At 46.4% G+C, this 121,896-nt stretch overlaps 2 protein-coding genes across 3 annotated transcripts; one reads left to right on the top strand and one right to left on the bottom strand.

Moving 5' to 3' along the window:
• Positions 1-2,047: 2,047 nt before the first annotated feature.
• Positions 2,048-69,538, top strand: LOC137545103 (cell surface glycoprotein CD200 receptor 1-A-like). The gene is made up of 6 exons (XM_068266213.1): positions 2,048-2,201; positions 30,433-30,735; positions 41,799-42,071; positions 51,223-51,316; positions 54,921-54,978; positions 69,296-69,538. The coding sequence occupies exons 1-6, from the start codon at positions 2,129-2,131 to the stop codon at positions 69,428-69,430; spliced, it is 936 nt and encodes a 311-aa protein (XP_068122314.1). The 5' UTR covers positions 2,048-2,128; the 3' UTR covers positions 69,431-69,538.
• An 11,882-nt stretch (positions 69,539-81,420) lies between these two features.
• On the bottom strand, positions 81,421-111,757 carry ASB11 (ankyrin repeat and SOCS box containing 11). 2 transcript variants are annotated; one of them, XM_068270793.1, is made up of 7 exons: positions 111,560-111,757; positions 104,912-104,991; positions 97,095-97,202; positions 94,773-94,923; positions 90,820-90,954; positions 85,131-85,322; positions 81,421-84,053 (listed from the first exon to the last, which is right to left on the bottom strand). In XM_068270793.1, the coding sequence occupies exons 1-7, from the start codon at positions 111,735-111,737 to the stop codon at positions 83,929-83,931; spliced, it is 969 nt and encodes a 322-aa protein (XP_068126894.1). In that variant the 5' UTR covers positions 111,738-111,757; the 3' UTR covers positions 81,421-83,928. The 2 variants fall into 2 exon arrangements, with proteins under 2 accessions (XP_068126894.1, XP_068126896.1); XM_068270795.1 differs by lacking the exon at positions 111,560-111,757 and adding an exon at positions 108,238-108,587.
• Between the last annotated feature and the right edge of the window lie 10,139 nt (positions 111,758-121,896).

Below are 121,896 nucleotides of genomic sequence, written 5' to 3'. Positions count from 1 at the left end.
GCTGATGCGAGGGGACAATGGCAGGGAATCGTGCGGGAGATAAGCGGCGCCGGCGGGCACGAGCGGGGAATCGAATGCGGCGAGCGGGAAAGCTGCGGGCACACGGAAGAGGCGATCCGGCGGCTAATCGAGCCGGATCGCTACAATGTCCCTCTGTGTAGATGGGGCTTAAGGGTTAGAAAAAGTAGGTGGAGCCAACACCAGCCAAATACATACCCGGGCAACGCCGGGCAATCAGCTAGTAGTAATTATATAATAGAGTAAGTGCCTCAACCTTCAAACAACAAGAAGAAGAAGTAGCGCCCTGCCCCCAGGGCTGGTCCAAGCAAGAAGAAGGGGCTGGTCCAAGCAAGAAGTAGTGTCATATTAAACCAAGGGCAAAGAGGGATAATTTGCATATTCAGTAGCAGTGCATTGTGGGTAACCACAAATGTTCACTTATAGCTGAATTATTGCAGATTTGCTTCTGTTTTAAGAAGGAAAATTACACCAAGCTTTGCTTTTTTTAGTAGGAGGGTTTTTGGTCTCTTTTATCATCCTATACATTCTTAGTAGTTTGGGTCACCCTGAGCTGCTTGGTTACTCTGTTGTACTGGTCCAAGCCCTATCTCATACAGCCGTATCAATCCTTGCCATGTACTGATGAGGACCAAAAGTCTGAAACAGGGTGTCTACATGTGGGTTTGATATGACTGTGTAAAATTTAAAGCTATATGCTTGCTATACACCAGTGGCTCTGGATGCTTGCTTGGCTTACTAAGCAATGTACTGATGAGAACCAAAAGTCTGAAACAGGCTGTCACATGTGGGTTTGATATGACTGTATAAAACTTAAAGCTATAGGCTTGCTTGACTTATCAAGGGTGAAAAGGAATTATTTGCATATTTAGTAGCAGTGCATTGTGGGTAACCACAAATGTTCACTTATAGCTGAATTATTGCACATTTCCTTCTGTTTTAGGAAGGCAAATTACATCAAGCTTTGCTTTTTTTAGTAGGAGGTCTTTTTGGTCCCTTTTATCCCCCTATACATTCCGAGTGGTTTGGGTCACCCTGAGCTGCTTGGTTACTCTGTTGTACTGGTCCAAGCCCTATCTTATACAGCTGTATCAATCCCTGCCATGTACTGATGAGGACCAAAAGTCTGAAACAGGCTGTCTACATGTGGGTTTGATATGACTGTGTAAAACTTAAAGCTATATGCTTGCTATACACCAGCGGCTCTGTATGCTTGCTTGGCTTACCAAGGGGGAAAAGGGGTAATTTGCATATTTAGTAGCAGTGCATTGTGGGTAACCACAAATGTTCACTTAAAGCTGAATTATTGCAGATTTCCTTCTGTTTTAAAAAGGCAAATTGCACCAATACAGTGTGCGGCATTGCAGGAAGTGACGACAGTGGAACGCACGATGGAACACGGAAGAGGTGAGTCATCCCCGCCCGCTGCCTCTTACTAATAGTGGCGGCTGCTACTGTGCTTAAGCAGGAGGGAGTGCACATGGGGGACCCAGGTGAGGGGGGGGGAGTGCACATGGGGGACCCAGGTGAGGGGGGGGGTTCCTGCTGAGCTTAGGCTGGAGGTAGAGCACACATGGGGGACCCAGTTGAGGGGGGGTCCAACCCCCCTCCCTGCCTCTGTGCCCAATACCCCCTTCCTGCCCTCTACCCTCTTATGCGGCGTATGGTACGCCGCGGGTCGGCTAGTATATGTTATTTACACTGCACATGTGGTATACAAAAAATAAATAAATAAAAAGTAAGACTGACTGCTAAGAGTAAATACTAATATAGCTGTATAATTAGATAATGATACATTCCTGGGTTGCATTATTACTCAAGTGAAGAATTCTCACCCCGCAGCTACACGTCACAGAGCTGTAAATATAGTCTATTCCCCGACTAGTTTCCTTTGTGTCACTCAAAGCAAAAAACACAGGAAATCACCCGAGAGGTGGAAAGGCCTAAAATAAGATGCTGAGTTGCCTCAGAAGTGTTATCTCTGTGGAACAGAGCTCAGACCGGCTGGTCCTGATGACGAGAGTGCAGGGAATATTCACAATGTCCAGCGCCGGGTCGGAGAAGATCGCTGTGAAGAATCATCTGCGCAAAAACTGAACAAAAAATCAATATGAAATCATTGCCAAAATTGCCTTCTCATCTCCTGCTGGTGCTGTTTCTGGGCTTACAGAGGGCTACAGCAGGTAAGTTCCTTTCACTTTCTGTCCTGAAGATGCTAAACCATCAGCTACATTGCAAAAATAACGGAGCCTCCAAAACTATACTTGTTTCTTCAATAGAAAAGTGTTTTTTTTAACTTGTTTCTACTTTTTTATGCAGTACAGGTAGTCCCCGACTTGCGAATGCCTGACTTACAAACGACCCGCCGATACGAACGGCATGGGTTCTGTGTTTCCTTGGGAACAAGTCAAAAAAAAATTTCAAATTGGACTTTTTGAGAAAATCGATTTAAAAAAAACTCAAAGAAAAAATGGCTTTTAAAGTTGTATAAGCAGGTACAGAAGGCAGAGGTGACACAGAGGGGGACACTGGAGGCACAGGGGGACACAGAGGAGGTACAGAGGGCAGAGGTGGCACATTGTTCTGACTTAAGAACAGGTTAAGGTTAAGAACGAACCTACAGTCCCTATCTCGTTCGTTAACTGGGGACTACCTGTACAGTTTAATACTTTTTTTTTTTTTTATATTGTTGTTATTTCTGAATTTGAAATTTCATTTTTTTTTTTTGTACATTGTCTTTATTGTTCTTTTTTTTTTTATTATTCAAAAATATTTGTATTGATGTAGTCAAGAGCATAACAATCAGTTATTTCAGATATACAGTAGAAATAGGATTACCAACATCATAATTTTGTTAATAAAACAGTCATGTTATGTGTCCAGTTTGTAGCGACATAGATCTGTCAGATTGTGTTGTCCTTCCAGGTACAGCACGATGGTGTAGTGGTTGGTTAGCGCTTTCACCTTGTAAAGCTCAGCAGCTGTGCTGACAATCAAATTATCTGTCATCTGGGTAATTAACCAGTAGCTAGAGGCTTTGGTTGGCCGAATTAAATTCTTCCCCTGGGTCAATGGGTTTTTTACTCCTCCCTATAAAATAAATTGCTCATGGTTCCAGTTAACCTTGGACAAAGTAAACTTTTTTTTTTTTCACTGAAAATGGCTGTCCCAGTTCTCCTTAAACTGGCTGATAATATTCAATTAATTTCAAAGGCAATACAATCATCATTTCTACTGTATCAGCAGGAAGTAAAATGGCAGAGCTGTGGTTTTGTGTCGAATCAAGAAGCATATGCAGTATACATATACAGTATATATGTATACACATTTAATGTGGTTACTTTGATCAGAAGATGTCAGCACTAGTCATGTAACAATTTTTGGGCACTCCAGTAACTATTTATAGGTAACTTTTAATACTTACATTTTTTTTTATACAGAAGGGAGAGGTGGTAGCGCTCCCCAAGACAGGCTGCATCTGAATGACTAGCACCATAGGTGTGCAGAGGCTAATTATAGGCAGGGTACACAACTTGCATTCAAAACAGATGCACGAAAACTAACATAATGAAGGATGTTAGCTTTAAAAAACAGTTTGCATTCAGAGTGTTCCATGCTAGACTCTTCCACCGCGATGAGGTCATCCTTCATGGAAGGGACCCTAACCTCTTATTACCAGGAGTGCTGACAATGCTTCCCTGTTGTCTAAAAAATGTGTAAAGCATTTTATGGCCAGCTACCCCCAGGTTCACACTACCTTTCCATGAGGAAAGACCTCATCACGGTAAAGGAGTCTAGTATGGAACATTCTGCATGTAGATCATTTTTGGAAGCTAACATCCTCCATTTTGTTAACTTTGGTGCATGTTTTGAATTCAAGTTGTGTATCTTGCCTATAATTAGGCTTTGCATATCTATGCTGCTTGTCATTCAGTTCAGCCTGTCTTGGGAAGCGCTGCCACCTCACCCTGCTGTACAAAAAATTGTAAGTTTACTTCATAGCTAGCTGCACCCATCTGCTATTTCAAGTTTGCATTCTGTTTTTAATCTGCGTTTAGGAATCTAGTGCATAGTTTAGCATCTGTGTTGAATACAAGGTGTGTATTTGCCTCTAGGGGGCTCTGCACACCTTTGTTGGTAGTCATTTCAGATGTGGCCTGGTGCAGGAGTGCTGCCAATTCATCCCTATTGTCTAAAAAACTTAGACTTTAATACCAGCAGCACTCTCTGTGGCAATTTTTTTGCAGTGAGGGCCTACTTTACTCTACATTCTTTATTGTAAAAAAAAGGTTGAGCTTACTGGGCCCACTGATAAATATCCTTGTTTCTCTCAGCAGTGCATTCCGCCCCTTGGCAAGTCGTTTAATGTAGCATAGTCAGATCCATGGGCTATGTTAGGTGGAGAGTCTCGAGCAAGCCAGCAATTGTCCAAGGCCCCAGAGACTGTAGAGGCCCCCAAATCTTCCATCTTAAAGGGTGTCACTATTGAGGGGCAGCTCAAACACGGTGTCACTACTGTCAGAGGGCTGGCAGCAAGGGGATAATGCAGAATGCACAGCAGGGTGTCATATCTCACCTCTCTAGCTATCGGTCTCCTCCTTGCTTCTTCGCGGTGTCCTACCATCTCCATGACCCACCAGCATGTTGTGTTAGTGTTCAAGCTTTTGGGATGCCAATGGGTAGAAACAGGAGGCTGTAAAGCACTGAGGAAGGAAGAAGGGAGCGTAGGGCAGGACAGGTGGGATTTGATGTTCTAGCGCATTGCTGGGGAGGGCAAAGGTTACCCTAATGCCACCATATGGAGGACAATGACCACCTAACACAGTTATGTGGGTGGAGAGAACAGCAACATAACACCACTATACAGGAACCGCATGCTCATTTTTTGCCCAAGGCCTCATTTCCTCTAAAACCGGCCCAGGAGATACAGGATTCTACTGGGGGTGAAATCACTGTGTGCCAGTGCCGGATTCACCAGAAGGCACTGTAGGCACATGCCTACAGGCGCCTGATGATGGAAAGGCGGCTCACTCCCCTCCCTGAGCGTCTCTCTCCCTCCTTTCTTATGCAGAGTCCCAAGCAGAGCATCAATGAGAGGTTACTCACCCAGCTCTTGGCATTCCAGTGATGAGATTTCCCTTCAGTCAGGGGCACCTCTAGCTACCTAATACTGAGGTACCTCTGGCTTCCTAATACTTAGAGGCATTTCAAGCTACTTAAAGCGGATCCGAGAGGAAAAACTAACTATAACAAGTAACTTATCTATGTATCTTATCTAAAGTTTAGATAGTTTACACAGCAAATCTAGCTGCAAACAGCTTCAATAGAATATGATTATTTCTTCCTGTGATACGACAGTGGCCATGTTGTTTGTAAGCATTACACAGAGGCCGGCTTATCTGTATCTTGAGCAAAAAAACCTAATCCCCTCTCCTCCTCCCCTCTGCCTCTGAAATCTCTGGCTAGTAATACCTCCCCCTCCTCCTGCCCAAACTGAGCTCCCATGAGCCCTTGCTACTGTCTGGAAGTGCCTTGGCTCTCTGAAAACCTGTGGGTGTGGCTTGTTTAGTTTATAGGGAATTAAAGTATTAAAACAAAAAAGTATTTGGCTTGAGAAATGCCCTATAAACAATAGGAAAGGAACACAATTACGCAATGAGTAAAAGTTTATCTCGGATCCACTTTAACATTGAGGGTACCTCTGGCTGCCTAATGCTTAGAGGCATCCGTAGCTACTTATGATGGACAAGGGAAGTAAGGGAGAGGTGACAGCTGGGTCAGCCAGCACACTTGCGGTGTGGTTGGGCGGGTGTCTGTAGGGTCATGGAGGGTGAAGTCTGGGGTGCCAGGACATCTGTGCCTATAGACTCCTGGGAGGTAAATCCAGGCCTGCTGTGTGCTGTTTACCCCTACGCAAGATTACCAGCATCACTCTGTGATTCCTCCGAGACCAATTACGCCTGTTACCTGCGCTGACCACAAAATCTGAGGCTATTGTCACTTTTAAATAAGGTCAGTTGCCTACGCTAATGAAAACCTCAGTTTCCTACTGCAGTGCACAACACATATAGCTTACACAGACCTAAGACCCAAGACTGGAAATGCTAAACTTCTTTCATTTTCTTTTTAAAATTACGACTAGAAATGCACCTAAAGCACAACTAAATTCATCAGTAAGGCCGTTCTCCCATTCAGGGCTGGATTTAGCATAAGGCACTGTAGGCACGAGCCTACAGGCGCCTGATGATGGAAAGGCGGCTTATTCACCTTCCCCAGTGCCTCCTTCCCTATGCAGAGTCCCGAGCAGAGCGTAAATGAGAGTTTACTCCACCTACTCTCAACATTCCACTAACGAGATCTCCCTTCAGTCGGGGCACCTCTAGCTACTTAATACTGAGGGTACCTTTGGCAACCTAATCCTAAGAAACACCTGTAGCTCAGGCATGGGCTTCCGAATTCCGCGGAAGCTAAAATTCCGAAATTCCGCCGGAATTGGGGTTTCCGCATGGTTCCGCGGAATTCGGAAATTGCAATCCGGAATTCGGAATTCCGGCAAAATCGGAATCGGAATGAATTGACCAATCAGGAGATGCGGAATGAGTTGACCAATCATAATCAGCGGAAAGTTACCGCGCTAAAATAACGGTTTCAACATTTTTTTTATCCCAATTTACAAAATACAAATCAACTTTATTAACAGTAGACTGTTATCAACAGTATTGATGATCATCTTAAATTTCAGATACAAAAACGATATTTCAAATGAGCGATTGAGTAATTCCTCCTAAATTTACGGAAATCCGTTTAAAAATACGGAAAGTGCACGTAGCGGAATACCGCGGAATTCCGCGGAATGTAGCGGAATTCCACCGGAATGTAGAGGAAGCGGAATTTTGTTATGGTGGTATGCGGAATTACCGCGGAATCGGAAATTGGCTCTTCCGACCATGCCTGCTGTAGCTACCTAAACCGGGCAGGAGAAGTAAGGGAGAAGTGACAGCTGGGACAGCCAGCACACTTGTGGTGTAGTTTGGTGGGGGTTTGTAGGTTCATGGAGGGCGAAGTCTAGGGTGCCAGGACATCTATGCTAGTGTTGGGCGAACACCTAGATGTTCGGGTTCGCGAACGTTCGCCGAACATCGCCGCGATGTTCGGGTGTTCGCGCCGAACTCCGAACATAATGGAAGTCAATGGGGACCCGAACTTTCGTGCTTTGTAAAGCTTCCTTACATGCTACATACCCCAAATTAGCAGGGTATGTGCACCTTGGGAGTGGGTACAAGGGGAAAAAAATATTTGAAAAAGAGCTTATAGTTTTTGAGAAAATTGATTGTAAAGTTTCAAAGGAAAAACTGTCTTTTAAATGTGGAGAATGTCATGTTTCTTTGCACAGGTAACATGCTTTTTGTCGCCATGCAGTCATAAGTGTAATACAGAGAAGAGGTTCCAGGAAAAGGGACCGGTAACGCTAACCCAGCACCAGCAGCAGCACACGTGATGGAACAGGAGGAGGCGCAGGAGGAGAAGGCCACGCTTTGAGACACAACAACCCAGGCCTTGCATGAGGACAAGAAGCGTGCGGATAGCATGCTTTGTACCGCCATGCAGTCATAAATGTAATAAAGATAAGAGGTTCCATAAACAGGGACCACGCGGCAACGCTAACCCAGCAGCAGCAGACGTGATGGAACAGGAGGAGGCGCAGGAGGAGAAGGCCACGCTTTGTGAGACACAACAACCCAGGCCTTGCATGAGGACAAGAAGCGTGCGGATAGTATGCTTTGTACCGCCATGCATGCAGTCATAAATATAATAAAGATAAGAGGTTCAATAAACAGGGACCGGGCGGCAACGCTAACCCAGCAGCAGCAGACGTGATGGAACAGGAGGAGGCGCAGGAGGAGAAGGCCACGCTTTGTGAGACAAAACAACCCAGGCCTTGCATGAGGACAAGAAGCGTGCGGATAGCATGCTTTTTACCGCCATGCAGTCATAAATGTAATAAAGATGAGAGGTTCCATAAACAGGGACCGGCAACGCTAACCCAGCAGCAGCAGCACACGTGATGGAACAGGAGGAGGCGCAGGAGGAGAAGGCCACGCTTTGTGAGACACAACAACCCAGGCCTTGCATGAGGACAAGAAGCGTGCGGATAGCATGCTTTTTACCGCCATGCATGCAGTCATAAATGTAATAAAGATAAGAGGTTCAATAAACAGGGACCGGGCGGCAACCGCTAACCCAGCAGCAGCAGCACACGTGATGGAACAGGAGCAGGCGCAGGAGGAGAAGAAGGCCATGCTTTTTGAGACACAACAACCCAGGCCTTGCATGAGGACAAAAAGCGTGCGGATATAGCAGCAATGCTTTTTGCCACCATGCAGTCATAAATGTAATACAGATGAGAGGTTCAATAAACAGGGACCGGAAACGCTAAACCATCCCAGATGTTCATTGGTCATGTTACTTGGTTGGGGTCCTGGAGTGTTGCGTAGTCGTTTCCAATCCAGGATTGATTCATTTTAATTTAAGTCAGACGGTCTGCATTTTCTGTGGAGAGGCGGATACGCCGATCTGTGACGATGCCTCCGGCAGCACTGAAACAGCGTTCCGACATAACGCTGGCTGCCGGGCAAGCCAGCACCTCTATTGCGTACATTGCCAGTTCGTGCCAGGTGTCTAGCTTCATGCCCGGTTTCAGGTCCAGCGGTGCCTGCCAGCCACAAATCCGTCTGTTCCTTTATTCCCCTCCAAATTTCCTCCCCTGTGTGCTGCTTATCCCCAAGGCAGATCAGCTTCAGCAACGCTTGCTGACGCATGCCAACAGCTGTGCTGCACTGCTTCCACGATCCTACTGCTGCTGGTGCTGGGTTAGCGTTTCCGGGTGAGGTACAGCTTTGAGATGCATTGGAGGAGAAGGAGTCAGAGAGGTAGGTGCTGCTATTGTTATCCAGTGGGAGGGACGGCGGTGCAGCTGTTTGCGGCGTGGGCAACACCCGCGCCGTAGCAGGTGAGGAATCGCTGCAAGGCTCCACAAGGTTCACCCAGTGCGCGGTAAGGGAGATGTATCGACCCTGGCCGAACGCACTCGTCCAGGTGTCAGTGGTGAGGTGAACCTTGCAGGCAACGGCATTCTTCAAGCTTCGGGTTATTTAGCTGACCACGTGCTCATGCAACTCAGGCACTGCAGAGCGCGCAAAGTGGTAGCGGCTGGGAACCACATAACGTGGGATGGCCACTGACATCATGCCCTTGAAGCTGTTTGTCTCCACCACTCGATATGGCAGCATTTCGCAGGACAGAAGCTTGGCTATGCTGGCTGCCTGTTACTGCCACGGCCCGGGGGTCATTTGCTGGCAATTTCCTCTTGCGCTCAAACATCTCCGAGACAGACAACTCAACCGTAGGGCTGCACACCGAAGGGCTGTTGGTTGTTGTGTTTGATGAACACTGGGAGACCTCAAGAGCACTAGTCCGGAAAGTGACAGTGTCAGCGTCGTCTGATGTTTGTGAATGTTGTGAACCACGCAATGGCTGGGCTACTGCTGCTGCTGAGGCGGGTCTGGTGGTGAGTCTGGTGAACCCAAGGGAGGCAGTGTTGTTGGTGGTACCCTGTCCTGCCGCGTTTGCCCACAGAGTGGGATGTTTGGATAGCATGTGGTGGCTCATGCTGGTGGTGGAGAGGTTGTTAATACTTTTCCCCCTGCTCAGGCGGGTCTTGCACACCTTGCAAATCGCCATGGTAACATCCTCAGTGCAGTCTTCAAAGAAAGCCCAGACTTTGGAGCACCTGCCTTGCTGGCGATTTCTGTTTGCGCCTCTTTTGCCTCTCACTTGAACTTCCACGCTTGCGGTGCCTGAAATTGCGCGCCGCCTACCTTGTGGCACAAGGCGAACTCGTGCAGCAGTGGGTTCCTTAACAGACTCATCTGTGCTGCTGCTACGACGGTGATGTTCTCGTTCACAAACAAAATCTGGGTCTATGTCCACATTGTCCATACCCTCCTCTTCCATCTCCTCAAACTCGTCATATGTCATTGTGGGGGGCCGCCGCCGTGGAGTAGAGCTCCCCAGAACAACCTCTGCGCCGCTCACTCCAACGTCGTCTGGTTATCTGGCAGTTGTGTGCGTGGTGTCGCTGCCGGTTGTGTCAGCTTTGTGCCCACTGGCTCCTTGTAACTGGCTGAGGACTCGGACCTCGTGCGTGATGTGCTGGTGCTGCTTAACCCACTGCTGGACGCTTGAGAGGTCATCCAAGTAATTATCTGGTCCTGTTCTTTTGGATCTGTGAGGGTGGTTGTCCTGGACAACATGGGCGGTATTGAGTGGGTTTTCTTGGGTGCTCCCCTGTGGCCTGTACGTGAACCGTCAGGGGAAACACCTCTTCCCTTGCCCCTCCCTCTTTCACCGGATTTCTCCCTCATTTCACTTATCCTTAAAGTACACGCTGACTGGCAGCAGTACAGTGGCAGTACAGAAATGCTATACAGTGGTGGGTAAGCGGTGTACCACTATTGCCAGCAGCGACACAGAGCACAATGCTATACAGTGGCGGGTGAGCGGTGTACTACTGTTCCCAGCAGACACAGAGTGGCAGTAAACACAATGCTATATAGTGTGGCTGAGCCGTGTACACAGAGTGGCATTAAACACAATGCTATATAGTCTGCTATATAGTCACCCCGAACGGGGTGATGTTCTGCAGAACCCGAACAGTGGCAAACACTGTTCGCCCAACACTACTGGGAACGCAGATTTTAGTACCTAAACACACGATACAACATGTTTTCCGGGGTCGGACTCTGAGGCACATACAGATGGTCCCGATCATCATCCTCATTATACAACTCTTCTCCTGAGTCTGACCCACCCACCACCTCTGCCACCCCAACATCCCCAGACACAGACCCCTCATCGTCCTCAACATTAACTTGGGATGCTGGCCTGAGCCAGACCTCCTCCTCCACATCAGGCCCCATCATCTCCTCAATGGCAGCCCTCATTAATCGCTCTGGCGACGGACCGATGGACACAACGTTCTCCTCCGGGGAGGGCTGCTGCTGACCACTGGCTGCTGGGGTGGATGTTATAGCTTGCGTGGGGCGTTGGCTGTTGCTGTTGTTGGGAGTGCTGCTCACAGCGGAGGTCTCTGGGGAAATCATGTTGAGCTCATATAGTGGTTGACGGTGAGTGGAGTATTACTGATCCCAGCAATATACACACTGACTGGCAGAGTACGCAATGCTATATAGTGTGGCTGAGCGGTGTACACAGGGTGGCAGTAAACACAATGCTATATAGTCTGGCTGAGCGAGCGGTGTACTACTGTTCCCAGCAGAATCAGAGTGGCAGTAAACACAATGCTATATAGTGTGGCTGAGCCGTGTACACAGAGTGTCAGTAAACAATGCTATATATAGCGTGGCTGAGCGAGGTACACAGTGGCAGTACACACAATGCTATATAGTCTGGCTGAGCGGTGTACACAGAGTGGAAGTACACACAATGCTATATAGTCTGGCTGAGCGGTGTACACAGAGTGGAAGTACACACAATGCTATATAGTCTGGCTGAGCGGTGTACACAGAGTGGAAGTACACACAATGCTATATAGTCTGGCTGAGCCGTGTACACAGAGTGTCAGTAAACAATGCTATATAGTCTGGCTGAGCCGTGTACACAGAGTGTCAGTAAACAATGCTATATAGTCTGGCTGAGCCGTGTACACAGAGTGTCAGTAAACAATGCTATATAGTCTGGCTGAGCCGTGTACACAGAGTGTCAGTAAACAATGCTATATAGTCTGGCTGAGCCGTGTACACAGAGTGTCAGTAAACAATGCTATATAGTCTGGCTGAGCCGTGTACACAGAGTGTCAGTAAACAATGCTATATAGTCTGGCTGAGCCGTGTACACAGAGTGTCAGTAAACAATGGTATATAGTCTAGCTGAGCGGTGTACACAGAGTGTCAGTAAACAATGCTATATAGTCTGGCTGAGCCGTGTACACAGAGTGTCAGTAAACAATGCTATATAGTCTGGCTGAGCCGTGTACACAGAGTGTCAGTAAACAATGGTATATAGTCTAGCTGAGCGGTGTACACAGAGTGTCAGTAAACAATGCTATATAGTCTGGCTGAGCCGTGTACACAGAGTGTCAGTAAACAATGATATATAGTCTGGCTGAGCGGTATACACAGAGTGTCAGTAAACACAATGCTATATATAGCGTGGCTGAGCGAGGTGCACAGTGGCAGTACACACAATGCTATATAGTTAGGCTGAGCCGTGTACACAGAGTGTCAGAAAACACAATGCTATATATAGCGTGGCTGAGCGAGGTACACAGTGGCAGTAAACAATGCTATATATAGTCTGGCTGAGCGAGCGGTGTACTACTGTTCCCAGCAGCGACACACAATGACTGGGGGGGACCCTGGCTAGCGTGGCTGGAGCGCGAACTACCCTGCCTGCCTACCCAAAGCTAAACCCACAGACAAATGGCGGAGATATGACGTGGTTCGGGTATTTATTTACCCGAGCCACGTGACCGTTCGGCCAATCAGAGCGCGTTCGGGTCCAAACCACGTGACCCGTTCGGCCAATCACAGCGCTAGCCGAACGTTCGGGGAACGTTCGGCCATGCGCTCTTAGTTCGGCCATGTGGCCGAACGGTTTGGCCGAGCACCGTCAGGTGTTCGGCCGAACTCGAACATCACCCGAACAGGGTGATGTTCTGCAGAACCCGAACAGTGGCGAACACTGTTCGCCCAACACTAATCTATGCCTATAGGCTCCTGTGATGTAAATCCAGCCCTGCTCCTATTCATGTATGAGCACGGCAGGACAGTGCAGACACCTGCACAGCAGCATGTAGCGCTTGTGCACGGCTTTTTACTCCATGCACAAGCAGCTCCATGCTACTGTGCAGGTACGGGCCATCTTCTGCCTGCACAGTGCGGACGTGCTATACACGGATGGGAGCACGGCCATGCAAGCCTATTTAAAGAGAGTCTGAAGCGAGAATAGATCTCGCTTCAGACCTCATATATAGCAGGGGCACGTGTGCCCCTGCTAAAACGCCGCTATCCCGCGGCTTAACGGGAGTCCCTATCCCCCCAAATCCCCTCCGTAATGCGGGGGAGCGCTTCCGCATTGGGGCAGGGCTAACCGCCGCAGCCCTGCCCCATGCGCGTCTGTCAGACGCGTATCTCCGCCTCTCCCCTGCCCCTCTCAGTCTTCCTTCACTGAGAGGGGCGGGGGAGAGGCGGCGATGCGCGTCTGATAGACGCGCTGGGAGGCAGGGCTGCAGCCGTTAGCCCTTGCCTCCAGGAAGAAGAAAACGCCGACCAAGTCTGCGACCAAGGTTTGCGGGGGGTGGGTTGGGGGTGAAGGGACCCCCGTTAAGCCGCGGGATAGCGGCGTTTTAGCAGGGGCACACGTGCCCCTGCTATATATGAGAGCTGAAGCGAGATTTAGTCTCGCTTCAGTGTCTCTTTAACAAGCCCTTGTCAAATACGTTCAGAGGGTCTCAACGCTGGAACAGTGAGCTCGAGGTGGATACCCTTTACTGAGGTATATTTTAATCCATATTTCCCTTCAGATACACTTTGAAGTGGACCTGAACTCTTGCACAGGACAGAAGGAAAACATCAAAAAATGCACCCTGTATGTATTTAGAGAGTTTAGCCTGTCTAATTCCCCCCTCATCTGTGACTAATCACAAGTTGTAATTAAATCTCTCTCCTCTGGGTCACCTGACTGCCACGGCAGATAAGGCAGATAAGCCCATTTGAAAGCACAGGTTGTTAACAATATGTCTGCTTTCATGAAAGCGGGAAGCAGAAACATTGGCGATATATTGCAGGATTTGTATCAGCTGTAACAAAGAAATGTTTTCCTGTAAAGGTTATTATGCTGTTGTGTATCTTATAGAGCAGAGAGGAAGTTCTGAGTTTAGGAAGTTCCGCTTTAAAACAAATCTGATGTGCAAACAAACTGAGGGAATAAACAATTGTATCTATAGTCCTAACTAAGCCTAAATTGGAATTTTCTGTACTCCCGCAGTCTTATTTTGATGGAAAAGGTGCCCATCTAATAAAATAAATACATTTCTTCTCAAGACACTGTATTTTACCTGATGAAGCTGGCTTGGAACCACAAAACGCGTTGTTTTAGTGTTTCATTCATTTGCCTAATATTAGTGGTGTACTCACTCGGTAAAGTTTTTTTTTTTTAATTTATATCCCCTAAACTGTAAAGGAAGGGGGGGGGGGAGGTTCTTTCATCCCATGTATACTTTTCATTGGTTGAGGGGCAATTAGAGTTCCCTGGAATTTGTAACAGAAATTTCTAAGAGAGTGACCCATCCATTTGTTGAAGATATAAAGACCTGAGTAAAGATAGGCTTTTTCCTCACCTGCTCGGAATTGGGAGGGGGAGTGATCAGAGCAGAGAGCACCGTACAAGGAAAAAGCATAGAGACAATGGGAGCCCTGATGGTGCAGTAACAATAAGCGATATCAGGCGTTTTATGCCCCGTTTACAGTTAATCAGTTGGTACGTGTTTTTTTCCTTCTCCATAGCAGTGCATTGTGAAAAAGATTTCAGTTAAACGCTTTAAAGAGACTCTAAAGCGAGTTAAAATCCATGTTTTTAACTTTATTTATGTTAAGCACAATAGCTAGTGCTAAAACGCTGCATCCCTGCGGCAAAATTAGGGGTTTATACCCACCAAATCATAGGGCAAAAATCCACGACTTTCTTGGTCGTGTATTTTTCTGCCCAGGGAGGCAGAGCTTTGAGCTTTAGCTCTGCCTCCATGCGCGTCAATCTGCCGTGGATCTCCGCCTCTCCCCGCCCCTCTCAGTGAAGGAAGATTGAGAGGGGCGGGGAGATACATGGATCTGCGGGGTATGATGCGACAAGAGGCAGAGCTACTGCCCTAAGCTCTGCCTCAATCAGGAAGCGCTCCTCGCATTTAGTACAGGGGATTTGGTGGGTATAAACCCCTCATTTTGCCGCGGGGATGCAGCGTTTTAGCACTAGCTATAGTGCTTAACATAAATAAAAGTTAAAAACATGGATTTGACTCGCTTTAGTCTCTCTTTAAGTGTAAACTGTGCCATAGTAAAACATGGGCATCACTTTGAAAATCAGTCATCCTTTCAGTTATAACTGAGAGCAACTGATTAAGTGTAAACAGGGTCTAAAAGCCATGGAATAATCACAAGGGAGGGTTGCAGCCGGGCAGGTGGAGTTGCACCAGCCCAACTACACTCGCGTAACCCGACGACCTCGACACGGTCACGCTCTTAGAGAAGAATACAACTGGGAGTATCCCAATTTGGCCGAAACACTAGAGGCCAAACAGAGCACCCCTGCTGGCGGAGGGTGGGTATCACAAAGGGGAAGAGAGATGCTCATGGTAGGATAAAACTGTGTTAAAAAAAAAGATAAAAGGAAAAAAATGAGGTGGGTTACCTCAATGATGACAGCTCGTGTAAGAACAACACATTTTATTATGCACTAGCAACGCGTTTTGTGGGTCTATGCCCACTTCCTCAGGCCAGATAAAAGTGCCAGACAGAGGTGTCTTTCTCCTGGCTCAATTACTTTTCTGGCACTTTTATTTGGCCTGAGGAAGTGGGTATACCCCCACAAAATGTGTTGCCAGTACATAACAAAATATGTTGATCTTACACGTCATTGAGTTAAGCCACCTCCTTTTTCCTTTTATCTGTTTTTTACATAGTTTGGTTTTATTCTAACCTGGTAGCCACACCTACCTCCCTACACAGCAGCAGTAACTATGCAAACAACTGTGTGTGCGAGCCTAGTTACTGTATCTGTGTATGTAGATCTGTGCAGCACTGGGGAACTCAGAAATGAAATATAAACTATCATTACCCTGTAACAATCCTAAAGGCATATTAACTTAAAGAACATTTAAAGAAACAAATATTAAAGTGCTGGAAAACCCAGAAATATTAAAGGGACTCCGAGCACCTCTCATGGGCATTCCTTTCAGACTCCAACCAGTACTGCAAAGTACTTAAAGATGCATACCTTTCTGTAGATTGTGCTCTCCTCTTTCATTTGATGCCTGAATTGCCGTTCTACACCAAATAGTTTTAGTTCAATTTCAATTTAAAAATCGCGGCTGCCATCTTGGCTATGTTATAACTTCCGGGTCACCCCTGTCTTCTCTGTTAGAGAAGTGCATCACAGAATGAAGCAGGAAGAGGAAGTGACACGCATGGCCATTGCAAGAGGCTCCTCCAGAGGGGTCATAGCACGACTTTGTTGGAAGTCGTCTGTCTTAAAGGCATGCCCATGAGAGGTGCTTGGAGTCCCTTTAACCAACATTACCCTGTAACAAGGCTTATCCCATATAATCCTATGATAAAATGCAGGGAGCCAGTGGCTGTCCGTGGGAGCGCTCGGTGTGCTGAGGATGCGGAGGAGGTGGGGAAGGCGTCCCAATCCCAGCAGGCCGGTGGCTGTCCTTCTAGCACCAGTTATGCTAAGGGTCCTTTTACACTTAAAGAGATCTTGTACTTAAAAAAAGCCCTCTGGGGATACTTACCTTGGGAGGGGGAAGCCTCAGTAGAGGGGCGCCTCTGGCCATTTTGTCACTCCAGGCGAGGAAACCTGTGGCACCCCCCCCCCCCCCCCTGTCCTCCCCATGAAAATATTCGCAATGCGGCAGCTTTTCACCATAAAATAATCATATTACAGTAGTGGTTCAGTGCAATACTACTAGCCGCCAATCTACCACCACTATACCACTGTGTCCAATTGTAAAAATGTACTGCTTGATTGTACTTTTGGTACATTTTTGCCATGGATTGATGATTGATCGATGTGGTGGTTGATAATCGCCATATTCGATCATTTTGAAAGAATCTGTCTGTAAAAATGAATGCATGTATTGACAGCTATAGGCTAGGGTTACTAATAACAAGATTGGGTGATTCAATTGTAAGGGTAAGATTGGGGGGGGGGGGGTAAAGTAGAGAGTAACAAGGAACATTTATAATTACTTTTCTCCTGTTGGACTCAGTGCTGACTCATTTAGTAGGCAGTAGCAGTGTTAGGGAGTCTTGCCCAAGGTCTCCTACTGAAAAGGTGCTGGCTTACTGAGTAGAATGAAGCAGAGATTTGAACCCAGGTTGCCTGTGCCAGAGGCAGAGCCCTTAACAATTACACCTTCCAGAGAGAGGAGGAAAAGACAGGGAGCACTAGGGGAAGGGGGGAAACAAAGGTGAATGAGGGAGAGAGGAGGAGTGGAGAGAGACTGAGAATAGCCTGAGATGGAGCAGAGATCTTATCTGTATTGCAGCCACATAACACAGAAGCGGCTTGCCTGGAATGTGACTCCTGTCCTGCCAGTCTCTCACACAAGTCAGAAAGCAGCCCTCCTGGAGTCTAGGGACAGTCTAAATCTTTTCAACCTGTGTATTACCTTATCTAGCTGACCACATGCAGTCTTTACAATGGTGAAAGAGCAGACAGAGTTTTTTTCTAAGGACACTGTAGGAGGCAAGCCTCTCTTCTGCATCAGGCTGTGTACATTTACCAGCTTGCTATCAAATTGTACATTTATTTCCCTCAACCAGCCTAGTGCTTCACATTGCCTTATACATTGTACCAGCAGCCTGGGGGAAAATCCCCCTACTTCCTCCTGGCTAGTCCGTTCTGGAATGCACACAAAGACACCATCCTCCTCTTCTTTTCAAGTCATAAGGAGGGGTGGGCAGGACAGGAGTCACACAGACACACTCTAGATCCCAAGATAACACTAACATTAGGGAATGCATACAAAGTGTTGTAGACAAAAGGTTTGTAGATTCCTTATTTGAGGCTGAGCAGTAGAGGCTTTCATTAGAACTTTTTATCTTCGTTCCCTAACTTTTCAGTCTCTAAGGACAGGAAAAATAAACTTTTTTTTCCCTCAAAGCGCCCTGCCATAAATCTGGCGCTCTAGGCAATTAGCTTATCAGCTGGTCTCTAGAGGCGTCTCTGCCTCAGGGTTCCAATGAGGCTTCCCACTGCCCCATAGCTTCAGGGAATCCAGCGCTGGCTCCCACAAAACCTCCCCCGACAAGCTTGACAAGTGCTGATTTATTTACCTCTCCAGGAATCAGCGCAGGCACTCTACCGGCTCTTCGTTCACGTAAGGCGCAAATAGCCAAACCCGATCTTATCCGCTCTGCTGCGCAGGCGCAAAGGACCCGCGCCTGTGCAGTAGAGTGATCCAAGTAGTGGCTGGATGGTGTACTGGTTAAGGGCTCTGCCTCTGACACAGGAGACCTGGGTTCGAATCTCGGCTCTGCCAGTAATTCAGTAAGGAGTTCTTTGGGCAAGACTCCCTAACACTGCTACTGCCTACTGAGTGCGCTCTAGTGGCTGCCTTGCAAGCGCTTTGAGTCCGACAGGAGAAAAGCGCTATACAAAAAAAAAAGGTAAGGTATAATCAGGTTCAGCAATTTCTGCCTTAACCCAAACGGATGCGCAGGATTGCGGTAGTTAAATATTTACTTCGCCGCGGTTCGGGGGCTGCAGCGCTGGGCTGCCAGAGGACGGGGGAAGCCTTGTTAGGATCCAGAGGCTTCCCCCTCCCAAGGTAACTATCCCCCAGCGTTTTTTTTATTACAGATTCTCCTTAATGCGTTTTGAAGTGACACTGAAGCGGAATAAAAAACTTTACGTTATAATAATAAGTGTAGTACAGATAATGAATAGAACATTAGTAGAAAAGAAAATAGTCTCATGTTTTTATTTTCAGGTATATAGCTTTTTTTTTATAGCATTGCATTATTTTATCATATTTGCAATTTACAACCACACTGTATTTTAAACTATAAAACAGAGCAGAACAGAGCAAAAACAGAGCAAAATGGGCCTTTCAACTTCCTTGCAGTAAAAATCTTATCTGAAACTGTCTGTCTCTGTTTCTTTGAAGTATAAGTGCTTCAGAAAACAGCAACCCAAGTTGGGTCGGAGAGCTCAGAGAAGCTGTTTTGCATAGATAACAACTGACGTTTCCTAACTCTTCCTGTACTGGAAACGATATGAGGCTCATATCTGTGCTACTAATGTTCTATTTCTTAGCTGTACTACACATACAATGCATTATTCATAAGTTTATTTTCACTTTAGATTCCCTTTAATACATTGCTATGCACTGCATTGCATTTTAATGCATTCTTTTTCTCCATACCAGTGCATTGTGAAAAAGCTTCAGTTTTTCAGCGGCCATAGGGAAACATGGACACTGGGCTGCACATCATTTGTTCTTTCAGTTACAACTGACAGCAACTGATATAGTGCAAAAGGAACCTAACAGGCCTCAGGTTTGGTTCTTTAACATTACTAACTTAAAGAGGAACTCCAGTGAAAATAATGTAGTAAAAAAAAATGCTTCATTTTTTACCATAATTATGTATAAATGATTTAGTCAGTGTTTGCTCTTTGTAAAATCTTTCCTCTCCTCGATTTACATTCTGACATTTATTACATGCTGACATTTTTACTGTGGGCAGGTTATGTAGCTGCTCCTAGCTGTTTTGGCTGTCAGGGCTGGAGCCCACAGGAGCGCTTTTGGCAGCGTTTTGGCAGCACTGCGATACGCTAGCAGTTTGCCAAAACGCTGGGCTAATGTTAATGGATGGGGCAACTTCCACAGGAGCGTTTGCGTTTCTCAGAAACGCAAACGCAGGACGTGCAGCATTTTGGGAGCGTTAGCGCTTCAATGTAAAGTATTGAAACGCTAGCGGAAACGCTCAGCAAAACCTAAACTGAGTGGTTTTGCTAGCGTTTTGCGGTTCAGCACACTGTAACAAAATGAAAAATAATTCACAGGACCAATCAGGATAAAAACGCAAAACGAAAAACGCTACGCACCCGCTGGGCAAAAAAATACAATGTTGCAAAACACGACCAAAAACGCGCATGAATCCGCTTGCAAACCGCTCAGACAAAACGCTAGCGGTTGCGTTTTGCGTTTGCGGATTTCAGTGGGTTCCAGGCCTCAGAGACAGCTGTAAACAGCTAATTCCTGTCTGTGAACATTGTTACATTGTGGCAGTTTGCCCAGAGTACCGCGGTACCAGAGCCTCTTGTGGGAGGGGTTTCAGCACAAAATCAGTCATACAGCACCCCCTGATGGTCTGTTTGTGAAAATCATTATATTTCTCATGTAAAAGGGGGTATCAGCTACTGATTGGGATAAAGTTCAATTCTAGGTTGGAGTTTCTCTTTAAAGGTGCCCATTAACAGTTCAATTTTTTTCACCAAATACGATCTTTCGCTGTGATTTGAATGAACAAAACTAATCTGAAGGTAATTATCGATTGTTCACATTTACTGAACCATTCTTTCTTCAAATGCAAACATAAAATCCAAGTTTCAGGTAGATTTTATCCTATTAAACAATCGACCAAAGAATCATTTCTTATCGATTGCCTTCATAAATGGCAAATTTTCTATACAATTTAATCATTCAAATCGCATCAAAAAATTGCATTTGGAGAAAAAATTGTACCATTAATGTTCACCTTTACACTGATACTGTTTGACTTTAATATTAGTGTAACATAATGATGTTTCCATAGGATTGTTCAGGGAAATGGTTAGCTTACCTCATCTGATGAGCTAACATTATGTTATGACTATTCACCCAAGCAGTGGGCCGACCTGACGCTTGTGATATGATGTGGTGCAGCCTGTGTGTGGGGAGCTCTGGGGGAGGGAGTTGTATCAAGATGAATACAGACATAAAAGGGATGCAACGTAATATTTTCACTTTTGTTTTATCTTTTTTTAAGCTTTGTTGCACTTGAATAAAAAGTTGCGTGCAGCTAAAACAAAAGTAACCACAGTAAAAAATAATAACACCAAAAATAAACTGAGCAGTAATGACTATACCCAGCATAAGCAAGCTCCTTTTTCCAAGTCTCTTAAAGTAAACCTGAGGTGAGAGTTATATGGAGGCTGCCATATTTATTTTGTTTTAACCATTTTAGCCTTTTGGATGTGACTGTCACATCCAAAAAGCTGCTGGTGCGCGCTCCCGTACCGCTCCCTATTAGCCCAGAGATTAATGAATGGGAACATAGTTCCCATTCATTGATCTAAGTCCCCGGTAGAAAGACCGACAGCTTTTTATGAGAAGCAGAGGTTAGGGATGAACAACGGATTAATTCTGAATAGGTTTTATTCGGAATTCATCCAGGTAATTAGCACACCTGTGCAGGGGGGCGAAGGAGGGTTAAACTTACCCAGGAGACTTCTGCTTTAATTCATCCCATGGCACATCCCACGCTGCGTTCCAATTCACGGTCACGTGATTACCGCACTTCCTCCTTTCGGGTTGAAGGAGGAAGTGTGGTAGTCACGTGACCGTGAATTGGAACGCAACATGGGATGTATTAAAGCAGAAGGCTCCTGGGTAAGTTTAACCCTCCCACAGCCCCCAAACCCTCCCCCTTCCCCCTGCTCAGGTGTGCTAATTACCTCGATGAATTCTGAATAAAACCTATACGGAATTCATCTGTTGCTCATTACTAGACGCGATCTTTCTGAACAACAACAACAACAAAAATCCCGTCCTCCTTAAGGTGGCCACACACCATACAATTTTTGAAATATCTGTTAAATTCAAGAATAGCAATCAATTTTTCTGACTGATTGTAACAATTCAAAAATCTGACCAATGTTCCACACACCTGTGTTAAATTTTTCCCCAATTATGAATAAAATAATTGAAAGCTCAGAAAAAAATTGATTGGAATTGTACATCAAGTAATTGACAATCCATTACACACCATACGATTCTTGATAAAGTTGGTCTGAAATTTCCAAGTTAACATGGCCAATGTCCAAAAATAAAAATAAAAAAACAGGAAATCCAATCGGAATTATCGATGGAAAACAAAGAAAACCTCTCGATTTTTTTGGACAACCGATCGTAAATTTCAAAAACAAAAATTTGTTTCCTAAGGGTCTGAACTTTTGTAATATGCATGTCAAAAGGGTATATTACTAATATTTTTTAAATTATAAGCTTATAAATTGTGATGGACGCAAAAATGAAAAATGCACCTTTATTTCCAAATAAAATATTGGCACCATACATTGTGATGGGGACATAATTTAAATGGTGTAATAACAGGGACAAATGGGCAAATAAAATACATAGGTTTTAATTATGGTAAGGTGGATTATTTTATAGCTATAATGGCCGAAACATGAGAAATAATGATTTTTTCCCATTTTTTTCTTAATATTCCTGCTAAAATGCATTTAGAAAAAAAAATAATTCTTAGCAAAATGTACCACCCAAAGAAAGCCTAATTGGTGGCGGGAAAAATAAGATATAGATCAATTCATTGTGATCATTAGTGATAAAGTTATTGGCGAATGAATGGGAGGGTAAAATTGCTTGGATGCATAAGGTGAAAAACGACTGAAGGCTGAAGAGGTTAAGCCAGGCATTGGCAAACTTGCAGCTGTTGAGGAACTACAAGTCTCACAATGCATGGCAGGAGTCTGACAGTCCCCGTCATGACTCATAAAGGCAAATGCATTGTGGGATTTGTAGTTCTTTAACAGCTGGAGGGCCAAGTTTGCCCATTCCTGGGTTAAGCAATACCAGTTGCCTGGCTGTCCTGCTGATCCTCTGCCTCTAATATTTCTAGCCATAGACCCTGAACAAGCATGCAGCAGATCAGGTGTTTCTGACATTAATGTCAGATCTGACAAGATTAGCTACATGTGTGTTTCTAGTGTGATTCAGACACTACTGCATTCAAATAGGTCAGCAAGGCAGCCAAGGAACTGGTATTGTTTAAAATCAAGTCAAGTTTGCTAAATCAGTCCTAGAGCGCTTTCCAACCTTAGCAAATCAACGTCAGTGTTAGAAAAGAAGCTATGCATGGTGAGAGTGATGTGGAGGCTGCCAAATATGGCAGCCTCCGCATCACTCTCACCTCGTGTTCACTTTAACGCATCCTGTCAGTGGTTGCAGATGTCAGTAGTTAGAATACAGTTTGACCTCAATACAAAAAACATGATCGTTCCTCAAAGAGAGAACTGAATTTTTCTCAGGTGGCTGCAATAGAATACATTTTTTTCTGTCTGATGCACCAAATCATCTTTCAAAATAGCCTCCTTCTCCAGTTAAAGCGGAATATAACCCTGCATTTCAACTTTGGTCTAAAACATTATTTACAGCATATTATATGCAAAAAGCATTTTTTTTTACTAGACCAGCATTGGAAGGGTTAAACACAGAGGTTTTAAGTTCAGTGCAGAAGTTCAGATAGTTACATTCTATTTAGTTAGATGTAACTATTGATAAACTTTACACACTCTTTGGCTGTCCTCCAACTCCTTCTCAGTGAGAGAGATGAGTCACAATAAACACTAAGGCCCCGTTCACACTGCACGCGTTTCCAGCCGCGTTTTGGAAACGCGTGCAGGTGGCCGACACGCACGACATCAGACATTGCATAGAGTGCAATGTCTGATGTTCACACTGCATGCGTTCCGGACCTGTGCGGTCCGGGAACGCATGCTGCATGCATTTTTTGTAAAAACGCATGGCTGTCCCATTCACTTTTCAGTGATGGGATCAGCCACGCAACGCACACAAACGCGGATGGCGTGCGTTCGTACGCGTTGCGGTCCGCATGCGTTCCGCACGCATGGCCATCCGCGTTTGTGATGTGATTTGTGTAAACAAAAAGTATCTAACTCAAGTTCGGATGCGTCTGCAAAAATCTCCAGGGACTTTAAAGCCCTGTGTAACCCTTCCAATGCTGGTCTAGTAAAAAAAAAAAATGCTGGTTGCATATAATATATACTGTAAATAATGTTTTAGAGCAAAGTTGAAATGCAGGGTTATATTCCGCTTTAAAGTGGTAAGAATCTCAAATTTCATCTTTGTAAAAAAATTAAAATAAATAAAAAAGATATAAATGGTTCCAAGTTCTTAGAAGGGTTAAAAGTTCAAGCTTCTTTATGACTCAGGAGCAGACTGATGATTGCTGTTGCAGATTATCAGGCTGTGTTCCGCTGATTTGCTCAGAGCTGGTTTAAGCCCCACGGAGGGTCCAGGACAAAGAAAACCTGGGGGCACCTGCCCCATCCACCAAAGTCAGCCCCTGGGTCCCTCAATCTGGCCTGCCGCAAGTCCACCCCAACTGAGAGAGAGCCGTTAGTGTCAGTGGCGTAACTAAGGAGCTTGGGGGCCCAGTGCGAGTTTTACCTTGTTCCCCAAGCACAGTATTGATATAGCGCTCCAAAATCTACCATGGACAGTTTCCGTGACAGAGAGGTATATCCACTGGTTAGCATTGCAGTGCTGCGTAGGGGATGAAGAGGCCACACATATCTGCACTACAGCCCCTACAATCCCTTGTATCGCCTACTGCTCCTACCAGGTGACCACTCCTAGTCAATAAGTGGTTAATTGGTATGAGCTTTAGGTGATGCAAGAGATTGTGGGGGCTGTAGTGTGGATGCATGTTGACACATGGCCTCTGCATCCTCTACACAGTGCTGCAGTGCTGTGCAGCCAGCCACACAGGGACCTTCAGTATAGTTAACCAGGTATAAGTGTCCCCAGTATAGGTAACCAGGTATAGGTGCCCCCAGTACAAGTAGCCAGGTATAGATGCCATAGATGCCCCCCGAATAAGTAGACAAGTATTGGGGCAACCAGTATAAGTAGACAAGTATAGGTGCCCCAAGTATAGGAAGCCAGATATAGGTGCTCCCAGTATAGGTATTCAGATATAGGTGTCCACAATATAGGAAGCCAGGTATACACTCACCTAAAGGATTATTGGGAACACCTGTTCAATTTCTGATTAATGCAGTTATCTAATCAATCACATGGCAGTTGCTTCAATGCATTTAGGGGTGTGGTCCTGGTCAAGACAATCTCCTGAACTCTAAACTGAATGTCAGAATAGGAAGGAAAGGTGATTTAAGCAATTTTGAGCGTGGCATGGTTGCTGGTGCCAGACGGGGCGGGTCTGAGTATTTCACAATCTGCTCAGTTACTGGGATTTTCATGCACAACCATTTCTAGGGTTTACAAAGAATGGCGTGAAAAGTGAAAAACATCCAGTATGCGGTAGTCCTGTGGGCAAAAATGCCTTGTTGATGCTAGAGGTCAGAGGAGAATGGGCCGACTGATTCAAGCTGATAGAAGAGCAACGTTGGCTGAAATAAACACTCATTACAACCGAGGTATGCAGCAAAGCATTTGTGAAGCCACAACACACGCACAACCTTGAGGCGGATGGGCTACAACAGCAAAAGACCCCACCGGGTACCACTCATCTCCACTACAAATAGGAAAAAGAGGCTACAATTTGCACGAGCTCACCAAAATTGGACAGTTGAAGACTGGAAAAATGTTGCCTGGTCTGATAAGTCTCGATAGAGTCAGAATTTGTCGTAAACAGAATGAGAACATGGATCCATCATGCCTTGTTACCACTGTGCAGGCTGGTGGTGGTGTAATGGTGTGAGGGATGTTTCCTTGGCACACTTTAGGTCCCTTAGTGCCAGTTGGGCATCGTTTAAATGCCACAGGCTACCTGAGCATTGTTTCTGACCATGTCCATCCCTTCATGACCACCATGTACCCATCCTCTGATGGCTACTTCCAGCAGGATAATGCACCATGTCACAAAGCTCGAATCATTTCAAATTGGTTTCTTGAACATGACAATGAGTTCACTGTAGTAAAATGGCCCCACAGTCACCAGATCTCAACCCAATAGAGCATCTTTGTGATGTGATGGAACGGGAGCTTCGTGCCCTGGAATTGCATCCCACAAATCTCCATCAACTGCAAGATGCTATCCTATCAATATGGGCCAACATTTCTAAAGAATGCTTTCAGCATCTTGTTGAATCAATGCGATGTAGCATTAAGGCAGTTCTGAAGGCGAAAGAGGGTCAAACACCGTATTAGTATGGTGTTCCTAATAATCCTTTAGGTGAGTGTATAGGTGCCACCAGTATAGGAAGCTAAGTATAGTTTCCCCCAGTACCCTCAATATAGGTAGCAGGTGTAGGTGCCCCCAGTATAGGTAGCAGGTATAGGTGCACCCAGCATACTTAGCAGGTATAGGTACCCCCAGTATAGGTAGCAGGTGTAGGTACCCCCAGTATAGGTAGCAGGTATAGGTACCCCCAGTATAGGTAGCAGGTGTAGGTACTCCCAGTATAGGTAACAGGTATAGGTGCCCCCAGTATAGTTCACAGGTATAGGTACCCCCAGTATAGGCAGTAGGTATAGGTGCCCCCAGTATAGGTAGCAGGTATAGGTACCCCCAGTATAGGTAGCAAGTATAGGTGCGCCCAGTATAGGTAGCAGGTATAGGTACCCCCAGTATAGGTAGCAGGTGTTGGTACCCCCAGTATAGGTAGCAGGTATAGGTACCACCAGTATAGGTAGCAGGTATAGGTGCCCCCAGTATAGGTCACAGGTATAGGTACCCCAAGTATAGGCAGCAGGTATAAGTGCCCCAGGTATAGGTAGCAGGTAAAGGTACCCCCAGTATAGGTAGCCAGGCATAGGTGCCCCCAGTATAGGTAGCCAGGCATAGGTGCCCCCAGTATAGATAGCTAGGCATAGGTGCCCCCAGTATAGGTCACAGGTATAGGTACCCCTAGTATAGGTAGCAGGTGTAGGTGCCACCAGTATAGGTAGCAGGTATAGGTACCCCCAGTATAGGTAGCCGGTATAGGTGCCCCCAGTATAGGTAGCAGGTATAGGTACCCCCAGTATAGGTAGCCAGGTATAGGTGCCACTGCTGGTGGGGGAGCCAACATCATTACTCCCTACCACTTCATGGGCTCCCCTCCTGTCCCCCCCGCAGAGCTGGTGCAGTGGTGCGATTTGTAATTAACTCACCTGCTGGCTCGCTCCATGGGATGCGTCCCCTCCTGCAGCAGGCTCATGTTCATAATATTCAAAATCTGTTGGATATCATACCCAATGGGAGTGGTAACATTGGCCATTCAAGATTGGATGTGTGTATTTAAATAGCTCAAATGTTATTTTGAAACATGCAGGGGCCTACAGGAAAATACATTCTCATGTATACTCACTATTTGTGAACTGATGGATTTAAGACCCAAAAAACAAAATGACTAAGAAACCCCCCACCCTCACATAGAGAGAGGAAAAAATATGTTGGTTAAAAAACATTGAGTAAGGCAATGAAAGCTCTGGCGGGGGTTGGGGAATCCCACCAAGTCATGAAACCACATGTGAGGGTGTTTATCAGATAGCATATACAGGAAGCTCTCTGGTCGGCAAGCAAACACATAGAAAACAACAATAACCATTAACCATTGCATGAGAAGAGGTGTTTATTCTAACCAACCAACAAATCTGCTTCAATAATAAAAAAAGTCAGATTTCTGGATAAATGCACAGTAGATACGTGGGTGGGGGGAGTGGGAGGGTGGCAGTTATTGAGATAACACAGCGATGTATGAGCTGTAACCTAAAGCAATCCCCTCGATATGACATTTTAAAAATTAGGACTAGTAATAGAGGACTGGACACAAAATAATTTTTTTAGGGATATGGCAGCTTCCTCATAGGTCCAATGAGTTAATTCAGACCCAAGTAGATATACAAAGTGTAAAAAAAAATACAGGCAGTCTCCTACTTACAAACAGGTTACTTCCCAGGAGTTTTTTTTGTAAGTTGAATTTGCTTGTAAGTTGAGTCCTGTGTTAAACCTGGTGAAAAGTGGATCATTTATTTACTTTCGGACAACTCTGGATTTGGACATGTAGTATAAACTATGTTTTTCGGGTTGTGTTCGATGTGTTTTTATTTTGTTTTATACTACAGCAAAACCTTGGATTGAGAGTAACTGACCAGGCTTGTTTTCCCTGATCTGTGCAGCGTGGGCTCTCCAGCCCCCAGCACAGATCACCTTGCAGCCAGGGCGACCAGACTTCCCCCCTTTTTTCCCCACTAGGGGGATGTCTTGCTGGGGGGGTCTGATCGCCGCCGGCTGTCTGCGTGTAGCAGGGGGGGCTCCTCAAAGCCTTCCTCCGCAGCGATTTTCCGCCTCCCTCTCTTTCCCTCCCATCCCTCCTTCCCATGGGCGGCAGCCTATCAGATGCCGGCGATCCCCGGCCAATCAGAGGCCGGGGATCGCCGATCTCCTTCACGGCGCTGCTGTGACAGCAGTGCCGTGCGATGTAAACACCGGGGATTTCTTCCCCGCGTGTTTACATTTAGCCTGCGAGCCATGATCGGAGGCTCGCAGGCTGTTCACGGAGACACCCTCTGTGAACTGACATGGAATGTTTCCATGGAAACACCACTTCGACCTGCCGACGCCTATCGGCGTTAGGCGGTTGTTAAGTGGTTAAGCGTTTACAAGACAACCAAAAACAATTATGGAATTTTGACTTGATAAGCAAGAAATGTTGAGTTGCAAGCACAGAATCTTTACACGTCTCACGCAGTGGTGTAACTACAACTCATGCCCCCTCCCCCCAGCAAAACTTTAATGCCCCCCCCCCCAATGTTCACACCCCTTCCCTTGCCTCCCCTTGCTGCCTGTCCCGGCCTGGGGGCCCATCTAACAAGGGTCATAAAACAAGTGTGGCCATCATGATCTTCACAGCCATAATAAGTGTGGCCACACAACACCCTGATCTGGAGTATAAGAGAAGGTTAGTAGTTGGGGGCCCCCAAAGCTCTGAGACTCCCTGCGATCACAGGGGCTGCACCACTCTAGTTACACCCCTAGTGTAACGTCATCGCACCGGAGCCAATGGTAATTGTCCCTTTGACGCTGTAGGATTGTACTTAATTTGAGTGTGGGGACTGTACAATATAACATTTCCACAAAATCTTCAAAAAAAAAGCGCAAAAACGTATCTATTAGGGTCCTAGAGGTTGGCGTTTCCCCAAATCCTCCTGTTTAGCCAAAAGGTCTTTTCCCTCATTCATCACAAAAACAGGCTACTTGTCCAGGGTGGACTCAATATTATGCAGGAAAACAGAGGTGCCAAAAGGATAAAAGGAAGCTAAATGAGCTTAAAAAAACAAATTCTTGGTAAATAGAGGAGGTAGTGGTGGACTTACCTCCTCCAAGTAGACACATAACGACTGTAGTAAAGACAGTCAATATATTTTATTTATGAACTCCACATATGCAACGCGTTTCGCAGGTTTGATCCAGCTTCATCAGGCAATAACAACGGACAATAGCATATGTGGTCAGTAGAAGAGCCAGGCACCTCTGTGCCTTAACACTTGTTTATGACCCTTGTGGGATGGTTCCCGGGGTGTGAGGATCACCAAAAAGAGGCAGATGAAGGGTTGTGAACATTAAGGGGCGCCACAAAAGTTTTGCTGGGGGGGGGGGCATTATACCTTGGTCAGCCTTGTGTTCTCCTAGCTAATCTTCCCCTTGTGGGCTTGTTGTTTTGTTGGTCAATCCCTGGAGCACACTTATTATTTTGCCTTGTAGGTACCTCATGTGTGCCTTGCATTTGTATGATTTTGTACATTGTATGCTGGCAAATTTGTATTATTTTATTTTTCTGTTCAATAAAAATCTTTGTTGACAAAAAAGTAGGCAATAGCAACTGTCATTTGGTAAGTTCCTTGTTAAAGTAAACCTGTAAGGAATAAAGTGCCCCCATGGGGTACTTATCTCGGGAAGGGGAAGCCTCTGATTCCTAATGAGGCTTCCCCCTTCCTCTTCAGCCTTGGGGATCCAGTGCTGGTAGGCAATAGATCCTTCTCCATTCAGATATGAACAGAGAGGGATTTATCTATCATAATGGTCATCCTGGCCATACATCGGCTCATGTAGGCAGCACGGTGGCGTAGTGGTTAGCTCTCTCGCCTTGCAGCGCTGGGTCCCTGGTTCGAATCCCAGCCAGGGCACTATCTGCAAAGAGTTTGTATGCTCTCTCCGTGTCTGTGTGGGTTTCCTCCGGGCACTCCGGTTTCCTCCTACATTCCAAAAACATACAGATAAGTTAATTGGCTCCCACTAAAAAATTGGCCCTAGACTACAGTACTTACACTACATAATATAGACATATGACAATGGTAGGGATTAGATTGTGAGCTCCTTTGAGGGACAGTTAGTGACAAGATATATATATATATATGCACTGTACAGCGCTGCGTAATATGTCGGCGCTATATAAATACTAAATAATAATAATGTATGGCCACCTCAATGTGTAGAGTTTTTTTGACTCCATTTCCCCATTAAGGGTGAGAATGCTGATATTTCCTCTAGGATGAGGTTGTGCCCTGAGCAACCATTGGTAGCAGTACTTGGAGAGACCTTTATGGAGGTGAATGTAACTGAAAAACTTCTGTTTCCTTTTCAGGAAATGTCACTACAATTCATTCAGGGAACAACGCTTCTCTCATCTGTGAGCATGACCGAGGGAATCATTTTCTCATGTCCACATGGAAGATCAGTCTTCCCAATCGCCCGATGTGTTACGTGACATTTGCAGTTGACAACCAGACATTCAACAACTGCAGCGACCGGATTCACCATGACGTTGGATCTAAACAGATTAACCTCACCATTGTGAACGTCACCATCTCTGACGAAGGACATTATTCTTGTGAGGCCCTGAATGAGACAGGACATTCGACTTATAATTTTACACTAGAAGTATTAGGTAAGAGCTTATTTCTATTTTTAAATTAAAGAACCTCTTCACACATAAAATTATATTTTAGACTTTGAAGGATTATAATTGGTTCTTCTCTGCCTCCCTCCGGCCTCTTCCTGTTCCTCATCCTCCTCCTTCTTCCTGCTCCTTCTGCTCTCTCCTCCTTTTATCTTCCTTCCTCTTGCTCCTTTTTTCTACTCCTCCTTTTTCTATGTTAACATTTCAATGTGAAAAGTATCTTCTACAGCTCCAAATACTGCTTTAAAATATTGGTCACATAACCAGAACAAGTTAGTGGGGCCTGCTTTCAGGCCCGGTGGGCGTGGTCAGGTTGCTGTCTTCACTGTATGTTCCCCACTGTTCAGACTAAAATTGGGAAGGCAAAGTCTAAATCTGTCTGGGAAGATTGCAGCCTATAGTTAGAGATGTATCGAACGGTTCGCCGGCGAACGGTTCCCGGCGAACATTGGGGGTTACGGAAGTTCGATTCGCCCCATAATGCACTATGAGGGTCAACTTTGACCCTCTGCATCACAGTCAGCAGGCACATTGTAGCCATTCAGGCTACAGTAAGCCCTGGAGCCCCACCCCCCCTTATATAAGGCAGGGTCCAGCGGCCATTACACTCACTCGTGTGCCTGCTAGTGAGAGGAAAGGGACAGCTGCTGCAGACTTTTTGTTCTAGGGACAGATTAGTTAGGTTCTTGGCTGCTTACTTTGCTCCTGGCTGATTGTTATTGCTTTTATAGCACCCTAGCTCTTGTCAGAGCTCATCCTGTACTTTTTTTTTACTGTGTGTCAAACTGACACTTTTGTTGCATGCACAGCCTTGCTAATTGATAGTGTGTGTGTGCCACTGCCAGCAGCCCAGCACATTCAGTGACTGACTACCTGTGTGTGTGACAGGGAGCTGCACATTGTACTACCCAGTACTGCATATACCCAGTACCTGTTGTGTTTACTTAACCCACCTCATCACTGCATATACCTAGCTTTGTGTTGAGTGAACCCAGCTCACTGCATCCTACTACTACCTGTTGTGTTTACTTAACCCACCTCATAACTGCACATAACTACCTGTAGTGTTGAGTGAACCCAGCTCACTGCATATACCTACTACCTGTTGTGTTTACTTAACCCACCTCATCACTGCACATAACTACCTGCAGTGTTGAGTGAACCCAGCTCACTGCATATACCTACTACCTGTTGTGTTGAGTGAACCCAGCTCACTGCATATACCTACTACCTGTTGTGTTTACTTAACCCACCTCATCACTGCACATAACTACCTGTTGTGTTGAGTGAACCCAGCTCACTGCATCCTACTACTACCTTTTTGTGTTTACTTAACCCACCTCATCACTGCATATACCTAGCTTTGTGTTGAGTGAACCCAGCTCACTGCATCCTACTACTACCTGTTGTGTTTACTTAACCCACCTCATCACTGCACATAACTACCTGTAGTGTTGAGTGAACCCAGCTCACTGCATATACCTACTACCTGTTGTGTTGAGTGAACCCAGCTCACTGCATATACCTACTACCTGTTGTGTTTACTTAACCCACCTCATCCCTGCACATAACTACCTGTTGTGTTGAGTGAACCCAGCTCACTGCATCCTACTACTACCTTTTGTGTTTACTTAACCCACCTCATCACTGCACATAACTACCTGTAGTGTTGAGTGAACCCAGGTCACTGCATATACCTACTACATGTTGTGTTGAGTGAACCCAGCTCACTGCATATACCTACTACCTGTTGTGTTGAGTGAACCCAGCTCATCACTGCACATAACTACCTGTAGTGTTGAGTGAACCCAGCTCACTGCATATACCTACTACCTGTTGTGTTGAGTGAACCCACCTCATCACTGCACATAACTACCTGTTGTGTTGAGAGAACCCAGCTCACTGCATCCTACTACTACCTGTTGTGTTTACTTAACCCACCTCATCACTGCACATAACTACCTGTAGTGTTGGGTGAACCCAGCTCACTGCATATACCTACTACCTGTTGTGTTGAGTGAACCCAGCTCATCACTGCACATAACTACCTGTAGTGTTGAGTGAACCCAGCTCACTGCATATACCTACTACCTGTTGTGTTTACTTAACCCACCTCATCACTGCACATAACTACCTGTTGTGTTGAGTGAACCCAGCTCACTGCATCCTACTACTACCTGTTGTGTTTACTTAACCCACCTCATCACTGCACATAACTACCTGTTGTGTTGAGTGAACCCAGCTCACTGCATATACCTACTACCTGTTGTGTTTACTTAACCCACCTCATCACTGCATATACCTAGCTTTGTGTTGAGTGAACCCAGCTCACTGCATCCTACTACTACCTGTTGTGTTTACTTAACCCACCTCATCACTGCACATAACTACCTGTAGTGTTGAGTGAACCCAGCTCACTGCATATACCTACTACCTGTTGTGTTGAGTGAACCCAGCTCATCACTGCACATAACTACCTGTAGTGTTGAGTGAACCCAGCTCACTGCATATACCTACTACCTGTTGTGTTTACTTAACCCACCTCATCACTGCACATAACTACCTGTTGTGTTGAGTGAACCCAGCTCACTGCATCCTACTACTACCTGTTGTGTTTACTTAACCCACCTCATCACTGCACATAACTACCTGTTGTGTTGAGTGAACCCAGCTCACTGCATATACCTACTACCTGTTGTGTTTACTTAACCCACCTCATCACTGCATATACCTAGCTTTGTGTTGAGTGAACCCAGCTCACTGCATCCTACTACTACCTGTTGTGTTTACTTAACCCACCTCATCACTGCACATAACTACCTGTAGTGTTGAGTGAACCCAGCTCACTGCATATACCTACTCCCTGTTGTGTTGAGTGAACCCAGCTCACTGCATATACCTACTACCTGTTGTGTTGAGTGAACCCAGCTCATCACTGCACATAACTACCTGTAGTGTTGAGTGAACCCAGCTCACTGCATATACCTACTACCTGTTGTGTTGAGTGAACCCAGCTCACTGCATCCTACTACTACCTTTTTGTGTTTACTTAACCCACCTCATCACTGCACATAACTACCTGTAGTGTTGAGTGAACCCAGCTCACTGCATATACCTACTACCTGTTGTGTTGAGTGAACCCAGCTCATCACTGCACATAACTACCTGTAGTGTTGAGTGAACCCAGCTCACTGCATATACCTACTACCTGTTGTGTTGAGTGAACCCACCTCATCACTGCACATAACTACCTGTAGTGTTGAGTGAACCCAGCTCACTGCATATACCTACTACCTGTTGTGTTGAGTGAACCCAGCTCACTGCATATACCTACTACCTGTTGTGTTGAGTGAACCCAGCTCATCACTGCACATAACTACCTGTAGTGTTGAGTGAACCCAGCTCACTGCATATACCTACTACCTGTTGTGTTGAGTGAACCCAGCTCACTGCATATACCTACTACCTGTTGTGTTGAGTGAACCCAGCTCATCACTGCACATAACTACCTGTAGTGTTGAGTGAACCCAGCTCACTGCATATACCTACTACCTGTTGTGTTGAGTGAACCCAGCTCATCACTGCACATAACTACCTGTAGTGTTGAGTGAACCCAGCTCACTGCATATACCTACTACCTGTTGTGTTGAGTGAACCCAGCTCACTGCATCCTACTACTACCTGTTGTGTTTACTTAACCCACCTCATCACTGCACATAACTACCTGTTGTGTTGAGTGAACCCAGCTCACTGCATATACCTACTACCTGTTGTGTTTACTTAACCCACCTCATCACTGCACATAACTACCTGTTGTGTTGAGTGAACCCTGCTCACTGCATCCTACTACTACCTTTTGTGTTTACTTAACCCACCTCATCACTGCACATAACTACCTGTAGTGTTGAGTGAACCCAGCTCACTGCATATACCTAGCATCCCCCCGAGATGGACAGAATGGACAAACCAGGTAGAGGAAGAGGTAGAGGCAGACCCAGAGGAAGGCCACCAGGCACCGGCAGGTCTGTGCGAGGTGGTGTTGCTGTGATTTCGTGCGGACCTGGCCCAAAATACAGTGCTCAGAAGAAGGCACGTGCCATCACTTTCCAAAATCGTGAGGAGGTGTCTGAGGAAAGTGCAGCTGGCCAGGAGGATTATGATGACGATTATACGGATACCACATATGTTCCCGGTAGAGGAGATGACCAGGGGGACAGTTCAGAGGAGGAGTCAGAGAGGACTAGGAGGAGACGACTCCATGATAGAAGCAGAGGGAGCTCGTCTTCAGAAACAGCTGGGGGCAGTGTCCAGGGCCATGTATCACCAGCTATGGCCAGACAGCCAACATGCCCTTCAACGTCAGCTGCTGATGACACTGTAGCGCCATCAGCCCAGGGGGGCTCAGCGGTTTGGAAATTTTTTTAACGCGTGTGTCTCAGATCGGAGCAAAGCCATCTGTTGTCTCTGCCAGCAAAAATTGAGCCGTGGAAAGGCCAACTCTCACGTAGGGACAAGTTCCTTACGAAGGCACCTGGAGAGAAGGCACAAACAGCTATGGCAAGAATACCTGAGGAAAACCAGCACCCCTCAAAAGACAAGCCGCGGAGAACAACCGCGGCAGCCGTCACAGGGGGCTTCTGCTGCTCCACGTTCCCATGGTATTGTTCGTGGCTGGGGGGAGGAAGAATGGATACACTTTTAAACCATTTAAAAATACAACCATCTAAACTTTCAAACTATTTAAAAATACAACCATCTAAACTTTCAAACTATTTAAAAATACAACCATCTATCATTTTCAAAAAATTAAAAAAAAGGGAAAAAAAAACTTGCCCTCCGTAAAACATTCTTGGCAAATGCTTTCGACTTGGTTTGTCTTCCGCTGGCTCAAGGGTCCATCTGACCACAGATGCCTGGTCTGCAAAGCACGGTCAGGGCAGCTACAGCATGGGTCTCAGCTGGCTCCCTCTTCGGGCCGGAATCCAACCTTCATTCCCCGCGGTGACAATGGCAGACTTGCCCTCCATAACGGATTCCCATTAAAGGATTTAAAGTTGATTCATTACAATTAGGGCCGCAAAAGGTCCTCCTGAGTCCTGTATTGTTATTTTTGGTCACTACCTCGGGGCCGGCGTGCATGCCTGCCTGCCTCCCTCCTTGCCTGGATGTGTGGTGGTAGGCGTTGATCAGGCTCCAACTCCGGAACGCAATGCAAGAGGGAGCTCGTCCTCAGAAACAGCTGGGGGCAGTGTCCGGCGCCATGTATCGCCCGCTATGGCCAGACAGCCAACATGCCCTTCAACATCAGCTGCTGATGCCACCGTAGCGCCATCAGCCCAGGGGGGCTCAGCGGTTTGGAAATTTTTTAACGTGCGTGTCTCAGATCGGAGCAAAGCAAATCGGAGCAAAGTTGTCTCTGCCAGCAAAAATTGAGCTGTGGAAAGGCCAACTGTCACAGAGGGACAAGTGCTTTACGAAGGCACCTGGAGAGAAGGCACAAACAGCTATGGCAAGAACACCTGAGGAAAACCAGCACTCCTCAAAAGACAAGCCGCGGAGAACAACCGCGGCAGCCGTCACAGGGGGCTTCTGCTGCTCCAAGTTCCCATGGTATTGTTCGTGGCTGGGGGGAGGAAGAATGGATACACTTTTAAACCATTTAAAAATACAACCATCTAAACTTTCAAACAATTTAAAAATACAACTATCTAAACTTTCAAACAATTTAAAAATACAACCATCTAAACTTTCAAACAATTTAAAAATACAACCATCTATCATTTTAAAAAAATTTAAAAAAGGGCAAAAAATACTTGCCCTCCGTAAAACATTCTTGGCAAATGCTTTCGACTTGGTTTGCCTTCCGCTGGCTTATGGGTCCATCTGACCACAGATGCCTGGTCTGCAAAGCACGGTCAGGGCAGCTACAGCATGGGTCTCAGCAGGCTCCCACTTCGGGCCGGAATCCAACCTTCATTCCCCGCGGTGACAATGGCAGACTTGCCCTCCATAACGGATTCCCGTTAAAGGATTTAAAGTTGATTCATTTCAAATACACAGCAGGGCCTCGAAAGTCCGCCTCCTGTATTGTTATTTTTGGTCACTACCTCGGGGCGGGTGTGCATGCCTGCCTGCTGCCCTCCTTGGATGTGCAGTGGTAGCCGTTTCTCAGGCTCCACACCGGATTCCATCCCTCATTCCACGGCCATTACCCGGGGTCACAAATGGCAGACTTGCCCGCCTCCATATGATTCTCGTGAAAGGAATGTGGCGTCATCTTTGCCCGCCATAACTGGTTCTCGTTAAAGGATTTAAAGTACATTCATTTCAAATACACAGCAGGGAATCGAAAGTCCTCCTCCTGTATTGTTATTTTTGGTCACTACCTCGGGGCGGGCGGGCGTGCATGCCTGCCCGCTGCCCTCCTTGGATGTGTAGTGGTAGCCGTTGCTCATGCTCCACACCGGATTCAAACCCCTCATTCCCTGGCCATTACCCGGGGTCACAAACAATGGCAGACTTGCCCGCCTCCACAGGATTCTCATTGTAGCGGTACTGAACAAGTACACAGCAAGTAGAAAATGTAATTTAAAAACAAAACGTAAGCTTTTTAACAATGCCATGGAAAGTTGAGAAGGAAGTCACACATTACCTGACATCACTGAGTGAGGAAGAGCAATCTCGACATGTTGCGCAGTAGTCCAGCATGGCCGTCACTACACAAACAGCTGTTTGCGGTGCGTTACACAGTGAGTTTGGTGTGTCAGTGTGAAGCAGTACTCTAGTTACACTCCCTGATTGATGTATACACATGCAAGATGTTTTAAAGCACGTTAGGCCTGCAATTTAGCATTCAATGTGATTTCTGCCCTTAAAACGCTGCTTTGCGTCACATCCAGATTTTTCCCCGGGACTTTTGGCATGTATCCCACTCCGCCATGCCCCCCTCCAGGTGTTAGACCCCTTGAAACATCTTTTCCTTCACTTTTGTGGCCAGCATAATTTTTTCTATTTTTTAAAGTTCGCCTCCCCATTGAAGTCTATTGCAGTTCGCGAACTTTTCCGCGAACTGAACCTTCCGCGGAAGTTCGCGAACCCGGTTCGTGAACCGAAAATCAGAGGTTCGCGACATCTCTACCTATAGTGCCGAAAGTGTGCTGTGCATGAAATGGTTGGTGACTGGCTTTTGACCCAGTTACTTTGCAAGTGGTTTATTTGATATTAAGTAGTCAATGAGTTTATAGACCGATACAAACAAGCTCTGTGCAGATCTCAGACTTTGTACACAAACTGAATTATCATAAGTCAAGTTGGTCATTTTGGGGCCATCACAGCCAAGAATCTAGTGTGTGTACACTTGGCTCATAATGTTGTTTAGTGATTTGTTCTGCTGGATTACTAAACAACGAACCATGAATGAGTTCATTGTGATCGCAATTACCACTTGTGCGCTGATCCATCATTGGTTTGCCCCTCTTTATAAAAGAGTACAGGCTGCTCAGGTAAAGCCTGTAGGTCACTCTACAATGTCCCCTAATGAACAATTAGTGATTGTTAATGGCAACGTTGATTGAGCATGCATTCAGGGCTCTATACAAACTTGGAAGCAGTACCTCTATGCTGACTTTCAGATCAGGTGATCAATTTAGGTCACAGTGTTTTAATTATACTTCACTAGAGGATTCTAGAGACCCAACAGTGATGTGTCTGTAAGGATCTATTGTAGGGTGGTTGCAACCAGGGGTGTAACTATAGAGGAGCTGCCCCTGCGATTGCAGGAGGGCCCAGAGCTGTGGGCCCCAACTAGAAACCTTCATTTCCTCTGATACAGGGGACTTTACTTCAGATCAGGTGTTTTTGTGGCTGCACGTTATGGGTGTGAAGATATCATGATGGCCGCAACTATTTTATAGCCCTTGTGAGATGGGCCCAAAGGCTGTAAAGGGTGTAAAGGAGTTGGGAAAAGTTGAGGGGGGGGGGGGGGAATAGTAGTTACACCAATGGTTACAACTAAAAATGATTTAGAGGTCCCCTTTGCCCAGCTGCTAATTTGAGGGTAGACAATATTTGGGCAATTTGTCCTTTTACAAGATCTCTAACGTGGCGTGAGTGGTGTGGGCCTTCAGAAGATGGCAAAGACTCTTGTTCTGTTATACTGCAGACATTCCAAGGCTTACTGGCCAATGAGGGGGCTAATCAAAGGCTTTGATCATTTTGCACGTCTAAACCTTTATAAAACTGGCTTCAATGTCCTCATTATGGCTCTTTCAAATTGCAGCAGTCCCTATAATGGCAACACATAGCTAATGGCTCCCTGGATCTCTCTAGCAATGTAAATTAATAGTGTTATATATGCATAGTGTTATATATAATCAGCAACAGGTATAAACTCCAGAGAGTGATTAGCGCTATGGAAAAGATCAGTGGAGTATTCCTGTCACCTGTCGATCTCCTCCATACGTCGAGAATGAAGACAAGGGCCACTCAAATATTGTGTGACCCCTCCCACCCGTGCAATCACTTCTTTGAGCTCCTCCCATTGGGCCACAATTACAGGTCCATCCCCTCTAGAACCCTCAGATGCAGGAGCACTTTCTTCCCTCAGGATGTCCTCCTGCTGAACTCCTGCCAGGTCCGCCCTCCACCTCCATGGCAAACATATCATTGAGACAACAAAAATATCCCCTGCGCTTGTTCCGGTCGTCCAAGAACCACATGGGCACAGCACACTTTTTGCTCAGACTCTGAACAATCCTGAAGTGTATCATTGTCTGCCAATTTATATTCCTCTCACGCTGTGATTGTTAGGCAATAGTAAGCAGTATAGTAATAAGCAGTAGTACATATAGTCAATTATTGCTCTGTTTTCTTGTTTGCCAATGTTTGTCTTTTCTGTTGCCAATGTCGTGTACTGCAAAGAATTATGGGTACTACAACCACTTTACTCAGTGAAATAAAGCCGGATTCTGATTCTATTTAATTTTGATACATTTTTTAAACCAGTCTGTGCTACTTAACACAAGAAAGTGCCCTCAATATTCATAGAGTCCTCACTTAATGATAGTATAATGCTGAGGTTTAAAGCTAAGGATCTGTCGTCATCTTCTAGGTGGTAGTGTGTGTGTGATGTGTTTGTGGGGGTGGGGGGAGACCATTAAATTAGCAACCTGGGAAGAAATTTCCTGAAAGAGGTGAGGTAGGTTATATCATTCCAGCTAGTAACTGGTTCCTCCCATGGTAGCAGGAATTTCTGAGATGAAACACAAGAGTTACATGAGCTGGCAACATCATTGTGGTCAAGAGGATCCAGTAGGCAGTATTCTGAGAGTGCAGTGTCATGGGAACCCCAAATTGGGGACCTCCACAGGTGAGTATGTACAGAGTTTTGGGGTGTGGGAGATACATTTTGTAAGTTAGGTGCGAAATCAGGAGGGTTACGTTTAGAGTGTAGCAGAGACTACGCATTAGCACTAATCAATACTTACCTGGGGCTTCCTGAAGCCCCATAAGCACAAATGAGTCCCTTGCTGTCCTCCCGCGGTCTGCTGTTCAGCCCTGGTAACTGGCTCAGTCAGGTCCAGTCTGGGTCTTCTGCGCATGCGCGGACCTCCTCTGCATGAGTAGTAGACCCGGACTGACGCGACAGAGCCAGGACCGTGGGATGACGGCAAGGGACTCGCTCGTGCTTATGGGGTTGGAGGATGCCCCGGGTAAGTATCTATTAGTTCTATTACTTAGTCTCTGGTTTACTTTAAGACAAGACAAAGAACATTTTCTCCTGGTAGACTCAAAGCCCAAGAGCTGCAGCCACTGGGGAGTGCTGTAGGTACAAGCAGTGTTAGAGAGTCTTGCCCAAGGTCTGCACACTGAATAGCTTAACCATTTAAGCCTTCTGGACGTAGAGAAGGCCATGTGCGCTCCTGCGGCCGATCGTGCGCTTGCACGCGCTCCCCGGCCCGCGGTTCGTTAGCCGAGGGATCAATGAATCAGGCCATGGTGCCCGATCAGTGATCCCTTTCCCCTGCAGAAAAAGCGACGGCTTGTCTCGGAAGCCTAGCTTTTTCTGCCTTTTACGTCCCCCTACATCCTTCTAAGCGTACATGTTACGCTTAGAGTGACGTAATTGTAAACAAACTCATGGCCATCTTGTGGCCAAATAGTAAAACTACAACTACATGTAAACAAAAATACAAAAAAAACACATATTTACATAAAAAAATTACAATTTACATCCCAGACTCCCAAAAATACCCATATAAAATGTTTATTAAAAAAAAACAAAAAAACATTACAATAATGATAAAAAAAACGTAAATATTTACCTAAGGGTCTAAATGTTTTAAATATGCATGTAAAGATGAAATATTTCTATTTTTTTTTATTATAAGCGTGTAAATCATGATGGATGCAAAACGGAAAAAATGCACTTTTATTTCCAAATAAAATATTGTCGCCATACATTGTGATAGGGACATAATTTAAACGATGTAATACCCGGGACTATTAGGCAAATACAATACGTGGGTTTTAATTATGGAGGCATGTATTATTTTAAAACTATAATGGCCGAAAACTGAGAAATAATGAACTGTTTCCGTTTTTTTTCTTATTCTTCCTGTTAAAATGCATTTACAGTAAAGTAGCTCTTAGCAAAATGTACCCCCCAAAGAAAGCCTAATTGGTGGCGGAAAAAAACAAGATATAGATAATTTCATTGTGATAAGTAGTGATAAAGTTATAGGCTAATGAATGGGAGGTGAACATTGCTCGGATGCATAAAGTGAAAACGACTGAAGGCTGAAGTGGTTAAGAGCCGAGATTCGAACCCTGGTCTCCTGTGTCGGAGATAAAGCCCTTAACCAGTACACTATCCAGCCAAGCCTTAAGAGAAATCCTTCAATACGTTATTCATTGTAACATGGTCCTCTCAGTGAAGATTGGCGTTTCTTTGACTGCTATAGATGGATATGGTGTTTGTTTTCCTGGACATTTGTTTGAAAATATTATTTGTTTAAAAAATAGTTTTCATTATGAGACTGCTTTATTTTCAGTAAAACCCTTTGTGCTGGTAAAGCCCCATGGATGGAGGTCAGCTGAGTGCCGAGCTATTGGAGGGAACCCTGTAGCTGTGATAGAATGGAACTCAACATCGTCCCATCAGAAAAATACCACTAATTATATAGAGAGTAACAGAACTACGACAGCAATTAGCATCTTCACCGCCAAGCAGGACAATGAGACTCAAGCAACATGTATTGTGAGTCACCCAATGTTTTCCAATCCAGTAATACGACATGTCACTATTCCTGCCACAGTTATAGCAGGTAAGGAGATGTATAATGTGTGTATTTTATTAATTACTTCTGCCCTGTTACACCTGATTTACTACTGCAGTGGCAAAAGTTTCGTTAGGGGGCAGCGGGTGGGAGGTGAGTTTGCCATGGAGGTCAGTGGAGTTTGGACACATGGGGGTTGATTCACTAAGTTAAATAGCACGAGTAACCTCCTGTTACTCGCGCTATTTAATCAGCGCGCCTTAATTGTCATTACTTGTATGCTATGCGTGATAGTGGCTGCATAGCGTGCGTAGTAAGGCTTAGTCAGGGGAGCGGGCACTCAGCACATGCTATGTTGTGGGTAGTGCAGCATAGCAAGCCCTATTAACTTGCGCCCACTTTCTGCAAATAACGAGCGCTCCACTGGTCCCGCCCTGAGCCCCAGCGGGTCCGGTCACTTTAAAGGATGTTATCCCCACACTTTGATTGGCCCAATAGGTTGCCTTTCATATGACCTGCAGCATAGCGTGCGCTGAGTGCCCGCTCCCCTGACTAAGCCTGATTACGCACGCTATGCTGCCACTAGCATGCGTAGGGTGCAAGCAATAACAATTAAGGCGCGCTGAACACATAGCACGAGTAACAGGAGGTTTCTCTTGCTATTTAACTACTTGCTGCATGCCGTGCAGTATATTCACGGCCCTGCAAAATTGACAGGATACACCAGGGCCGTGAATACAAATCTGCAGCGGCATGCAGCCGCCGTTCACTCCCGTTCGCCCGCGCGCACCGCAGGTCCCATTCATAAATCGAAGTCCCCGATTCAATGAATACCGGCGTCTACGAGACGCCGGCATTCATTGTATCTTCATGTTGTTTCACTGCTACGCATTACTTCCGATTCAGGTGCTTACGTACGGGAATCGGAAATAATGACTGAGGACATCTTGTGGCCAAATAGTATATTGCACCAAATTTCATTTTTGCTTAATAAAAATCCCTACACTGACTGTTAAAATTAACTATTTCCCTTCCACACCCTCCCATAGTACCCAAACTTTTTTTTTATTTATAAAGGGGGGAAAAATTTACATAAAAAAAAATATATAAGTAGTTACCTTAGGGACTGAACTTTTAAAAAATGTATGTCAAGGCGGTATATTACTATTAATTTTTAATTTATGGGCTTGTAATTAGTGATGGACGCAAAACTGAAAAAAAATGCACCTTTATTTCCAAATAAAATATTGGCGGCATACATTGTACTAGGGACATTTTTTAAAACGTTGCAATAACCGGGACAAACAGGCAAATAAAATGTGTGGCTTTTATCCACAGTGGAATGTTTTATTTTAACACTATAATGGCCCAAAACTGAAAAATAATGCATTTTTTTCATTTTTTTTCTTATTATTTATGATAAAATAATTATTCGCATACTGTAACTCCCCAAAAAAAGCCTAATTGGTGGCGAGAAAAACAAGATATAGATCATTGGTTAGTAGTGATTAAGTTATAGGTGAAAGAAAGGGAGGAGCGCTGACAGGTGAAAATTGCTCTGGTCCATAAGGGGAAAAAACCCTCAGTTGTCAAGTGGTTAACTTAGTGAATCAACCCCCAGACAGTGAAAGCTGGGGGTAAAAGGAGACAGTCGGTTCAATGTTCTAGATTTGTTGTATGGGACAGTAAAAAATAAAGGTCCATACAAAGTCGCTGCAAACAAACGTGCAACACCACGCAATCAACATTTCCCCGGCAAAAAGAAACAAGTCACTTGTCATAGTCTTTGGCTAAATTTTCCATGATTGTTGTCCAATACGCCAAAATCTGTAATTTGTTGGATGTTTCAAATGACTTTTGTATAGCATGTGTATAGCTTAAAGGACACCCGAGGCGAAAATAAACGAATGAAATAAACAATTGTATCCGTCTACCGTCTCCTAAAAATGACTTTTTAAGATACTAGCTGATTGCCCAGCGTTGCCCGGGTATGTATTTGGCTGGTGTTGGCTCCACCCACTTTTTCTAACATTAACACACAATTACTCAATGACCAAATTTGTGAGCTTTGCCATCTTCAGCATCAATCATTTGCATTGAAATGAAAAAATCTGCTTGGTTGTGTGTGGCTCCGCCCCCTTTTCCAAATTTGAACCTCAGTCACCCAATGACCAACTGTTCCAGGTTTGAGGCTTGTGCCATTAACAGTGCAAGAATGGTAGCAATTAAATATCCCCCTTGAAAAGCAATAGGTGAAGTTTGATTCACTTTTGTAGGCCCCACCCACTTTTCTGAATATTAATACCAGTCACCCAGTGACCAACTGTGCAAAGTTTAAGAACCCCGCCATTAACAGTGTAAGAATGGCTGCAGTTTACATTTTCCCAGTGAAATTTGTATTTGTCTCCACCCACTAATGACCCGGCATTGCTCGTGTATGTATTTGACTGGCGTTGGCTCCTCCCACTTTTTCTAACCCTAACGCACAAACACTCAGTGACCAAGTTTGTCAGCTTTGGGGTCTTTGGCATCAATAATTTGTATATTCCCATAGAAATTAAACAAATCATATTGGCTGTTTGTGGCTGCGCCCCTCTCTAGCATTTGAACCCCAATCACTCGACCAACTGTAGCAAGTTTGAGGCGTCTGCTTTTATTAGTGTAAAAATGGTAGAAATTTAAATATTCCCCTTGAAAACCAACAGGTGCATTTTGATTGACTAATATAGGCTCCACCCACTTCCCTGAATATTAATCTCAGTCACCCAGTGACCTTCTGGGCAAAGTCTGAGAACTCTGACATTAACAGTGTAAGAAGGACTGCAGTTTCCATTTTCCCAGTGAAATTAGTTTTTGGCTCCGACCACTTTTTGTAACCTGGACACAAAGGCACTACTCCATGACCAAGTTTGTGAGCTTTGGGGTCCTTGGCATCAATAATTTGTATTTTCCCATGAAATGAAACAAATCCGATTGACTGTTGTGGATCTGTCCCCTTTTCTGAATTTGGAGCTTAGTGGCCCAATGACCAACTGTACCAGGTTTGAGGCTTGTGCCATTAACAGTGCAAGAATGGCAGCAATTTGAATATTCCCCTTGAAAATCAACAGGTGAATTTTGATTCGCTTTTTTAGGCTCCACCCACTTTTCTGAATATTAATCCCAGTCACTCAGTAACCAGCTGTGCAAAGTTTGAGAACCCTGCCATTAACAGTGAAAAAGGGCTGCAGTTTACAATTTCCTAGAAAAATCTGTTTTCGGCTCCACCCACTTTTTGTAATCTTGACACACAGTCACTCAATGATCAAGTTTATGAGCTTTTGGGTTCCTGGCATCAAAATTGTACTAATGGAAGCAGTTTATCCAGCAAGGAAATCTGGCCGTTTGTGGCTCTGCCCCCTTACTGAAATTTGAACCCCAGTCACTTAACGACCAACTGTAGCAGGTTTGAGGCCTCGGCAATTAACAGTGTAAAAATGGCAGCAGTTTCAATATTCCCCTTGAAAATCAATAGGTGACTTTTGATTGGCTCTTGTAGGCTCCACCTAATTTTCTGAATATTAATCCCAGTCACCCAGTGACCAACTGTGTCAAGTTTGAGAACCCTACCATTACCAGTGTAAGAATAGCTGCAGTTTATTTCCCATGTAAAAAGTTAGTTGTTTTTGGCTCTGCCCATTATTTCTAACCTTGACATACAGTCACTCGATGACCAAGTTTATGAGCTGTGGGGTCTTTGGCATCAATAAGTTGCATTTTCCCATTGAAATTAAACAAATCTGATTGTCTGTTTTTGGCCCGCTTGCTCCCTTTTCAGAATGTAAACCCCAGTCTCCCAGTGACTGACTGTACCAGATTTGAGGCCTCTGCCATTAAGAGTGTATGAATGGCAGCAGCAGTGTATGAATGACCATTAAGAGTGTATGAATGAAAAACAAAAGGGGAATTTTGATTGGCTGCTGTAGGCTCCACCCACTTTCCTGAATATTAGTCCCAGTCACGCATTGGCCAACTGTGTCAAGTTTGAGAACCCTGCCAATAACAGAATGGCTGAAATCAATCTAACAAATCTGATTTGCTGTTCGTGGCTCCACCCCCTTCAGTGAATTTGGACCCCAGTCACCCAATGACTGACTGTATCAGGTTTGAGGCCTCTGGCATTAACAGTGTAAGAATGGTAGTAATGTAAATATTCCCCTTGAAAATCAATTGGTGAATTTTGATTGGCTGTTGTAGGCTCCACCTACATTTCTGAATATTAATCCCAGTCATCCAGTGGCCAATTGTGTCAACTTTGGGAACCCTGCAATGTAAAAAATTAAGTTGTTGGTGCCGCCCACTTTTTCTAACCTTGACATACAATCACTCAATTATCAAGTTTATCAGCTTTGGGGTCTTTGGTATCAATACTTTGTATATTCCCATTGAAAAATAAACAAATCTGATTGGCTGTTTGTGGCTCCGCCCCCTTTCTGAATTTGAACGCTAGTCATCCAGTGACCAACTGTACCAGATTTGAGGCATCTGCTATTAACAGTATAAGAATGGTAGCAGCTTAAATATTCCCTTTGAAAATCAAAAGGTGAATTTTTATTGGCTGTTGTAGGCTCCACCCACCTTCCAAAATCTTAATCTCATTTACCTAGTGACCAACTGTGCAAAGTTTGAGAACTCTGCCATTAACAGTGTAAGAATGGCTGCAGTTTATATTTTCCCAGTAAAATTTGTTTTGGCTCCCCCCACTTTTTGTAAACTGAACACACAGTCACTCAATGACCAAGTTTGTGAGCTTTCAGGTTCCTGGCATCAAAAATGTGTGAATGGAAGCAGTTTATCCAGCAAGGAAATCTGATTGGCTGTTTGTGGCCCGCCCCTTTAGTGAATTTGGACCCCAGTCACCCAATAACTGACCTTAGCAAGTTTGAAGCCTCTGCCATTAACAGTGTAAGAATAGCAGCAGTTTAAATATTCCCCTAGAAAATCAATAGGTGAATTTTGATTGGCTGTTGTAGGCTCCACCCACTTTCCTGAATCTTAATCTCAGTCACCCAGTGACCAACTGTATCAAGTTTGAGACCCCTGCGATTAACAGTGTAAGAATGGCTGCAGTTTACATTTTACCATTTAAAATGAACTAGCCGACCCGCGGCGTACCATACGCCGCATAAGAGGGTAGAGGGCAGGAAGGGGGTATTGGGCACAGCGGCAGGGAGGGGGGTTGGACCCCCCCCTCAACTGGGTCCCCCATGTGTGCTCTACCTCCAGCCTAAGCTCAGCAGGAACCCCCCCCCCTCACCTGGGTCCCCCATGTGCACTCCCCCTCCTGCTTAAGCACAGTAGCAGCTGCCACTATTAGTAAGAGGCAGCGGGCGGGGATGACTCACCTCTTCCGTGTTCCATCGTGCGTTCCACTGTCGTCACTTCCTGCAATGCCGCACACTGTATTGGTGTAATTTGCCTTTTTAAAACAGAAGGAAATGTGCAATAATTCAGCTATAAGTGAACATTTGTGGTTACCCACAATGCACTGCTACTAAATATGCAAATAATTCCTTTTCACCCTTGATAAGTCAAGCAAGCCTATAGCTTTAAGTTTTACACAGTCATATCAAACCCACATGTGACAGCCTGTTTCAGACTTTTGGTCCTCATCAGTACATTGCTTGGTAAGCCAAGCAAGCATCCAGAGCCACTGGTGTATAGCAAGCATATAGCTTTAAATTTTACACAGTCATATCAAACCCACATGTAGACAGCCTGTTTCAGACTTTTGGTCCTCATCAGTACATGGCAGGGATTGATACGGCTGTATGAGATAGGGCTTGGACCAGTACAACAGAGTAACCAAGCAGCTCAGGGTGACCCAAACTACTAAGAATGTATAGGATGATAAAAGAGACCAAAAAGCCCTCCTACTAAAAAAAGCAAAGCTTGGTGTAATTTTCCTTCTTAAAACAGAAGCAAATCTGCAATAATTCAGCTATAAGTGAACATTTGTGGTTACCTACAATGCACTGCTACTGAATATGCAAATTATCCCTCTTTGCCCTTGGTTTGATATGACACTACTTCTTGCTTGGACCAGCCCCTTCTTCTTGCTTGGACCGGCCCTGGGGGCAGGGCGCTACTTCTTCTTCTTGTTTGAAGGTTGAGACACTTACTCTATTATATAATTACTACTATTCCCCCTCCAGGCCGCCATGGATAGTGGGGGAATGATATAATTCGGTTTCCAGCGATTGCTGGAGGTCGAATTATTGTGTTTTTTAAGCAACTTCGGCTCCGTCTTCTGACGGCGCCGACGTTACTCACTGAGCGCCACTATAGACTGATTCCCATTACAGTCTATGGCGGCACTCACTGCGCCCAAATCTAGCAGTGCTGAAAAGCACTGCTCCACGACCGCTTTGCAGTATTGGTTTTTTGACCCTGCATAGTTTGACATGCGAAAGCAAATGCATATTTGCATGAGCATTGCCTCATGAATAGTCAATTAGGCCAGATTTGCAAAGCCAGTCTTGCTAGGGTTAAGCCTCCTTTCCACAGACTGTTGATAGGCAGTGAAATGCCTCTCAAACTCTCTCAACTGCTCACTGCTGCCTAGTAACTGCTTGTTGCTGCCTGATAACTGCTTGTTGCTGCCTGATAACTTCTTAATTGTGCCTGGTAACTGCTTGCTGAGCACACAGCTCAACAGTCCGTGGAAAGGAGGCATCAAACTTGGTCTTTGAGCACGCATACATTTTCTCATGCAAAGTACTTCTTCTTCTTGCTGGAAGGTTGAGGCCCTTATTCAATTATGAATAGCCAATTAGGCCAGATTTGCAAACCCAGACTTGCTAGGGTTAGGCCTCCTTTCCACGGACTGTTGATAGGCAGTAAAATGCCTCTCAAACTCTCTCAACTGCTCACTGCTGCCTGGTAACTGCTCACTGCTGCCTAGTAACTGCTTGTTGCTGCCTGATAACTGCTTGTTGCTGCCTGATAACTTCTTACCTGTGCCTGGTAACTGCTTGCTGAGCACACAGCTTAACAGTCCGTGGAAAGGAGGCCTCAAACTTGGTCTTTGAGCACGCATACATTTTCTCATGCAAAGTACTTCTTCTTCTTGCTGGACGGTTGAGGCACTTACTGAATTATATATATAGAATGCTGAAATTTGATTGGCTGTTTTATGCTCCGCCCACTTTTCCTGGATTTGTTACCTCGGTCACCAAGTGGCCAACTGTGCCAAGTGTGGGGACTCTGGCTTGATTACTGTGAGAATGGCAGCCTTTTACATTTTTTCCATTGACTTGAATGGGTGGAATCTGATTTGCTGTTTGTAGCTCCGCCCATGTGTGCAGGGGGGACGCGAGACCCCCAGAACATATCATCCCAGGTAGTAAAGGATCTGTGTACCAAGTTTCGTTCAAATTGGTCAAGGAGTTTTCGAGTGATCGCGACGCACGCACGCACGCACTACGCACACACACACACACACACACACACACACACACACACACACACACACGATTTTATATATATATAGATTCCACAGTTTTATTTTATGTTTAAATCTACTTTTTAAGTTTTAACTGTTTTATTGTTTTTGCTCAATGACACATTCATTGAAGTATGCCAGAGCTAAAAATCTATAAACTATTGAACCTTTTTATCTCTTTCCTGCTTTCAGAAGCCATTTTCTGCTAGGAAAGTGTTTTATAGTTGGCATTTCTTATCAGTGAGGGTCACGCTGTAGTCACTTCCTGTCTGAGTCAGGACTGAGTCAGCCACTTACATACCTGATATTTAACTCTTTCAGGCAGAAAAAGAAAAAAAGGAACAGCATAGGTATTTGTGTGCTGGGCACTGTAGATACACGTCTATCTCCTCGTGCGCTTTGAGTCCTATGGGAGAAAAGCGCTTTACAAATGATATTGTATTGTATTGTATTGCATTATCATGTCACATGTCACCTCGTGATGGAAGGTGGACTTGTGATGGGCATTGGGTGCTGCAGTTAATATTGCCAGCGGAAGCTTCAGCAGCCCAAAACCAGAAAAGCTGTAGCTGTGCATAACACAGGATCTGTGATTATGGGCAACAATGGGAATCTGGAAATATGGGGTCCAGTGGGAAAAGACTCTGAAAGCTGGTTTGTTGGGGACAGCAGGATGTGGGGTTATGGGAGAAACTAGCCATGTCAGCCAAAGAATAGCACACTAACCTGGAGTCCAAGGTCCAGGACCATCACGACAATTAAGCAAAAATCCAAAGGGTCCGCACACTCAATGCAAGTTCAACGTGGTTTATTCACAACACACACACGATATGTCCATTCCAATCACCAATGACCGTTTCGGGCCACGGCGGGTCCCCTTTGTTATCATTCTGTTATATACCTAGACAAAGGGGACCCGTCGTGGCCCCGAAACGGTCATTGGTGACTGGAATGGACATATCGTGTGTGTTGTGAATAAACCACGTTGAACTTGCATCGAGTGTGCGGACGGAAATATTAAGGAGTAATTGGATTTGACATTGTAGGTGACAGTGGGATACGGAATTGTGATAGAAATTTAGAAAGAAACACTGACATCTAGAGTTTTGTAGGAAAGCAGAAGCTGAAGTTGTGGGGAGAATGGGACACGACACGACACGTTGATATTAGGGTAGTAGAAGCCGACATTGTGGGCAGAAAGGAGTCAATGGGAGCTAGCATTGTTGGAAACAGTAGACACTGAAGCAGTGGGAGTAATGGGATCAGGAGTTGTGGATGACTATGTGATCTGACATTGTGGGGATCAGTAAGAACTGGAGTTTAGCAGGTTAATAGAAGCTGAGATTTGAGGAAAAGTAAAAGCTGGAATTATAAAAAAAAAATCAATGTGATCTGGAAATGTGTGATTTGGAGTTGATAAGCAGACTGAGGATCCTGACAGATGTGTGTTTGGGGTCATTGAGCTGGAGTTGTGGACAACAGTGGAAGCTTGAGCGGTGGGGAATCTCAATTGCTTGGTTCTTGCATTATATTGCCTTGATAGCTTTTTGACTTTTCTGATAACTTCTTGATTTGTATGTATTTAGTAGTTTTGCTTTAATTCATCCATGGTTAGCTTGTAAGTAATATTTGCACTCCTTTACCTGAGTGTGTTGATTTTGTAAATATGATGTCACATGTGATTCTGATAACAACTCTACCGTTCTGTCTTTTCAGAGGCGAATATTCTTTGGTGGGTGTGCGTACCTGCAGCTATTATCATTGTGGTTGCCCTAGTCACTCTTCTATTCTGGCAAAGAACAAATCTCAGGTATGAACCTTTGACACTAAATTGCAGTGTCTGTGCTTACAGCAAGGTCAACCACAAGGTCTAGGTTGACAGCCTAGGACCCTCAGATGTCTGGGGGGGGGGGGGGGGCAGATCAACACTCCCACAGTCTATCACTATGTTTACTCTCTCTCACTCTCTTCCTATCCTTTGAGCCTGTCGTTACTGTTCTTGGTCAAAATAGTTGGCATAACTTTCCCGTTGTACAAAGCTCTTACTCTCTATAGAACCCTTTTTAGATGTAAAGTGGACCTTACCTCTTGCACAGGACAGAAGAAACATAGAGAAATGCACCCTGTATTTATTTAGAGAGTTTAGCCTGTTTAATTCCCCCTCATCTGTAACTAATCACAACTGTAAATTGATCTATCAGCTGTCAGCTGTCAGCCTTGTCAGAGCACATAATTTGTAAGCACAGGATGTTAACCCTATTTCACCTTCCGTGAAAGCAAGAAGTAGACACTCTGAAGATTTATTGCAGAATTTGTATCAGCTGTAACACAGAAATGTTTTTCTTGAAAGGTCATTATGCTGTTGCTTATATTTTGCAGCAGAGAGGAAGTTCTGAGTTCGGGTCTGCTTTAACATGACATTTTCTATCTGGAATGCGTCTACAGGCTCACCTTACATGATTTCCTAAGAAGAACATACAGTGCTGCGCATAATTGTTCATACCCCTGACACATTTTGACTTAAAGTTACTTTTATTTAATCAGCAAGCACATTTTTGATGGGAAATAACATAGGTTTCTCTCGATATACAATAGACATTATTGTGGGGAAAAATATTTCTCATTTAATAGAAAAGCCTTTATTGGCTATTACAGCAATCAAACTCTTCCTATAATTGCAGACCAGCTTTTTGCATGTCTCCACAGGTATTTTTGCCCATTCATCTTTAGCAAAGAGCCCCAAACCTTTCAGGTTGGAGGGTTTTCTTGCCATCGTCCTGATCTTTAGCTCCCTCCACAGATGCTCAATTGGATTCAAGTCAGGACTCTGGCTGGGCCACTCCAAAATGTTAATGTTGATGTCTGCTAACCATTTCTTCACCACTTTTGCTGTGTGTTTTGGGTCATTGTCATGCTGAAATGTCCACTGGTGCCCAAGACCAAGTTTCTCTGCAGACTGCCTGATGTATTGCCCTTTTTTCATGGTGCAGTTTACTGCGATTAGGTTCCCTGGTCCATGGGCTGATTAAAAATAAAAACAAAGCATTAGGTTCCCACCACCATGTTTGACAGTAGGGTTGGTGTTCTTTGGGTTGAAGGCTTCTCCTTTTATAAGCCAAATGAAGGAAACATCATTGTGACCAAACAATTCAATTTTCATCTGACCATAACACAGAAGACCAGAAGTCTTCTTCTTTGTCCAGATGAGCATTTGCAAAGGCCAAGCAAGCTTTTGTGTGCCTTATCTGGAGAAGTGGCGTCCTCCTTGGTCTGCATCCGTGGAATCCAGCAGTGTGCAGTGTCCGTTGGATTGTCTGCCTTGAAACATTGCCACCAGCAGAGCCCAGATTCACCAGGATGGCCTTGGTGGTGAGCCTTGGATTCTTTTTCACCTATCCTCCTGGCCAGCACAGGTGTCACTTTTGGCTTCCAACTATGTCATCTGAGATTTTCCACAGTGTGGAACATCTTGTATTTTTTAATAATACTTTGCACTGTAGCCACTGGAACTTTTAGAAATGGCCTTGTAGCACTCTCCTGACTTGTGAGCAGCTTCAATGCGCAGCTGCAGGTCCTCACTGAGCTCCTCTGTCTTAGCCATAACTGTCCACAAATCAACTGCAGAGAGCTGCTGCTTTTCACCTGTTGAGTTGATTAAAACAGCTGTTCTTATCAGGGTAATTATGATGCTTTAGAACAGCGTGAACTATTTGGAATATTATATATTACTTTGGATTTTCTCACAGACTTTGAAGGGTATGAATAATTTTGGACTGGACAATCTTTGCTCAAATGTAAATAAAAGCTGAGATTTTTTTTTTCCCCACAATAATGCCTCTCGTACATTGTCTTATTATCTTTTGGGAGACACCTGTCATTTCCTATCAAAAAATCACTTGCTGTCTGAATAAAAGTAACTTTAAGTCAAAATTTGCCAGGAGCATAAATAATAACGGGCAGCACTGTATGTTATATACTTGGTGTGTCTTCTTGACAACAGGACAGGCAAATATTTAACCCTGAGACAGAGCCTGTCCTGATATGCTGGTTATGTGGTTATAGCCCCATAAGCTCAAGTGGTGGTTACAGGTCTTTCCTGCAACCTATTTTCATGACAGGCTCTGTCAATTTCACCTTAAAGAGAATCTGTATTGTTAAAATCGCACAAAAGTAAACATACCAGTGCGTTAGGGGACATCTCCTATTACCCTCTGTCACAATTTCGCCGCTCCTCGCCGCATTAAAAGTGGTTAAAAACAGTTTTAAAAAGTTTGTTTGTAAACAAACAAAATGGCCACCAAAACAGGAAGTAGGTTGATGTACAGTATGTCCACACATAGAAAATACATCCATACACAAGCAGGCTGTATACAGCATTCCTTTTGAATCTCAAGAGATCATTTGTGTGTTTCTTTCCCCCTGCAGCTCTCACCCACTGAAGAGTGACAGGCTGTTTCTTCCTGCAGACAGCTCTGCCCGTGTCTGTAATTCCTAACTATGTGAAAGCCCAGCCAGCTCAGAGGACGATTTATCCAGCTTGTAAAAGATAAGAGAGCAGAGAGAAGCTGCCCTAATCTAAATAACACACAGGCAGTGTGCATAGAGGGAGCCTGGAGGGGGGCTTGCATCACAGAAGCACAACACTAAAGACTTGGCAGCCTTCCAGACACAGGGCGACAAGTCCGACAGGGGAAAGATAAGCTGATTTATTACAGAGATGGTAATAGTAGAAAGTGCTGCAGTAAGCCAGAGCACATTAGAATAGGATTAGGAACTTGTAGGATGGTAGAAAACAGGATGAAATTTTTGTTACAGAGTCTCTTTAATTACACTTTAATTTGTCAATTTACAGTAGTAGAAAAATTGTGAAACGGATGTCTGTACATTTTAAATTCATTTGTAGCAGAACTAGAGTCATAATTTCCACCCTGCATTATTATGCACAATGGTAGCTGCCAGCACTAGCAGAATATGGCAGATCAGGGATCACATTATTTTGGGTGTAAAGCAGGCTGGATAACTATACAGAGAATGCGAAGTTGGGAGAAACATTTTTAAAAATGTATGTTATCCTAAACTGTAGTTTTGCTATCATGTGTGTTGTGGCACCCAGGCTGCAAACTGAATTCCCTCACTTTATTGACCTGAGGAAGCGAGCATGGACCCCAGAAACGCATTGTCTTTTTAAATTGTGCTTGAATAAACCTTACCTGATCTAAAACCTTGTTTTTCTGGGTTGGATCATCTGTAGAGGAAAGATACCTCATGTATTTATTTTTGTCTTTATAACGTACACTCTGCTGAGAGATATTTATTTTTGTGCACCTCTACCCTTCTTCATGTGTGTTTTATCTGAGCTTGAGAAACTATATATTAATAGACAAGAATACTAAAATGTTCTGTTTTCTTTGCAGAAATCTTTTTGAGAATAAAAAAGGAGACAATTCAGCGTTAACAGAAAATCCCACAGTGGTAAGAAATGATAACATTTCCCAGATCCTGTTTTGCTAATTTCCCCCTTTCCAGGGTCTATAGAGCTACAGCCATCGGGGGTCTATAGAGCTACAGTCATCAGGGGTCTATAGAGCTACAGTCATCAGGGGTCTATAGAGCTACAGTCATCAAGTCTATAGAGCTACAGTCATCAGGGGTCTATAGAGCTACAGTCATCAGGGGTCTATAGAGCTACAGTCATCAGGGGTCTATAGAGCTACAGTCATCAGGGGTCTAAAGAGCTACAGTCATCAGGGGTCAATAGAGCTACAGCCATTGGGGGTCTAAAGAGCTACAGTCATCAGGGGTCTAAAGAGCTACAGTCATCAGTGGTCTAGAGAGCTAGTAATCAGGGGTCTATAAAGCTGCAGTCATCGGGAGCCTATAAAGCTACAGTCATCAGGCGTCTATAGAGCTACAGTCATCAGGGGTCTATAGAGCTAGTAATCAGGGGTCTATAAAGCTGCAGTCATCGGGAGCCTATAAAGCTACAGTCATCAGGCGTCTATAAAGCTATAGTCATCAGGTGTCTATAGAGCTAGAGTCTCTGTATAATGTAGAAATTGATGGATCAAGTGACACTTACAAAGCTTTTAGGACAGAGTGGTGTGAGTAGCATTGTGATTGCTAGAGTGAATTCAGTTATTACCTGGAGGATAAGCCTGATATAGGATCCAAACAGAAAAAATCCCCAAATGACACATTTTTGTCATCACTAGTTAAATGTTTATATCAGCAGAAGTACTTACCTCCTATATGGAAGAGACCTTTCATACAGGAGGTTGACCTATACTCTGTCCTATAACAATGGTTTCTTGTGAAACATTTCTGGTCTCCATTTCCATTCTTTCAAACCAGAATAAACTCAAAAAACAAGTCAAAGTATCCATATAATAATATTTTATTTAAAAAAGTACATATTTATGTTCCTTTTTTCTTTTTGTTCAAAGTTTGAGTGAGCATGTTTTGGAGCTGACATTCATATCCCAGGTTGAATCCCACCCAGACAGGACTGGCAAGGCTATGAGGACAGGCAGTACAGAGATGGTGAGGAAGAGTGAGGGTAAGGCAAGCGCAGATAGCTGTAGACAAAGCAGGGGTCAGATGCCAGTGTCGTTCTCAGCCAAGAATAAGGAGCTAGAGACAGTCTGCAGCCAAGCCAAGGGTAGGAGGCTTAAAAGCCATCATTGGTTTGGACAAGAGTTGCCAATGGGGCTGGTAAACCAAGCAAGCGACAAGAAAAAAGGTGAGGTCAAGCAAGCCAACAAGTCTAATCAAGAAACCTATTCAACAACAGAAATACGGGTCACAGAAACAAAGCAGGTCCACAAATGAACATCTAGTCACCTTAAACGCCCCAACAACCAACCACACGTGTGTCCATTGAGGTTTGTGCTTGCAGGATCTCACACACATTGCTCCCTATTAGTGTTGGGCGAACAGTGTTCGCCACTGTTCGGGTTCTGCAGAACATCACCCTGTTCGGGTGATGTTCGAGTTCGGCCGAACACCTGACGGTGCTCGGCCAAACCGTTCGGCCGCATGGCCGAACTAAGAGCGCATGGCCGAACGTTCCCCGAACGTTCGGCTAGCGCTGTGATTGGCCGAACGGGTCACGTGGTTCGGGCCCGAACGCGCTCTGATTGGCCGAACGGTCACGTGGTTCGGGTAAATAAATACCCGAACCACGTCATATCTCCGCCATTTCTCTGTGGGTTTAGCTTTGGGTAGGCAGGCAGGGTAGTTCGCTCTCCAGCCACGCTAGCCAGGGGTCCCCTCAGTCATTGTGTGTCGCTGCTTGGAACAGTAGTACACCGCTCGCTCAGCCACACTATATATAGCATTGTTTACTGCCACTGTGTACCTCGCTCAGCCACGCTATATATAGCATTGTGTTTACTGCCACTCTGTGTACACTGCTCAGCCAGACTATATAGCATTGTGTGTACTGCCACTGTGTACCTCGCTCAGCCACGCTATATATAGCATTGTTTACTGCCACTCTGTGTACACGGCTCAGCCAGACTATATAGCATTGTGTGCACTGCCACTCTGTGTACACCGCTCAGCCAGACTATATAGCATTGTGTGTACTGCCAGTGCCAATCTGTGTACACCACTCAGCCAGACTATATAGCATTGTGTGTACTGCCACTCTGTGTACACCGCTCAGCCAGACTATATAGCATTGTTTACTGCCACTCTGTGTACACGGCTCAGCCACACTATATAGCATTGTGTGTCGCTGCTGGGAACAGTAGTACACCGCTCGCTCAGCCACACTATATAGCATTGTGTGTACTGCCACTGTGTACCTCGCTCAGCCACGCTATATATAGCATTGTTTACTGCCACTCTGTGTACACCGCTCAGCCAGACTATATAGCATTGTGTGTACTGCCAGTGCCACTCTGTGTACACTGCTCAGCCAGACTATATAGCATTGTGTGTACTGCCACTCTGTGTACACGGCTCAGCCAGACTATATAGCATTGTGTGTACTGCCACTCTGTGTACACCGCTCAGCCAGACTATATAGCATTGTTTACTGCCACTCTGTGTACACGTCTCAGCCACACTATATAGCATTGTGTGTCGCTGCTGGGAACAGTAGTACACCGCTCGCACAGCCAGACTATATAGCATTGTGTGTACTGCCACTCTGTGTACACGGCTCAGCCAGACTATATAGCATTGTGTGTACTGCCACTCTGTGTACACCGCTCAGCCAGACTATATAGCATTGTTTACTGCCACTCTGTGTACACGTCTCAGCCACACTATATAGCATTGTGTGTCGCTGCTGGGAACAGTAGTACACCGCTCGCTCAGCCACACTATATAGCATTGTGTGTACTGCCACTGTGTACCTCGCTCAGCCACGCTATATATAGCATTGTTTACTGCCACTCTGTGTACACCGCTCAGCCAGACTATATAGCATTGTGTGTCGCTGCTGGGAACAGTAGTACACCGCTCGCTCAGCCACACTATATAGCATTGTGTGTACTGCCACTGTGTACCTCGCTCAGCCACGCTATATATAGCATTGTTTACTGCCACTCTGTGTACACGGCTCAGCCACACTATATAGCATTGTTTACTGCCACTCTGTGTACACGGCTCAGCCAGACTATATAGCATTGTGTGTACTGCCACTCTGTGTACACCGCTCAGCCAGACTATATAGCATTGTTTACTGCCACTCTGTGTACACGGCTCAGCCAGAGTATATAGCATTGTTTACTGCCACTCTGTGTACACGGCTCAGTCAGACTATATAGCATTGTGTGTACTGCCACTCTGTGTACACCGCTCAGCCAGACTATATAGAATTGAGTGTACTGCCACTCTGTGTACACCGCTCAGCCAGACTATATAGCATTGTTTACTGCCACTCTGTGTACACGGCTCAGCCAGACTATATAGCATTGTGTGTACTGCCACTTTGTGTACACCGCTCAGCCAGACTATATAGAATTGTGTGTACTGCCACTCTGTGTACACCGCTCAGCCAGACTATATAGCATTGTGTTTACTTCCACTCTGTGTCTGCTGGGCCTGGGAACAGTAGCACACAGCTCACCCGCCACTGTATAGCATTGTGCTCTGTGTCGCTGCTGGCAATAGTGGTACACCGCTCACCCACCACTGTATAGCATTTCTGTACTGCCACTGTACTGCTGCCAGTCAGCGTGTACTTTAAGGATAAGTGAAATGAGGAAGTAATCCGGTGAAAGAGGGAGGGGCAAGGGACGAGGTGTTTCCCCTGACGGTTCACGTACAGGCCACAGGGGAGCACCCAAGAAAACCCACTCAATACCGCCCATGTTATCCAGGACAACAACCCTCACAGATCCAAAAGAACAGGACCAGATAATTACTTGGATGACCTCTCAAGCGTCCAGCAGTGGGTTAAGCAGCACCAGCACATCATGTACGAGGTCCGAGTCCTCAGCCAGTTACAAGGAGCCAGTGGGCACAAAGCTGACACAACCGGCAGCGACACCACGCACACAACTGCCAGATAACCAGTCCGATGAATTACCTCAGGACACAATGGGGTATTTGCAGGAGCTATTCCCAGGCCAACAAACTTCCACCTTTGAAAGGTCAATGGAGGAACAGCCAGAAATGTTGTGCCCGGATTCACAACCATTAACTGTGGGAAATGCACCGGGCACTGAAATACAAGGCGAGTCCGAGGACTTTGTAACCCAAATCCCAGAGCAAGTTGGGCAGGAGGGGTTGCAATTGCAGGAAGGTCGGCCGAGAAGCTCTGGAAGACGACGGAGTGAGCTGCGCAGAGGTTGTTCTGGGGAGCTCTACTCCACGGCGGCGGCCCCCCACAATGACATATGACGAGTTTGAGGAGATGGAAGAGGAGGGTATGGACAATGTGGACATAGACCCAGATTTTGTTTGTGAACGAGAACATCGCCGTCGTAGCAGCAGCACAGATGAGTCTGTTGAAGAACCCACTGCTGCACGAGTTCGCCTTGTGCCACAAGGTAGGCGGCGCGCAATTTCAGGCACCACAAGCGTGGAAGTTCAAGTGAGAGGCAAAAGAGGCGCAAACAGAAATCGCCAGCAAGGCAGGTGCTCCAAAGTCTGGGCTTTCTTTGAAGACTGCACTGAGGATGTTACCATGGCGATTTGCAAGGTGTGCAAGACCCACCTGAGCAGGGGGAAAAGTATTAACAACCTCTCCACCACCAGCATGAGCCGCCACATTCTATCAAAAACATCCCACTCTGTGGGCAAACGCGACTGGACAGGGTACCAGCAACACTGCCTCCCTTGGGTTCACCAGACTCACCACCAGACCCGCCTCAGCAGCAGCAGTAGCCCAGCCATTGCGTGGTTCACAACATTCGCAAACATCAGACGACGCTGACACTGTCACTTTCCGGAGTAGTGCTCTTGAGGTCTCCCAGTGTTCATCAAACACAACAACCAACAGCCCTTCAGTGTGCAGCCCTACGGTTCAGTTGTCTGTCTCGGAGATGTTTGAGCGCAAGAGGAAATTGCCAGCAAATGACCCCCGAGCCGTGGAAGTAACAGCCAGCATAGCCAAGCTTCTGGCCTGCGAAATGCTGCCATATCGAGTGGTGGAGACAAACAGCTTCAAGGGCATGATGTCAGTGGCCATCCCACGTTACGTGGTTCCCAGCCGCTACCACTTTGCGCGCTCTGCAGTGCCTGAGTTGCATAAGCACGTGGTCAGCAAAATAACCCGAAGCTTGAAGAATGCCGTTGCCTGCAAGGTTTACCTCACCACTGACACCTGGACGAGTGCGTTCGGCCAGGGTCGATACATCTCCCTTACCGCGCACTGGGTGAACCTTGTGGAGCCTGGCAGCGATTCCTCACCTGCTACGGCGCGGGTGTTGCCCACGCCGCAAACAGCTGCACCGCCGTCCCTCCCACTGGATAACAGCAGCACCTACCTTTCTGACACCTTCTCCTCCAACGCATCTCAAAGCTGTACCTCATCCGGAAACGCTAACCCAGCAACAGCAGCAGTAGGATCGTGGAAGCAGTGCAGCACAGCTGTTGGCATGCGTCAGCAAGCGTTGCTGAAGCTGATCTGCCTTGGGGATAAGCAGCACACAGGGGAGGAAATTTGGAGGGGAATAAAGGAACAGACGGATTTGTGGCTGGCACCGCTGGACCTGAAACCGGGCATGGTTGCGTGTGATAATGGGAGTAATCTCATTCGCGCTTTAAGGTTGGCTAAGCTGACACACATCCCTTGCCTGGCGCACGTGATGAACCTAGTAGTTCAGCGGTTCCTGAGGACGTACCCAGGCGTGCCCGATCTTCTGTTGAAGGTGCGTCGAGTGGCCAAACATTGTAGAAATTCCAGTACTGCTTCGGGGGCACTCGCCAAGATGCAGGAGCGCTTCAATCTCCCCCACCATCGCTTGCTGTGTGATGTCCCTACGCGCTGGAATTCTACGCTGCACATGCTAGCCCGCTTTTGCGAGCAGAAGAGTGCAGTGGTCCAGTACATGACGGCGCAGTACCGAGGCGCATCCGGACAGCTGCCAAGCTTCTGTGGATCCGATTGGGCCAACATGTTGGACCTCTGCCAAGTCCTCCAAAATTTTGAGCAATCCACGTTGCTTGTGAGCAGTGACAACTCTTCAGTCAGCATTACCATACCACTGCTGTGTTTACTGAAGAGGTCAATGTTGAAAATCAAGGAAACAGCTGTCATGATGCAACTGGGGGAATCTGAAGGAGAAAACGATCAGCGTGATGGTACCAACATCAGGCCATCCGCCTCAGGAAACGCTGGCCCCAGCAGCTATGACGAAGAAGAGGAGGAGGAACAGCTGGAGTTGGAGCAGGAATTTCCTGCCACCACTGACGAGGGCCAGAGCGGTGCACGTTGGACTTCCACAATTCAGCGCGAATGGTCAGCAGAAGCAGACCAGGAGGAAGGTGACGACTATGATGCATCACAACAACTATCACAACGCTCACAAGAGGATGATGAGGATTCTGGTAGGACTCTTGCACACATGGCTCAATTCATGCTAGACTGCATTGAACGCGACCCACGCATTGTGCGCATTCTGGACAACACCAATTACTGGGTTTATACCCTTCTGGATCCACGGTACAAACACAATGTTCCAAAACTGCTTGAAGAAAGAGTCAGACAGGTCAAAATGGAAGAATACCAGCAGGCCCTTGTGGAGACTTTAGAGAGGAGATTGACATCCTCCCCCTCCTCTAGCCAGTTGTACGCCGACAGACTGACTTCCGCAAACCCAGGACGACCAGGAGGGCAGCAAACAACGCAAGCCACAGCTAGTGCCCAAAAGGGAATGGTATCGGCAGTGTCCTTGGAGTGGGAAAATTTTCTGACACCCATGCAGCAGCAGCCCACTGAACAGCAAGCGTGCAGATCCACCTCCAACACCGATCGCCTGGAGAAGATGGTCAAGGACTACATGTCAGATGGCGTAGCTGTGTCGAACAATCCATCTGCACCCTTCAACTATTGGGTATCGAAGCTAGACACCTGGCACGAACTGGCAATGTACGCAATAGAGGTGCTGGCTTGCCCGGCAGCCAGCGTTATGTCGGAACGCTGTTTCAGTGCTGCCGGAGGCATCATCACAGATCGGCGTATCCGCCTCTCCACAGAAAATGCAGACCGTCTGACTCAAATTAAAATGAATCAATCCTGGATTGGAAACGACTACGCAACACTCCAGGACCCCAACCAAGTAACATGACCAATGAAAATCTGGGATGGTTTAGCGTTTCCGGTCCCTGTTTATTGAACCTCTCATCTTTATTACATTTATGACTGCATGGCGGCAAAAAGCATTGCTGCTATATCCGCACGCTTTTTGTCCTCATGCAAGGCCTGTGTTGTTGTGTCTAAAAAAGCATGGCCTTCTCCTCCTGCGCCTGCTCCTGTTCCATCACATGTGCTGCTGCTGCTGGGTTAGCGTTGCCGGTCCCTGTTTATGGAACCTCTTATCTTTATTACATTTATGACTGCATGGCGGCAAAAGCATTGCTGCTATATCTGCACGCTTTTTGTCCTCATGCAAGGCCTGGGTTGTTGTGTCTCAAAGCGTGGCCTTCTCCTCCTGCGCCTCCTCCTGTTCCATCACGTCTGCTGCTGCTGGGTTAGCGTTGCCGCCCGGTCCCTGTTTATTGAACCTCTTATCTTTATTACATTTATGACTGCATGGCGGTAAAAAGCATGCTATCCGCACGCTTCTTGTCCTCATGCAAGGCCTGGGTTGTTGTGTCTCACAAAGCGTGGCCTTCTCCTCCTGCGCCTCCTCCTGTTCCATCACGTTTGCTGCTGCTGGGTTAGCGTTGCCGCCCGGTCCCTGTTTATTGAACCTCTTATCTTTATTACATTTATGACTGCATGGCGGTAAAAAGCATGCTATCCGCACGCTTCTTGTCCTCATGCAAGGCCTGGGTTGTTGTGTCTCACAAAGCGTGGCCTTCTCCTCCTGCGCCTCCTCCTCCTGTTCCATCACGTCTGCTGCTGCTGGGTTAGCGTTGCCGCCCGGTCCCTGTTTATGGAACCTCTTATCTTTATTACATTTATGACTGCATGGCGGTAAAAAGCATGCTATCCGCACGCTTCTTGTCCTCATGCAAGGCCTGGGTTGTTGTGTCTCACAAAGTGTGGCCTTCTCCTCCTGCGCCTCCTCCTGTTCCATCCCGTCTGCTGCTGCTGGGTTAGCGTTGCCGCCCGGTCCCTGTTTATTGAACCTCTTATCTTTATTACATTTATGACTGCATGGCGGTAAAAAGCATGCTATCCGCACGCTTCTTGTCCTCATGCAAGGCCTGGGTTGTTGTGTCTCAAAAAGCGTGGCCTTCTCCTCCTGCGCCTCCTCCTGTTCCATCACGTGTGCTGCTGCTGGTGCTGGGTTAGCGTTACCGGTCCCTTTTCCTGGAACCTCTTCTCTGTATTACATTTATGACTGCATGGCGACAAAAAGCATGTTACCTGTGCAAAGAAACATCACATTTTCCACATTTAAAAGACAGTTTTTCCTTTGAAACTTTACAATCAATTTTCTCAAAAACTATAAGCTCTTTTTCAAATATTTTTTCCCCCTTGTACCCACTCCCAAGGTGCACATACCCTGCTAATTTGGGGTATGTAGCATGTAAGGAAGCTTTACAAAGCACAAAAGTTCGGGTCCCCATTGACTTCCATTATGTTCGGAGTTCGGCGCGAACACCCGAACATCGCGGCGATGTTCGGCGAACGTTCGTGAACCCGAACATCTAGGTGTTCGCCCAACACTACTCCCTATGCATCTACACAAGCAGACGGACACTCACAAGTTCTTGTGCACAGAGCACATCATCACCAGAGCTGCTCGCATGCATGATGCCGATGCCTGACGATGTAAGACCAAATATTAATGGTTAGATTAAAAACACGATACACCTTTATGAACTTATTTCCACATCCAGTAAAAAACAAAAAGAAATAAGTAAATGTTGAAGTTCCACTTTTAATCAGAATCAGAATCAATTTTATTTCGCCAAGTAAGTTTGCACCTACAAGGAATTTGTCTTGGCAGTTGCTTAACAAACACAAACAAAAACAATACAAGGACAGACAGTGTGTATATTACAAGTCAAGGACATTATAAGTATAGTGGCAGTAAGCAATGTGAGAATTGTTCATTTACAGTTCTGTGCTGATTACTATCAAGTCCTAGCAGCTCTAACGTGGTTCAGCATTAAGTATGGCTACCGCTTGAGGAAAAAAGCTGTTCCTGTGTCTGGAGGTTTTGGTAGCGATTGACTGGAATCTTACTCCTGAGGGCATGTGCTGGAAGATGGAGTGAGCTGGGTGAGAGGGGTCAGAGGCAATTTTGGTTGCTCTTTTTCTGCACCTGCTAGCGTAAAGATCCTGCAGGGAAGGTAAGCTACAGCCAATTATACTTTCCGCTGTTCGGATGATGCGCTGCAGCCTCCCCTTTTCTAATGCTTAGCAGGAGCTGAACCATACAGTCATAGATGATGTTATGGTGGATTCAATAATTGCAGTGTAGAACTGCACCATTAAATTTTGAGGTAGGCCAAACTTTTCCAGCTGCCGTAGATGGTACATCCTCTGTTGCGCTTTCTTGACAATAGTGGCCGTATTGTTATCCCATTTTAGGTTGTGTGAGACCAGGGACCCAAGAAACTTGAATGACTCTACCTGGGTTATTGTGGATCCATTTATGGTTAAGGGGAGGTGCTGGGGGGGAGATCTCCTAAAGTCTATTATCATCTCCATGGTTTTGAGAGCATTTAGTTCCAAGTTGTTGCTGCTGCACCAGGAGGAAAGCTGTCCCACCACATGCCTGTATGCAGATTCATCCCCGTTTTGTATGAGACCAACTACTGTTGTGTCGTCTGCAAACTTCAGAACCTTAACAGATGGATCTGTGGAGATGCAGTCATTGGTGTACAGTGAGTAGAGCAGTGGGGAAAGCACACAGCCCTGGGGTGCACCAGTACTGACGGTCAGAGAGCTTGATGTGTGTTTACCAAGTCTAACACGCTGTCTCCTAACGGTTAGGAAATCAGTTATCCATTTGTAGATGGATTCAGGTATGTGTAGCTGGGAGAGCTTGCTGTGTAGCAGAGATGGCATTATGGTATTAAATGCAGAGCTGTAATCTATAAATAAAATCCTGGTGTAGGTTCCTGGGGTGTCTAGATCTAATATATTTATCAATTAAGCCAACTGTGACCTAGTATTGGTAGAGTTGAGCCGAAATTTTAGTAATTTCGCATTACTATAATTACGCATGCGAAATTTGCGATTACGATGCGAAATTGCGGTAGCGTAATTGCCATTAAAATCGTAATTGAAAATACCATAAGCGTAATTTTCAACGCGTAATTTCGCGTTTCGTTCATGCCGTAATTCCGCATTAAACGCTACCGTAATTTCGCGTTAAACCGTAACACTCCGTATAATATAAAAAAGCCGCCGACTTTAAGGGTTAATAGCAAAGCCCCCTTAAATGCTAAGAGCCTCAAATTTGGAGAATATATTAAGGAGATCAGGAGGAATAAGAGGAAATTTTTTTTTTCAAAAAGACCTTATAGTTTTTGAGAAAATCGATGTTAAAGTTTCAAAGTAAAAATGTATACATTTAAAAACCCGCCGACTTTAACGGTTAATAGCAAAGCCTGCTTAAAGTTTAGGAACACCAAATTCCCAGGGTATATTAAGGGGATCAGTGGGAATAAGAGGAAAAATTTTTTTTTCAAAAAGACCTTATAGTTTTTGAGAAAATCGATTTTTAAGTTTCAAGGGCAAAAATGTCTTTTAAATGCGGAAAATGTCAGTTTTTTTGCACAGGTAACAATAGTGTATTATTTTCATAGATTCCCCCAAGTGGGAAGAGTTTTACTTACTTCGTTCTGAGTGTGGGAAATATAAAAAAAAAAAAACGACGTAAGGGTCCCCCCTCCCAGACCTCTTTAACCCCTTGTCCCCCATGCAGGCTGGGATAGCCAGAATGCGGAGCACCGGCCGCGTGGGGCTCCGCACCCTGACTATACCAGCCCGCATGGTCCATGGATTGGGGGGTCTCGGAAGGGGAGGGGCAGCCAAGCTTTCCCCTCCCCCTCCGAGCCCGTGTCCAATCCAAGGACAAGGGGCTCTTCTCCACCTCCGATGGGCGGTGGAGGTGGAGGCCGCGATTTCCTGGGGGGGGGGGGTTCATGGTGGAATCTGGGAGTCCCCTTTAAAAAGGGGTCCCCCAGATACCCACCCCCCCTCCCAGGAGAAATGAGTATAGAGGTACTTGTACCCCTTACCCATTTCCTTTAAGAGTTAAAAGTAAATAAACACACAGACACTTTGAAAAAGTATTTTAATTGAACAAAAAACATAACCACGAAAAAAGTCCTTTAATATTCTTAATTAACCATTAATACTTACCTGTCCCTTTAAATAAATGATCCCTCGCAATATCCTCGGAAATGTTCTATCAGTTACAATGTAACAAAGTTATTACAATGTAACAACTTTGTTACATTGTAACTACGCCGCACCCGACGTCACTCGCCGCCGCCGCCGCACCCGACAGAGCTCTGAGCTATATAGCTCAGAGCTCTCTAAGCATCTTTGTATTTGGGCTCCAAGGAGCCCCATTGGTCCTTAGCAGACCAATGGGGTTCCTTTAAATCAGAAGGAACCCCATTGGTCTGCTAAGGACCAATGGGGCTCCTTGGAGCCCAAATACAAAGATGCTAAGAGAGCTCTGAGCTATATAGCTCAGAGCTCTGTCGGGTCCGTGCGGGACGCTAAGTCCCCGCCGCCTCCCGCTGTCCACCCAGCCTCTCCCACATGTCACCCACATGTCACCCACATGTGGGTGACATGTGGGTGACAGATGTGGGCGGGGTGGACAGCGGGAGGGTCCGTGCGGGACGCTAAGTCCCCGCCGCCTCCCGCTGTCCACCCCGCCTCTCGCACATGTCACCCACATGTCACCAACATGTGGGTGACATGTGGGTGACAGATGTGGGCGGGGTGGACAGCGGGAGGCGGCGGGGACTTAGCGTCCCGCACGGACCCGACAGAGCTCTGAGCTATATAGCTCAGAGCTCTCTTAGCATCTTTGTATTTGGGCTCCAAGGAGCCCCATTGGTCCTTAGCAGACCAATGGGGTTCCTTCTGATTTAAAGGAACCCCATTGGTCTGCTAAGGACCAATGGGGCTCCTTGGAGCCCAAATACAAAGATGCTTAGAGAGCTCTGAGCTATATAGCTCAGAGCTCTGTCGGGTCCATGCGGGTGCGGCGGCGGCGGCGAGTGACGTCGGGTGCGGCGTAGTTACAATGTAACAAAGTTGTTACATTGTAACTGATAGAACATTTCCGAGGATATTGCGAGGGATCATTTATTTAAAGGGACAGGTAAGTATTAATGGTTAATTAAGATTAAAGGACTTTTTTCGTAGTTATGTTTTTTGTTCAATTAAAATACTTTTTCAAAGTGTCTGTGTGTTTATTTACTTTTAACTCTTGAAGGAAATGGGTAAGGGGTACAAGTACCTCTATACTCATTTCTCCTGGGAGGGGGGGTGGGCATCTGGGGGACCCCTTTTTAAAGGGACTCCCAGATTCCACCATGAACCCCCCCCCCCCCCCCCAGGAAATCGCGGCCTCCACCTCCACCGCCCATCGGAGGTGGAGAAGAGCCCCTTGTCCTTGGATTGGACAAGGGCTCGGAGGGGGAGGGGAAAGCTTGGCTGCCCCTCCCCTTCCGAGACCTCCCAATCCATGGACCATGCGGGCTGGTATAGTCAGGGTGCGGAGCCCCACGCGGCCGGTGCTCCGCATTCTGGCTATCACAGCCTGCATGGGGGACAAGGGGTTAAAGAGGTCTGGGAGGGTCCGTGCGGGACGCTAAGTCGTTTTTTTTTTATATTTTCCACACTCAGAACGAAGTAAGTAAAACTCTTCCCACTTGGGGGAATCTATGAAAATAATACACTATTGTTACCTGTGCAAAAAAAAAACTGACATTTTCCGCATTTAAAAGACATTTTCGCCCTTGAAACTTAAAAATCGATTTTCTCAAAAACTATAAGGTCTAAAAAATTTTTTTCCTCTTATTCCCACTGATCCCCTTAATATACCCTGGGAATTTGGTGTTCCTAAACTTTAAGCAGGCTTTGCTATTAACCGTTAAAGTCGGCGGGTTTTTAAATGTTTACATGTTTACTTTGAAACTTTAACATCGATTTTCTCAAAAACTATAAGGTCTTTTTGAAAAAAAAACTTTTCCTCTTATTCCTCCTGATCTCCTTAATATATTCTCCAAATTTGAGGCTGTAATGCGAACATTACGCTTACGCGAAATTTCGCAAAATCCTTCTTCATTACGATTATGTACTTACGGCCATAATGGTAATTACACTAATTACGCGAAATTTCACGAAATCGTAATTACGTCATTACGCTCATCATTAAGTATTGGGCTATTGGGCACAATTAGCTCATATGAAAGATAATATTGTAATATATGGGTTGGTGTAGAAATTAGCTACTTGGAGAGAAGAATGTATTTAGAACATTTCAATTGGCAATGTTGGACAGTGGACCTTACTCAATTCACTTTTTCTCCTAAGTTTTCTCCTAGGAGATATGTTTTCATCTACTGTTTAACATATCTTTCCAGCCCTCTCCAACTGAAAAAGTACCAAAAAGTAAGTGAAAAAGTACTGTCAAAATTATTCTGAGTATTTTCTTGCTTGCTGCTGGCTTAAATGACATTTTATTGATAAAATGTGAAAATATCACCTAGGAGAAAACTTAGGAGAACATGAGAATTGAATAATAATGTACTTTTTCAAAGGCAGAATACTCCGAATAATTTTGACAGCACTTTTTCACCTACTTTTTGGGACTTTTTCAGTTGCCAAGTGCTGAAATGCTATTTTAAACAGAAGATGAAAAATGATCTCCTAGGACACAGGTGTTGAATTTCAGGCCTGGAGGGCCAGATCCATGCCAGTGTTTAGGATGGACTGAGAAAGAGAGGAATGTGTTCTACCTGATGGACCACACCTTTCCTGATTCAGTCCCATCAATTCATTTGAGCTGTGCCAAAAATGTGTGCGGACCTCGGCCCTCGTAGGACCGGCTTAACATCCCTGCCCTAGGAGAAAACTTAGGTGAAAAAGTGAATTGGATTGAGCCTAATATGGTGAATAAGTGTTTATCAATGTCCACCAAGTAAACCAATATTTTTTTTTCTCTGTTATTCCTTTTAGATGGTGGAAGAAGTGGAGCCATATGCCAGTTTCACCCAGAAGGTCAACACCATTTACAACTCCACCAATGAGCTGTCCGGCACAAAGGAGAAGAGTCTGAGTGCAGAATACGGGATCAACAAGATCTACCGCTAACTTCTGGAAAACAAGACTTTTGCAAGAACTCTACTGCCAGTTTCTGGAAATGATCACTTTCTTATTCTGGACTGTGTATTGCTAGACTATTTAACCTGTGAAGAACTGAGAGACTTATTTATTTATTAAGAAATCTTGTTTATTTCACCTTTCTATAAAATGTAAATAAAAATAAATCATGATACATAGTGTACACATTTGTTTTAACTATTTAAAGGACCAGCTTCATTAGCGATAGAACAATTACTTCCTATTGGCAAATATACAATTTTGATCTCCCTGTGTTAGTTATAGAACATAAATGTATTATTATTACAGCAAGACCCCTAATATCCGGCGCAGGTGTGATCGCCTGATGCCGGAAACTTGTGCTTGCGTTTGCTTGAGCAACTGGCCAAAAAAAGCGCAAACCTCCCCCTGTGCAGCAGAAACCACTCACCTCCTCTGTGTATGGGTCCTAGCATGTCACCTGACCCACATTGGGTCAGGTGACACGCCAGGAGCCATGCATGGACACCGGAAAGCCGATGTGACCTACAGGAAGGATCGGTAAGTTGCTTCTGAAGCCAATTGTAAAAGTATTGCCCACGATTTCTACCTCAGGCATGCCAGTTAGTTGAGATCTCCGGTTGCCTGAATTCCAGGTAATGGGGAATTTGCTGTATTTTAACGGGTGTTAGAACCCAGGGCAGCTCCGTTCATTTGTCTCCTCCTCCCTCTGCAAACAGTCCGCTATCCATTCCTTTTCTCCTGGGCTTCGGACTGTCCCCCTCTGGCTGGGCAGCCAATCAGGAGTCGCAGCAGTCCCAGAGGCCTGAAAAAGCAGCCGCGGTGGAGGATGCAGCAACTTTGGGGTTTTATTATAAAGGATTTATTATTATGACATATTATTATATTATAACAACCCATTTTCACTTGGACTTTAAACAAGTTGTATCACTAACTTTTCTTCAGGTGTGCCAAAAGAAACCTCAACATCCCCATCTCAAAATAGGGTCAATTTCTGTAGGCGTGGGCGGTATTAAAAGTTAACGTAGTACTGACCTGTAAGCTGTTACAGGGTCATCGACATTTTTAAAATGAGAATGAGAATTCCATGGATCACAGTAGACAAACAGGACGAGGGAGAGGAGAGATTAATAAATAAAAAGACTATGCAGGAGGTAAATATGATGTGCGTATGGGTTTTTTTTACTTTTATTTTTCAGTTCAGGTTTACTTGAAGCCGGTTTTACACCTGGCCATTGCGTTTGCAGTGCTATGCACCGTCCCCATTGCATTGTACCGCACAAAACGTCATTCATATGACCATACGGCAGAGTACATCGAAAGAGTCATATGCATGGCACCTCCTCTGTATGCCCCTCCCCCAGTGATGTACTCCCTGCTGGACAGGAAGTACGTCACTGGAATACCCAGGTTTCCCCTTCGTTTTGCACATGCGCGCTGCACCACTGCCGCCAACATATTTACATTTTCTGCCCATTGACTTTCATTACTTCTGTTGCATCACCGCAGAAGTCTGGTGGTAATGCACTGTTGATTTTGCACTGGCCGATTGTGCACTTCAGTTGCAACACGTCGCTGTGAGTGTGCCAGGCCCCATTGCCTTGCATTGTCATTGTGTTACCCTGCAGTAAAACAGGGTAACACAATGCAAAAGTGTAAAAGGGGCCAAAAGGAGTTTGGAGCTACCCAGCGATGCATAGGGCACAGTTTGTCACATGCAGGTTTTTCACTACTAGCAACCAGCGCAGTCATGGTGCAATACACTGGCCCTGTCCATCACTCCACACCATCCCTTTCCTCTCATCACCCACCTCCTCTCCATTGGCCCTTAGCCTCCCCTGGCTAAAGAAGCATTACTAGTCTAGCGGATAGCCAGGGCCGCTTCTATATCTTTTGCTGCCTGAGGCAAACTTGTGAGAATGCCTAACCCCCCCCCCGATTTGGAACGATCGCACAGCACCAGACAATTTACTCTGCTTCATTTAACGTTCTCACATGACATACTGCAGCTCAGCACAATAGCACACTTGCTGGCTGGCTATGAGTTTGTGACAAACAAACTGCTCACCCTCAGCCACTCCATTCCTCCTCAATCAGGACAGCAGAGCCACCTCCTCCCTTCTGCTGTGCAAGTCAAATGAAACACTGCTGCTCTCCTGCCTCTCCCCTCCTCACTCACTGTCACACTCCTCACACAGCACAGCAAGCTGCTTTTCCCCAGTGATGCTCTCCTGCCTCCCCCCTCCTCACTCACTATCAGACTCCTCACACAGCACAACAAGCTGCTTTTCCCCAATGATAACCTCTTCATCTTACTCTCCTCTCGCATCTCCTCCTACTCTGACTGCATGCTGTAAGTGTAACCACAGTACAAACAGGCTGCCCCTGGAATCGCTGCGCCTGATGCAAATGTTTCACCTTGCTGCATGAGAGACCCGGCCCTGCGGATAGTGATATGTCTTTACAGACTTAGCTCTGCACCAGTGGCATAGCTAAGGAGCTGTGGGCCCCAGTGCAAGTTTTACATGGGGCCCCCCAAACACTCTATACATAGCAATTGATACGGTGCACCAAAACCCACCAAGGACATCCACAGTGTTTGAGGTGCAAGAAGGGGATGGGAAACAGTTTGTTAATGATTACTACTATCCAAAGCATCTATATAAGTTATTATTACCACCACAGGAACAATAAAGAGCTAATACTGTAGTTAAAGGAGGGCCCTTTGGGGCCCCCCTGGCCCAAAGGCCCCCATGCAGTCTTAATCTTTGCACTCCCTATAGCTACGCCACTGCTCTGCACTGTCGCCAGAGATCCCTCTTTCTTCCTTATATGTGTGTACAAGGGTTAAAGGACACCTGAACTGAGAGGGCAATGGAAGCTGCCATATTTATTTCCTTTTACACAATACTACTTACCTGGCTATCCTGCTGGACTTCCATGCATCAGTAGTGGCTAGTGTTGGGCGAACATCTAGATGTTCGGGTTCGGGCCGAACAGGCCGAACATGGCCGCGATGTTCGGGTGTTCGACCCGAACTCCGAACATAATGGAAGTCAATGGGGACCCGAACTTTTGTGGTTTGTAAAGCCTCCTTACATGCTACATACCCCAAATTTACAGGGTATGTGCACCTTGGGAGTGGGTACAAGAGGAAAAAAAAATTAGCAAAAAGAGCTTATAGTTTTTGAGAAAATCGATTTTAAAGTTTCAAAGGGAAAACTGTCTTTTAAATGCGGGAAATGTCTGTTTTCTTTGCACAGGTAACATGTTTTTTGTCGGCATGCAGTCATAAATGTAATACATATAAGAGGTTCCAGGAAAAGGGACCGGTAACGCTAACCCAGCAGCAGCACACGTGATGGAACAGGAGGAGGCGCAGGAGGAGAAGGCCACGCTTTGTGAGACACAACAACCCCGGCCTTGCATGAGGGCAAGAAGCGTGCGGATAGCATGCTTTGTACCGCCATGCAGTCATAAATGTAATAAAGATAAGAGGTTCCATAAACAGGGACCGGCAACGCTAACCCAGCAGCAGCAGCAGCAGCAGACGTGATGGAACAGGAGGAGGCGCAGGAGGAGAAGGCCACGCTTTGTGAGACACAACAACCCAGGCCTTGCATGAGGGCAAGAAGCGTGCGGATAGCATGCTTTGTACCGCCATGCAGTCATAAATGTAATAAAGATAAGTGGTTCAATAAACAGGGACCACGCGGCAACGCTAACCCAGCAGCAGCAGACGTGATGGAACAGGAGCAGGCGCAGGAGGAGAAGGCCACGCTTTGTGAGACACAACAACCCAGGCCTTGCATGAGGGCAAGAAGCGTGCGGATAGCATGCTTTGTACCGCCATGCAGTCATAAATGTAATAAAGATAAGTGGTTCAATAAACAGGGACCACGCGGCAACGCTAACCCAGCAGCAGCAGACGTGATGGAACAGGAGCAGGCGGAGAAGGCCACGGTTTTTGAGACACAACAACCCAGGCCTTGCATGAGGACAAAAAGCGTGCGGATATAGCAGCAATGCTTTTTGCCGCCATGCAGTCATAAATGTAATACAGATGAGAGGTTCAATAAACAGGGACCCGAAACGCTACACCATCCCAGATGTTCATTGGTCATGTTACTTGGTTGGGGTCCTGGAGTGTTGCGTAGTCATTTCCAATCCAGGATTGATTCATTTTAATTTGAGTCAGACGGTCTGCATTTTCTGTAGAGAGGCGGATACGCCGATCTGTGACGATGCCTCCGGCAGCACTGAAACAGCGTTCCGACATAACGCTGGCTGCCGGGCAAGCCAGCACCTCTATTGCGTACATTGCCAGTTCGTGCCAGGTGTCTAGCTTCGATACCCAATAGTTGAAGGGTGCAGATGGATTGTTCGACACAGCTACGTCATCTGACATGTAGTCCTTGACCATCTTCTCCAGGCGATCGGTGTTGGAGGTGGATCTGCACGCTTGCTGTTCAGTGGGCTGCTGCTGCATGGGTGTCAGAAAATTTTCCCACTCCAAGGACACTGCCGATACCATTCCCTTTTGGGTACTAGCTGCGGCTTGCGTTGTTTGCTGCCCTCCTGGTCGTCCTGGGTTTGCGGAAGTCAGTCTGTCGGCGTACAACTGGCTAGAGGAGGGGGAGGATGTCAATCTCCTCTCTAAAGTCTCCACAAGGGCCTGCTGGTATTCTTCCATTTTGACCTGTCTGACTCTTTCTTCAAGCAGTTTTGGAACATTGTGTTTGTACCGTGGATCCAGAAGGGTATAAACCCAGTAATTGGTGTTGTCCAGAATGCGCACAATGCGTGGGTCACGTTCAATGCAGTCTAGCATGAATTGAGCCATGTGTGCCAGAGTCCTACCAGAATCCTCATCATCCTCTTGTGAGCGTTGTGATAGTTGTTGTGATGCATCATAGTCGTCACCTTCCTCCTGGTCTGCTTCTGCTGACCATTCGCGTTGAATTGTGGAAGTCCAACGTGCACCGCTCTGGCCCTCGTCAGTGGTGGCATGAAATTCCTGCTCCAACTCCAGCTGTTCCTCCTCCTCTTCTTCGTCATAGCTGCTGGGGCCAGCGTTCCCTGAGGCGGATGGCCTGATGTTGGTACCATCACGCTGATCGTTTTCTCCTTCAGATTCCCCCAGTTGCATCATGACAGCTGTTTCCTTGATTTTTAACATCGACCTCTTCAGTAAACACAGCAGTGGTATGGTAATGCTGACTGAAGAGTTGTCACTGCTCACAAGCAACGTGGATTGCTCAAAATTTTGGAGGACTTGGCAGAGGTCCAACATGTTGGCCCAATCGGATCCACAGAAGCTTGGCAGCTGGCCGGATGCGCCTCGGTACTGCGCCGTCATGTACTGGACCACTGCACTCTTCTGCTCGCAAAAGCGGGCTAGCATGTGCAGCGTAGAATTCCAGCGCGTAGGGACATCACACAGCAAGCGATGGTGGGGGAGATTGAAGCGCTCCTGCATCTTGGCGAGTGCCCCCGAAGCAGTACTGGAATTTCTACAATGTTTGGCCACTCGACGCACCTTCAACAGAAGATCGGCCACGCCTGGGTACGTCCTCAGGAACCGCTGAACTACTAGGTTCATCACGTGCGCCAGGCAAAGGATGTGTGTCAGCTTAGCCAACCTTAAAGCGCGAATGAGATTACTCCCATTATCACACACAACCATGCCCGGTTTCAGGTCCAGCGGTGCCAGCCACAAATCCGTCTGTTCCTTTATTCCCCTCCAAATTTCCTCCCCTGTGTGCTGCTTATCCCCAAGGCAGATTAGCTTCAGCAACGCTTGCTGACGCATGCCAACAGCTGTGCTGCACTGCTTCCACGATCCTACTGCTGCTGGGTTAGCGTTTCCGGATGAGGTACAGCTTTGAGATGCGTTGGAGGAGAAGGAGTCAGAGAGGTAGGTGCTGCTGTTGTTATCCAGTGGGAGGGACGGCGGTGCAGCTGTTTGTGGCGTGGGCAACACCCGTGCCGTAGCAGGTGAGGAATCGCTGCCAGGCTCCACAAGGTTCACCCAGTGCGCGGTAAGGGAGATGTATCGACCCTGGCCGAACGCACTCGTCCAGGTGTCAGTGGTGAGGTGAACCTTGCAGGCAACGGCATTCTTCAAGCTTCGGGTTATTTTGCTGACCACGTGCTCATGCAACTCAGGCACTGCAGAGCGCGCAAAGTGGTAGCGGCTGGGAACCACGTAACGTGGGATGGCCACTGACATCATGCCCTTGAAGCCGTTTGTCTCCACCACTCGATATGGCAGCATTTCGCAGGCCAGAAGCTTGGCTATGCTGGCTGTTACTGCCACGGCCCGGGGGTCATTTGCTGGCAATTTCCTCTTGCGCTCAAACATCTCCGACACAGACAACTGAACCGTAGCGCTGCACACGGAAGGGCTGTTGGTTGTTGTGTTTGATGAACACTGGGAGACCTCAAGAGCACTACTCCGGAAAGTGACAGTGTCAGCGTCGTCTGATGTTTGTGAATGTTGTGAACCACGCAATGGCTGGGCTACTGTTGCTGCTGAGGCGGGTCTGGTGGTGAGTCTGGTGAACCCAAGGGAGGCAGTGTTGTTTCTGGTACCCTGTCCTGACGCGTTTGCCCACAGAGTGGGATGTTTGGATAGCATGTGACGGCTCATGCTGGTGGTGGAGAGGTTGTTAATACTTTTCCCCCTGCTCAGGCGGGTCTTGCACACCTTGCAAATCGCCATGGTAACATCCTCAGTGCAGTCTTCAAAGAAAGCCCAGACTTTGGAGCACCTGCCTCCTTGCTGGCGATTTCTGTTTGCTCCTCTTTTGCCTCTCACTTGAACTTCCACGCTTGTGGTGCCTGAAATTGCGCGCCGCCTACCTTGTGGCACAAGGCGAACTCGTGCAGCAGTGGGTTCTTCAACAGACTCATCTGTGCTGCTGCTACGACGGCGATGTTCTCGTTCACAAACAAAATCTGGGTCTCTGTCCACATTGTCCATACCCTCCTCTTCCATCTCCTCAAACTCGTCATATGTCATTGTGGGCCGCCGCCGTGGAGTAGAGCTCCCCACAACAACCTCTGCGCAGCACACTCCAACGTCGTCTTCCAGATCTTGTCGGCCGACCTCCTGCAATTGCAACCCCTCCTGCCCAAATTGCTCTGGGATTTGGGTTTCCGAGTCCTCCTCGGACTCGCCTTGTATTTCAGTGCGCGGTGCATTTCCCACAGTTAACGGTTGTGAATCCAGGCACAACATTTCTGGCTGTTCCTCCATTGACCTTTGAAAGGTGGAAGTTTGTTGGGCTGGGAATAGCTCCTGCGAATACCCCATTGTGTCCTGAGGTAATTCATCGGACTGGTTATCTGGCAGTTGTGTGCGTGGTGTCGCTGCCGGTTGTGTCAGCTTTGTGCCCACTGGCTCCTTGTAACTGGCTGAGGACTCGGACCTCGTGCGTGATGTGCTGGTGCTGCTTAACCCACTGCTGGACACTTGAGAGGTCATCCAAGTAATTATCTGGTCCTGTTCTTTTGGATTTGTGAGGGTTGTTGTCCTGGAAAACATGGGCGGTATTGAGTGGGTTTTCTTGGGTGCTCCCCTGTGGCCTGTACGTGAACCGTCAGGGGAAACACCTCTTCCCTTGCCCCTCCCTCTTTCACCGGATTTCTTCCTCATTTCACTTATCCTTACAGTACACGCTGACTGGCAGCAGTACAGTGGCAGTACAGAAATGCTATACAGTACCACTATTCCCAGCAGCGACACAGAGCACAATGCTATACAGTGGTGGGTGAGCGGTGTACTACTATTCCCAGCAGACACAGAACAGTAAACAGAATGCTATATAGTGTGGCTGAGCGAGCGGTGTACCACTATTCCCAGCAGACACAGAACAGTAAACAGAATGCTATATAGTGTGGCTGAGCGAGCGGTGTACCACTATTCCCAGCAGACACAGAACAGTGAACAGAATGCTATATAATGTGGCTGAGTGAGGTACACAGAGTGGCAGTAAACAGAATGCTATATAGTGTGGCTGAGCGAGCGGTGTACTACTATTCCCAGCAGACACAGAACAGTAAACAGAATGCTATATAGTGTGGCTGAGCGAGCGGTGTACCACTATTCCCAGCAGACACAGAACAGTGAACAGAATGCTATATAATGTGGCTGAGCGAGGTACACAGAGTGGCAGTAAACAGAATGCTATATAGTGTGGCTGAGCGAGCGGTGTACTACTATTCCCAGCAGACACAGAACAGTAAACAGAATGCTATATAGTGTGGCTGAGCGAGCGGTGTACCACTATTCCCAGCAGACACAGAACAGTGAACAGAATGCTATATAATGTGGCTGAGCGAGGTGCACAGAGTGGCAGTAAACAGAATGCTATATAGTGTGGCTGAGCGAGCGGTGTACTACTATTCCCAGCAGACACAGAACAGTAAACAGAATGCTATATAGTGTGGCTGAGCGAGCGGTGTACCACTATTCCCAGCAGACACAGAACAGTAAACAGAATGCTATATAGTGTGGCTGACCGAGCGGTGTACCACTATTCCCAGCAGACACAGAACAGTAAACAGAATGCTATATAGTGTGGCTGAGCGAGCGGTGTACCACTATTCCCAGCAGACACAGAACAGTAAACAGAATGCTATATAGTGTGGCTGAGCGAGCGGTGTACCACTATTCCCAGCAGACACAGAACAGTAAACAGAATGCTATATAGTGTGGCTGAGTGAGCGGTGTACCACTATTCCCAGCAGACACAGAACAGTAAACAGAATGCTATATAGTGTGGCTGAGCGAGCGGTGTACCACTATTCCCAGCAGACACAGAACAGTGAACAGAATGCTATATAATGTGGCTGAGCGAGGTACACAGAGTGGCAGTAAACAGAATGCTATATAGTGTGGCTGAGCGAGCGGTGTACTACTATTCCCAGCAGACACAGAACAGTAAACAGAATGCTATATAGTGTGGCTGAGCGAGCGGTGTACCACTATTCCCAGCAGACACAGAACAGTGAACAGATTGCTATATAATGTGGCTGAGCGAGGTACACAGAGTGGCAGTTAACAGAATGCTATATAGTGTGGCTGAGCGAGCGGTGTACTACTATTCCCAGCAGACACAGAACAGTGAACAGAATGCTATATAATGTGGCTGAGCGAGGTACACAGAGTGGCAGTAAACAGAATGCTATATAGTGTGGCTGAGCGAGCGGTGTACTACTATTCCCAGCAGACACAGAACAGTAAACAGAATGCTATATAGTGTGGCTGAGCGAGCGGTGTACCACTATTCCCAGCAGACACAGAACAGTAAACAGAATGCTATATAGTGTGGCTGAGCGAGCGGTGTACCACTATTCCCAGCAGACACAGAACAGTAAACAGAATGCTATATAGTGTGGCTGAGCGAGCGGTGTACCACTATTCCCAGCAGACACAGAACAGTAAACAGAATGCTATATAGTGTGGCTGAGCGAGCGGTGTACCACTATTCCCAGCAGACACAGAACAGTAAACAGAATGCTATATAGTGTGGCTGAGCGAGCGGTGTACCACTATTCCCAGCAGACACAGAACAGTAAACAGAATGCTATATAGTGTGGCTGAGCGAGCGGTGTACCACTATTCCCAGCAGACACAGAACAGTAAACAGAATGCTATATAGTGTGGCTGAGCGAGCGGTGTACCACTATTCCCAGCAGACACAGAACAGTAAACAGAATGCTATATAGTGTGGCTGAGCGAGCGGTGTACCACTATTCCCAGCAGACACAGAACAGTAAACAGAATGCTATATAGTGTGGCTGAGCGAGCGGTGTACCACTATTCCCAGCAGACACAGAACAGTAAACAGAATGCTATATAGTGTGGCTGAGCGAGCGGTGTACCACTATTCCCAGCAGACACAGAACAGTGAACAGAATGCTATATAGTGTGGCTGAGCGAGCGGTGTACTACTATTCCCAGCAGACACAGAACAGTAAACAGAATGCTATATAGTGTGGCTGAGCGAGGTACACAGAGTGGCAGTAAACAGAATGCTATATAGTGTGGCTGAGCGAGCGGTGTACTACTATTCCCAGCAGACACAGAACAGTGAACAGAATGCTATATAATGTGGCTGAGCGAGCGGTGTACCACTATTCCCAGCAGACACAGAACAGTAAACAGAATGCTATATAGTGTGGCTGAGCGAGCGGTGTACCACTATTCCCAGCAGACACAGAACAGTAAACAGAATGCTATATAGTGTGGCTGAGCGAGCGGTGTACCACTATTCCCAGCAGACACAGAACAGTAAACAGAATGCTATATAGTGTGGCTGAGCGAGCGGTGTACCACTATTCCCAGCAGACACAGAACAGTGAACAGAATGCTATATAGTGTGGCTGAGCGAGCGGTGTACTACTATTCCCAGCAGACACAGAACAGTAAACAGAATGCTATATAGTGTGGCTGAGCGAGGTACACAGAGTGGCAGTAAACAGAATGCTATATAGTGTGGCTGAGCGAGCGGTGTACCACTATTCCCAGCAGACACAGAACAGTGAACAGAATGCTATATAGTGTGGCTGAGCGAGCGGTGTACCACTATTCCCAGCAGACACAGAACAGTAAACAGAATGCTATATAGTGTGGCTGAGCGAGGTACACAGAGTGGCAGTAAACAGAATGCTATATAGTGTGGCTGAGCGAGCGGTGTACTACTGTTCCCAGCAGCGACACACAATGACTGGGGGGGACCCTGGCTAGCGTGGCTGGAGCGCGAACTACCCTGCCTGCCTACCCAAAGCTAAACCCACAGACAAATGGCGGAGATATGACGTGGTTCGGGTATTTATTTACCCGAACCACGTGACAGTTCGGCCAATCAGAGCGCGTTCGGGTCCGAACCACGTGACCCGTTCGGCCAATCACAGCGCTAGCCAGACGTTCGGGGAACGTTCGGCCATGCGCTCTTAGTTCGGCCATGTGGCCGAACGGTTTGGCCGAGCACCGTCAGGTGTTCGGCCGAACTCGAACATCACCCGAACAGGGTGATGTTCTGCAGAACCCGAACAGTGGCGAACACTGTTCGCCCAACACTAGTAGTGGCTGAATCACAAACCTGAAACAAGCGTGCAGTTAATCCAGTCAGACTTCAGTCAGAAACATCTGATCGGCATGCTTGTTCAGGGTCTATGGCAAAAAAGTATTTGAGGACCAGTAGGGCTGCCAGGCAACTGGTATTGTTTACTGCAACACAATTGCTCACTACCAGTTCAAGCAATTTCCTACCTTTATCTGGTCAGCAGGCGCCAGTCAGCCAATCAGGTGTACTGTTATACACCCTTTGCCTGCCATACCAAATCTAGCAGGAATTGCATAAATTAGCATTCAGGTGGGAGGCTTCGGTTGGACGTAATCATTGATTACATCGTTTACATGGACTCCCCTTGTAGGCACATCTCCCACATGGTACCCTCCCTAACCACTCACCTGTCAACAGCATCCTAGAAGCTGCAAAAAAGAAATTTAAAATCACAAACACTGGTTCGCACGACAGTCAGGGGCAGCCAGCCCCTGGCTGTCATGCGAACCAGTGTTTGTGATTTTAAACTGGTATTGGTTAAAAGGAAATACATATGGCAACCTCCATAGCCCTCTTACTTCAGGCATGCTTTAACACTTTAAGGGCTTGTTTCCACTACACGCAGATTGGATGCAGAAAAACTGACTCCAATGAATGCCTATGGGAAAATCTGCATCAGAAAGATTGCATTTAGTGGAAACAGGCCCATAGACATTCTTTGGAGTCAGTTTTTCTGCATCCACTCTGCATCCAATCTGCGTGTAGTGGAAACAGGCCCTAAAGGATTTCTGATCTCATAGCGTGCAGGTGAATATAATGTGGGACTATGCCTAGGGTATTTTTATTATCATAATTTCACTTAGCATTATTTGTAAATTTATGAGCCAATAAACGGAACAACAAATCTGAATTTCTGTCACAATTTTATTATAAAAAGACCACCAAAAATGAATCTAAGATAAGTGCTTATTTATGAAGGGAACGTGATTGGATGGTATGTAGGCACTACAAGTCAGGTTACACATCATGAAGACACAGAAACCCTGGCCTAAAATATTGCGCAGTCAGGAGATACAGGTATACGGGCTCGCCACTAGGGGTGCCACTGCCAGATTTAGTCCAGCACAGCGCCAGCCTATGTGGATCAAAGTGTTGGACAAATTATCAAATTTCGAACCATTTCGCTACCATGCTGCACCGTGTAATAGCATAATTACACCGGTGCAGTGCAATGAGGCGGAGCTACAGCACACCGCCCTACCCCAGGGCTGCCTGTTCGCTCTAGTACTAGTAGGCATGAGCTCCACAGGGCTCTGCCATTTTTATTCCAAATTGCGAGGGGAGGCTTAATTTACCCTGGTTGCTGCCTATAGCTTGTGTACCATCGCAATTGTCAATACTTCCCGCTTTAAACCCGGAAAGGAGGAAATTAATTGATGTAGAATGGGATGAAATGTGTTGTGGAGCACATAGGCTATTGGCGACTACAGAGGTAAGTTAAATCCCCCTGCACAGAAGATTAGTGTTAGGCAGAGGAGAGGGGAGGTGAGTGTTAGGCAGAGGAGAGGGAAGGTTAGTGTTAGGCAGAGGAGAGGGGAGGTTAGTGTTAGGCAGAGGAGAGGAGAGGTTAGTGTTAGGCAGAGGAGAGGGGAGGTTAGTGTTAGGCAGAGGAGAGGGGAGGTTAGTGTTAGGCATGGAGGGGGAGGTTAGTGTTAGGCATGGAGGGGGAGGTTAGTGTTATGGAGAGGAAAGGGGAGGTTCGTGTCAGGCAGAGGAGAGGGGAGGTTAGTGTAAGGTAGAGGAGAGGGGAGGTTAGGGTAAGGCAGAGGAGAGGGAGGTTAGTGTTAGGCAGAGGAGAGGGAGGTTAGTGTTAGGCAGAGGAGAGGGGAGGTTAGTGTTCTGTAGAGGAGAGGGGAGATTAGTGTCAGGCATAGGAGAGGGAAGGTTAGCGTTAGGCAGAGGAGAAGGGAGGTTAGTGTAAGGTAGAGGAGAGGGGAGGTTAGGGTAAGGCAGAGGAGAGGGAGGTTAGTGTTAGGCAGAGGAGAGGGAGGTTAGTGTTAGGCAGAGGAGAGGGAGGTTAGTGTTAGGCAGAGGAGAGGGGAGGTTAGTGTTCTGTAGAGGAGAGGGGAGATTAGTGTCAGGCATAGGAGAGGGAAGGTTAGCGTTAGGCAGAGGAGAGGGGAGGTTAGTGTTAGGCAGAGGCGAGGGTGAGGTTAGCGTTAGGCAGAGGAGAGGGGAGGGGAGGTTAGCGTTAGGCAGAGGGGAGGTTAGTGTTTGGCAGAACAGAGGGGGAGGTTAGTGTTAGGCAGAGGAGAGGGGAGGTTAGTGTTAGGCAGAGGTGAGGGGGAGGTTAGTGTTAGGCAGAGGAGAGGGGAGGTTAGTGTTAGGCAGAGGTGAGGGGGAGGTTAGTGTTAGGCAGAGGAGAGGGGAGGTTAGTGTTAGGCAGAGGAGAGAGGAGGTTAGTGTTAGGCACAGGAGAGGGGGAGGTTAGCGTTAGGCAGAGGAAAGGGGGAGGTTAGTGTTAGGTGCAGGAGAGGGGGAGGTTAGCATTAGGCAGAGGAGAGGGGAGGTTAGTGTGAGGCAGAGGAGAGGGGGAGGTTAGTGTTAGGCTGAGGAGCGTAGAGGTTCACACTATGCAGGCTGCATTGCGTTAGTCGCACCATGCATTAGACAAGTGGTGCAACTGTACAGTAAAGCATACAGCACAATGTAGTCAGAACCTGCTACACTGCAGCCCCAATATTTAGCATCTCATTTTGGGGCTAATTTACTAAGGCTACCGCGCACAAACAGCACAGAATAATAATAGCGTGCACACGCTACGCGTGCTCCTGGCAGTGTAGTGTGCGCTCTTAACTTACGCGCGTTCCTTCTATCTGCTGTGAAATGTCCTTGTGGGATCACTGAGATACTTCACTAGCATGCCGGCTACGCCGTTAACATATTAGCAGCCACCTTAGTGACCACTGGTAAAATAGCATTTCCCAGAGGATGACCAGCAATGGCAGTCTCCATATTTCCATTTGAACAAAATATATTTTGAACTTGAAGCAGGGCAGTTTCTTGGGCAGGGCAGCTGCCCTGGGTGCAGAACGGCAAGCAGAAGAAGGGGGGGGGCGCAGGCAGAAACGGAAGAAGATTACCAGCGTGATCACCTTCCTTGACTCTTCCTAGGCTGCCTGCATCAGACGTCAAGTCATCATCATGTCACCACCGTGTGGTGACACCTGATGTCCTGTAGTGGTACTGCAGCGGTTTCTCTGGAACAGTTGCATCAAATATAGAGTGAGAAATAGCACAGTCCCCTATTCAGCTTTACCAGCAATGAAAGATCCGGGAGAGTAAAGCAGGACTTCAACCATCAGGTGAGCCTTTTGCACCGCTATAAAAACAAACAAGTCATTCTATAAATCTCTACCGATATAAGAGGAATTGCATTAGTCTGTTGGGCAGCTGGAGGCGGGGCACGACTTGTAGACAGGAGGAGCCCAGCAGCTTCCGAATACTGAGCCGACACAGCTGAGACAAGGAAGCCGGACCTGCAAAGGACAATCAGTGACAGCTTCAAAAACAAGAGAAATGTGTCCAGCGTGTGTCTGATGACAGAGATGACAATTCTACATGTAACTTATTGTTTCCAAGTAAATAGGAAAAGTAATGGCAGCACAGGAAAAGCAGCTTTCACTTGAACTTGTTATACAGAATCTCTACTGCCAGCTTAGCTGGATTTATACTTTTCCAACTTTCTTCCCCCCCCCCCTTCCATGTGAAGCAGCCTCCCTACCATTGCATGTGCAGCCCCCTCTTCCATGTGTAACATCCACATAGAGTAGCCCACCCATTCCATGTGCAGCCCCCTCTTTCATGTGCATCATCCATGTACAGCAGCACTTCTCCCATTCCATGTGTAGCCCCCCCTCTTCCATGTATATAAATGATGTACAGCAGCCCCCTCCCATTCCATGTGCAGCTGTCTGTTTATAGTCTAATATCCATGTACAGCAGCCTCTCTCCCATTCCATGTGCAGCCATGTCTTCAATGTGTAACCACTCTGTTTTATGTCCACTTCCCTTGGGCAGCAGCCCCCTTCTACATGTGTTCCTCCCCAGTTGCAGCCCCCACTTCCATATGCAGCAACTCCCATTCCATGCACAGCCAACCCCCTGGGCAGCAGCCACCCCAAATAAGTCTTGTGTTGCCTTTCCAGAATGAATGAAAGCACGCACGCACCTCCTTGATGGTATGAACAATGAATGGGGTCAGTCCATTCCCAGAAGAAGGGGTGCAGAAGGCAAATGGCTCTTGTGCCTAGGGTTGGGAGTAGAAACGGTCCTGCCTAGGAAAACTCACAAAAAAGCATGTGATCAGTTTGATCAGCTGATAGGTTTGTAAGGCTCTGATTTGCTGGTCCTGATCATGCATTAAACCAGGAAGTCATCAGACAGTCATCACAGCAAATCAGAACCTTACAAATCTATCAGCTGATCACATGCTTCGCCTTGACTTCTCCTAGGCAGGGTCATCCCTAGCCGAGGGCCTATGGAACCATTGCTATGTGACCAAGCACTAATGAACATTTTCTTCAGTTTGTATATTACTATGTTGCCATTAGTACCTTCTGCAATGAGAAGCGCTCTCTCCACAGCACTCCTGGGGGCTGACAGCTCTATGGGGTACTTGCCCTCCATATTTTTGGACTTCACATTGGCTCCATAGTCAATCAGAACCTTGACAATCTCCTCATTGGATTTGCGAACGGCAGCATGGAGAGGCGTGTCCAGGAACTTTCCCCGACTCACATTGGCACCTACACAGCAAAGCAAACAGTAACTAGTTACTTGATGGAAATCCAGTCATTCCCTTGAAGGTTGTTTGTAAAATAGTTGTATATTATACAGGACTGGACTTGTACATTTTACTGCCCAAGGCCCGCCATCACCAACCCCTCCACCCCCAAACATCTGCCATGTGCTCCCCAGTCCTGTGCTGTGCTTCTCCCGTCCTGTGGTGTGCTCCCCCCATCCTATGATGTGCTCCCCCCTGTCCTGTGGTGTGCTTCTCCCGTCCTGTGCTGTGCTCCCCCCATACTATGATGTGCTCCCCCCTGTCCTGTGCTGTGCTTCTCCCGTCCTGTGGTGTGCTCCCCCCATCCTATGCTGTGCTCCCCCCGTCCTGTGGTGTGCTTCTCCCGTCCTGTGGTGTGCTTCTCCCGTCCTGTGGTGTGCTTCTCCCGTCCTGTGGTGTGCTTCTCCCGTCCTGTGGTGTGCTTCTCCCGTCCTGTGGTGTGCTTCTCCCGTCCTGTGATGTGCTCCCCCCGTCCTGTGCTGTGCTCTCCCGTCCTGTGGTGTGCTCCCCCCGTCCTGTGGTGTGCTCCCCCCGTCCTGTGGTGTGCTCCTCCCGTCCTGTGGTGTGCTTCTCCCGTCCTGTGGTGTGCTTCTCCCGTCCTGTGGTGTGCTTCTCCCGTCCTGTGGTGTGCTTCTCCCGTCCTGTGGTGTGCTTCTCCCGTCCTGTGGTGTGCTCCCCCCATCCTATGCTGTGCTCCCCCCGTCCTGTGGTGTGCTCCCCCCGTCCTGTGGTGTGCTCCCCCCATCCTATGCTGTGCTCCCCCCATCCTGTGGTGTGCTTCTCCCGTCCTGTGGTGTGCTTCTCCCGTCCTGTGGTGTGCTTCTCCCGTCCTGTGGTGTGCTTCTCCCGTCCTGTGGTGTGCTTCTCCCGTCCTGTGGTGTGCTTCTCCCGTCCTGTGGTGTGCTTCTCCCGTCCTGTGGTGTGCTTCTCCCGTCCTGTGGTGTGCTTCTCCCGTCCTGTGGTGTGCTTCTCCCGTCCTGTGGTGTGCTTCTCCCGTCCTGTGGTGTGCTCCCCCCTGTCCTATGATGTGCTCCCCCCTGTCCTATGATGTGCTCCCCCCTGTCCTGTGCTGTGCTTCTCCCGTCCTGTGGTGTGCTCCCCCCGTCCTGTGGTGTGCTCCCCCCGTCCTGTGGTGTGCTCCCCCCGTCCTGTGGTGTGCTTCTCCCGTCCTGTGGTGTGCTTCTCCCGTCCTGTGGTGTGCTCTCCCCATCCTATGCTGTGCTCCTTCCGTCCTGTGGTGTGCTTCTCCCGTCCTGTGGTGTGCTTCTCCCGTCCTGTGGTGTGCTTCTCCCGTCCTGTGGTGTGCTCCCCCCATCCTATGCTGTGCTCCCCCATCCTGTGGTGTGCTTCTCCCGTCCTGTGGTGTGCTTCTCCCGTCCTGTGGTGTGCTCCCCCCGTCCTGTGGTGTGCTCCTCCCGTCCTGTGGTGTGCTTCTCCCGTCCTGTGGTGTGCTTCTCCCGTCCTGTGGTGTGCTTCTCCCGTCCTGTGGTGTGCTTCTCCCATCCTGTGGTGTGCTTCTCCCATCCTGTGCTGTGCTCCCCCCATCCTGTGCTGTGCTCCCCCCATCCTATGATGTGCTCCCCCCGTCCTGTGCTGTGCTTCTCCCGTCCTGTGGTGTGCTTCTCCCGTCCTGTGGTGTGCTTCTCCCGTCCTGTGGTGTGCTCCCCCCATCCTATGCTGTGCTCCCCCCGTCCTGTGGTGTGCTTCTCCCGTCCTGTGGTGTGCTTCTCCCGTCCTGTGGTGTGCTTCTCCCGTCCTGTGGTGTGCTTCTCCCGTCCTGTGGTGTGCTTCTCCCGTCCTGTGGTGTGCTTCTCCCGTCCTGTGGTGTGCTTCTCCCGTCCTGTGGTGTGCTCCCCCCATCCTATGCTGTGCTCCCCCCGTCCTGTAGTGTGCTTCTCCCGTCCTGTGGTGTGCTTCTCCCGTCCTGTGGTGTGCTTCTCCCGTCCTGTGGTGTGCTTCTCCCGTCCTGTGGTGTGCTTCTCCCGTCCTGTGGTGTGCTTCTCCCGTCCTGTGGTGTGCTCCCCCCATCCTATGATGTGCTCCCCCCTGTCCTGTGCTGTGCTTCTCCCATCCTGTGGTGTGCTCCCCCCGTCCTGTGGTGTGCTCCTCCCGTCCTGTGGTGTGCTTCTCCCGTCCTGTGGTGTGCTTCTCCCGTCCTGTGGTGTGCTTCTCCCGTCCTGTGGTGTGCTCCCCCCATCCTATGCTGTGCTCCCCCCGTCCTGTGGTGTACTTCTCCCGTCCTGTGGTGTGCTCCCCCCATCCTATGCTGTGCTCCCCCCATCCTGTGGTGTGCTGCTCCCGTCCTGTGGTGTGCTGCTCCCGTCCTGTGGTGTGCTTCTCCCGTCCTGTGGTGTGCTTCTCCCGTCCTGTGGTGTGCTCCCCCCGTCCTGTGGTGTGCTCCCCCCGTCCTGTGGTGTGCTCCCCCCGTCCTGTGGTGTGCTCCCCCCGTCCTGTGGTGTGCTCCCCCCGTCCTGTGGTGTGCTCCCCCTGTCCTGTGCTGTGCTTCTCCCGTCCTGTGGTGTGCTCCCCCATCCTGTGGTGTGCTTCTCCCGTCCTGTGGTGTGCTCCCCCCATCCTATGCTGTGCTCCCCCCATCCTGTGGTGTGCTGCTCCCGTCCTGTGGTGTGCTGCTCCCGTCCTGTGGTGTGCTTCTCCCGTCCTGTGGTGTGCTTCTCCCGTCCTGTGGTGTGCTCCCCCCGTCCTGTGGTGTGCTCCCCCCGTCCTGTGGTGTGCTCCCCCCGTCCTGTGGTGTGCTCCCCCCGTCCTGTGCTGTGCTTCTCCCGTCCTGTGGTGTGCTCCCCCATCCTGTGGTGTGCTTCTCCCGTCCTGTGGTGTGCTTCTCCCGTCCAGTGGTGTGCTTCTCCCGTCCAGTGGTGTGCTTCTCCCGTCCAGTGGTGTGCTTCTCCCGTCCAGTGGTGTGCTTCTCCCGTCCTGTGGTGTGCTTCTCCCGTCCTGTGGTGTGCTTCTCCCGTCCTGTGGTGTGCTTCTCCCGTCCTGTGGTGTGCTTCTCCCGTCCTGTGGTGTGCTTCTCCCGTCCTGTGGTGTGCTTCTCCCGTCCTGTGGTGTGCTTCTCCCGTCCTGTGGTGTGCTTCTCCCGTCCTGTGGTGTGCTTCTCCCGTCCTGTGGTGTGCTTCTCCCGTCCTGTGGTGTGCTCCCCCCTGTCCTGTGGTGTGCTTCTCCCATCCTGTGCTGTGCTCCCCCGTCCTGTGCTATGCTCCCCCCATCCTGTGGTGTGCTTCTCCCGCCCTGTGCTCCCCCCATTCTATGATGTGCTCCCCCCTGTCCTGTGCTGTGCTTCTCCCGTCCTGTGCTGTGCTCCCCCCATCCTGTGGTGTGCTTCTACCGTCCTGTGGTGTGCTCCCCCCATCCTATGATGTGTTCCCCCTGTCCTGTGGTGTGCTTCTCCCGTCCTGTGGTGTGCTTCTCCCGTCCTGTGGTGTGCTCCCCCCATCCTATGCTGTGCTCCCCCCATCCTGTGGTGTGCTTCTCCCGTCCTGTGGTGTGCTTCTCCCGTCCTGTGGTGTGCTTCTCCCGTCCTGTGGTGTGCTTCTCCTGTCCTGTGGTGTGCTTCTCCCGTCCTGTGGTGTGCTTCTCCCGTCCTGCGGTGTGCTCCCCCCTGTCCTGTGCTGTGCTTCTCCCATCCTGTGGTGTGCTCCCCCCATCCTGTGGTGTGCTTCTCCCGTCCTGTGGTGTGCTTCTCCCGTCCTGTGGTGTGCTTCTCCCCGTCCTGTGGTGTGCTCCCCCCATCCTATGCTGTGCTCCCCCCATCCTGTGGTGTGCTTCTCCCGTCCTGTGGTGTGCTCCCCCTGTCCTGTGGTGTGCTCCCCCCATCCTATGCTGTGCTCCCCCCGTCCTGTGGTGTGCTGCTCCCGTCCTGTGGTGTGCTGCTCCCGTCCTGTGGTGTGCTGCTCCCGTCCTGTGGTGTGCTGCTCCCGTCCTGTGGTGTGCTGCTCCCGTCCTATGATGTGCTCCCCCCTGTCCTGTGCTTCTCCCATCCTGTGGTGTGCTCCCCCCATCCTGTGGTGTGCTTCTCCCGTCCTGTGGTGTGCTTCTCCCGTCCTGTGGTGTGCTTCTCCCGTCCTGTGGTGTGCTCCTCCCGTCCTGTGGTGTGCTCCCCCCGTCCTGTGGTGTGCTTCTCCCGTCCTGTGGTGTGCTTCTCCCGTCCTGTGGTGTGCTTCTCCCGTCCTGTGGTGTGCTTCTCCCGTCCTGTGGTGTGCTTCTCCCGTCCTGTGGTGTGCTTCTCCCGTCCTGTGGTGTGCTTCTCCCGTCCTGTGGTGTGCTCCCCCCTGTCCTGTGGTGTGCTTCTCCCGTCCTGTGCTGTGCTCCCCCGTCCTGTGCTATGCTCCCCCCATCCTGTGGTGTGCTTCTCCCACCCTGTGCTCCCCCCATTCTATGATGTGCTCCCCCCTGTCCTGTGCTGTGCTTCTCCCGTCCTGTGCTGTGCTCCCCCCATCCTGTTGTGTGCTTCTACCGTCCTGTGGTGTGCTCCCCCCATCCTATGATGTGTTCCCCCTGTCCTGTGGTGTGCTTCTCCCGTCCTGTGCTGTGCTCCCCCCATCCTGTGGTGTGCTGCTCCCGTCCTATGCTGTGCTCCCCCCATCCTATGATGTGCTCCCTCCTGTCCTGTGGTGTGCTTCTCCCGTCCTGTGCTGTGCTCCCCCCATCCTATGCTGTGCTCCCCCCATCCTGTGGTGTGCTTCTCCCGCCCTGTGCTGTGCTCCCCCGTCCTGTGCTGTGCTCCCATCTTGTGCTGTGCTTCTCCCGCCCTGTGCTGTGCTCCCCCCCTGTCCAGTTCTGTGCTCCCCCCTGTCCTGTGGTGTGATCTCCATCCTGTGCTGTGCGTGAACCTCTGTGGCAGCAGGGTGGCCACGGACCAGGTCTGTGGCTGCTGCGGTTTACATGTTTGGCAGTTTAACAGCCTGAATGTGCCAGCATGCTGCCCACCCCCTTGCTTCCTGGTGCCCTAGGTCGTGGCCTTTGTGGCCTTGCCTTAAATCTGGTCATGATATTATAATAACGTAGTTCCCAACTGTCCCTCTTTTGAAGGGACAGTCCCTCTTTTGGGAGCCCTGTCCCTCTGTCCCTCTTTCCTCCTCATTTGTCCCACTTTCAGGACTTTGTCCCTCTTTCTATGTAAATATTTATATTTCTCTACTAAAAAATATGTTTGATTGGCTGTAAACTTTATTCCCATCCTTTAAATTGATATATTACTAATTTTAAAATGATAATAAGAAGGAAAATGAACCAGGATAGAGAGGACCAGTGTGGTGTGAATTATAAAACAACATATTTTTCTTACAAAATTTTTATGGTATGCGTGATTAGGGTGTGACAGGGGTGTGATCAGGGATGTGGCAGGGGTGTGGCTTAAGTGTACCACTTTCTCATCTAAAAAAAAGTATGTAACAACCACCTCTAAACATCGCTGTTGCCCTCAACCATCATCACTTCATTACCTAATTCAAGCAGCTTTCTGACGCACTCAGGTTTTTGGTGGGTACAGGCTAGATACAGAGGAGTGCCCTGGTTCAGAATTTCTTTATCAACGTCCGCTCCATACGCGATTAACATTTCTGCGCATTCCCTGTGACCTGGGGAGAAATAATGAAAATCAATACACAGATCAATACACAGTGTCTGGAAAAAAAATTAGAGCTGGGAGCACCTGGGAGTGCCTGAAGAAGTGTGCAGAGATCTGTGAAACGCTTTATCTGTTTTAAAGGAACACTATCGATTAACATGTTTTTTTTCAATTGAGATAGGAAATGTTTGGGAAACACTGCTAAGTACTGGAGTAAACATTTGGATTCTTATCTCTTTGTTTACTGTTATCTAATTCCTTTCACACTTTTCTGAGTGAGAGTGAGCCATGAGGAGAGGGGGTGAATTCCCTCACACTTCATCTGTTAACCCCGTGTGTGAGAGAGAAAGCTCAGCCTGTCTCTGACTGAGCTCTCTGCAGAGGGCAGAGGAAATGTATCTTATGTGCAACATAAACATTTGTAATTGTGTGTGTGAAACCTGACAGGCTTTTCATATAACTCTGCTTCAATATGACACTGTTCTTAGCATGTCAGTCTGCAGAGATTCATACCGTTGCAAATGAGACATTCCAAATGTTGTTAAATCCTACACACAGTGAATTACAGCTTTTGCCTCTGATATTTAACATGAAAAGTAGGAAAATGTTTACACAGCTACTTAGACATTATTTGTACATTGTTATTTTAGAACACTTGGTTTGATGGTGTTCCTTTAAGTACTTTAATATATAAAAAAAAGAAAACTTTACCTTTGTGCAAGGTATCGCCGCCTTCCTTTGAGGTGAGGAATTTATTTACTATTTTTAGATTATCCAATTCCTTTTTCTTTTCTTTTTTTTTGGGGGGGGGGGGGGGCACCTCTTCCCTTACTGTTAGACTCTGTGAAATGCTTCCTTCCCGATGCCGCCCCCCCCCCCCCCCAGAAAAAAAAAAAGTTTACTTGTGTGTACAGTAATGAACAACATTTGATCCTACACACAGGGCCCTTGTCAAAAATAAGTATTGTCCATGAGATGCTAATGATTGCTGTTGCTGCATTTTATTGGTGCATTTCCAAACTTCATAAATTTGCATAAACTGAGCACAAACATATCAGCTCTTAAAGTGTACCTGTCACGAGGGGAAGCGTCCTCTATGTCCATCTGATCCCCTCTGTTCTGCCACAGGCGCGTAATCGAGGCTAGGACTAACAGTGGGAGAATGGAGGGGACCAGATGCACACTGAGGAAGTTGACGGACTACAGGGGGCAAGAACAGCCCCCAAGTATGTATAACTACTTTTATCCCCATGTCAGGTTTACTTTAATTGCCACTCCCAGCATGTCATTGACCATCCCTCTTTATAATCCTGCAATGGTCCATCTCTTTATATGGTGCTCCACATCACTGCACATCGCAAAAAGAGACCTCTGCTTCTTTAAAAAAAATTAGATTAATGCGATGTACAGCAATGTTCACTATCTGGCTGCTGGCGCCTGATTGGCTGAATTGAATAATATAAGCATCATTTATTTAAAGGGCTCCTCAGTAAAAACAGCGCAGGAGATTTGGCACAGCCAGCGCCACCATAGGCCATAATAGGAATTACGTCTATAGCGGCGCTCATTGAATGATTTGGGCGCCGTCAGAAGACGGAACCCAAATTCCTATAAAAACGCTGCAATTCCTCCGCCACCAATAGCTGGAAGCCGAATTACACCTTATCCCCACTACCCATGGCGTCCGGGAGGAGGAATAGTAATTAACACCATCAGGACTTGTGCAGGAGCAGGGTGAGCTCTATATCGGCTTTATCCTGTGCCCAAATCTCCCAGCAGCCGATTCATATGTACATTCATATGTACTCTCTCAGAAAGTTGGCGACTTATGCGCAACGTGAGCTTCAGTTTGCGCTGAACATACTCTGTCATTTTACGGGCCTACCACTTTGCAGTTGAGTGTTGCTCTTATCGGCCTCCACTTTGATATACCGCTAACAGCTAACAGTGGAATATTAGGTAGCAGGGAAACTTCATGAATAGACTTCCTGCATGGATGGAATCCTATCACGGTACCACGCTGGCACTCACTGAGCTGCTGAGTGGCTGAATGGTATAGGAGTGGTTGGATAGTGTAATGGTTAAGGACTATGCCACTGACACAGGAGACCAGGGTTTGAATCACAGCTCTGCCTGTTCAGTAAGCCAGCACCTATTCAGTAGGAGACCTTAGGGAAGTCTCCCTAACACTGCTACTGCCTATAGAGCGCATCCTAGTGGCTGCAGCTCTGGCGCTTTGAGTCCGCCAGGAGAAAAGTGTGATATGAATGTTATTTGTCTTGTCTAAGGGTGACCCATTCTTCCACAAATCTGTAGAAGTAATCTCCATGTCCAAGTTTTGGAGGGGCACCCCAATACTTTTTGGCAATACAAAGGCATGTTTAAAAGTCCATAAATACCTTTATCAGTGGTCATGCCAACACAGCTGCTTCTAGCAGTCCCTATTGCTGGTTCTCATGCTGCCTTTTGGGGTCAGGTAGCTGAGCTGCCTTCTAACGTCCACCCCACTTAAAAAAAATCTGGACACAAGAGGGGGTGTGCCCAGGCTGTCACTTATGGCCTCCTTTCTTTGGGCTCAAATTCTTACTGGGGAGCGATGGTCCTGGCTGTGGTCTCCAGGAGGAACTAGTGTGTAGAGGGATTCTACCAGTCTTCAAGAGCCCAAAAGGAGCAGAAATGGTCACATAACTGATGTGATTTACATCCAAATTAACTTAATTCCTAACCTTTTTACAATTTAAAGTAAACCTGAGAAGGTGGGAAAAAGTTCTGTTTTACTTACCTGGGGTGTTCTTCCAACCCCCCATAGCCTTACAGGTCCCTCGCTGTTCTCCTGGTGCAGTTTGTTATGCCGCTGTGCCCCTCTGAAAGTTCACCAACTAGACTAGTTGTGGGCTACAGTGCATTTGCAGCCCCGACTGCATGCCTCCTCAACCAAGGCGCCTTGGCGGGCACAAGCACAGTAGCCCAAACTTGGCAATTTTTTTGGAGTGGTACAACAGAGCAGACTGGGAGAAGCGGACCAGGTAAGTAAAAAAGAACTTGTTCTCCCGGTCTCAAGTTTACTTTAAAGAACAAGCGACACCCATGCAAACCTAGAAATAAAAAGCACATATATAAGTAGATAAATACTACTTCTACTTACATAACAGATGTATTGTGCTATCCACGTAATGATTCCTGTGAGTTTTATAAAGGAAAAGCAGAAAACCCTATTCTAGGCAGTGGCCATCTTGCCAAGCTAATGCTGATATCATATCCTCCCTGACTCCTGTTTTCCCCCCTCCCTTCTCTTGCTCATTGTGTATTCATTAGCTGCCCTCCTCCCAGAGGCTTCAGACACTCCCACTGAGGTGTATACTAACAACTGCACTGTCTTTTTTATTTACACATCCAATCACTGAGTCACCTCAGCCTTGCTTGTAAACACAAGTGATCTGGGGGTGTTTCTGATAAGCAGCTAGGAATGGAAATAAATGGAAGAGGAGGAATATACAGTATTATAGATAAAAAGAACTCCCAGCATTCAACTCTTTGGCACTGTTTGGCACTAGGGCCAGTGCTCCTAAAGTATGTAATAACTACAAACCATAACAGCAGAACAAGTTTTGCAAGTTTTGAATGCAGGATTAGCATCTTTATCATTTAATACACTCAGACCAGTAGCTGTTGAAATTTGATTTTTATGGTGACAATACTGCTTTTACACTTGTTAGTCTAGGGGGAGTGAGCCAGTATATTAATAACATTGTCTGCCTGCACAGGGCCTTATAGACACTCCTATATCTTCCTGTGTAAGTATGTATGATAACTAAGTATGTTACCTACCTTTTATGACCGCTTCATGAAGAGGAAAGGCGAGTTGTGTCTCCAGCTCTGGATGAGCACCAAAATCCAGCAACATGCTGACACAGGCAATGCTTCCGCTGCGGCACGCGTTATACAGAGGGGTGATTCCATCTACGGTGACTACATTCACCTGGACAGCAGATGATGTTAGAGTCAGTGTCACACATAACATCTGATTTGACCAAGTAATGCTCCGCTAGGCTGCGGCGCGCGGCAATATCAGTACCACTAAGAGGCAGATGTATAATGAGATATAAAAAATAAAAGATACTTACCTCAGTGCTAGGATGTCTGCCTCGATTTCACCACTGCTGGACGACACTTCCATTAAAGCAAACGGGCCAAGTGCCCCTGGGCTGTCGGGATCACAATCTTATCCTATCCCTACCCCCTAGACCCCCCTGGTGGTGCCTAACCCTAAGACCTCCCTGGTGGTGCCTAACCCTAACCACCCCCTGGTGGTGCCTATCCCTAACAACCCTGCTGGTGGTGCCTATCCCTAACAACCCTGCTGGTGGTGCCTATCCCTAACAACCCTGCTGGTGGTGCCTAACCGTAACCGCCCCCCTGGTGGTGCCTATCCCTAACAACCCTGCTGGTGGTGCCTAACCGTAACCGCCCCCCTGGTGGTGCCTATCCCTAACAACCCTGCTGGTGGTGCCTAACCGTAACCGCCCCCCTGGTGGTGCCTAACCACCCCCCTGGTGGTGCCTAACCCTAAGACCTCCTTGGTGGTGCCTAACCCTAAATCTCCCCTGGTGGTGCCTAATCCTAACCACCCCCCTGGTAGTGCCTAACCCTAAGACCTCCCTGGGGGTGCCTAACCCTATATCTCCCCTGGTGGTGCCTAACCCTAACCATCCCCCTGGTGTTGCCTAACCCTAACCACCCCCCTGGTGGTGTCTAGTCCTAACCATTCCCACTGCACAAATACCCTTACACACATATAAACAATAATATATTTAATCCTTAAAATATTTCACTATAAATAACATGAATAGAATAATTTATATATTTATAATAGAATAGATAGCCTTAAAATCACATACACATCAATAATATTATAAATAGAAAAAGGTATATATATATATTTTAGAATAAATAGCCTTATAATCACATACATTAAAAATCTTAAAATAACGGTAATATTAAAAGCGATATATTAGTAAGTTAATAAATCTGAAAACTATAATCGACGCATTGTAAGTCTAAAACACAAAGTTAATACCAAAAGCAATGTATTTCTAATAGAATAAGGTTGAAAACGATATTTAAGCATTATACATATGAAAACAAATTTTAACATGATAAAATAAGTGTAAACGATAATTTACGAAATCTAAAAACAAAAAAATAAGTAAAACCTCCTATAAGCGAAATTTAAAAACTAAAAAATTATTAAAACACAAAGTCAAAACGAATTTGTAAACGATATTTGTAATAAACCTTATTCTGTAAACCAAAACTTTTAATAACACGATCCCTGCAACTTCTATTGCTCGGGCGCCCAAATTTGCTGTCGGGTACCCAATAGCCGATATTTTGCATTGCAGTCTATGGCGGCGCCCTTTTTGTCTATTAGCCATATGCACCCTTTTTTACTGCTTCCCCTGAACAATAGCAACACTGGTATCTCACCTGTCCTGGCGGCTGGCGTGTTGTTCTGTTTGTTTATGCTCCTGCTCTTCTTCCCGTGGCTTCCCTCTTGTGACCGATGCATGTCATTACGCTTGCGTCAAAAGAGGCAGACAGCAGGAAGAAGGTGGGAGCAGCCCACCAGCCCTCAGGACAGGTGGGACACAAATGCTGGTATTGTGCAGGGGCACCAAGGAGCACATAAGAGTTAAGGGAGGAGATCGGGGGCCTGGAGCTGGTTAGGTTACCTTTGCCCTGGGGCCCCATCAGACCTTGAAGTGGCCCTCCTGGCCAGGAAACTCTTCCTTTTCGTGGCAATGCTCCCATCTGTGTATGAGGGCAGCCAATACTGTGCATGCACGAGTACAATCTGCCCCTGTTCAGTAGCACAAAGTGAATAACCATGGACTGGTGGCACTGCTATGCAGGTACGGACTGACTACCGCATGTGTGGCCACGCCCATATGGGAGCATGACCATGAGAGTATATCTGACAAGCCCATGTCTGATATGCTTAGAGGGTCCCATCGCTGGATCGGTGGGGGTCAAGGATGACGAGGGAAGCCTCTGGACTATCTAAGGCACAAAAAGGGCAGCATCCTATCACGCCAGCACAACTCTTTTATATGAAGAAACAGAGACACGTAACAGAGATCCTCCACTTACTCGAGCTCCGTTCTCTAGCAGGACCTTGGCACAGGAGACATGACCACCGAGGCACGCTTCATGCAGAGGAGAAACCCTGTCTATGGTCAGAATGTTGACGTTAAATCCCTGTAGAAAAAAGGATACACACATCATTAGTAAAAGCTCCAGACTTCAGAAAGAGAACTATTTGAAAAGTATTCAGAAAAAAATAACTGACTCGAGTTTTCAAAAATTGGAACGCTGTTTCAAATGATTTGGGAGAGAACTTGACTGTCAACAAAAGTGCACCACGGTGGGGGCGGATTTAGAACACCCTTGTCTCCCCTTCTTAGCGCTGCCCTCCACATTGTATTCATCTCATACTCTTCCTCCTTCACAGCCTAAATGAGGAAGTAACTGGAAAGCAATGTCGAGTGCAAGGAACACCTCTTTGGGAGCCCTGTCCCTCTTTCCTCCTCATTTGTTCCTCTTTCAGGACTTTGTCCCTCTTTTTATGTAAATATGTGTATTTATCTACTGAAAAAATGTGTTTCATAGGCTCTAAACTTTATTCTCATCTTTTTAAATTGATACATTTCTTATTTTCAAATGTTAATATGAAGGAAAGTGAACCAGGATAGAAAGGACCAGTATGTTATAAAACAACATATTTTTCTTATGAAATCTTTAAGGTACGCGTGACTAGGGGTGTGCTGGGGGCGTGATCAGGGTTGTGGAAGGGGTGTGGCGTAAGTGTCCCTTTTTCTCATCTCAAAAAGTTGGGAGGTGTGCAATACCCAAAAACAAAGTCCCCGTTATACCGTCAGGGACTTTGCTGTATTTGTTTTTTTTTTGTTTTGTTAGATGCTGCTTGCTTTCTCAGTGTGCAGCAATGTAAAAATGCAAAAGAGATGAACATTAACCAGACCTCATATCTGCATGGCTGCCTGCTAGTGATGGGTCGTTCGCGAACGAGCCGGCTCTAAGAGCCGGCTCTTTGCTGTGAACGACAAGAGCCGGCTCTCAGTTTTAAAAGAGCCGATGCCTCAGCCGCCCCACACAGCTCTGCTTTGCTATGTAATAAAGGGCGCTGAGGCATGCTGGGAGATGTAGTCCTGTAGTTGCAGCAGAGTGTATGGGGCAGAGCAGAGCAGTAGCAGGAGGGATTGAACCAGTCAGAGAAGCAGTCTGGAGTTGTCATGGAGACGGGGGCAGTGCTTTTACTCCGATTCTGAGTGGTGTCCAGTGATATTTAATGAAGAGCCGATTAAGAGCCGTAAGAGCCGGCTCTTTACTGGGAGCCGATTCAGAAGAGCCGATTCTCTGAGAAGAGCCGGTGTAATGTCTGATTGCGCTGCCCGGAAGCTCCCTTCCACACTGAGCAGAGACGGGACAAGGTCCTCCAGCACCCAAGGCTGAGACACCAAAGTGCGCCACTCCATCCCTGCCACCCCAGCCATCACACACTGATTGCTATTTGACTAAGAGGCCCCCATGGGCCTGCAACCTCCCCAACACCTTAATATCTAGTTATCTGGCTTGCAGTCACTGCCATGTATCCCCTTTTCTTATTTCTTTCTGCTTCAAACACAATTAGGAAGGACAGCTGAATGAATTATGCGCCCCCTCCTACACTGCACCCTGAGGCTGGAGCCTCTCCAGCCTATGCCTCGGCCCGGCCCTGACACTGAGTAGCAGGCATGCACAGTGTAAAGTTAATAATGCTGCTGGAGATAAAATACTAAATATCTCCGCTCCCACACCTCTTACACTCCCCAAATTTTCAGGGTAGGGAGGGGACCCCCCGAACGACCTCTATGCCACATTGCAGCCCCCGAGCCCCGCTGGTTCAGGAGATAGATTAGAGAAATCTATCTCGGGAACCAGTGGGTCTCGGGCGCTGCAATTTGGTATAGAGGTCGTTCGGGGGGTCCCTTCTCTACCCTGAACATTTGGGGAGTGTAAGAGGTGTGGGAGCGGAGATATTTAGTATTTTACCTCCAGCAGCAGCATTCTATAGGAACTGTGGCCGCACAGTCTCCTACTGCGCATGCGGGGCAGCGCAAATCCACAGGCAGCGTAATCAGACACAACACCGGAATTCCCATCACTACTGCCTGCTAGGCCGAACTAAATAGCAACTTTATTCAGAGATCAGATAACAGACAAGCACAGGACGCTGGGAAGCTTATTGTTTAAATACTTCCACCCTGTGGACATAACTGGTACTACATACACATAATACAGTACAGTTGTTGCACACATACACCCTCATGTGAAGCCGATATTCTTGACGTGTTGACATTTTCAGTGCTGGCACCAGTTCATTCAAAAGAACTGAGATTGTGGCACCTGAAAATGCACAGGGGCCTAGAAGATAAGAAGAGGACCACACGTAGCCCTAGTGGTCTGCTCCAAGATTACACGCTTGCTGTGCAATCTCAAATGATCTCATCATCATGGAACTCTAGTTCTTCTCAGCTGCACTGGTGGTCTTCTGGTGGTATTTTTTTTCCTTAGGTGGGGCTATTCTTAAGGCATAGTTAAAGGGTTCTACTTGTAGGGCAGGTGGATGAATTAGGCACCTACAAACAGCGGTGTACCTAGGGAATTTGACACCCGGTGCTGATTTTTTACATACAGCCCCCCCCCCCCCCCAAAAAAAAAAAATGATGGGAGGGCTGACGGGTTGGGGCACCGAGGCTGTCGCTGCAAATTTTAGGGGATTTTGGGGGAAAAGGAGTCATCAGGATGTGGACGGAGCTAACCGATATACTGTTATGAAACTCTGTACTCTATACAGTGCTGAAGAAGATGTCAGTGCTATATAAATACAGTAATAATAATATGGTAGGACATTAGACTAGGACTATGGTACAGATTAGATTGTGAGCTCCTCTGAGGACAGTCAGAAAAGGGGGACATACGAAAGAGGGGGATGCATAGGAGGAGGGGGGATAAAGAGGTAGAGGCACAAGACAGAGAGCCTGGTGGAAGAGGAGAAATGGCAGGAAGACCTCTCACCCGGACTGTAGAAATCACAAGTGCTGTTTAGCAGGGAAATGCTGTTAAAAAGAAGCCACTAAAATCTGGAAAGAGGAAAGACAGCAGGGTGGGAGGAGGAGCTGGGAAAAGAGACAAGATTACCTGCAATCAAGCTACTCTAAATTGCCTGGTGCTTGCTTCTCTGCTCACTACAGAAGTTGGCTGATAGCACCTGTATCACTGGCTTCTGCAACAGCAGACTGCCCTGAATTATTGATTAACCACTTTGTCCTCCTTGACGTATAAAAACGTCAAGGAGGACAGGCGCGCTCCCGCGGCCGATCGCGCGCATGCACGCGCACTCCCGGCCGCGGATTCGGTAGCCCAGGAATCAATGTATCGGGCTATGGAGCCCGATCACCGATTCCTCTCCCCCGCTGAAAAAGCGACAGCTTCTCTCGGAAGCTTCGCTCTTTCTGGAGCTGTGTCCCTCTAAGCGTACATTGTACGCTTAGAGTGACGTCATGTAAAAAAAATCGAGATTGCCATCTTGTGGCCAAAAAGTAAAACTACAAGTAAATGCCCAAAAACATTACAATACACCAATATTTCCCCAAATAAAACACTTTTATATCCCACTCTCCCAAAAATGCCCACATAAAATGTTTAATAAAAAAAAACAAAAAAAAAACACATAAATATTTACCTAAGGGTCTAAACTTTTTAAATATCTATGTAAAGATGAAATATTTCTCTCTATTTTTTTTTTATAAGCTTGTAAATAGTGATGTATGCAAAACGGAAAAAATGCTCTTTTATTTCCAAATAAAATATTGTCGCGATACATTGTGATAGGGACATAATTTAAATGGTGAAATAACCGTGACAAATGGGCAATAACAATACGTGGGTTTTAATTATGGAGGCATGTATTATTTTAAAACTATAATGGCCGAAAACTGATAAATAATGCATTTTTTCATTTTTTTTCTTATTCTTCCTGTTAAAATGCATTTACAGTAAAGTGGCTCTTAGCAAAATGTACCCCCCAAAGAAAGCCGAATTGGTGGCGGAAAAAACAAGATATAGATCAGTTCATTGTGATAAGTAGTGATAAAGTTATAGGCTAATGAATGGGAGGTGAACATTGCTCGGATGCATAAGCTGAAAACGACTGAGATGTTAAAGAGACACTGAAGCGAAAAAAAATATATGATATAATGAATTGGTTGTGTACTATGAATAATTACTAGAAGATTAGCAGCAAAGAAAATATTCTCATATTTTTATTTTCAGGTATATAGTGTTTTTTCTAACATTGCATCACTCTATAATATGTCCAGATTACACAACACTCTGCATTCAAAATGAGTCTTTCAGAGCAGTCTGTGAAGTAATAAACTCTCCTCTGCTAGAGGAAAAGTAAACAGTTCAATTACAGTTCAGATAATAAAAGTCAGATAACAGCCCTCTCCACGACTATAAAGGTGCCCATACACTCGTCAGATTGGCAGCAGATAGATAAGAAATGCATCTGATGATCTATCTGATGCGTTTTTAGAACATTTTTTACCAGGATAGAATTCCAATAGATTTCAGTTTGAAATCTATTGAAATTCGATCTGATGGCATATTTTTGCCATCAGATTTCCATTAAGGCCAATGCAAACTGATAAGCAATCTCATCAGATCGACCTGAATTTTCCATCCTGTCAGTTCGATGGAAATCCATCGAAATCGATCGATCGATCGAATCGATCGGTCGATTGGACAACCGATTTGCAATCGATCGATCGGGATCGATCGGTCGGCCAGAAAATCGGCTGAGTGTATGGGCCCCTTAATTGGTCGGAGAGCTTAATAGCTTTTTTGCATAGAGATAACAACTGGAGTTTCTCAACTCTTCCTGCACTGGAAACAATTAGACTGATGTATCTGATCTTAATGATTTTTTTCTTAGCTGTACTACACATACAAATCATAATATCATCATTTTTTTTTCACTTCAGTGTCTCTTTAAGTGGTTAATTACTCTGATCAGGATAAATAATCAATAGTCTATGGCGCTCTGATATTACAGCAGCCAGTGCACATGGCTACTAATGACAGGCAACTTCTGAAGCACTAAACACATCCTGCCACCTCTCCCTGCTAATGTCCCAGCTGCAGCACAGCAATCATTCTCTCTACTCACCCTGCTGCTCTGCCCACTCACTCAAAGATGTTGCCTAAACTATGAGAAAAGGTCCCAGGTGGAATAACAGTGGCTGAGCACCACAGCAGCACCCCTCGCCATGGCTACACCCAGTGCTGTGAGCACCGGCATCCCTATGGTAGGTACGCCACTGCCTAGAAAGTTTTGCTAAGTTTAGAGAAGGTATAGTATTTACCAAGGGGTGAGAAGAGTAGATGGAGGATAGTACACTGTACTAGTGCGTGCGTGTGTGTGTGGGGTGGGGTTGGATTATGATGTGGGATTTGATTAAACTTTAATTTAAAACCAGTTGTGTATCCTTTCTTTAAATCTGAAGCCGACCCCCCTTCCACCTCATCACCTACTCTATGCTTCAGGGAAACCCGTTAAAATTGCATTATTTCTCAGGTTTCTTCAATTCTAGTAAAAAATTAAAAGTGCTACAGTAGGTAAAAGACATGACATCAGTATTATGTCCCCCAAGGATAGCCAGATGTGTGGCCAGTGTCAGACCCCCCCCCCCAGTATAGCCAGATGTGCCCCCCAATATGTGTCCCTATATCTAGATACACACATATAGTGTGTGTGTGTGTGTGTGCGTGCGTGCGATTTAGTTATAGTAATGTCCTGCATTCCCTTAAAGCAGTGCTGTCCAACTTCACGGGCACGGAGGGCCAGTTTTTTTTCCAGACCACATGGTGGAGGGCCGGGCCCCCGGGGGAAAAAAATAAAAAAAAAATCTAGCAGAAGATTTCTCCACAAAATGCAATTAGAGTGATATATTCCCCACAAAGTACAACCAGATTGGCCGCAGATTTGCCCACAAAATGCAGTCAGATTGGCCAAATGCAGTCAGATTGGCCGCAGATTTGGCCAAATGCAGTCAGATTGGCCGCAGATTTGCCGGCAAAATGCAGTCAGATTGGCCGCAGATTTGCCCACAAAATGCAGTCAGATCGGCCGCAGATTGGCCCACAAAATGCAGTCAGATCGGCCGCAGATTCGCCCACAAAATGCAGTCAGATCGGCCGCAGATTTGCCCACAAAATGCAGTCAGATCGGCCGCAGATTCGCCCACAAAATGCAGTCAGATCGGCCGCAGATTCTCCCACAAAATGCATTCAGATCGGCTGCAGATTCTCCCACAAAATGCAGTCAGATCGGCTGCAGATTCTTCCACAAAATGCAGTCAGATCGGCTGCAGATTCTCCCACAAAATGCAGTCAGATCAGTCAGAGCGGCTGCAGATTCTCCCACAAAATGCAGTCAGATCGGCTGCAGATTCTCCCACAAAATGCAGTCAGATCGGCTGCAGATTCTCCCACAAAATGCAGTCAGATCGGCTGCAGATTCGTCCACAAAATGCAGTCAGATCGGGTGCAGATTCTCCCACAAAATGCAGTCAGGTTGGCTGCTACAATGTAATATATACAGCCCCTCTCTGCTCTGCCCTCACCTCGTTCCCAGTTTCCCCCGTGCTGCCGCCACCTCACCTCTCAGATCGGACCGGGCAGGAGAGGAGATAAGAAGCAACCACACCAGCGCACGGCAGCTGCGCGGTGAATTTAAATGCAGGAAGTGACATCATCGGTCACGTCCAGCATTCAAAGTCCCCCGTGTGGCTGGTTCTGATCTCCTCTCCTGCCTGCCGCCGATCTGAGTGAGGCGGCGGCAGCAGCAGCATCAGGGGGGGCGGAGCGGAGGGGGGGCTGTAAATTCACAGCTCGGGGGCTAACACTGCCACAGCAGGGGGGCCGCAGCAGAAGGCTTGGCGGACAGGATGCGGCCCGCGGGCCGCCAGTTGGACAGCACTGCCTTAAAGGATACCCGAAGTGACATGTGACATGATGAGATAGACATGGGTATGTATCTAGCACACAAATAACTATGCTGTGTTCCTTTTTTTTTTTCTTTCTCTGTCTGAAAGAGTTAAATATCAGGTATGTAAGTGGCTGACTCAGTCCTGACTCAGACAGGAAGTGACTACAGTGTGACCCTCACTGATAAGGCATTCCAACTATAGAACACTTTCCTAGCAGAAAATGGCTTCTGAGAGCAAGAAAGAGATTAAAAAAAGGGGCATTTCTTATCAGTGAGAGTCACACTGTAGTCACTTCCTGTCGGAGTCAAGACTGAGTCAGCCACTTACATACCTGATATTCAACTCTTTCAGGCAGAGAAAGAAATAAAAGGAACACAGCCTAGATATTTGTGTGCTAGGCACTGTACATACACATGTCTATCTCATGTCACATGTCACTTCGGGTATCCTTAAAGGGCCTATTTCCACTACACGCAGATTGGATTCAGAATGGATGCAGAAAAACTGACTCCAATGAATGCCTATAGGTCTGTTTCCACTAAACACAATTTTTCTGATGCAGATTTTCCCATAGGCATTCACTGGAGTCAGTTTTTCTGCATCCATTCTACATCAATTCTGCATCCAATCTGCGTGTAGTGGTAATAGGCCCTTACTCATCACTGAGTGGTGAGAAAAATTAAACAGTTAAAAAAAAAGGACAGTTTACAGTTCTCTTCGGCTTCTGGGCCCTATAGCAACTTCTGTGCTAATGGGATTCTCTCAAAGCTAAGTATTAACACTTCCTTACCCAGTCCAAACCTAAAAAAAAAGTTTTACTACGATTTACACTTTAAAAGGTAAGTATGTCCGTACCTGAGCAATCAGCGTCTTCAGAGACAGAAGCCTTCCATGAAACGCCGCCTCGTGCAGGGGGGATCGGTCTGCCCAAGATCCTGGGAAATAAGGAGATGCAAAATGTAAAATTCATACGTACAGTACACATACATACATTGTCTCTGTAAATTACTCACTTCCTATGTTGATGTCACTTACAGGAAAAGTAAAATAATCTGACTTACACTAACCTCTTATCATAATGCTTTGGACTAGTTCAACCTCTCATGGGGGATTCTCAATGTTTCCCTTGGTTTGAAAAGCCCTTCCTAAAAGGCAGTGGAACACTGGCACAGTCCAACCCACAGAATAGCCTGACAAGCTTGTGCATGTGCACTAGCACGGACTCGTTCTGGTTCAGCTTTTATCACTGGAGCTTGAGCGGGATGGTGCTAGTGCACAGGCAGGCCACTCTTAAGGGGTCCTGTCACTGGAGCTACTTGACAAAGGAAGACAGGGGGAGGGGGAACCTCTTTAGAATCCAGAGGCTTTCCCTCTGGAGGGAAGTATGTTTTTGTCTCTTCCAAACTGACCTCACAGGTTTACCTCAAGGATAGCCCATAAGTAGATCGACTAGTGCAGAATGCTGCTGCCAGATTGCTAACACACCAGCCTCGCCACTGTCACATTACACCGATCCTTCGCTCACTGCACTGGCTACCAGTAGAATGGAGAATACTCTTCAAGATTGGACTGCTGACATTCAAATCCCTGCACAATCTGGGCCCCGGATACATGAAGGACCTGCTGAAGCTGCACCACACCTCTCACAACCTCAGATCAGCAAGTTCTATAAACTTGGTCACTCCCAGAGTGCACCTCAAAAAATCTGGAGATAGAGCCTTCTGTCATGCTGCCCCTACTCTTTGGAACTCCCTGCCACACCCAGTAAAGACAGCACCATCCCTGGAGCTATTCAAATCCAGACTGAAAAGCCACCTGTTTAGCCTGGCATTTCCAGATTTATAAAATTCTTCCTCTGTATCACGATGGTCGGAGCCATGCTTATGCGCTTTGAGTCCTACGGGAGAAAAGCGCTTCACAAATGTTATTTTTTGTTGTTGTTGTTGTTGTTGTAGTACAAAACCTGTCAGTAAGAGGTCAAGAACATATCAATAAAAATCATTAACCCTCATCACAACAAGCTGGAACTCTAGTAATGATAAAAACAACTATAATGCAAATTGCATTAGGTTGCACTAATGGTTTGCATGAAAAATCATTCTGTACTAAACCCTTTCACCAGCGTTGAGGTTTTCTCTAAAAAGGGTCCCTACTCTACCCACACCAGTCATCAAGCAAGCAAACACTTCATGCTCATGACCCTGGGATTCCCACTGAGGCCTGTCTGGACTGGTTATACCATTCTAGCATAGCTCCCAGGGGCATAACAATAGACCCTGCAAGGGATGCAGCCGCAGGGGGGCCAAGAAGTCACAGGGGGCCCTGTCCTGGGAGACTGACATCTAAGGGCAAGGAGAGAAAAACACTTTCTGCTCTGCACAATTGTTCTAATGACTGCATCTGCTCAGCCACTGATAAGGAATCATACAAAGTTTTGCAAAGACTTGTAGACAGTTCCTATTCAGTGTGCAGCAGGCTCTTCTGTATAACGTCTAGCCCCCAACCTCTCTATCCCTCCCCAAGTGCTCTGTCCTGGCAGGAGGGGGCCCCATCCAAAGCTTTGCAGGGGGCCCAGTGATTTCTAGTAATGTCCCTGATAGATCCCAACTGTCCCTCATTTGGAGGGATAGTCCCTCTTTGGAAATCAAATCCCTCTGTCCCTCTCTCTCCTTCATTTGTCCCTTTTTCAAGACCAATGTACAGATTTGGATAAATATATGGATTTTTCTACTGAAATATGTTTAAATTGACTCTAAACTTTATTCTCATCCTTTAAATGAATATACAGAAAAGTCCCCATCATCCGGAACTCAGACAACCGCAAGTCTCATCTAACCGGCATGCTTAAAGGATACCCGAACTGAACTGTGACATAATGAGATAGACATGGGCATGTACAGTGCCTAGCACACAAATAACTGTGCTGTGTTCCTTTTTTTATTTCTCTGCCTGAATGAGATAACTATCAGGTATGCAAGTGGCTGACTCAGTCCTGACTCAGACAGGAAGTGACTACAGTGTGACCCTCACTGATAAGAAATTCCAACTATAAAACACTTTCCTAGCAGAAAATGGCTTCTGAGAGCAAGAAAGAGGTAAAAAAGGGGAATTTCTTATCAGTGAGGGTCCCACTGTAGTCACTTCCTGTCTGAGTCAGGACTGAGTCAGCCACTTACATACCTGATATTTAACTCTTTCAGGCAGAGAAAGAAAAAAAGGAACAGCATAGTTATTTGTGTGCTAGGCACTGTACATAGACATGTCTATCTCATTATGTCACATTTCAGTTCGGGTATCCTTTAAGGGGTGATCTACCATCGGTGTTGTATACTAGGGACTTTGCTGTATTTACTTTTTAAAGAACAAGCGACACCCATGCTAACCTAAAAATAAAAAACACATTTATGAGTAGATAAATACTACTTCTACTTACATAACAGATGTATTGTGCTATCCACGTAATGATTCCTGTGAATTTTATAAAGGAAAAGCAGAAAATCCTATTCTAGGCAGTGGCCATCTTGCCAAGCTAATGCTGACATCATTTCCTCCCTGACTCTTGTTCCCTCCTCCCTTCTCTTGCTCATTGTGTATTCATTAGCTGCCCTCCTCCCAGAGTCTTCAGACACTCCCACTGAGGTGTATACTAACAACTGCACTGTCTTTTTCTATTTACACATCCAATCACTGAGTCACCTCAGCCTTGCTTGTAAACACAAGTAATCAGAGGGAGTTTCTGATAAGCAGCAAGGCAGGGAAATAAATGGAAGAGGAGGAATATATTATAGATAAAAAGAACTCCCAGCATTCAACTGTTTGGCACTAGGGCCAATGCTCCTAAGGTATGTGATAACTACAAACTATAACAGCAGAAAAAGTTTTGCAAGTTTTGAATGCAGGATTAGCATCTTTATCACTTAATACACTCAGACCAGTTGCTGTTTTAACGTTATTATAAAGTAAAACTACTGATGATAGACGATTACAGATCGATTTCAGCTTGAAATTGATCAGAAATCGGCCTGTGGTGTATGGGTAGGCAAGAGATCTCTCGATTAGATTTGATCTGAGATATCTGTCTCTTGGTCGATCTGCCCCATACATCTTCAGAATCGATAGTTTCAAGCTACTGCATTATAACCTTTGGCTGGTTTAAAAGTAACATTACACTGGAGACATACCTCCCTGGAAGGCGTGACAGATATGATCTCCATACAATGCGTTCCGTAATGCCCGGGTTAGGGAGGCCAGTCCGGCCAGTCTGGGGCTCTCTGAGGCCTCTGTAGCCACATGGAGGAGTAGGCCTGTGTGTGCGGACATTGCCTGGCTTCAGCTGCTGAGGGCTCAGTGTGACAGCCAAATAACATCACATGACTCAGGGGGACACCTCACAGCAGTATCAGATCTCAGGGCTACAGCAAGAGGCAGCCTCTCTGTACACACTTCTCACAGCTCAGGAGGTCCCTCCCTGCACGAGATTATCATACGGAGTAATATACAGAATTTAGCATGCTCCTCCGGTTCTTAATCTTATTCACCTTGGATATCCTTAAAGCATTTATCACATTTTTTACAAGGTTTTCAGTCTCCTTGTTGTACGGGTTAGTGAATATTGGGTAAAACCTGTTTCTAGTGCCAACATGCCCCTGCATGGTTACATGTACAACAGGAAGTGACATCATGGTAAACAAGCTGTTGCCATATCACAAGTCTGCACGGCTGTTTGCTGCCACATCTAGGCTAAGCATCTGCAATCTGAAGTCCTGTAAAGTAAAATATGAACAAGCGCTCATAACATTTAGCCTGTAGGGCTTATAGGCAGGGCCGGCACTACCATAGAGGCTAAGGGGGCAACTGTCCCGGGGCCCCGACCTCTGCTGAGGCCCCCACAGCGCAGACACTGCTATTTTCTGCCTGCTCCCCGGGGCCCTGCAAGTATAATAGCCATAATGAATAACCTATTAGTCCCGGCAGGTGAGCAGGTGGGCAGCAGCTGCACTTTGAGACACACTGTCTCCCTCCCACCCTATGACCCGGCGCGTCATGTGTAAACACGCGCCGGGTCATAGAATGGGAGACAGCATGTCTCAAAGTGCAGCCGCTGCCTGACCACTCACCTGCCGGGATTAATAGGTAATTAATTATGGCTATTATACTTGCAAGGCCCCGGGGAGAAGAGGGGTAATTGGGGGGGGGGAGGGGGGAAGAGACTTCGAGCTCAATCTCCCTAAGACTACACACATTGTAACTCTCCTACACACTGTGTGCAGTTACTGTAATGTTGGAACGATAAACGGGGAGTAAAAAGGGCATTCCTTGGGACAAACTGAGAGGAGGGGGAACTGCCACTTCCTCCCCGCCCATCCTCAGAGTCAAATATTACGGCAGGGTAGTGCGGTGACCGCAGGGGGTGCTGGACTGTGAGGATGGTGTTGTGACAGGAGGCAAGGCTTTTTGACGCACGCCATGGGCTTGATTCACAAAGCGGTGCTAACTGTTAGCACGCTTGTGAAAACCCCCTTAGCACGTCTAAACAAGCTTTTCACACGTAAAACTTTATGCGCGTACTGCACAGAGCGCAGGGCGCCCCGCGCGAAGTGCCCGTTAAAGCCTATGGGACTTAGCGCGCGTAAAACTTTGCGCGCGCAAAGTTAGCACGCGATCTGATTGAGAAATCCGGTGCTAACCTACTTAGCGCCCTGGTTAGCGCGTTTAAAGACTTTAGACGTGCGAAGTAGGTTAGCACCGCTTTGTGAATCAAGCCCAATGTATCACTTGAGTTTAGCACTGCTATAGTATCAATGCTATAGTCCACGGCCACGTATTGCCGAACCCCAAATTACTTCAACTCACTATGACTCGGAGTAATAAACCTCTCCCAGAATTTTACTGGCAGATGGCCAAGCGGTCATTCAGCTCACCCTGCGCCAAATTGCCATGCACATGCTGTGACATATCTCACAGCACCACAGAAAAAAAATATTATTAAAAGCATGTTATTCTAGACCTTGATTCAGGGGTATAAGTAGTCCCCGACTTATGAACGCCTGACTTACGAACGACCCGCCAATACGAACAGCATGGATTCTGTGTTTCCATGGGAACGAGTCAAAAACACACATTTTTCAAATTGGACTTTTGAGTTTTTGAGAAAATCTGTTTAAAAAAAATTCAAAGAATCAAATACAGGGGGCAGAGGTGACACAGAGGGGGACACTGGAGGCCCAAGGGGGGTACAGGGGACAGTGATGGCACAATGTTCCAACTTAAGAACAGATTCAGGTTAAGAATGACAGTCCCTATCTCATTCATTAACCTCCTCAGCGGTATGGACGAATATATCCGTCCATCACCGCCGGAGGTCACCGGTCAGGCCCTGCTGGGCCGATTTTTACAAAATAAAAAGCAGCACACGCAGCCGGCACTTTGCCAGCCGTGTGTGCTGCCTGATCGCCGCCGCTCTGCGGCGATCCGCCGCGAGCAGCGGCGAAAGAGGGCCCCCCCAGCCGCCCGAGCCCTGCGCAGCCGGAACAAAAGTTCCGGCCAGCGCTAAGGGCTGGATCGGAGGCGGCTGACGTCAGGACGTCGGCTGACGTCCATGACGTCACTCCGATCGTCGCTATGGCGACGATGTAAGCAAAACAAGGAAGGCTGCTCATTGCGGCCTTCCTTGTTTATTCTGGGCGCCGGAGGCGATCGGAAGAACGCCTCCGGAGCGCCCTCTAGTGGGCTTTCATGCAGCCAACTTTCAGTTGGCTGCATGAAACAGTTTTTTTTTTATTTAAAAAAAACCCTCCCGCAGCCTCCCTGGCGATCTTAATAGAACGCCAGGGAGGTTAACCGGGGACTACCTATACTTATTAAGTAAACAATAAATTGCTATTCATTACGTAGCTGGATACATCAACAGCCATAGACCCTGAACAAGCATGCAGATCAGGTGCTCTGACTGAAATACGACTGGATTCGCTGCATGCTTGTTTCAGGTGTGTGATTCAGACACTACTGAAAGTGGATCTGATATCAAAACTCCCTCTCTACTGTAAAAGATAAGCAACAGCATAATACTCTAATAAAAACGTTTATTTGTTACAGGCTACAGCTGATAGAAATCTTTCAGCGTGTCTACTTCCCGCTTTCATGGAAGCAGACATAGGGTTAACATACTTTGTTTACAAATTAGCTGCTTTGCCGAGGTATACAGCTGACACAGCTGAGAGATCATATTACAGTAGCGATTAGTCACAGATGAGGGGGAGACAGACTAAACTATCTAAATACATACAGGGTGCATTTCTCTGATGTTCTTCTGTCCTGTGCCAGAGTCCAGTTCTATTTTAAGCTAGATAGATTCATCTGGGCTGCCAGGCAACTGGTATTGTTTAAAAATAAATATGGCAGCCTCCATATCCCTCTCACTTCAGGTGTTTTTTTTGTGCAATACAGAAAGCTCAGTATTCTACAATTACAATGTATACATCTGCCACACAGAATCCTCTTTACCTTGAACCACGCCATAGATCTCCTCCGCTATCCTGGCAGCCTCCTTGCGGTTGCCACGGACGATGTAGAAGTGGGTGAGTAAAGCCAGCGATACTTTGATCAGAAGTTTGAAGCAAAACAGGGCGAAAATGGCCACGTAAATGTTTGTGAGAGCCAGGAGGACAGAGCTGGCCTCCATGGCAGCACACGGGCCAGGCTGTGGAGCCTGCAGTGTAGCAGTCTATTTCTGGCATCTCCGTCAGTCTATTTTAGAACTTTCCACTGTCGGTTGGCTGCACAGGAAGACTCTCGGCTGTGGAATAACCGAAAGCGAAATGTAAATATCCGAAGTGTATTGTCAGACTTTCTCCACCTGTGTATAGGTTGGGGCCTTAAAGAGAGTATGTACTCTAAAATTCTCACAATAAAAAGCATACCGTTCTAATCATTATGTTCTCCTGCGCCCCTCTGTGCTGTTTCTGCCACTCCCTGCTGCAATCCTGGCTTGTAATTGCCAGTTTTAGGCAGTGTTTACAAACAAAAGACATGGCTGCTAACCAGAGTGTGATAGGCTCAAAGGAGAGCTTGGAGAGGGTGTGTAAAGCTTCTGCCTATCACAAGCAGTGCTGCACATTCCAGCCTGAGCCCGACAGAGCCGACAGAGCCGACAGAGGAAAGAAGATAAGATGTATTACAGAGACAGTGCAACTAGAAAAGGCTGCAGTAATCCAGACCACATTAGAACAGGTATAGGAACTTACAGGATAGAAGAAATAAGGCTCAAAATGTTGTTACATTCTCTTTAAGTGATATAAACTCCTGTTCTAGAATTTAAAAGGACAAAAGTGAGCACAATAAATTAAAAAAAAAAAAAAGTCTCTAACCCTTACTTCCCATCTGTGTCCTCTAAAGCAAACCTAAAGCGATTTTGAAGTCAAAACAAAAGAGATACTTACCTAAGGAGGGGGAAGGATCTGGGTGCTATTGAGCCTTCTCATTTCTCTCACAGTCCCTTCGTTCCAGCAGTGTCCCCCCTTCAAATCTCCTGCTGCAGGAGTCCTCAGAAATCTTCGTAGGCCCAAGTGCTCCAGGTGACGGGTGGCTCCATACTACGCATGTGTGAGAGAGAATGCTCATGCATGCGTACTACGGAGCTGCCCATCTTTGGTAGTACTCAGGCTCCAAAGACTTCAGAAGCCTCCCGCTGCAGAAGAAAGCAGTTTTCGACCCATCGGTCGGAGACTGGTAACGGGGGTGACAGTGCTGGAACAAAGGGACCAGGAGAGAAATGGGAAGGTTCTGCAGGGCCCAGAGCCTTCCCCCTTCTTAGGTAAGTATGTTTTTTTTTTTTTTTTTTTTTTTTTTTTTTTTATTTGCTTCATGCTTACTTTAAAAGACCACTATAACGGAAAAAAGCAATAAAAATCTGACAGAACCGGCAGGTTATAGACTAGTCCATCTACTCATGGGGGATTTTCAGAGTTTTCTTTGTTTCCAAAAATCATTTACTAATAGATGTTGCGAATTCTAATCAACAAAATAGTGTGCAAGTGAGTAGGGAGACTGGCTGGAACCTTACTGTTTTGGCAGTTGGACTGAGCAACTGCTGTTCAGGAAATGCTTTGAAAACAAAGAAAACCCTGAGAATCCCATTTTAATTTCAGTGAATTTTATATAGTAAATAAAGAGAAAACTGTTCCAGGCATTTTCCATCTTTACTACCTCTGACTGAAGCCAATTCTGATGTCATTTCCTCCCTTGCTCTTTTTTTTGTTTCTCTTAGAAACTGCGTGTCGTATCTATTTGTTAACACATGTGAGCACAGCATGGGTTGTATTTCAACAGCTTCCTCAGAGAGGTGAGGTTCGCTTCTCAGCCTCATGTCACACTGAACTGCCCTCAGCCAATCAGTGAGGAGCAGAAATGTGGGAGGGGAGATAACAAGCTTTCCTCTCCTAGGGAGCCAGGCTGATTGAGATAAGATTTATTACAGCAGAAACATTTATGATTATATTGGAATGATTGCAATGCAGGATCAGGTTGCAGACTGCATAATAAACAAGAGAGGAGTGTGTACATGGAATTTAATTTTATGGCTGACAATCCCACTTAAAAAAATAAAAATAAAACGCCTGAATAAATATTTTGAATGGATTAAAATCATGATGGAATTTTTGAAAAGTATATACCGGTGTAACATATATATGTATAGTTTTATAAAGGGGTTCTTGCTGTAAACGTTTTGAGAAATTCTATATCATGCATTAGATGTCTGAAGCATTTTTTGTACAGAAAAGCCATAATACTTAGCCTGGTGTTTGTGCAGTGATTAGGAGCCATGCCAGAGCAGAGATAGCGGCACAGACGGGCAGTGGGCGTACATGGAGGGTTATTAACAGATGTCTTGAATAAATCTACATCTACATTATTCCTGAGCTTCTAACAAAATACAACTTACAAAACTGATACAACCAAGTAAAATTATTTAAATTAAACCCATGTACCTGCAAATTAAATTACATACTTACAATGCTGCCCATAATTATTCATACCCCTGGCAAATTTTGACTTAAAGAGACTCTGAAGCGAGTCTAAATTCAATTTTTAACTTGTATTCATGTTAAGCACTATAAGCCCTGCTAAACCACCGCTATCCCACGGCAAAACGAGGGGTTTATACCCCCCCAAATCTCCTGTGCAAAATCCACAACTTTCTTGGTCATGGATTTTGCTGCCCATGGAGGCAGAGCTTTCAGCTGCAGCTCTGCCTCCATGCGTGTCAATCTGCCCGCAGATCTCCATCTCTCCGTGAAGGAAGACAGAGGGACGGGGAGAGGCGGCGATCAGCGGAGATTGACACGCTACGAGGCAGAGCTACAGCCCTAAGCTCTGCCTCAAGCAGGAAGCACTCCCTAGACTTTGCAGAGGGGATTTGGGGGGTATAAGCCCCTTGTTTTGCCGCGGGGATGAGACGGTTTAGCAGGGCTTATAGTGCTTTACGTGAATACAAGTTAAAAATACAAGTTAAAAAAGTGAATTTAGACTTTAACCACTTCGCATCCAGACCTTGTTTTCCCCTTCTGGACCAGAGCAGTTTTGACATTGTAGCTATGTCCCTATTTAAACAGCCATAACTTTATCCCTACTCATGAGTCACGACACCTAAATCTGGATATCATTTTTTTTCAGGATAAAGACTTTCAGAAGGGTATATTTTTTTTTCTGCGCATTTTAGCGGGAAAAAAAAAGAGGGAAACCCGTTAAAATTGCATTATTTCTCAGGTTTCTTCAATTCTAGTAAAAAATTAAAAGTGCTACAGTAGGTAAAAGACATGACATCAGTATTATGTCCCCCAAGGATAGCCAGATGTGTGGCCAGTGTCAGACCCCCCCCCCCCCCAGTATAGCCAGATGTGCCCCCCAATATCAGCCTCCATTGTAGCCAGATGTGTCCCTATATCTAGATACACACATATATATAGTGTGTGTGTGTGTGTGTGTGTGTGTGTGTGTGTGTGTGTGTGTGTGTGTGTGTGTGTGTGTGTGTGTGTGTATAAGATGCGTACCCCAATAAAGCAAAAGCACCCCTCATTATAGCCAGATGTGTCCCCAGGATCAGCGTTCCTCATTATAGCCAGATGTGCCCCCAGTATTAAGTTATGTCCCTCAGAACCATCAGATGTGCCCCTAATTATGAAATCCCCCACCCTCTTACCCTGATGGGCCCCAATAGTCATTTCAAACCCCCCCCCCCTTCAGATTTAGAACCCCCACCCTCTGTTATAAGTAGCCAGATGTGCCCCCGCCGCCCTTCTTAGCCCCCCCCCCCACTCCCCCCATGGCCATGGCCAGATCGTAAAAAAAATGCCCCTGCAAGGAGAATCTCACCTTACCTGGTTCTACGATCATCCCTCAGCTCCAGCCTCCGTTCCCCGTGGTGCACTCAGCCCTGTGATGCCGAACATCCAGGTCCCGGCTTGATGACGTCATCAAGCCGGGTCCCGGATATTCAGCATCACAGGGATGAGTGAAGAGCGGTGAATGGAGGCTGGAGCTGCAGGATGATCGCAGGAACCAGTTCAGGTAAAATATTCAACTTGTTTTTTTAACGATCTGAAGCCAGTCAGTGTATCTACATCATGGCGGCTTGGAGGGTGCCACAGATGACTTAGATATACTACTGTAGCAGTGGACAAAGTGGTTAAAGTTACTTTTATTCAACCAGCAAGTAATTTTTTTAAGGGGAAATGACATAGCTGTGTCCCAAAAGATAATAATAAGATGTACAAGAGGCATTATTGTGGGAAAAAAAAACATTTCTCAGCTTTTATTTACATTTAAGCAAAAAGTGTCCAGTCCAAAATGATTCATACCATTCTCGATAATCAATAGAAATTGGCTATTACAGCAATCAAACGCTTCCTATAATTGCAGACCAGCTTTTTGCATGTCTCCACAGGTATTTTTGCCCATTCAACTTTACCAATGAGCTTTAAATCTTTCAGGTTGGAGGGTCTCCTTGCGATCACCCTAATCTTTAGCTCCCTCCACAGATTCAGGACTCTGGCTGGGCCACTCCAAAACGTTATTGTTGTTGTTTGCTAACCATTTCTTCACCACTTTTGCTGTGTGTTTTGGGTCATTTTCATGCTGAAATGTCCACTGGTGCTCAAGGCCAAGTTTTTCTGAAGACTGCTTGATGTTGTCCTCATGTATTGCTCATTTTTCATGGTTTACTGTGATTAGGTTGGCTGGTCCATTGGCTGAAACACACCCTCAAAGAATTAGGTTCCCCCCACCACGTTTGACGGTGGGGATGGTGTTCTTTGGGTTGAAGACTTCTTTTTGTTACGCCAAATGAAGAAAACATCATTGTGACCAAACAATTCCATTTTTGTTTCATCTGACCATAACACAGACGAACAGAAGTCTTCTTTGTCCAGATGAACATTTGCAAAGGCCAAACAAGGTTTCGTGGACCTTATCTGAAGAAGTGGCGTCCTCCTTGGTCTGCATCCATTGAACCCAGCAGTGTGCAGTGTCCGATGGATTGTCTGCCTTGAGACATTGCCACCAGCAGAGCCCAGATTCACCAGGATGGCCGTGGTGGTGAGCCTTGGATTCTCTTTCACCTCTCTCACTATCCTCCTGGCCAGCACAGGTGACACTTTTAGCTTCCGGCAACATCCTCTGCATTTTTTCCACAGTGCTGAATATTTAATTTTTTAATAATACTTTGCACTGTATCCACTGGAACATGAAAACATTCAGAAATAGCCTTGTAGCCCTTTCCTGACTTGTGAGCAGCCACAGGTCCTCAGCTCCTTTGTCTTAGCTATATTGTAAGAAAGAACAGAGGCGCCAAAAGGATAAAAACAGTAATTAAAATATTTAAAATTGCTTGGGAGGCAGTGGTGGACTTACCTCCTATAAGCGGACACAACAAGCTGTGTATTCAAGACAAAGAATATTTATTGGTACACTCCAAGGGTTAGTTGCAACGCGTTTCGCAGGTTCATACCCGCTTCATCAGGCAAAATATGACAGGAGTACACAACTGGGGATGAAAAAGGCACATATTGGTGTATATCCGAATCAAAACATGTATATCTCTTATGAGTATTTGTAATCTTAAAAACCAGTTTAAACTGTATAAATACGTACTGGATCGAACGTGCGTTTTATCCGGGGTGGGCGGGAAGAAAGGATTATTTGGGAGGGTTTATTTTTATTATGGGTGAGAAGGGAGAGCTATTGTTTGCCTCAAGAGGGGAAGGTATGGATCCTGTAATAAAATTTGGCACTCACCATCACAGCGACCCCACCCTGTTTCACGTCACCTTTGTAGAAACCATCAATCAACAGCATGCTGTTTATTATAAACTGAAGGCGAGGGAAATGTATTGGATACAAATGTTGAGGCACCTCGTTCCTGAGGGCCTCAATGAACAGCTTGAAAAAATTCACTAATCAGATCTACAAATATTAATTTTTAAACATTCGCCTCTTATCATCTTTGCTTCCCTTTTGCTATATGTTTTATGGTATATATTATCTTATTACATGTTTTTATGAGTTTCGCTTTTATGATCATCATCTATTGTTACTAATGTTACTATACTAATAACTCTGCAGAGCACTCTTGTTACACTTGTCAACATATGTCACTAATTAGGTCGTTTTAACTTTCTTTTATCTGCATAGACTGCACGTAACACTTTATTTTTGCATATAATTTATGGCCCTCTGATGTAATTCCATGTTCCGTCAATTATTTCAAATGTGACGTGAAGATTTGTTATCCTAGACCCTATTGACATTTATTATGTTTAAATTCACCCATTTAATATGAACAACTATGTACACACAGAAGATAAATAAGCTGAGCAACTATGCACATATAGATAAAAAATAATCTACTAAGTCCATTGGGTGGCACCAACACCCTATGTCAATATTCACAACGTAACTACTAGGTTTCTTCCAACTAGCTTTTATTATTGGTATTCACAAACGAATATACTCCTTCTCTTTATCCTCTTTAGCCCAATAAGCTTTTACATAATGTTTTTTATTCATATTGCCATTTTAACCATTTAACATTGTCCCCTCCCCTGGCAATCTAGCCGACAAATGCCCATCTCCAAGATGACACACTTTGCACATGCGCACAAGTAACGCTGTATGCCTATAACGTCATGTCCGCTGTTAGCCGGACATGACTTCGCGCCCTGTCCATACGCGCCCACGTCCATTTCCCTCTCCTATCCCACGCCATACTGCGGATGACGTCAGAGCTGGATGCGGACGCACCCCATTGACACGGCCTGTCAGTCACATTTCATTATGGCGCAAATCCGACCACTCGCTCCACTCTCCGATTGGCCAGGGGGCGTGTCCCCGCACTATATAAATCAGCACTCCAGCAACACCATGGCACTGAGGCGCCAGGTGTAATCCGGATGTACTGCTGGTAAGTGTGACAATAGCTTCTTTGTATTTTTTATTTCTTATACCACAAACTATTTACCTTCACCATACTAAAGATTAAATAGATTACTCACTTTTGTCTCTTTACATGTACCTTAACCCACGCATTACCCAGTATATAAGCATTGCCTTTTATTACACACAGAAGCTTACGAATCATATAGTAACATTATTTCCACTTGCGCACTATGGGCTTGATTCACTATGCGGTGCTAACCTACTTAGCACGTCTAAAGTCATTAGGCGTGCTAAGCAGGGTATTAAGTAGGTTAGCACCGGTTTTCTCAATCAGATCGTGCGCTAAGTACCGCGTGCATAGGACTATGCGCGCGCTAAGTCCCATAGGCTTTAATGGGCACTTCGCGCGGAGCGCCCTGCACAGTGCACGCATAAAGTTTTGCGCGCGAAAAGCTTGTTTAGACGTGCTAAGGGGGTTTTCACAAGCGTGCTAACAGCACCGCTTTGTGATTCAAGCCCTATATCTCTTTACACTCAACCAATTCCAAAACACTTCACTCCTAAAAAAAAAAAACCCTTTCCCTCTTGAGGCAAACATTAGCTCTCCCTTCTCACCCATAATAAAAATAAACCCTCCCAAATAATCCTTTCTTCCCCCCACCCCGTATAAAACGCACGTTCGATCCAGTACGTATTTATAGTTTAAACTGGTTTCTCTTGATTACAAATACTCATAATAGATATACATGTTTTGATTCGGATATACACCAATATGTGCCTTTTTCATCCCCAGTTGTGTACTCCTGTCATATTTTGCCTGATGAAGCGGGTATGAACCTGCGAAACGCGTTGCAACTAACCCTTGGAGTGTACCAATATATATTCTTTGTCTTGAATACACAGCTTGTTGTGTCTGATTATAGGAGGTAAGTCCACCACTGCCTACTAAGCAATTTTAAATATTTTAATTACTGTTTTTATCCTTTTGACACCTCTGTTCTTTCTTACGTCGAAGATCCACCCTTGGTGGAGGGGGATACCCCTTATTTTTCCTTTGAGTCTACAGAGAGCGACTTCTTATTCCCGAGTGAGGACAGGACAATATCCTCACCTGCCTATACAGTGGTTGCCTAATGGTAACCCTGGTTTGTGAGCATTATTTTACTCGTTTCAGTCATATCAATTGCCTGAACATACTACACTATACTGGGCTCTCGGTTCTTTCTTATTACATTTGTCTTAGCCATGACTGTCCACAAACCAACTGCAGAGAGATGCTGTTTTTTACCTGTTAAGTTGATTAAAATAGCTGTTCCCAATTAATCAGGGTAATTATAATGCTTTAGAACAGCTTGAACTATTTGGAATGGTATAGATCTTTGGATTTTCCCACAGACTGTGACAGTTTGTGAAGGGTATGAATAATTTTGGACTGGACACTTTTTGCTGAAATGTAAATAAAAGCTGAGAAATATTTTTCTTTCACACAATAATTCCTCTTGTACATCATATTATCTTTTGGGAGACACCTATATCATTTTCTGTCAAAAAATTACTCGCTGGTTGAATAAAAGTAAAACATTTGTCAGGTGTAGGAATAGTTATGGGCAGCACTGTAACTCACTGTCAGTTCCTTTCAGCTCACCATTTTCTTCTTACAATGATTTCTTTCAGTTCTGGAAAGATTTTGCCAGAGCTGAAATATATCAGTTATGGTCAGTTATAACAGAAAGGACAACTGATATGCAAGGCAATGTCCATGTTTTCCTATGGCTCATGTGGGTAATATTGCAGTATAACAGTGTGCTGACCAGTGGCTGGATAGAGTAATGGTTAAGGGCTCTGCCTCTGACACAGGAGACCTGGGTTCGAATCTCGGCTCTGCCTGTTCAGTAAGCCATGCTATAGTCAGTAGCAGTGTTAGGGAGTCTTGCCCAAGGTCTCCTACTGAATAGATGCTCTATTCAGTAGGAGACCTTGGGCAAGACTCCCTAACACTGCTACTGACTATAGAGCGCGTCCTAGTGGCTGCAGCTCTGGCACTTTGAGTCCGCCAGGATGAAAGCGCGATATAGTATTCTGTGTTTGTTTTTGTTTGACCAGGAAGCTGTTAGGGGGTAAGGGCCATTTTTAAAATGTACTGTACTGGCTTCGGAATGCTCAGTAACCCAACTTTCCACAGTGATGTAACTGCCAGCAGTAAAGATGTCGCCACCAGTGATAAAATCAGGGCTGTGGAGGTGGTACAAAAATCTTCCGACTCCAACTCCTCAGTTTATGAAACCACGACTCAGCCTTCAACTCCAGGTAACCAAAATGGCCCAGACTCCTCTGTCTAATATTTAACAGGGCTGTGGTTTTTGTACAAAAATCACCCGACTCCAGACTCCGACTCCTCAGTTTATAAAACCACGACTCCAACTCCGACTCCAGGTGTCCAAAATTGCCCCGACTCCGAGACTCCAACTCAGAAAATTCAGAATGTAAATCAGGGAGAGGAAAGATTGTACCATGGGCAAACACTGACTAAATCTATAAATGATTGAGAGGAAGGGGAAAAAAGCAATTAATGGGTTATTCTCACTACAGTTACTGTTTAATCAGGGAGGGAACGAATAAAAAAAAAAAAAAAAAAAAAAAAAAACACCATACCAAATTTTGGTCATTTTACAGATTGTATTTTATTATCTGTTACATAACAAAATATTCTATGACAAATTTAAAATAAAAAGTAAAATAAAATATTTCTTTATAGAATTAAAAAAAAAAAAAAAAAAAAGTTACTAATGACAAGGTATACTAACAATACCTCCAAATTGCCAGTATGTGTCACTGTATGCAGGAACTTAGGTCCCAAAACAATCCCTCATCATTCACATAATACAGGGACATCTGGTATTCTCACCGTCTCTCTGAAGCCCACTCTACACGATACGATTCTTTGTGCGATTCGATTACGATTCTATTTACGGTCCGATTAAATCTGACATGTCCGATCGGGATTCGATTCACCATTGCAAAACAATGGCAAATCAAATTGAATCTAATCCCAATCGGACATGTCGTATTTAATCGGCTCGTAAATAGAATCGTAATCGATTCGCACAAAGAATCGTATCGTGTAGATTGGGCTTTAGGTCCCAAAACAATCCTTCATCATTCACATAATACAGGGACACCTTGTATTCTCACCGTCACCTCTAAAGGTGGCCATACAATTGTCGACTTGACGCCGATCAGCCATTCGATTTGAGAAGAATTATTGGATTAAAAAAATGGTGCCACCAAAAGCATGCCCCATTGACGGGCATGATGGGAAATCTCGGGCCGACGTGCTCGATCAGTCGCATGGCAGTAATCACAAATGATTAACGTGACGATTAACGTCCCTCAATACTTTATGTGGCCCC

The sequence above is a fragment of the Hyperolius riggenbachi genome, chromosome 2, assembly GCF_040937935.1.
Source record: "Hyperolius riggenbachi isolate aHypRig1 chromosome 2, aHypRig1.pri, whole genome shotgun sequence".
NCBI classification, from domain to species: domain Eukaryota; kingdom Metazoa; phylum Chordata; class Amphibia; order Anura; family Hyperoliidae; genus Hyperolius; species Hyperolius riggenbachi.
This window is presented reverse-complemented; position numbering and strand designations above follow the sequence as displayed.

Excerpts from the sequence above, each read along its gene's own strand:
- LOC137545103 (XM_068266213.1), top strand. The coding sequence starts at position 2,129 with ATGAAATCATTGCCAAAATTGCCTTCTCATCTCCTGCTGGTGCTGTTT. Across the intron at positions 42,072-51,222 it reads TCCTGCCACAGTTATAGCAG|AGGCGAATATTCTTTGGTGG; the intron begins GTAAGGAGATGT and ends CTGTCTTTTCAG. Across the intron at positions 51,317-54,920 it reads TGGCAAAGAACAAATCTCAG|AAATCTTTTTGAGAATAAAA; the intron begins GTATGAACCTTT and ends TTTTCTTTGCAG.
- ASB11 (XM_068270793.1), bottom strand. The coding sequence starts at position 111,737 with ATGGAGGCCAGCTCTGTCCTCCTGGCTCTCACAAACATTTACGTGGCC. Across the intron at positions 94,924-97,094 it reads TGCTAGAGAACGGAGCTCGA|GTGAATGTAGTCACCGTAGA; the intron begins GTAAGTGGAGGA and ends TCTGCTGTCCAG. Across the intron at positions 84,054-85,130 it reads AGCGCTTCTCATTGCAGAAG|GTCCGGCTTCCTTGTCTCAG; the intron begins GTACTAATGGCA and ends TGTCCTTTGCAG.